The 144,179-nt window shown below is 37.8% G+C and overlaps 1 protein-coding gene across 1 annotated transcript; it reads right to left on the reverse strand.

The window, feature by feature from the left end:
- Positions 1–27,728: 27,728 nt before the first annotated feature.
- Itgb8 (integrin subunit beta 8) lies at positions 27,729–111,685 on the reverse strand. Its single transcript, XM_021179505.3, has 14 exons — positions 110,515–111,685; positions 80,636–80,721; positions 74,484–74,658; positions 63,942–64,188; positions 62,371–62,536; positions 61,694–61,852; positions 52,509–52,604; positions 46,795–46,884; positions 42,836–42,970; positions 40,262–40,664; positions 37,633–37,858; positions 36,377–36,483; positions 33,002–33,165; positions 27,729–32,913 (listed from the first exon to the last, which is right to left on the reverse strand). Exons 1-14 carry the CDS (start codon positions 110,639–110,641, stop codon positions 32,791–32,793), a joined length of 2,304 nt encoding a protein of 767 aa, XP_021035164.1. The 5' UTR covers positions 110,642–111,685; the 3' UTR covers positions 27,729–32,790.
- Positions 111,686–144,179: the final 32,494 nt, after the last annotated feature.

Below are 144,179 nucleotides of genomic sequence, written 5' to 3' on the forward strand. Positions count from 1 at the left end.
TCTGATTTTGTTAATTAGGATGTTGTCCCTGTGCCCTCTAGTGAGTCTAGATAAGAGTTTAATCTATCTTGTTGATTTTCTCAAAGAACCAACTGTGGGTTTGGTTAATTCTTTGAATAGTTCTTCTTGTTTCCACTTGGTTGATTTCACCCCTGAGTTTGATTATTTCCTGCCGTCTACTCTTGGGTGAATTTTCTTCCTTTTTTTCTACAGCTTTTAGATGTGTTGTCAAGCTGCTAGTGTGTGCTCTCTCCAGTTTCTTCTTGGAGGCACTCAGAGCTATGAGTTTCCCTCTTAGAAATGCTTTCATTGTGTCCCATAGGTTTGGGTATGTTGTGGCTTCATTTTCATTAAACTCTAAAAAGTCTTTAATTTCTTTCTTTATTCCTTCCTTGACCAAGGTATCATTGAGAAGAGTGTTGTTCAGTTTCCACGTGAATGTTGGCTTTCCATTATTTATGTTGTTATTGAAGATCAGCCTTAGGCCATGGTGGTCTGATAGGATGCATGGGACAATTTCAATATTTTTGTATCTGTTGAGGCCTGTTTTGTGACCAATTATATGGTCAATTTTGGAGAAGGTCCTGTGAGGTGCTGAGAAGAAGGTATATCCTTTTGTTTTAGGATAAAATGTTCTGTAGATATCTGTTAAGCCCATTTGTTTCATAACTTCTGTTAGTTTCACTGTGTCCCTGTTTAGTTTCTGTTTCCACGATCTGTCCATTGATGAAAGTGGTGTGTTGAAGTCTCCCACTATTATTGTGTGAGGTGCAATGTGTGCTTTAAGCTTTACTAAAGTGTCTTTAATGAATGTGGCTGCCCTTGAATTTGGAGCATAGATATTCAGAATTGAGAGTTCCTCTTGGACGATTTTACCTTTGATGAGTATGAAATGTCCCTCCTTGTCTTTTTTGATAACTTTGGGTTGGAAGTCAATTTTATTAGATATTAGAATGGCTACTCCAGCTTGTTTCTTCGTACCATTTGCTTGGAAAATTGTTTTCTAGCCTTTCATTCTGAGGTAGTGTCTGTCTTTTTCCCTGAGATGGGTTTCCTGTAAGCAGCAGAATGTTGGGTCCTGTTTGTGTAGCCAGTCTGTTAGTCTATGTCCTTTTATTGGTGAATTGAGTCCATTGATATTAAGAGATATTATGGAAAAGTAGTTGTTGCTTCCTTTTATTTTTCTTGTTAGAGTTGGCATTCTGTTCTTGTGGCTCTCTTCTTTTTGGTTTGTTGAGGGATTACTTTTTGCTTTTTCTAGGGCGTGATTTCTGTCCTTCTATTGGTTTTTTTCTGTTATTATCCTTTGAAGGGCTGGATGTGTGAATTTGTTTTTGTCGTGGAATACTTTGGTTTCTCCATCTATGGTAATTGAGAGTTTGGCCGGGTATAGTAGCCTGGGTTGGCATTTGTGTTTTCTTAGTTTCTGTATAACATCTGTCCAGGCTCTTTTTGCTTTCATAGTCTCTGGTGAAAAGTCTGGTGTAATTCTGATAGGCCTGCCTTCATGTTACTTTACCTTTCTCCCTTACTGCTTTTAATATTCTATCTTTATTTAGTGCATTTGTTGTTCTTATTATTATGTGTCGGGAGGAATTTCTTCTTTTCTGGTCCAGTCTATTTGGAGTTCTGTAGGCTTTTTGTATGATCATGGGCATGTCTTTCTTTAGGTTTGGGAAGTTTTCTTCTATAATTTTGTTGAAGATATTTGCTGGCCCTTTAAGTTGAAAATCTTCATAGTCATCTACTCCTATTATCCGTAGGTTTGGTCTTCTCATTGTGTCCTGGATTTCCTGGATATTTTGAGTTAGGATCCTTTTGCGTTTTGTATTTTCTTTGATTGTTGTGCCGATGTTCTCTATGGAATCTTCTGCACCTGAGATTCTCTCTTCCATCTCTTGTATTCTGTTGCTGAAGCTAGCATCTATGGTTCCAGATTTCTTTCCTAGGGTTTCTATCTCCAGCGTTGCCTCACTTTGGGTTTTCTTTACTGTGTCTACTTCCCTTTTTAGGTCTAGTTTGGTTTTGTTCATTTCCATCACCTGTTTGGATGTGTTTTCCTGTTTTTCTTTAAGGATATCTCCCTCTTTGGTTGTGTTTTCCTGTTTTTCTTTAAGGACTTGTAACTCTTTAGCAGTGTTCTCCTGTGTTTCTTTAAGTGAGTTATTAAAGTCCTTCTTGATGTCCTCTACCATCATCATGAGATATGCCCATGACTAGGTGGGGTGGGAGTGCTGCGTTCTGATGATGGTGAGTGGTCTTGATTTCTGTTAGTAGGATTTTTACATTTGCCTTTTGCCATCTGGTGTTCTCTGGAGCTAGTTGTTATAGTTGTATCTGTTTAGAGCTTGTTCCTCAAGTGATTATGTTAGCCTCTATCAGCAGACCTGGGAGACTAACTCTATCCTTAGTTTCAGTGATCATAGTACTCTCTGCAGGCAAGCTCTCCTCTTGCAGGGAAGGTGCCCAGATATCTGGTGTTCGAACCTGCCTCCTGGCAGAAGTTTTGTTCCACTCACCAGAGGTCTTAAGATCCCATGGAGGGTCCTGTGAGGACCCTGGGGGTGTCTAGAAGCTCCGCACACAAGGAACCCCACTGCTGGAGTGAACTGGAATGGACGTGCCCCTGATCAGGCCGGGTTAGCTGCTTCTTTAATTAATGCAGTCTTAGGTCCCCCGAGATTGGCCTGGAGCAGGTGCTGTGTTCCACTCACCAGAGGTCTTAGGATCCCATGGGGGATCCTGTGTGGGTCCTTGCAGGTGTCCGGAGACTCCCCGGGCCAGGAAACCAGGTGCTTCAGTGGATCGGAAGAGACTTGTGCCTTGATCAGGCCATGTTATCTGCTTCCTTCACCAGTACAGCTTATAAAAGGAAGAAATTATTTGGACTTATGATTCTATTGTGATAAAAGTTCATCATGGCAGTGGGATGCAGCCGCCTGCGTCCACATGAAACACATTCCTGAGTGATAGGCCGGAGCAGTAGGGAGGGAACAGCGAGAGAAGAAATGAGACCAAGACAGCTTTCTGATCAAGGCCCAATGTTTACTAAGAGTATGTGCTTATAAAGGGGGAAAGCTCATCTTCCAATCCACTCGATGCCTGTAAGCAATTTGTCTGACAGTAGTAAATTTGGCAGTAAGATGTCAGTAGCTGAGTTGCCTGGTGTCTCAGGAATTTCTCAGGAAGGCAGGTTCAGCCTATCATCAGGGTAGCAGTGATCTTGGAGAAGAACAGTGCTGGTGACAGAACAATAGAACCATCTAGGTGGGAAGGCTCCACCCCAGGTGGTCTCATTCACAGTGTCAGCAAGGTCTGAATCAGCCTGCTGGAGGCTGGGGGAGGCTACAGAAGGGCAAGTTGTATGCATAGCAGCAGGAACAAGAAAGCTGAGACCTTTATCCTCAACTGTAATCAAGAAGAGAGATCAACGTTGAAGTTGGATAAAGTTATAATCACTCAGAGCCTTATAAACTTCCTCAAATAGTGCTACTATAGGGGACCAATTATTCATATATCTGAACCTACGGGGGCATTCTCACTCAAAACTATAAGAAAATTTTGTTTTATCATTCAATAACTTACATGTCAAAAATAGAGTTAATCCAGTGTTAGTAAAGGGAGCTATGCTATGGTAATAATTGATTTTATACGTTTATTCCAGTAGTCACCTTGAGGAATGTGAATTCCCCCTAAACTCTATAGGATTTAGATAGTTGCTTAGTGAAGTAAACTAGTATTTAGACCATGGACAGCAGACATAAACTCTGATGCACAGTATCAGACAGCTTCCTGGAAACATGTTAGGAAAAATGATCATATAAAGCCCTGGCCTTTATTTATTTTTTAAGTACTTTTTTTTCTTAACATGACAGTAAAATCACTAGTAGTCTTAATAACAGAGGGTGAGAAAAAAAGCTTAGAAAAACTTAGAAGGATGTCAACTAGTGAACATCCTATTTTCAGTGATAGGAAGAAGCTGGAATGTTTCAAGACCATAGCCAAATTACCTTGGGTCATCTTTACTGCCATCTGAAGTCATTTACTACCTTTCTCTATATATGACCTAACATGTTTTGTGATCAGTTAGGTAAATCCTTTGCAATGTATGAACAGATCCCTAGTTTCTATCAACCAAGGGCCTTAGATGCTATTAGATGCATCTACTGCCTATAACTGTGCTTTTGCTGATTTTGTGATAACCTATCTGCCTGATTTAACCACTCATATGTTTGAAAGTATTTATGAACTTTTCTAATTGATCATTATAAAACACATAAAATTGCTACCTTACTGGAACGTGGTATCTGAGGAAACCTGAGTCTATGTTCCTAAGCCACAGCTCATATTTGGCTCTAGAATAATATATAATAATAATAATAATAATAATAATAATAATAGAATAATAATAGAATAATAATAATAGAATAATAATAATAATATTTGGCTCTCTTCTCTTTCATGCCTTTGAAAAGAAAGCTGTTTCTTTTGTCAACATTTCCATGAGTGAGGGTGGGGTGAGGGGAGCACAATAGATTTTGATATAATTAGGTTAAACTTCATCAACTAATGGTATAGCCTGCTCTATACACTGTTGGGCCCCATTTTGGCCCTGGTTTGGGCCTTAAGGATAAACTCGAGCCTGGCTCGAGTTTTGAGACTTGTCTCAGTCACTTCTTTATAGGAGTGACCCAGAAAAACGTGTTTGGCTCTGCCTCTGCCCCACCATTGCTGATGTAGAGCTTTGCCATTGGCCCTGTCAGTCACTCCATAGCCTCCGTCACCTTCCTTGCCCCCATGTCATCTTACCCCATCAAAAATCCCCCTCCCTATGTTCCGAACATATATAAGAGAGAGGTTGATGCCATAAAGTTGAGTTCCTGCTTCGACAAGACTCCTGGCTGTTTTTCTTTTGGGCCGTCTACACTTACCATGTCGCTCAGCCACTGAGAGACCCTGGTGGACCAGGACCTCTCTCCTCTTGCCTGGACCTGTCAGCAAGGAGCCGGCAATACACTATGAGATCCTAGGTACCCCAATTTCTGATCAGCTGCCTATAAACTCAGGGATGTTAATTACTTCTCAGGTATGTTAGAAGGACTCAGGAGAGCACTATATTTATGATTGCAGTTTTACTATAGTAATAGGGCATACAATAAAGTCAGCCAAAGGGAAGAGTGCATAGGGCAGGATGTTCTCACACTGCAGAAGAGCACAGCAGTGTGCAGCATTAGCTGTTGCTAACCATGTGTTGTGTAGTGTGACCTTATACCACATCAAATATTTATATGTACCATAATATAACAAGTAAATAAAAGAACACAGAAGTTTGATGTATTTTAAATTTAGGTTATTTTTATAATTATATGAATGGCATAATTTACATATATGTTACAATACACCATATAATTTATAGTTACATAAATTCTTCTGGAACACAGTGCTGCTTGAATATAATGAAACTTCAAGGCAAAGAACTGTTAAGTCTTTATTTCACTTGTAACAAAAGCGCATTTTGGAGAACTTTGTTTTTGAAAGTTTCAAGTATCCAATACCAACTTTTATTACAAAGCATTGCTTGAATTATCAGGTTATTTTTGAGATATGGGAGATCTTTGGATGACTTTATGTGATAGAGATAGGCTGTCTTTTAAAGACAGCTTCCATTTTTTTCTTTGTTTTTCTTTTTTAAAAATTTTACTTTTTATTAGATATTTTCTTTATTTACATTTCAAATGTTATCCCCTTTCCTAGTTTTCCCTCTGAAAATCTCCTCCCTCTTCCCCCTGCTCCCAAACCCACCCACTTCCATTCCTGGTCCTGGCATTCCTCTATATTGGGGCATAGAGCCTTCCCAGGAACAAAGTGCCTCTCTTCCCATTGATAACCGATTATGCCATCCTCTGCTACAAATATAGCTAGAGCCACAAGTTCCACCATGTGTTTTCTTTGATTGGTGGTATAGTTCCAAGGAGCTCTGAGGGTACTGGTTAGTTCATATTGATGTTCCTCCTATGGGGCTTTAGTCCCCTTCAGCTCCTTGGGTACTTTCTCTAGCTCCTTCATTGGGGACCTTGTACTCCATCCAATGGATGACTGTGAACATCTACTTCTGTATTTGCCAGGCACTGACAGAGCCTCGAAGGAGACAGCTATATCAGGCTCCTTTCAGCAGGCTCTTGTTGGCATCTGCTTAGTGCCTGGGTTTGGTAGTTGTTTATGGGGTGGATCCTGAAGTGGGGCAGTCTCTGGTTGGTCATTCCTTCAGGCTCTGAAAGCTTCCATTTAAATTCAGAATTTTCATAATTTGTATAAATCAATCCAAATTTTGATAGTTTATCAAGGTTCAAATTCTGACTTACTTTGCATTAATATCTTCCCTAAGTTCTATTGAAAAATTTAAAACTTAGTATTTGAAACCTATTATTAAGGCAGTGATATTTATTCTATTTTAGTCATAATTTTGAAAAAAGGAAACCAAAAGAAAAGACAATCCCAGACAGAACCTTAAAGTAAAAGGTATATAAGAGTCTCTTTCCCTTTCCTCTTTTCTGTTCTCCTTTTCTTTAGTTTATTTCAGTGCTATGTTTGGTGAGTAATAAAATTCTGTGTCTGCAGACTGGTTTCTCTCCTGATTGATATTTACACTTATTTTAAAAGCTATTGGTTTTTTACCCAGAGTCATCTTGTTCTAGTAAGTTCTAGCATATTCTGAAAAAAAATATTCGATACCTGATTCTATTAGGAAAGGCTACTAAAGGTCTTTGTACATGCTTGTGTGATGAATGCTATGCTCCAGAAGCTTAAAAATGTTTCATAATACATTTGTGCAATAATCAAGTCCAGAATCTTCTGTTATTTATATCCTATGTATGCAGCTCTGGGAAACTCAGGAAAAGTGAGTATTGGGCCAAGCTCCTGCTCAAAGAGTGTCTTATTTGATTCACGTCTTGTCATCAAGTACAGTGTGAGTAGTAGCCAGATCAAGACCTGGGAAAGAGCCAGATAGATAAATGGAAATGTCACTTGAGATCAGGGCCTTGACTAATCTTCACTACCCACAGAGGACACTATATTTTGGCAGTTCTCCAGCAAGCTTAGCAGTTTTGTTTTTGCCCTGACTTCAGAGCCCAGGGAGAAGACTGAAACATTTCTTTCTTATAGTCATGCTCTTTCTTTCTTGATGTATCATTATCTTAAGTGAATATCCTTCTAAGAAGATCTGATGAGTGAATTTTCATTGATAAGCTAAGAATGAAGCCAATAAAGCCAAGTGTGCACTTATCACCCCAACAAAGGATATTGAAGTGAGATTTTGGTTCAAAGAAATAAACAATTAATGATAGTATTTTATGAAGGCTTAAGGGATAACTATCACTTTTGAAGATGAGTCAAAATTATTACATAGTCATCACAAGAAAAGAGGAACATGGTTAGACCTCTAAAACTATGAATTGGCTATAATAAAAAATTTTTTAAATGTATGACAGAAGATAGGATAATCAGATTATTGGGCCAAGCTCCTGGGCAAAAAAAAAAAAAAAAAAAAAAAAAAAAAAAAAAAAAAAAAAAAAAAAAAAAAAACACCTTACTCAATTCTGTCTTGTCACCAAGTAGATATAGTTTTGGTTGACAAGCTAAAAGGGAAACTTATAGTATAGTCTGAACTATACAGTGAGACTTCTTCAAGACAGAGAGGAAAGGGAGAGGGAGACAAAGTAGAAAAGAGAGGGGGAGTGGGGGAGAGAGAAAGTGTTCATTTGTTTTCAGTTAAAGAGTATGTAGTTCAGCTTTATAACTTTATAGTTTTTTTCACTTTCTGACTAAAGAATAATCCATAGAACACCCTATGGATAAAGTTACAGCACTGTACTGAGAAGCACAAAGGAAGCATTGACTAGGTAAAGAAGATTAACTTATTCAAGAAACAGTTCTATCTTTTCATTGATCAGTTGTTGACAAATTATTTTTTTTAATCCTGATATATTGCCAGTTAGACTGTGTGTGTTGCACCTGTTATACATAAATGTCCATAATCCCAGATGAGCTCATCTGTTCATGAACATGTGGAGGGTGGGTGCTTTCCTCTAGATGTGCTCCGACTATTTTCTGTTTGTTTTTGTCTTGAGCTAGCATCTCTCACTAAACCCAGAGCACACAACTTCAAGGCAAGATGAGTTGCCTACTGAGACTCCAGGATATGCCTGTCTCTACCTTCCAAGCTCTGTGGTTACTGACACTCATTGTATAATAGGCTTTTGCCTGGATGTTTGGGATCTGAACTCAGGACCCTATATTTGCACAACAGCACTTTTTACCAGCTTCCCAGCCTTGCAATAAGTCTTTTGCACAGTACTCAATTTCTCCTTGATGAATGAGGGCTATTAAACACATTTTGAGGAAAATTAAAAAGAGATTTGTCTTTAAATGCTTAACTACCATGATTGAAATGCTGCAGTTGTGTGAAAGTAGGTAGGTCACTGACCTAAGGACAGATCAGAACAGTTTCCCGGGGGGACAACAGAACCAATTTGACTCATTCCAAAAACTCCACAACCTAGAAATTCATTTATGATTGTTCCCTAGAGCATTTCCTTTTACTAACTGCAGAAGAAACTTTTGATTTCCATACCACTCCAAGGCCCCACTGTTATAGTAGGCACCTCTTGTCTTGGTTCTTTCTGATGGGATTTTCTTCTTAAGGTTTCCATCTCCCTCTTCTTTGGTGAACAGCTGTGGAGAGTCAAGTCTACACTGATGGTAGAGTTCCTAGCATGCAAGCCCCAGTTATCCTTCTTTACTATAAAAACTTAGTGTTGTTAATATAAATAGAAATAAAAAGTTAACTATAGAAAGGAGAAATGTTTTTAGAAGTTTTGACAAAAGGGCACAAAACATAATATTAACATTGGGACTTCATAGACAAACTTGATGAACCCATTGAATTATGATCTGACTTTATTCTCTAGATTTTTCTCATGGAAAAGCAATTACTCATGTTAAGTCTTCATTACTATATGTTATATATTATAGGCTTGTTGGGTTGTTTGAAGTATTAAGAAGATCATATAGATAAAGTATATTGCAGAATGCCTGAGGTGCAAAAAGTTTTTGTAACATCTAATTTAAGGTATTTTTATTATTTTAAATAGTGACATAGTCTAGAGTTTTTATAAGTGGTGGGTGTGTGTTTTTTTAAACATTATTACTTATCTTTTTACACTTACTTATTGTATTTTATGTGTATGAGTGTTTTTGCCTGCATGTATATTCACCAAGTGCATGAAGTACCCAGGGAGTACAGCAGAGGGAACAGAATTCCCTGGAACTGGAGTTACAAATGGTTGTGAACCACTATGTGAGTGCTGGGAACAAACCCTGGATCCTCTATGAAGGTAACAAGTAATTATCTTTGTTCTATATTTCAATCAGTATCATTTGTTATATACAAGTAGTTTATCTGAAGGAAATGTATGACTAATTACAGAACCATCCCTTTAGTCCCAACGTCATTACTTTCTAAAGGTTGAACTGTCATAGAAAAAATATCAAAGAACTCTTGAATAAGGTCCAAATGAAGAAAGGCAAATGATTAATTGCCAGACTTTTAGGCTAGGCACCTCAGATACAACTGTAATGTTAAATATTTCAGTCACCATATAAAACATTTCTTATTTTAATTTTCATGTGATGAAGAAACCAATGTATAGATAGACTAAGGTGTTTTGTAATCATACAACTAGAAATATAATACTTATTTCTTAAGGAGTTCCAGTGAACATCAAAAATATATCTTAAGATTACTTTGAATAGTACTAAGAACCAACAGCATTTTAACTACTTTTATGGTCACTTTATATTTTATAAAAATTTAAGATAGTTTTGATATTAAGTGATGTCTCTTTTTTTAATGCTTACTAGACTTAGTGTACAAATTAACCTTGGTCACTGAATTGACTTATTCTGTTTCATCTAATTTTTCTGTTATCATGAAAATACAAACAAATGATATTTATGGAAAAGGGATTTGAGTGATGAATACATTGTCTAACAAAACAGAATTATTTATGATAGAAGTAGTAAACTGCCAGTAAAGAGGCAAGGGTTTGGGATCTAAGTTTATTTCATGTTAGAATCAACTTAATTTGTGTACGCAGGAAGTACCTTGTACAATTCCACTTATTGTTCAGATCAGGAGACTAGTTCTTTTTTTTTTTAATTTGAGTTTTAATTTTATAACTTAATTACTTACTTAATTAATTTACATCCCAAATGTTACCCCCCCCCATCCTCCCTTGCAGAGTTCTTCCCCCATTCCCACTTCCGTTTTCATCTGAGAAAGTGTCTCCCCATCCCCTTCTCTGAGGCTTCAAGTCTCTATAGAATTAGACACATCCTCTCCCTCTGAGGCCAGGCATGGCAGTCCTCTACTACATATGTGCCTGGGGACTTAACTAGTCTGTGTATGTTCTTTTGTTGGTGGCTTAGTCTCTGGGAGCCCCAGGGGTCCTGGTTAGTTGACATTGTTGGTCTTCCTATGGGGTTGCCCTCCTCTTCAGATCTTTCATTCCTTCCCCTAACTCTTCCATCGGAGTCCCTGACCTCAGTCCAATGCTTGACTATATCTGCATCTGTCTCAGAAAGCTGCTGGTAGAGTTCCTTGGAGGACAGCCATGTTAAGCTCCTGTCTACAAGCAAAACAGCATCAGTAATAGTGTCAGGGACTGATAACTATCCATGAGATGGATCCCAAGTTGGGCAGGTCACTGGTCATCCATTCCTCCAACCTCAGTTCCATTTTTCTTTTAGACAGAAAAAATTTTATATTGAGAATTTTGTAGGTGGGTTGATGCCCCCATTCCTCCACTGGGGTCCAGTCTGATTATTGGGAGTGGTCTATTCAGGTTCCATATCTCCACTGTTGGTCATTTTTGCTAAGGCCACCCACATTGAGTTCTGGGAGCCTCTTCCATCCCAGGTCTCTGGGACATTCTAGAGGTTCTCCCCACTGTCCACCTCTGGTAGCTGCATATTTCCATTCATTCTCCTGACCCTTTAGGCCTCTCTTCTGTCTCCCCCATGCCTGATTCTTTCCCCTCCCACTCTTCTTTCCCACCAAGATCCCCTTCTCCTTCTGTCTCCCATGATTATTTTGTTCCTCCATCTAAGTGAGATTTAAACATCCTCACTTGGCCCTTCCTTCTTGTTTAACTTCTTAGGGTTTGTGGGGTGTATCATAGGTATTCTGTACTTTTTGGCTAATAGCCACTTAGTGAGTACATGTCATGTATGTCTTTCTGGGTCTGAGTTACCTCACTCAGGGTATTTTCTAATTCCATCCATTTGCCTGTAAAATTCATCATATTGTTGTTTTTAATAGCTGAATAGTATTCCATTGTGTAAATGAACCACATTTTCTGTATCCATTCTTTGTTTGTGGGAAATATGGGTTACTTCCAGTTTCTGCATATTATGAATAAGGCTGCTATGAATATAATTGACAAGTGTCTTTGTAATATGGTGAAGCATCTTTTGGGTATATGCCCAGGACTGGTATAGCTGGGTTTTCAGGTAGAACTATTTCCAATTTTCTGAGAACTGTTAAATTGATTTCCAGAGTAGTTGTACAAGTTTGCAGTCCCACTGGTAATGGAGTAGTTTTTCCCTTTCTCTACATCCTTGCCAGCATGTGCTGTTGCTTGAGTTTTTGGTCTTAGCCATTCTGATTGGTATGAGGTGGAATCTCAAGGTCTTTTTGGTTTGCATTTCCCTGATGATTAAGGTTGGTAGAAAGTCTACTTTCTTGGATATTATAATGGCTACTCCAACTTGTTTCTTGGGACTGTTTGCTTGAAAAACTTTTTTACCTTTAGCCTGAGTTAGCATCTATCTTTGTTGCTGAGGTGTGTTTCTAGTGTGCAGCAGAATGATGGATCAGGTCTGTTAGCCTGTGTCTTTTTATTGGGGAACTGAACCCATTGATGTTGAGAGATATTAATGACCAATGATTTTTAGTTCCCATTATTTTGTAGTTAGAGTTTGTACTGTGTGTGCACACACACGTGTGTTTCTCTCCTTTTGGGTTTGTTGTGAGATGATTAATTTCTTGTGCTTTCTTGGGTATAGTTACCTTCCTTGTGTTGGAGTTTTAATTCTAGTATCCTCTGTAGGGCTGGATTAGTAGAAAAATATCATTTAAGTTTGGTTTTGTCATAGATTATCTTTGTTTTTCCACCTATGATTATTGAGAGATTTACTGGGTATAGTAGTCTGAGCTGACATCTCTGGTCTCTTAGGGTCCACAATTTTCTGGCTTTTAGCATTTCTGTTGGGAAGTCAGGTGTGTTTCTGATAGGTTTGCCTTTATATGTTACGTGGCATTTTTTTCCTTACAGCTTTTAAAATTCTTTCTTTGTTCTATACATTTAGTGTTTATTATATGGTGGGAGGATTTTTTTTTTTTGGACCAGTCTTTCTTTAGGTTAGAGAAGTTTTCTCCCATGATTTGTTGATGTTTTCTGGCTGTTTGAACTTGGAATCTTCACCTTTTTACCTTCCTGTTAGTCTTAGGTTTGGTCTTTTCATTGTGTCCCAAATTTCCTAGATGTTTTGGGTTATAAACTTTTTATACTTGGGATTTTCTTTAACCAATGTATCAATATCTTCTATGGTATTTTCCACACCTGAGATTCTCTCTTCCATCTATTGTATTGTGTTGGTGAAGCTTGCATCTGTAGTTCCTGTTCTCTTTCCTATGTTTTGCATCTCCTATATGTTGCCTCCATTTGTGATTCTTTATTGCTTCTATTTACCTTTTTAGGTCTTTTTGTTCATTTCCCTCATGTGCTTGATTATATTTTTCTGTATTTCCTTAAGGCATTCATTTTTTTCCTCTTTAAGAACTTCTTCCTCTTCCTGTTTTTTGTTTTGTTTTGCTTTATTTTGTTTTGTTTTGTGTGTGTGTGTTTCCTGTATATCTCTAAGGGTCCATGAAGGCTTCAATCATCTTTTTGAGATAGGATTTAAGGTCAGAATCTTGCTCTTCAGGTGTGTTAGTGTATCCAGGGCTCGATGTAGTAGATCTGGGTTCTGATGGTGCTAAATTGCATTGGCTTCTGTTGATTATGTTCTTATGCTTGCATTTACCATCTGGTTATCTCTGGTATTAACTGGTCCGGATGTCTTGGATTGGAACAGGCCTTCCCCAAGATACATGGAGCCATGTGTCCTGGATTAGAACAGGCTTATTGGGAATCAGTCAGTGCTGTGTCTTTGGTTGGAGCAGGCTTCCTGTAACTTTGTTTAGAGCAGGCCTCCTGCATCCTTAGTTAGAGTGGTCCTCCTGGGAGATAGGCAGAGCTGTGGGGTGGGAGAGTGTGTAAGCTGAGCTGCCATGGTACAGTTTGAGATGGGACCAGAAGGGTGCTGGGGATCTGACAGGGTGAGACAGATCCCACATCTCCTGGACACTTCAGGGTCCCAGATGGTTTGGGTACTGGGGCAAGGGATTCACCTGTGTCCTTAGTTAGAGCAGTCTTCCTGGGAGGCAGGTAAGTCTGTGATATGTGGGAGCATGCATGTCAATCAGTCAAGGAAGCAGTTGAAAATGTGGACCAGAAGGATGATCCAGCAGAGCATTTCTAAGCCAGTGGTTCTCAAGCTTCCCAATGCTGAGGCATTAGTACAGTTCCTCATTCCGTGATGATCCCCCAACCATAAAATTATTTTTGTTGCTACTTCTTAATTGTAATCTTGCTGTTGTTATGAATCATAATATATGTCTCTGATATACAAAATATCTGTTCTACCCACTAAAGGGCCATGACCCACTGGTTGGGAACTGCTGTTCTATGGCTAGTGTTCAGTAGTACATATCCACAACATTAAAAATAAATAAATAAATAAAACCAGTCAACATACTATTGTAATTTTCTTTTTCCAAACAGAGGAAAAATATTTTCTCAATTGAGGTTTATTTAGAAAGTTTTGTATTCCAGAATCACTTGCTTTCTGTGGCTTCCCTATTTTGAGTTCATGCATTTCCTTCAGATAAACTACTTATATATAATAAATGACATTGTTTGAAATATAGAACAAAGATAAATCTTCACTTTTTGTTGTGTTACTTCATTATAGAGCTAATAATGTAATTCTACTAATAGTTTTATAATTATAAAATAAGCTGAGAGAGAGAGAGAGAGAGAGAGAGAGAGAGAGAGAGAGAGAGAGAGAGCGCAAATAAATGGAAGCCTCACAACAAAAGCATCAAAACATGGGAGATAGAAAGGTAAGATAAGAAAAGTTGTGCTCCTCAAAAGAAAGTCTCCTATCTGGGGAGATACTCTGTGGCTTGGGTTTTGAGAGATTGAGAGGCCTCAAATGCATGGCATTTGGAAGGAGTATCTGGAGCTTGCAGGAATCACTAGACACCTACTGCCCCTACACAAGGGCAACAAGGTTGAGTTGATAGTTGGAAAGCATAGGTGTAGCACAGGGAAATGACCTCTATGGAAAGTTAGCCTCCAAGTGTATAATTATGTGAATTATTCCTGAAGCCACAGAGCAGAACAATGCACAGAGTAAACTAAAATTATTTAAGTGCATTGAGCCAGTATAAACCAGACTGATATCAAGATGAATGCAGAGGGTGGATTAAGACAGGATGGAAGGTTAGCAGGACCACACTGTGAGAGTTCACATAATGCTTCTATGACTTATTTTTTCTCTGTCTTTTATGATCACAAAGACAGAACTGAAGGTGACCAAGGGACTCAGAAATGTGAAAAGGGTCAGATCCAATAGATTGTGAGGTTTTTGAAGAAACACAGGAGCAAGCTGCAATATTTCTGTTTGCTTTCTGAGAAGCTGTGGATTCTATCTACAAATGTCACCCTTAGTGAGAGCAATCTGACATCTAGCAAAAACTCAGTTTCTCAGGAATATTTTCTTTGGTATCTCATGTCTCGTTAATATTTAGTAGGGCATTTATTTAAGTCTTTTGCACTGTCTATCCCCATCTTTGTTTAACACTTATGTCTGACATATCTCACAGGCCACTAACGTGTATCTATGCTTAACAATGTTGTCTTCTATGCCTCATGAGGCACTGTCATACTTACTATTTATACTTGATATTTCTAATGAATGTTTTCAAGTCTATTTATTCTTCCTGATTTTACAATCCCCTCAGATATTATAGCCAAGATACTTTAGAAAGATGAGGATATGAACAAATACTATTCAGATGCTAGCCTGCTGTGTGTAGTGGAGATCAGTTCTAGAGTGTGCTAAGCAAGGGGGCTTGGTAAGAGGGTTCTTCCCACATATCCTTTTGTCTCCAATGCTTGTGGATTGTCGTTTCTAGGGGTGATTTATATGTGGTCACTGAAAAAGCCCTACACACAGCTGTATGCTTTAAAAGCATCCCTACTATAAACTGTATTACGGTGTTTATTCTTCTACCATTACATCTTCCCCTGGACTGATAAATTATTTACTTAATGTTGACAAGGCTAAACTGGAAAAACATGCCAAAATTTAGATATTCAGAGGACCAAAGAAGGGTTTTCCAGACAGATGGTTCCAGAATCTTTCAAGGTAGAATTAAGACTCACAAAAATTTTGATTGTAAGTAATATAAAATTGAGTTTCATAATGCATTGTGTCCTATAATCCCTGTTGGAACCCACATACAGTTGATTCTTGATGTTCAGTGTTGCTAAATTCCAGCTGAACTTGACTTAGCTGAGTTCTGAAACAAGAGAAAAATCCCCACTCTTACTTACAGTATAAGACTTTATTCTTTGTTTTTCATCTTGGATCATGGAAAACACCAAAGTTTTACCACTGTGACTCGAGATGCTGATTGGGAGATTGAAATAGCTCTGATCCAACATTGGGTAAGTTCTGCTTTCCCAGGCGACCACTCTAGTATGTCCACATACTACAACAACTATTTTAAAAGGAGCTACTTAGAAATTTGAAGTTTTATATCCAGCCAATTTAATAATCATTTGGAGACTGTTACTAAGGCAAAAACTCCAAAGTATAGGTGACAGGATACTTCCTAAGCACTACCAGCTCCACAGCAGGAAAGCTCTACTGCCAAAGCTGTACTGTTTAGGTTTGCACATTGTTTTAATTCTCAGATCTTGCTTGACCAAGGTGCTTTTTATTTTTTAAGTTTTAATGAAAACCAGCTTGCCCTACTTTAAGAGGATCTTCTGGACAATCATAAGGAGAAAATTTACAAAATGACTTTTAGACAAATTTTGACTTATATTTTGCTATTAAAAAAGAAATTGGTTGTGTAAAACAATGCTAAATTACTGTATTTATGAGGCCAGTCATTTTAGTACTTGACTGAATGCCACTTTTGCAAGGACAGACATAATGAATATAGTTTTGGAGCAGAGGGCTCAACAAAACATACCATTATTTGGAACACTGAAATAACTGATATTCAGAGATAACAGATTTTATTTTACATCTTGCTTATGCTTCACAAAGAGTACCAAGCAAGATGCTGCAGAGTATTTTTAATAAACAAATGTAACATTTTTCTTTATTCTCAATTACATATTTTTATAAAGGATTTTTGAAGGAACAGGAGATTCTTTTTATATTCACAGTTCAACAGAAAGAAAAGAAATGATTACAGTGTCCTAGAAATGTCCCTAGAACAGGAAGGGTGGGAGGAGGATCATTCATGATAATAAAAATAACTGGAATCTCCTCACAGCTGCAGAAAGCTGTCCCTTATACTGTGCTAGGAGAAAATGCCATTGTGGCTCCAAATATTCTACCTGGCCTCCCTAGCTCTTCTCTTCTGCTCCTGGTTTGTTTGTTTTTTTAACTACTCTCTGGCAGTTTCTTCCTTCATGATATGACTTCTTGCAGTTTAAAAGTGGATTAGAAGATCATTTATGTCCAAAATTTTGGTTTATGGAGATGAGACAAGAGGAAATGGAAGTAAAACTGCTTCTGAAATGGAGAGAGATTCCCCAGGAAGTGAGTGGGAAAAAAACTTTGCAAGTCAGAGAAGCATCAGCCAAAAGAATAGGACAGAACGTGGTTTATGGTTTACTGTACTTCCTCCCAAATATGGCTAAAAATGGAAAGTAAAATTCTGCTATGGAGGAGTTTCAAACTAGGTGGGTGGGTACAGAATTTAAAACAAAACAACCACAAAAAAACCCCCAATGAAAGCAAGTTACCACATCAAAAGCCCCAAACACAATCAGAATAGTATCCAGTGAGTACGTTCAGTAATGGAATTTAATAAAATTATTTGTCCTGAAAGAGTTCTCAGTAAATTGGGAACAGAAGGGAATTTCCTCAGCTTGCCATAGGAAATTTGTGAAGAGCTTACAACTCATAACTTAATGGTCAAAGTCTGGTGCCTTCATCCTGGCAATAATGACAGTGAGATGTTTGTTTGTATTGCTTCTCTTCAGCACTGTCCTGGCTACCTTGACCACAGGTGATACTTCATTACATTCTCAAAGCAACTGCAGCGGCAGCAGCAGCAGCAACAGCACCAGCAGCAACAACAACAAAAATGAAAGCAGGAGATCAAGAGCTAGAGAAAGCAAAGGAAAGTTACACTTTGGAGTTGGTACTTAAGAGAAATGGTCACGCTTAGCAGTGAAGACTCACAAACTGTATCCCTCGGGAGGGACTCCTTGGAGGTATAAGTCTTATTAAGGAGATAATTATTATTCCTACATTCTTAGAGTATTTTAAGGTGAATCAGGGTTCCTATGGGATCGTCTCCTGGACAGGTGACTGATAGGCCATTTGCATTAACTGTTAAGGGAGGAGATAATAGTATTTAACATTCTAATTTTCAAGCGTGTGGAGAATGGCCTGCATAGGCTCAAAAGGGGTGGTGCTATCAGGAGAGGGGGTCTTGTTGGGTGAAGTGTGCCACTGGGGATGGGACCTGGGGTTTCAGAAGTTCAAGGCAGGTCCAGCGTCACTTTCTCTTCCTGCTGCCTGCATATCTAGATTTAGCTAACTCTCTAGCACAGTGTCTATGTGAATGTCACCATGCTTCCTGCCATGATGATAACAGACTAAACCTCTGAACTGTAAACCTGTCCCAATTAAATGGTTTTTTTTGTTTGTTTTTTGTTTTTTGTTTTTGTTTTTTTTTTTTAAATAGAGTTGCTCTGGTCATGGTGTCTCTTTAGAGAAATTGAAACCTTAATTAAGACAGAGCAAGTCAGAATGTTCTGTCTCCACCAGGGCTAGCGGTAAACCTCAGATTCTGGAGGGAAGGACCTTTCCCTAATGGTGTTCCAGTACCTTCACTTTTTTTTTATAAAGCATCTTAATCCTAAGGAGAGTGAACTATAAAGCTTCCCTTTCTAGGGGAAACAGAAAGTGGAATTTAAAGCCAAAGATGAGGCAAGGGTCCACACTCAGTGGCCTCTAAAGCTGGTATTAATAGTTCTTGACCTAACAAAAATAATTGACCGAACCAACTTAAGGGAGGAAGTTTATATTGGCTCATGATTCCAGGGTACAGTCTTTTGTGATGGGGACAGCATTGGTGGGAGGTGCATAGGCAGCTGGTCACATTATCCCTGGTCAGGAAACAAGCATGTGCTGGTATAGAGCTGCCCTCTCCTCTTTATTTAGTTTAGGGGTCCACCACATGGGATGATGCTATGCATACTCAAGGGAAGTCTTCCCTTCTCAGTTAAATCTCCCTGAAGATACCATCATAGACATACTCAGAAGATTGTTCCCGTAGTAATTGTAAATCCAGTCATATTGACAATGATTTATTTGTACAGTTTTCAGAAGAGAATATTTTAATTGTGTGTTGTCTATTGTTGTACAGTAAACTAGCCATAAAAGTGGCACAGAATAACTGTAACTGCAAGCATTTATTATCTAATAGTATTTATAGCTCAGGACTCAGAAGCAGCTAAGTTGAGTAGTCTGGGTTTCCGGTTGAAGACAGAGTCAAGATGCTGGCTAAGGCTAAAGACTCTGAACTGTAAGCTGGCATGGAGGATTTGTTTCATGTCCACTCACATGCCCAGACAAGCCAGTATTGGCTGATGTCAGGAGGCCTGCATTCTTCATCTTGTGGCTCTCCCTATGGGGTTTTGAGAATGTCTTCCTGACATAGCAGCTGGTTTTCATCAAAATGAGCAAGTCAAGAGACATTAAAGAGACAACAGTAATGGTTTTGACTTAATTTCAGAAATTTTCTATGTTGTCCTAATAGTTACAATTTAGGAGGGAAACACTTAGGAGTATGAACATGAATATCTTAGGATCATTTGGGATTTATTTTGGAGGCTAGCCACAGAGATAATGGAAAATACATAAAAAGGACCCCAATGTCTTAGCTGAATGTACCCTTTAGAATTTTTTTTTCTGTATACACAAAAGTCAGTGTTTTATGTCAGGTGTATTCCTCAGTTGTTATCCATCTTACTTTCTGAGTAGGGTCTTTCACAGCACCTGAAGCTTACTGATCTGGCTAGACTTTCTGTCCAGAAAGCCCCAGGAATCCTCCTGATTTTGCCTTCATATAACTGGAATCACAAATGCACTGTAACATGCCTGACTTTATACAAGGGTGCTAGAAACCCAAAGAACTCAGGTCCTTACTTGTGCATGGCAAGTGTTTTACTAACTGAGCCACCCCCACAGCTTTAGGATGGCTTTTAAAACCCTGACAGTACAAAGCCTTCTTAACGATGCCAAGCACCTGGAACACTCTTATTTTGTTGCTGAAAATAACAGCCATTTGCAATGATCTAGGTTATGTCTAACAATGAGGCTTATGCTTACTACTTGCCCTGTGATCCTATTCCTAGGCATTTAAATGAAACACATAGAAACACAGCTCTGTACAAAGAGCTGTATATGAATGTGGATGGCACGTTTACTCATACTCACACAGACAGAAATACATCAAAGGTATTAGGTACAGCCTGTGAGATAACTCAGCTAGTAAGCCTTATGACCTGAGTTTAATTCCCAGGATCCACATTGTGAAAGAGGAGAACCGGCCTTTCCAAGTTATTCTCTTTCCTTCATGCATGCCCCTGAAACCCCTCTCCCCGTCCCTCTAAATAAAACATTTTTTAAAAAAAAATGTAGCAAATCAAAACAAGATATTAACCAAAAGTGGAAAAATCAAACTATGATGGGATTTTGGCAAATGATAAATACAAAAGTGTACATATACGTGGTCACAGTTAAATTTCAAAACCATTATGCGAAGTGAAAAAAAGCCAGTGTAACAGGCTACACAGGGCACAGTTCTATACTTACAACATACAGCCTGCAAAAGAGGATATAGGAATCACTGTGGTTGTCCAAGATTGAGAACAAGTAGGAAGAGAGGATTGACTATAAAGGCCTTCAGAAACTCTTGGGGTTCTTGAAAATATATGCTGCTCATAGTAAGGGTTTTACCATATACATACTTTACCTAAGATCTGTCTAATTATACCCCTGAAGTTAGTGACTTTTTCCTGTAAACTACTCCCATGAACCTGAGTTTAAAGAAAGCAAATACAATTTAGATAACACAACAGACTTGGTATTTCAGGGTTTTTTGTGAGAAGCTTACAGTTTAATACTAGGTGAGATATTATTTTTAAGGGAAATTTTAATAAGAAAGTTATGGTCCTTCAGAGAAACAAAAACCTATGGCATTTGCTTTTTTAACTTAGTTGCTTAAAGTATAACTGACTTCACTAACATTGAGGCCTGGCAAGTCAAAACTCTGATGGGAACAAAGATATACCCAAGTCCAGCGGCAGTTGGTCAGGAACAGGATTAGCTGGCCTTGCAGAAGGTAGTATATTAAGAATATTTAATGTCTCTGTGAGGTCATACTTTTGATCTGGTCAGGCCTTCAACTCACTGGATTAGGCCAATTCACATTAAGGAGAACAAACTGCTTTACTGAAAGTCCACAAATTCAAACAAAAGCCTCATCTGAAAGCACTTTCTCTGAAATATCACAGTAATCTTTTGCCAGAGATAAGGATGCTGTGGCCCTTACAGGTCGCCATATGATTAACCATCACAGAGAGGATTATTTGACTGGGAAAGGGATTAAGGAACTTCTAAACTATCAGAAACTCTCAGAATCTGACTCAGGATGTCTTGGGTGCAAATGTTTCTCAAAACTCATGGAGTAGTAAACTTCACATTTGCCCATTGTGGTAAATTAATGATATATTCTTAATAAAATGCAGAAGAGACTCTGGAAAGCTGTGTTAAGACCGATGTTACAGTTTACCTAGCATAAGAATGTATTTGTGTGTATAGATATGAAAATGCCTTTGTGTGTATGTATGTGTACATGTGTTTGCATAAGTGTGAGTATGTGTGTAAGTGTATGCATATATGTATGTATATATGTGTCTGGTGGTGGTGATAAGTGATGATGACTTTGCTTGTAATATTTTCTCCACTTGTCTCTCCTCTGTTCTTGAGCCACCCACACCAATATTGAACACATGAGGCCATCATTAGTCACCACCACTTTTAAGAACCTATTTTATTTTCTGCAGTTTTTTGGAAGTATGTGGGTTACCTCTATTCTGCTCCCACTAATTAGATCATCATTACTCCTTTTGCCAAAATGCAGAATATATGTTCAGCCTTAAATGACTAAGGAGGTAGGAAGAAACTTAAATGGCATCTTTATCTTTTATTAATGGAGGAAATAGAAAAGGGAGGCATGTGCAGTTACTATTCTGGTAACTTTCTACATAACTTTCCAGATGGAACTCATGTCATTAGAGGACAAAGCAATAACAGCTTTAAGCTTGCTAACAGTCTTTTCCTAGCTACCCAAGGACAAATACTTAGCATTAGGGTTATTTAAAATACTAAAAGCATCAGATTTGTCTTAAAACATTAAAATGTGTAGTATAATAAAAAGAATATGGGAAATTGTCAAGAGAGAAGTAACCAATATTTGAAGAATCAATTTGTAAATCAAGGCAGAGATTTTTATATGCAAAGTAATCTTATTAAATTCAAATGTACAAAAACATAAATCCTAATGATATAGAAAAATTATTAAATTTTTGTCAATAATTTTTTTCAGATATTTTTGGTCAGGTAATAGAGGGTTGTGAGTTATGTCCAAACTATTCCTGAGAATATTCTGATTGTCGCTTCAAATTATATAGCAGGCTGTACAATGAGCATAGACATGTAATCAGACTTAGGAAGAACATGATCAATTTTGTCCCATTTTGTTTTCCTGTGAGGAAACAGGATGCAGGTATAATAGCCTTGTATGTTATTAGAAGTAATCTATGGCCAAGACTTCTGGCATGAATCAGGCATAAGACTCCTCTATATCTTAAATATCAGGAATCCGTTGATCCATTTTCATTGATCCAGAAATCCATTGATCCATTTCAAGTTTGTGGTTGGTGGGGATATTTCTTACTTCACCCACAGAGAGCACAGAAGTATATTTCTAAAAATAAATAATAAATCTGTTTCCTCTTTTGTTTATTGTTCTCTCCCCCCACCCCCGTCTCTCTCATCTCTGTGTTTCTGTTTCTGTTTCTCTCTCTCTTTCTCTCTCTGCCCTAAGGGAGGGAGCTAAAATATTAATGCCGATTGTTCTGACAATTTGCGTGTGACACAGGTGAAAATCTTCTGGTCCCTGCTAACTATGAGCAAAGCCCCAGGTCACGTTGACAGGTAGATGACAATGCCTACTCCTGATTCATTCAGAGACATAGAGTGAATTTTTATGACAACCTTCTGCTATTCCTAACCTTTCCCAAGGCATTAAATACTAATAATTATCAAGAATAATTAAGGGATATCTTTTTCTTAAAAGAGAAACTTAGAGCAATTCTTGTTCATTGGAAACTTATAGTGTAATCACAACAAACTAATGAATAATATGTTAATGAAATAGCATGAGAAAACTCTAGTTTACCACATGTGTTAATCCAATATACTGGTTGGTTGAACCATTAAAAAGGACAGAGAGTATTTATAATAGTTTGAATGGAAATAACCCTATAGACTCACAGAGAATAGCATTTTTTAAAGGATTAGAACCAATGTCCTTGGGATAATATCCACTTATCAGTGAGTAGCAAACACAGAAGTGGATGCTCACAGTCAGCTAGTGGATGGATCACAGGGCTCCCAATGGAGGAGCTGGAGAAAGTACCCAAGGAGCTAAAGGGACCTGCAACCCTATAGGTGGTACAACATTATGAACTAACCAGTACCCCGGAGCTCTTGACTCTAGCTGCATATGTGTCAAAAGATGGCCTAGTCGGCCATCACTGAAAAGAGAGGCCCATTGGATACACAAACTTTATATGCCCCAGTACAGGGGAACACCAGGGCCAAAAAAAAAAAAAAAAAAAAAAAAAAAAAAAATGGGAATGGGTGGGTAGGGAAATGGGGGAGAGGGGGGAGGGTATGGGGGACTTTTGGGATAGCATTGGAAATGTAATTGAGGAAAATATGTAATAAAGTATATTAAAAAAAAGAACCAATGTCCTTGTTGGAGTAGATATGGCCTTATTGGAGGAAGAATGTCACAGGATGGGATGTGCAGGGTTGAGGCTTCAAGGACTCATGCTTTATAAGTGCTGCCATGGTCGTGGTGTCTCTTCACAATAGAAGCCATAACTAAGACAATATCTAATGTACAGTAATCAGCAGCTTTTGATTTATAGTCTATAAAACAACACTCCCAGGCTGCTGTTCATTCCCCTGAAATATTCTCTGGGATCAAGCTATTTTGTAGCTCCTTTTCTAGTAGGTCCACCTAGATTCTTATCTTGACAGGAAGGTTCTCTCCACTCTAGCTAATTGGTAAACACTTGTAAGAGAAGGTAGTTTGTTGGTTTTTTTTCTAAAATCATGCATATTCTCAATTATGCTGGGACCTATTTTCATTTAATGATACTAGAGAAGTGGATACACAAATCACCTAGCAGAGAAAAACCTAGCAGGGTAGTTGCCTAGATTTTTATCCCAGAGCTGGAGTAACAAAGAAAATTAAGTTGGGCATATTTATTTTTTCCATTTATATTTCCAGTTAGAGCATTCCCTCATTCCTGTTCATCTAGTACACATGAGCAGATGTTTGTAACATAACTCTGTTCTCACTAAAATCAGGAAAAACCTGCCCAAACCTTAGGGTCTGCTGGTGCCTATTCCCAGCCATTTGAGGGTATTTCTCACATGTTGATGGTCACTGAAACTGTGTAGAGAGCTCTTGAATGCACATTGCTGGACCCCATTTCTAGATTTTCTAACTTAGAAAATGTGGGTTAGCGTGGTGGTCTAAGAAAAAATGGCCCCTATAGGCTCATATATTTGGTTGGACATTAGGTATTGGCTTTCCTTGACAGGAATTAAGAAGTCTGGCCTTGTTGGAGTAGGTATGACTTTGTTGGAGGAAATATGTTAATAGGTGTGGGCCAATATCTGTGTCTCTCTCTCCTCATCTCTCTCTCTCTTTCTCTCTCTCCTTTTCTTGCTGTCTGGCAATCCAGATATAGAACACTTAGACATCTCTCCAGCACCCTATCTGCCTGTTTGCCACTGTGCTTTCTGCCGTGAGGATAATGGACTAAACCTCTGAAGCTGTAATCTATCCCCAGTGTTTTCCTTTATAGGAGTTGCCATGGTTGCTAGGTGATGGTGGCATGTGCCTTTAATCCCAGTACAGGGAGACAGAGACAGGTGGATCTCTGAGTTTGAGGCCAGTCCAGTCTACAGAGTGAGTTCTAGGGCCGCCAGGGCTACACAAAGAAACCCTGTCTCATAACACAATGAAACAAAAACAAAAGATTACCATGGTCAGGGTGTCTCTTTACAGTAATAGAATACTAGCCAAGACAGATAGATACCAGAAGTTTCATTGTCAACAGGTGACTTTCCCTTGATGCTACTGTTGTCCCAGGGGTTCCTCTGTGAACATCAGGGGCTCACAGATTACAATGCATTTAGTATGGAAAAATTTTCTTATGTAGGTTATTATTATTTTAGTGGTGATTACAGTGATTTTAGGTCCATAACTATGTAGTACATAGTATGAATTGCCCAATAAAGGTTTTTCTCTTCCCAGTCTGGTTTGAGAGCTTGTCTGAATAAGACCAGAAGAGGTCTGAACAGGACTGGCCCTGGTGCAGTAACGTCAAGGTGCTGCAAGGGACACAGTTCAATACACAGGTAAATTTGTTTTTCTCATAAAGTGAATGATGGCTTGTAAATATGACCACAATATTTGAAACACATATTGCTGCTCTTTTAATTAGATTTATTTTTTATGAATTGTTGAAAGTGTGATCATTGACTTGGTTTAAAAATTTCCTGCTTTAGTTTGGTCTGGCCAAATATTTTGATAATGTGACAATTTAGTCTACAAGTCAAGGATTGGCAAGAATAATGTGGTTTGTGAGACCAGTCTGGGAGTTTGATCCAGTTTGGACAGATGCCAGGAGCGACTATTGGAGCTGACATTAGAGTTCTCTTGGAGAAACTCCTTTATCGCCTAAACCAACTCGGTTCCCAAGCTTTCTTGACATTCTCTTTAGTAACCAATAGTCCTCTTTGTACTTTTATTTGGATATTTTCTTTCTCTTGGAAAAAACGTGCTCTTTATATGGATCCAGTTTGTCACAGTTTTACATGACCACCCCCATATCATATTTTAATTCACCCAGACCTTCCCAACATAAATGTTTCTACTCTGGCTTCTTTTATTTTTGTTAAAAATGGACAAGTCTTTCCCACTAAAAGACAACTGATTTTCTTTTGCTGAATACTGAGGCTTGATATTTGATATCGTACCTTGTTTATTCTTTTCTCCATGAACATGATCAGAGCACAGTTTACCTATTAAGCAGAGTTTTAATCTGGGAGTGACCAGCTCAGTCAGCAAGGTACTTGTCCTACGAACAAGAGGATCCGAGTTCAACTCCCAGAGACCACCTTAAGAAAAAGCTGGTGTGGTTGCATGCACTTATCACAGTGCCAGGAAAGGGAGACAGGCAGATCCTTGAGGCCTGAGGGCTTGCCTATTCAGTGAGCTCCAGGCTAGTGGAAAACCCTTTCTCAAAAGAAAGATTGATGGCACCAGAGGAATGATACCTGAGATATCTGATGTTGCCCCCTGGTCTTCATGAATATGTGTACATGTGCTTTTTGGTATAAGATCTTCAGCATGACTACTTAACTAGCCAGCATTATTTGGCCAATCCTTCACACCAAGTTCTTCATAACCTGGGAATGGTAGGTCACTGATTTTCATTATCCTAGTGTCACTCTCTCTGCCTGATGGTCATGCTTTACCACTTTCTAGGTCTCCCTTGATTCTCCCCTTCTCTATGTCCACTCACTTTTTCTGTGAGGCCAGATGATTCTATGTGGGTCTTCTGTTCTCTCTTACTTCTGGCATCTTAGTATACGTAGCATTTCAGTTGCCCTTTATTTCTATGTAACATTTGTTCATACACATCAGCTCTTCTGCTTTATTTACTGCATGTCTTGTACAGGAGTACAGGGACAAAGGAGCCTCTGATAGCTAAACTTGTTTATTACCCTCAAAATACATGGGGACAGTACCTTGTGGAATGAAACGTTGACCTGAGTATGGTAAACTTTTCTGGCTTGAACATTTATTAGCTTGATACATTTTTATAAATTCCTGAATCTTCTTGGAAGATCCATTTTTCTTCTTTGAACAATTAGAGAAAATAATATTTATGTCAGTGAAGGTTCTCAGGGAGACAATTATATATATGAATCAATTAGTAGAATACACGTTATCTGCTGTTATGCCAAATGGTATAACTGCACAGTTGACCTGCCAGGGATCAGAGAGGTGAGCACCGTTAGGTAAAGAGGAAGCTATTTACCAGTCTCAGGACATGGTTTCTATGCCAACGCGGTTTTCTCTAGTTTTCCTTGACAATGAAAAGAGGAAAGAGAAAGTGAAACTATATTTGCACACATCATTTCCTCTTTCATTTCTGCTGTATCTAGTTTTGGCTGTAAAGGAAATTTCAGTGTACCCTATATTGAACTTTAATATATTGAAGATTATATGACTAAAACAGGGTGGGAAGAACTCCGACTCTCAAAGATTCTCAAAAATGAAGGCTTGTGAGACAGGCTTCTACTTAGTTTCTTCCTGAACTTTACACACTCTTTCCAAATTGTTAGGAGCTTCTTAAGAATAAAGTCTCTGTTTTATTTAGTATTTAATACATGCTTCATTGTTCTGTTTTATTCTTTCCCTTGTGTTAAAAGGAAAGAAAGCTAGAACACTTTTTAACAAATTTCAGTTGCTTAATAATGCCATTCTAAAATCAGTAATTGGGTATTAGTAGTGTGGTATTTGTGTCAAATGTGTTCTGTATCTGATAGTAGAAATGTCTTAAAGGTAGAGGATGCTAGGTTTAAAACTGACTAATTTTTTAATATTTTGTAATTAGAGTATTCTTTCCATTTCCATTATTAGGTACCCCCTAAAGAGGCAAGGGCAGTTTAGGATGTCACAACTCTTCCTAGGTTATCCTCATAACCTAAAAACAGTGGCTTTTAAAATTATTCAGTGTTCTCTTTTAGTGACAGCTTGTGATTATTGCCACATTCTCTCCCTTGTCAGTACTGTTTCCCAAGGCTTGGAGGATCATGAAGCACATGGAAAATAAAGAACAATTATATATATTCTTTATGTTTTTATTAGATCTTTAAAGTTTTATTTTAAAACATAGACTTTTATATAGATTAACACCTACATTTAAACAGACTGGTATATCAATTAAATGCTGTGTCACAACTGTTATAAGCTCTGTTAGAAAAATAAACATCTCACAACAATCTACAGTGTCAGCTTTTAATAAATACATAAAAGAGAAGTTAGTAGTCAACCAGTTATGCAAGGAGATTCATAGTATAGTACGTGAAATTGTCATATTTACCAAGCTTCTGTCTTTAAGTCAATTTCACCTTTTATATAATCAAAGCCAGAAACAACATAAAATGTGTTCATGAAGAATTTGTTTTTCTTTGAGCTATTTTATATTCAAATATCTTGATTTAAAAATACATTCTATATTAAATGTTTCTTACAAAGGCATTATTTGTTAAGTCAAACAAAGACTGTTATTGATTTTAAAACATGTCTAATTGCTTTTGCAAAGATTTACAAACCTTCATAAAGAAGGTAGTAGATGTAAAATAGCATTAAACATATGTTAAATATATACAAAATGAATTTCAATATTATATTGTGCAAATTGGTACTTATAATTTAGAATGAAAATAGTTTTGCTCAACATTTCAATAAAAATCTGTGTACCATACTTGTCATTGTGCAGACAGGTTTTCAGACTCACATTTATATGTATAAAGTCAGTAAAATTCTCTACAGGAATCACATTTCTATCCTTGATAATTGCAGTGTTTTTTTTTTCTTTCTCTTATACTGATGAGTTACACAGCTGTACTGACATTGGTTGTGAAGAATAGACACCTGGTTGAAAGAGTTAGCTTACAAAGATACATTTTATACAGGAAGGTATTCAGGTAGACAGAGTAGTGTTATTACTCTCACATATTCGACCAAAAGCTGCCTAAAGAGTTGAACAATTGTTTCACAGAAAGTACTATATTTTAACTGCAGTTTTTTTTTTATAACAGTCATCACATGGGCTGTAGAGGAAAAGTTACTTGAGCCAACGAAAACATCAGAAGAAAGTAAAGGATAAGGAGAAATGAGAAAGTTGCGAGATCTCAGAGGAAATCTTTTCAAGACCAGCTGGTTGCATCATTTCCATCTCTGGTAACTGGTATCAATCTTACAAAGTGCTGTGAAATCTAACTATGATGTTTTCATGTAATCTTTTTTCCAGTTAACTTATTTAAAAGTGAGATGATCATTTCAAACAATCCCTTCAATAGGAATGGGAATGCTAAAAATCCCTAAATGAAAGCTCAAGAAACTCCACACTTTTATTAGCTTCAGTTTGCCTAAATCACTGTTGTTAGTAGACAGTATAAATGGGAGCCTGAAAGAGCTTTTGTAACTCAGATTCAAAGGATCTGAGCTAATAGCCAGTTAGGTTTGCATCCAGTAGTATGCGGTTCAGCTGTATTAAAAACTGGCTTCACATGTCATCAAAAACGAATTCATTAACATTTATATGGAAAGAACTGTATCCATGAATATTTAATTGCTGTAGTGTTTATCTCAACACAATTTTAAACACTACACTGCAGATGACAATTTCAAGAGATGTCCCAATTTGGGGGATGCTAAATTGAAACAAAATGTCTTTTAGAATCAGCAAGACACATAGTAGGTATGTCTAATCAATTATCCACAACTAATTTGCCAGGCAGGGATTATGGAAGATGAAAAGGAAAGGATTTGAAGGAATATTAGTGCTATCCCTTTGAAAACGTTTGCATTACATAAAATGAAATTTTTACAGTCCTAAGGACATAAGGATAGCTGTAAGCTAAGTATCAAGAGTAAACAAGGAGAATACAGAATGTTACCATTGAACTTCCTAGTGAGCTGCTACCTTTACAAACAAAAATCACAATGTTGTGAACATTTAAAATTCCTTGTTTTCAGAGGAGCTGTATTTGTCCAAATGAATGTCAACATTAATAAGAGATTTTTTTGGAAATGAAGAACTTAGTTAGATTGTTAAGCTGTTATTTTTCAAAATTAGACTTATTGGCTTGAAGCTTATGGGCAATTTCTAGAGAAATGTGAATGGGACAAACAGGAGACAGGAAGGAAGGAAGAGTCATTGAGTATAAGCTTGTCTACCAAGTGCCAGAAGAAATATAATTCTACTGAGAAAAACAATCATAATCTAGCAAGAATAAATGATTTCAGTGTATCACAGATGTCTGTTGATATATAAAAGAATATCCTTAATGGAGGTTTAGTAAATATTAAAAGATATTTGAATTTTATTCTTTGGTGGTTTTGCATTTGATATATACACAATTTTAATTTGTCAATTTTGAAAACTTTGCCCCCAGAGATACCTAATTTGTTTTTGTTATTTTTAAAAACTAAGTTAAATTGAACATGTCTCTTTATGAATGGATATGGCTTAATAAATAGTAGAAAATACCTAAAAATAATTGTATCAAATGTTTATAAATACATGTTTACTGCAGTGTAAAAAATGTCTCAGAAGAAATAACTTGTATATAGTTGCTTATGTAGTGGAAATATGGGACATTTTTGAATAATTACACACCAGGGAACAAAATGCTGACAGGCCAAAAAAATATCACTCGTTATTCATTTTGCTAACAATTTAAAATTCAATTAATTGCATTTACTATCAACAACTCAAACGACTCATGTGGTCATAGCATTTGAAAATAGTCTAAAAATACATAAATTATTTAATCTAAGAATACCCTGTTTCCCCTTACTGTTAATTAATTCTACCTAGTAAATATTAATTCTTTTCTCACAAACTATTAAACAGAACAATTATTCAAGTAAAATATAAGCCCTACAATCTTTTAAAAATTAGCTTTTTAAGTTAACAAAAAGAAGAGAAAGAAAGGCTACAAGACATTCCACATGTAAGTACATATTATCATCCAGCACTGAATTCTTGGCAAGGAAATTCATCTTTCCCATGGCAACAGCCTTGGTCAGTCTTAAAATTAGTGCAAACTAGTGAGGGCCTAAAAATGTACAAATCATTTTTTTTCAAGGCTTCTCTTTGATTATGCTCTTTTGCTCATTTCATGTGGAAATCATTGTTCATAAACACTGCTCACTTTTGAGTTGTTAGCATTTAATTAATGGATATCTTCCTTTGGGAGGAGGGACTGCCAAACATTCATTAATATGTATATTTATAAAGGATCCTATTCTGAGCAGCAAAGTAGGATTTTAACATCAGCTTTAGTGAGCACAGTTTCTTTAGGTGCAGTCACAGTATTTTGACAATGCCCATCTCAACTTGAGTAAACACTTAAGTCAAGAGCATTGCCATAGCTCTGCTAAGGGACACATCATGATTGCTGACTAGAGAATAATTTACAGGCGTTCCAGCCCCCAGAGTATAATACCTAATGGAGGCTAGTGTTCATCAACATGCTAATATCTAATAACTTTCAAGTGCTGGAGAGCAGCAAACTGAGGAGAGACACTCTTTAGATTCCTCTGTTTTCACAGGTGAGACACTTGCTACACAAAGGACAGTTAGAATTTAGAATTCAAGTCATGAGCCTCTGGATCAAAGCATGACCAGCTCCAAGAGGCTTGTTCTTGTAGCCACTGTAGAGGGAAGGGCTGCACCAAAGCCCTATTAGAAGGTGGCTAATGGGAAAAACTAGAAGCTGCTTATGCACAGTATCTTTTTCTACTTTGCTTTGAAATATTCTCAAGAAAAATATTCAAGACTTGAATAAATCGTATTTTAAATTTTGCCATGGATATTTTACAGATTCAAGAGGTAGAGTATTATTGTCCAATGCTGTCCTGTAATTGGAAGGCAGCTCTTCTCTGATACTGTCATTTTCTCCATGTCTGTGTTTTTGTAAAATAGTTTTAATTTTCTGAGCCTCCATTTCCTGGCTAACAAAAAGGGGGATTAGCTTGTTTCCAAGATATTGCTCTCTCTTGTCCAATTTTATACCTTTGTGAATTCTCATGAGTAGGGTTGGGATTCAAGGAATGCCCTTACGGGACACAGGAGGGCAAGAATAATATAACTTTCCATTTGAAAAACTGTTGACATCATCTTGGAGTAAAAATCAAGAGAACATACTCAGAAAAGAGGGTACTCTGCTTGAAGCAGTTTTGTAGACACCTTGTGGATTTCAGGCTATAGGTCAGATCAATGACAGAGTGAAACAATCCATCCAGTTTGACAGGTAAGAAAATATAAACTATCTTCAGACAAAGAAGCTATGGACTTAGATGACACCTTACAGTGACCCTTATTAACATTCAGCGTTAAAACCAGTATTCTAGTAAAGTGACATTGTCATATAGGTTTTTATGGCAGTAGTAACTTAGCACTTATTTAATCCAGTCATTTGTGACATTATAAACTTATTCCAAAGGAAGAAAAACAGAATTTAAATGCAAAAAGGAGAAGATGGAGTCAAAATCCATTTTGGAAAAGAGAAGAAAGCAGACTTGTACATGCACAAAGCCACGCAGCTTCAAAGAAGAAAACAGACCCGTGCATGCACAAAACCGCACAGCTTCAAAAGCAATACCGCTTAGATTAAAGTTCATCTGTCCACCCCAACTGAAATGAAAGCCTAACCCTTACTCAGCTGGTTGTACACAGCTCGACAATGCCAATTGTTGGGTGTGGTTGACTGCTTTCAACTACTCCTGGATGCTTTTCATCAGCAGGGTGTACACAAGGATCACCACTCTGTGGTGGTGACACCCTGCAACCTGCTCCATAGCCTTGTGTTTGTCTGCGAAGCTCAGGGCTGACAGGTACCTGTAAAGTGTAATCAGTGCTTTCCAGATGATCTACATTCTACGCTGATCTAAATAAGTTATATATTACAATAAAGTGCTACAACACTAGTCTCCAACAGTAGTAAGACACATAGTTCACTGAAAACTTCAGCAGCTGAGTGAGTCATATGGTTGTGAAGACACTTGCCAGTCTTCATGGCACACTCTTCAATATAATTTGTCTTCTCCTGTGACTTTATATTATACTTGCTAGAATAAATTGTGTAAAAGCATCCAGCTTCCAACAGTTTTTGTTTGTTTGTTAATCTTATTTAGAAGTTGCACCTGAAGGCCTCCTGAGCATTTAGTTTGCTGATATCCATTTTTATTTCCTCAGGCTTTTCTCGTCGGTAGGTTACAGCTCTCGTGCAAACACTTTGCAGAATCAGTTTATCCTTGATGGAGAAGAAATATTAGGATTAGTAACAGAGCTGAGTGTTAGAAGTGGACAGTCACATATAACTGTCCTCCGAGTTCACCAACCTTTTTGGAAGCAGACATTCTGTAATCTGATGAGGACTTTATTTTATTACTATTCCATTGTAGTATCGCCTGTCTAATGATAAGAACTTTAAGCAACCCGATCAAGAATGTGACTATGAATATGATGAAAAATATTCGCAGATAGCTTGGGCCAGATAAACATTCTGCAAGAAAGGAAACAAGTTAATGGGTTAAAAAAATTTTAAAGTAAATCAAAGTTTTCTGTCAAATAAATATAGTTTACATTCTTATAATAAAAACAGGTTTATTTACAACTCTCTATTTTCACAAAGGAGGTTGATATTACTGATTACTCAAAACAGTGAACCCTTCTTTGGAGAATATACACAATTAAAATATTTCATTTGTTTGTAGCTTGCTATGTCAAAATCTCTTACCCATATGTAATTTTTTTTTAAAACAGTGACTGAGAGAGCTATAGTGGTGTGTACAATTCAGCACTATATGGAAAACATGATTTAAAAAGGATATTGAGCAGCCCCAAGCATTTAGCATGTGTTTTTCCTTTTATGCTTTCTCCTCCTTTATTGCTCAGCAGTAATGGAAAATAGAGTAAACATCTGCAGAAGCAAACTCAGTACTACTCTAATAGGGAAATAAATATTTTCTCTAAACCCTGGTGTAAGATTTCATTATTATTAGACACCATGACTCTGAGAAGTAGGAGTGTTGCATCTTGGACAATACCCAAATCTCTCGTCTCACTTTTTACTAATTAACTTCACTAATCTAGTCTGTTTGCCTCCACAAATTCATTATGTGTTCTTCCTCGAACAATAATCACTTGCTGAAGAAAGAAAAGCTGTGTTAGGAGAGGGAACATGCTAGGCCTTTGTATAAGCTCTGTGCTTGCCTGAGGTCTATGCTAGTCTCTGAGGAATATGGTTGCACAATAGTGGGTATTCCACAGAGCTCACAAGCTGCCCCAGATTCATAAAACACTTCCTGGACTGAAGCATGTGTTTCTCCACCCATTTTGCACGCTTCAGGGACCTGGTCTGAATGCTGCAGTTGCCTAGGAAAGAGCATCTAGAGAGAGGATGTGCCAAGGTCATGAGCATAGTAGCATCCAGGCATAGCTGATTCTGGCTCCAAAGCTCAATGCTAAACCAGCATGCCTCTTAAATGAGGCAAGGGATCTTCTACAATTAGGTGGACTTAATAGAGACCATTGTTTGTGATTGGTGACAAAAGACTTTGTGGAGATCAAAACCACACCCATTCCTATTCATTGAAATGGGAACAACAGATGCCAGTGTGGTACAATGCTTCCTTGTTAAAGATATCATGAGCACAGAATACGAAGTGTGTGTCCAAAGGTGGTGCTATTTGATCTTTTGCAGCTGCTTGCCTTCAGGTTAGTGACCCTCATAGCTTATGTTCTGACAGATTGTGATATCCCTTGGCTGACTTAGTCTACTCCATCAGCTAAGCCAATCCTTAGAGGGGCATGTGGCTTGATCCCTATCCTGGCTTTTTGCCTGATGGGAGCTTAGCCAGAGAGACCGAAAGAAGACCCTCTAAGAGTAGTTGAGTGGACAAATAATTAAGGTGCCTAACAAATGCTCTTTTCCTTTCCTTGCATAATAGTTGTCAAGGGGAGGGAAGTCTTGTAGTTTCTGATACATTTCAGAAATATAATGAATGTGTTAGCCAGAGGACCCGTTGAAGGTTCAAGTCTGTATTCATTTTTCCCCAATGTTGTTATGATGATCCAACATTTGCCTCTGGTCCTGCTTTTCTTAGCTGAGGTCAGGCTAGGTCTTTTTCTAAGGAGTTTTAAGGGAACACTGTTTGCAACAACACTTAAGTCAGAGTAGTGTTTACTTAACTTAATTAATGGTATGTTGGGGCCCTCTTTATTAGAAAGGCACTTGGCTTTCTGGAGAGATTGCTGCAGCCTGAGCTGGCAGCACATGGGACTCTTTTCTGAGCCAAATTCACTGTGGGCTAAGGGAATGAAATATGGGAAACTAAGATGTGCAGGACATTTCTATTCTGCTATTTCTCCGGGGCTGGGTTTTCTATTTGTTGAAATAGTAGAATCAAAAGGAACGTTTCCAAAGATCTGACTGCAAGTATAGCTTTATTTCACAGGTGGTTTTACAGCTTAGACCTGTGCAAAGTTGTTTTGAGTTCTTTTGGGAGTGCTCCAGTAAATTTTTGTTTAAAAGTAGTTTTTGAGTATAGCTCTCACATCTTTCCCATTATACATCCTCTTTGACTTGAGGTACTAAACACACCTATTATTCAATACACTTTTTATCCTCTATTTTGTACCTGAGGTATGGGCTCACAGAAATTTTGCAGAAGAGCTTACATTTCTTAATTTACTATATTTTAGACCAAGGTTTTTAGCTTAAAAGTAACACATTCTTTCCACTGTGTCAAATTCAGAATTATTCACCTTAAAGTTGTTGTTGTTTTTTTTTCACTTTTCGGTTTTTCTTTTTCTTTTCTTTCCCTTTTAATAGGCAGGATTTTACATAGCTCAGGATGGCCTTGAACTCCCCATGTATCTGAGGTTGACCTTGAACTTCTGATCTCTGGGTACCAATTCCCAAGTTCTCATATGTCACCTGATGCCTAGTTTCATGTGGTGCTGGGAATTGCACACAGGTTTTACCTATGCCAGGCAAGTGCTCTACCAACAGAGCTACACCCCAGACTCATAAGATGTGTAGGACATTTCTACTCTGCTATTTCTCCGGGGCTGGATTTTCTATTTGTTGAAATTGTAGAATCAAAAGGAATGTTTCCAAAGATCTGACTGCAAGTATAGCTTGTATTTCACAGGTGGTTTTACAGCTTAGACCTTAGGTATACTACAACAGCAGATGATCACTTAAAATTTTAGTGTTTTACCTGAAACAGGAGAATAAAGTTTTTGTAGATATGTGAAGGATGAGGAGAAGAGGCAAATTTAGGTTATATAGGGAAAACATAGCTCCTGAGCTCTTAGTGAAATTCTACACAGGGAACTTATATTTTTGGCTCATGTAAGTCCTTCTAGATAATTCATTTCCTTGGTGGAGGCAGGCAGCACATAGAGCCTGTGTGAATGAGCAGGGAGGTATGGCCACTTAAGTATTTCATCTTTGGGAGATTAAAAAATGGATTACTGATTCAGTTTAATACTGTATATACATATTAGAACAGGGCGTGTTTTTGTTTCTGTTTCTTTGTTTATATCTGTTTGTTTCTGTTTCTTTGTTTATATCTGTGACACAGTGATAGAGTTGTTTTAAAAAGGAATCCTATAATTTACAATGGAATCAATATGAAGCCACTGTTCCTTCTTTCAGGAATAAGGTACATGGTAGATCCTTGCCCCAGGAGTCTCCTCAGACTTACCTGATGTTTGGTCCATGCGATGCTGTTCCATGACAGCACAGGAGGCTTTACACTGATCAAGGACAGCCTGAGACAGATTGTGAGGGTGAAGGCACTGCAGACAATTCCTGTTCAAGGAACATGAAAGGATTACTACTTTAAAAGGGCAATAGACTGAATATTCCTAACCCTAACCCTGTGAAAAATAAACAACCAATGGACAAATTTTGAACCCATCAGCAAAGCCTGGTGGCCAAAGCCAATAATCCCAGATACATGAAGTCTGAGGCAGGAGGATGATATGGCCTAGGAATGCCTGGGTTACAGAGTAAATTCAAGGTCAGCATGAGTAAAACAATGCCTGTAAAGTAAAATAAAATTATAGTAAATAATGATAATAATAATAATAATAATATAATAAGTAGGATATGTTACTTTGTAGAGTACTTGCGCAGTTCAACTCAATTGAATCCACAAGCCTGGATTCAATCCCCACTAGCAAATAAATAACTAAACCCCACCATTATATTAAAATGCTATATTTCTAAATGATGTAAATAACTATGTATATTTCTAAAATTCTTACTTGCATTAGTGATCTGAGAAAGTATGTTTTAAAAATTTAAGCAAGCAAGCTGGAGGCACACTGACATTTATACAAGTGCTCTATGAGCAAGTCTCAGATTGTTAGTGAAAAATATTTTTACACAAAACAATATTTTTTGTTATGCAACACATGATTTTCCATTTATGCATCCCCTAAGTGCTTCATAGCACTATAATTCTTTATGTTAAATATTAAGATATTTAATCTAGTTATAATGAGTCACATTTATTCACTGACTGCCATGTACTAAGTACAAAAATTTTATTTTAGTTAACTTTACAAATATCACTTGATTCTTTCACAATTAACTAGAGGCACAGAGAATTTTAACAAATTATTTTATAGTAATAAGTAGGTTAGCTGGCAACATCTGTTTTCTGGAAATCATTTTCTTAAAAAGTCAACCAAACATGGTAGTGACTTTATATAGATTTGTTCTGATTATTCCAATGCAACTTACTAGCCAAAATTAGGAATTCCAGTATCCAATTCTTAAAGTTTCCTACTCAGGATTTTTTTTTAAACTTTTTTTATCATCATAATCATCATCATCATCATTTTTGTATGCTAGTAACTAAGAATTCAGCAACTAAGATTAAAGAAGGCAGAATGAAGAGCAAAACCAGCTGTCAGCCAGTATTGCTTTGTTCATTTGGAGACAGAATCATACCAGTTTTCACTGCAGGAGAGATGGCAGGTTGGGCAGTGCTCACAGAGACGGCCAATGCTTCTGGGATCAGTACACTCACACCTGCCACACACGCAGGTGCCTCTCCCGCTGCAAACTTGGCCCTTGGAGTTGACACAGTGCTGTGCTGAGGCTGACGGACACTGACACCAATCCCCTTCCCAGCCATTAAAGCAATGGCATCTGCCACCTTCACACTCCCCATGCCCTGCAACAGAGACACACTGGGATCAAGGTCACCAGGCCTACAGAGTTGGTAAGGTCTCCCCCATTTTCATGAAACATGCAACAGTCTGGTGAGTGGAAACAGCATCAGTTTCTACTAGTTTTGACAAAGCAGTGCCAGAATTAAGAAGTGTTTTAAATTCTGTTCTATTGGAAGTAGATTTCTCCTACTAATATGTAATGCTAACATGTACAAAGAAAGCCCCTACTTTGGTGGCTGCCCAACTGCTTAAATGCCAATTTGCTTTCAAGTTTTAAATTAGAAACAGATAAATATAGTGAAGCCATAAGGGCTGACTTCAAATCAGCAAAGTAAGAACATTTGGTCAATGCCTGCCACAGTTTTCCCTCTTCACTGTTGCTCAGTGAAAAGTTTGCAGGGTGATGGGGCAAACATTCTAACACTTCTCTGTGTTCAGGCATGGTTAAAGATAGGTCTTGTGAGAAGCAGAAACAATTCCCCTTATTCTCAGAACACTATGCAAGAGGTTAGCATCCTTAGAACACTATCCAGAACACTATATTAGCAGGGCAGGCTTAATCTGTTCTATTGTAGGCCAAACAGTGGAAAAGACAAATACATGTGTGCATGCGTGAGGGGCATTTATGCAGACAATTAACTTCAGAAAATCTTGGTTACACACTAATAAATGGATTTTAGACTATAAGAAGTGCCCAAAATTTAATATGGTAATGTGAAGTAGAAGTCTTCAAGAGGAGGTACACTGTATGTTTTATACATTTTCAAGCTTATCAGACTATAGACCAAACACCCTTCCTTTTCTTTCCTCTTTTTCACTTTATCTCCTAGTATTCCTCTCTTCCTCCTCCCTTCCCTCTATTCCCCCCTCTTGTCTCTTGTCTCTTCTCTCTCCCTCTCTCCCTCTTCCTTCTCTTATTGCTGAATACCTAACAGGTTAATTGTCCCATAGAGCCTACTGCTGGCTCAGCTCAGTTTGCTAAGTGTAAAACTAATGAGGTCCAGGCAAACAAATGTCGAACACATCCCATTTCCTGATGTAGCTAGCATGCTGAATCCCAGCCAGCTGACCTGTGAACATGAGTTTTCATTCCCAAGGGAAAGTGGTAGGGAAAAATGCATGTCAGCTTGCACTCACACAAGCAATTCAAAGCACGTTCTCAGTTGCTTCTGTGTGCATGGGGTGTGTGGTCAAAATCATGTAGACAGGGTCAATACATTGAGATTATGCAGCAGAACCTCAGATTCTCAATGTATATGATAGGCAGTTCTATTGACTAATGCCAGAAATGTCATTCTCTTCTTCCCTGTAAAATATTTATTTCCCCTATAAAATATATTAGACAACGTGGGTTTATTCTGAAGTAATCTTCCTTCCTAACCATAATTCTACTTACAACTGAATAAATGTCTAGAACACAGAGCATTTTACATGTGTAAGAGAATAAAAAGACAACTTGTAATAATGTTTTCCTGTAACTTAAAACAAGCTTTCTACTTATCCATGAATAGTTACCTTTTATGGGCTTTGGTTTCCATACAATTATAACAATGAAATATTTCCATTTCCCAATAATTTAACACATATTTTGTTACTAACATGCACATACAAAAAAAGAGATCTTTATACCCTTTCATGGAGAAACAATCAAGGAATTCAAATGACAGGTAGTTTAATTTATTTTAAAGTTACATTTTTGTTTTAATTTTCAAAGGCTGCATAGGTTTTTCTGGACTGTAACCAGTAGATGGCAGTGAACTAAATTAGCCAAAAGTAATCTTGATATTTTTATCTTATCCTATTTCATTGCAAAATCTGGTCTGTGTGTGGCCAGAAGGACAAAACTTCTGAATTACTTAACAATCCACTTCTCTCTGAAGAATGTATTCCTTTGTCCAGTCTGTGACTGGTGGCTTTCCAAAAATAAATTGGTGAGGTTTGAATGACTTTGAACATACAATTCTATCTACAATAGTTCTTTAAATTTTTCCAGTGAGTGGAATTATATTTTTATAGCTCACTTCCCCTCATCCTGACAGAAATAAAATCCTCCGCTGGACCCTGTGCTGGAATGAATCAGACCCTTATAGAATACCCGCCATTCTTCTAAAGAACCACGTCGGCAATCACCAGTAACTTCCTTTTCTTGTGTAAATTTTTCCAAGATCAAGGGATGCATGTGATCCATATTTCATTTTAGGTTTTGAATTTTTTAAAATAGCAGCCACAGTACTCAAGCTAAAAATATAAACATGATCTTGCCATGACCTAATTTCACAGACTATGAGGCTTTGAACTTTGATTTTGGGTTAAGTGGCAGTACCTCATCACATCAGATTTAAAGATACATTAATATATATGCCAATATCATTATGAATTCTAACTGCCTGTTTATATCAACTCACCAGCACATACATCCCCATGGAGATAGGGACAGGAGAAGTCATCCTTCTCACAGTACTGGCCATACACTCTTCCCAGCTTGGTTTTGTGACATAAACATTTCCCACAGATGCAAACACCTCGGCCACTGCAGACAGGTTGATCCTCCTGTGGCTTGCAAGTTTCAGAAGGAAACTGGTCTTCATCAAAATGACATTTGCTGTCTTCACATTGTGGACACTTGGGGTCTGGGGCAGCTTCCGCACACTGTCCTTTGAGTCCTCTGTGGTCCTCACACTGGCAACTGCAGCTTCTGTGTATGTGGACTTTAGTGGTTTCATTGAAACCAATAGGTTTGATTATTGCATAGTTTTTTCCTCCCATGATATCACATGTTTTCATCACAACAGTTACATTGAAAAGAACCTAAATTTCAAAGGAAAATGGAAATATATTTATATCCTTGGATACTGCAAACAATATATCAAGTAATCATATTTAAATCAACAGTGAACATCTTAGAGATACTAACAATATTTATAAATCACATGTGCATGCAATCTAATATGTAAGTACATAATTCCCACTTAATTCCATTTTTGCCTAACTGATTAATTAGAATTAAAGGAAGTAACAATTGCTAATGGCCTGTAAATCACCATGTGTCTATTCGTCCTCAGATGTCTGTCACCTTAGGTAACTGATTTCATGGACAACTGCTGAATCAGTGTTCTATTTTCTGAACTGGACATAAGAGGTTAGTGAACAATTGGCAGTAGGAACCAATAAACCTAAGTAAACGGCTTCTTATCTTTTAGGTCAGAACCCTGATTTAGTCATATGGGCAATTTTATTTATTTGTATTTTTTAGAGGCTCACAGTAAAGACCCAGTGGAGGAAAACACAACTCCATCTCTGATGTTACTTGAGAAAGAGGTTCAGGACTTATTCTCCAGCTTCAAGACCTCACACCAAAGTCACTTGTTACTGTGGGGTCATCCCAGTACTAAAGAATGGACTAGCAAGGAATGGTATTTTTTTTCCCCTCTAGAACAACAGTTTATTTGCCTGACAATTTTTCCTTGTTCTTTAATTCCTTGTTATCTATTATATGGTTGATTTAATATCTATATTTTCTGACTTCAGCTTCAGGTGCTTGGAAAATCAGGAAGCTTATATACATATACAGTTATATATGAGTTCACTACAATAATTAAATTCAAACATTAGAATAATGGATGCTGGGCTTCTGAATTGGAAATTATGTAGCATGAAATAAAAGAGCTATATTTAGGCATCCATGTACAAGACATTTTATTTAAATGTGTCACATTAAAATCAGTGTGGTTGGAGTCAGTTTGTGCTCAAATTGTTTTTGCCCCTAAGAATTTTAAGGATCCACAGATGTGTAGGATGAGTGGCCACTGCTATTAAGACTAGTATAATAAAACTTAGGCCTTCTATAGTTGAAGGCTGGTTGACTCCTCGTGGGAGATAAGCTGTTTATAGTTGAAAGGAGCATAGTCAAAGAAAGAAAAAAATTAAGGAAGGTAAATCATTGTTATATATTTGAGTCTTTGAAGACTCACCTTGTTTTTCAGAATTTAGCCTTTTTTTTTTTTACAAAAATTTACAAAAACTTTTCTGTAGCAGAAATTAAATGTGTCTTATATAAACTAGTATATTATCATTTTTGAACAATATCCAAGGAAAAATTATAGAGTAAACTACCGAATTAGAAGCTTAGGATAATGAAAGATACACAGCTTGTGGGCACAATCACACTACCCACAGCTTCTAATGTTCCTATGAGGAAAAAAAATATTTTAAGTGTTTTCTTTGAATTAATCTTAGAACTTTAGGACTTTGCATTTGAAAAATCCTTCCCAATACAGGATAGAGTAATAAAACTTCAGAACCTTAGAATGAGAAGGAGGAAAGAATCAAAAATTTCTCTGTACCAGTTCATTCAGGTACAGCTGAAGTAAGAGATACTGAAGAAGTGACACCCTACCCGGCCCCTGCTGAGGACATGATGTAGTCTATTGTGGCAGTTCTTGGAGAATAACCATTTCATCTGGTCCTGGAGTTCTCTTGGTTTCTCAACTCTTTCTAGTTATTATATAAATGCTATCATCCCTCTGATTTGACTGTTTTTTAACAAATTTCTTTATCTCCTTTTCCTGGGCATCACAAAATGAAAGATTTTGGAATTCTTAGCTTTTATATACTATACCATCCTTTCATACTCTGAGAATGAACAGATTTGAAACTATAAAGGCTTTGTCACTATTACATCTACAGATACTACTTGCTTGGAAGGATGTTATTTCTTTATTAGGCAAAACCTCTCAGAAAATATATTACTACTAAGTATTTAATAAGTATTTAACACAATACATATTTATTTTAACTTGAAAATTTGAGAGAAGTCAATTATGTATAGATATAGATGTAACTTTAAGAAGAAACAGGAAGGCTCATTTAAAGTTGAAACAAAATTCTAATAGTTAGTAGCAAAGTTTTTAAAGTAGTTTTTTTTAAGAAAGCACACCAAAAAAATTGTCTTAAACAAGAAAAAACATACTGCCACATACTTCGTCATTGCTTGTCACGTTTCCACACCCACTTATGCCTGGCTTTCTGGCCCCATCTGGACAAATGGCAGTGATGTTAAAATGGACACCGTGTACCTGGTTTTCCAGCTGTACTTTTACTTCTGAGATGAGCTTCTGCAGAGACATCAACTTTTAATTACACTGAAGTAGTTTCTAGTATAAGCGACAAAGCAGACTCATAATCATTATGCCATCCTGGATTTAATATTTAACTTTAATCAAAGTCTATATCTGGGAAATGAATAAAATGGTAGCTTCTCACAACAGCTCAATTGTATTTAAATCATATGAAATACGAAATGATCAGCTGGTTTAAATAGTTTGATTTTTCCACATATCTATGATCACAAATTTCAAACCCTATAGAAATACCTCTCTTATCCAGTGTGGCAATGACAATTTTTCAAATTCTTATTGATGATATTTAATGATGAAGTTTAAAGAAACATTCTCATAGCACATGAGTTCTGACAATTTACAGCAGGAAACATGGTTTTGGCAAAAATGAAACTTGAATTTCAAATGATTTTGACTATCATGAAACATTAAGTGTTTTATAAATACATAGTTGAAACAGTTTTGTGGGGGTGGCATTTATAAACTGTGATTGTGCATAGGAATCACTGGTGAAACACTGTTGTACAAGGTTCTCTGAGATGGGCTTAGGGCTTTTATCATCTCTATGCTTGCTTGCATCCATAATGTTTGCCTTAATTCTAAAGCAGGGCTTCATATAGGGTACAGAACCATGAATTAATTTACACAGTCATTCATAGGCTCACTCATTAAACATCTACTGCTTGATATCAAGTATTGGGCACACACTAAGGCCTTCCATCACAATCTTACAGTTCCAAAGGATCCAACTACTTTAAATATATCTTTTAGATATGTGTGCATTTGGTCATATACATCTGAGCCTGGCACATGCAAAAACCCTCATTTTAAACTTGTAAAGAAAAATAACAGAGGTGTGAAATATGTGGCTATGAAAGGAGAATGGGTTGTACCCTGTAGAGGAAAAGACTTAGAGAGGCTTCCAATGTTTTAGTTAAAGTAACTTTACTCCTTCAACAATAACTTTGATAACGAGATGAGTTTTTACTGATGAATAATTGATCATGAAATTCTGATAGCATGTCCTCAAAAGAAGATGCTTTCCTCAAGTTCATGAATATTATTCAAGTAGGTGAAACTACACACACACACACACACACACACACACACACACTTACTTTTCTCTCCCCCAAGAGTTCATATACTGCAATAACAAGTAATTCTAACAAGCTAGAAGAACCTTACAAAGGTGTAATCTATCTAATTTGGATATGCATTGGTTTCTTTGGTCAGTACATGTCTCCCATAGTAGCACATTAGCCACGCTTGCAGTTCCTCTAGGTTCTCAAACCACTTGGGCCAATGTCTTTGAAGTATTGTATGAAGAAAAATTTATACAATATTTTCTGTCCTTTGCTTTGCAAGTCAAGTTTCTGGTGAACTATTAAACTTCTTTACTCTCTGAGAGGGGCTAGGACAGATGCTATTCATGTCTAAGAGTTGTTGGGAAAGACCCCATTTTTTTTCTGGATGCATAATACTTCAATGAATTATGAATTGTCTCTGTTGGGATTTTAATAATACAATTTTAAAATTGTATTATTCTATAAAAAGAATTTTGAAGACATAGACACATAAAAATAATAGTAATCGAGTCTCAAGGAGATTAGCTTAGCCAAAATAAGTTTTTGTTGTGTTAACTATTATTCTTTCACTGCAAGGCTGCATGGAACCACAGTAGGCTAACAGGTATGTGACTACATACCTGCACAAGGCAAAGAACATAAGGCCAAATAGTGCTGTCTGCTTTTGCTGTTTGAGACAAAGTCTCACTCATAGCTTACTGTCTCACTTTTTAAAAAGCTAGATGTGTTTATATGCTCCAGTACAGGGGAACGCCAGGGCCAAAAAGTGGGAATGGGTGGGTAGGGAAGTGGGGGGGAGGGTATGGGGGACTTTTGGGATAGCATTGGAAATGTAATTGAGGAAAATATGTAATAAAAAAATTAAAAATATAAATAAATTAGAATGCTACCCACCCTGATCTCAAAAAAAAAAAAATAGCTAGATGTGGTGGTACATGCTTATCATTCTAGGACCCAGGAGGTGGCTGAGGTAGCAGAATCAAGATTCTAAGGGTAAACTGGGCTTATCAAACAAACAAACAAACACGAGAAGAGAAGAGAAGAGAAGAGAAGAGAAGAGAAGAGAAGAGAAGAGAAGAGAAGAGAAGAGAAGCCAATTTATATACTTCAGGTTAATAAAACAGATACCCTGTAGTAATTAAAAGGACTAATTGCATAAACTCCCTTTTCATTTGGATGACTCTTAAGAACAAACTATGGATAGAAGTGAAGTATGGGTATGTTTTGCTTTGCTTGATATAAAATTCCATGAATCTAACATTTGAAAAAACACACATAAATGTTTTGCCTGTATGTATGTAAGCAAGTGCAGTGCTGATATAGGCTAGAAAGGGATGATGACAGATCTCTTGAAACTATAGTTCATAGACATCGTTCTGATCTACCATGTGGGTGCTGGGAACTGATCCTCCATTCTCTCGAAGAACAGCAAGTACTCTTAGCTACTGAGCGGTCTCTCCAGTCCTAGGATTTAACATTATTTGTATGGTAGTAAAAGATTTAATTTAAGATATTTGTGTTCATTTAATTCTCTGTAGTTTTCAGACAGTAAAAAGTTTTCTGCAGAAGCAAATCTATCAAGATTTAGTTTCTTTAAAGAATACATTTAAACAATTTCTTCATTTTCTGCCCTATGTCTGCTTCCCACCTTCCTCTTTGAACCCAAGTTTCAAGCAGGTGTGGTCTGAAGACAATTAACAAAGCTGCCTAAGGGGTTCACAGCTCTGTGGCTCAGGCAACACTAATACTAAATGTCAGGCAACCAGGCAGGCAGAAAATCTGGAGAAGCCAGGCCTTATAACTGGCCAATAAGTCCATTGAAGAATAAAGCATAAATTTTAACACCTATTTAAAAAAAATCAAAGGACAAAAGATAAACAGGCCGTACAGCTGGAAGCAGATGAGGCATAGAATAGCACCTGGAATTTCATCCTGCTGCCTCTGTTTATTAGCTGTGTGGACTGTGGTCAATTCACTTACTTTTCTGTTCCTAAATATACAATGGGGCTACTAATTGCTGCCTAATAGAGCAAGTGTGTGGATTGAGTGAAGTCATGTATGGAAAATGACTGGCATAAAAAGAAAAGTCAGTATTAGCAAATTTTACTAAAGCCTTTTAATGCAGACATGATCCAGTTTGAGAGACCAGATGTTCCCTTAAAACTCCTTGCATCTATTCTCTACAGGACTGGTGACAACGTATAACCAATGGCCCAAGAAAACATCTGGGAAAGTGAAACTTTGGCCTGTTTTGCCAAAAATTGATAATTGACTGGAACACTGCAATGACTGATCGTGGGTACTCTTACAAAGCCCCCTTAGTAATCTCTAGATTCTGAGCAATCCACTTACCCCTATAGATTGTTCTTTAAATAACAGCACAATATTTTTGTCTTGTTTTTGTTAAATTTATGATGTAGGAAACTATACAAAGTTTTGCAACAAGATGGTAACTCACTGAACTCTCAATCTGAAAGGAAGCTTAGATGGCTGGATCAATCTTAGTTCACCTGTCTGTGGGACAAATGAGGTACAGAGACAGACCTGACTCTTTCAAGCATTTGACATCATTGCTAGTCTGTGGTCCATCCAATGGTAACCCCAGCTCTAAATTCCTAGTCTTTCATTCTTTCTGTCACTCCTTGCAAGATGCAGCAGTGCTGCTTTGTACCTTGTCTAAAAAAAAATGGTAGTAAAAGCTGACTTGTAGAAAATTTTATAGACTGTACAACATACCTTGTAGGCTTCTACTACTAAATTGTTGAGATTTGCAGCTTTGGATTCTATTTCACCAGCAATGGCACCAGGCAAAAGGGGCAGAAGATCCTGTAAAACATGTGAGTCGGGTGCATAATATGACAGTAGCATGCAAACAGTGAACAATCAAGACAGTAAACATTTTATAGTCACCAGGAAGACATGCCATTATATTAATGGAAAAAAAGGACAAAAACCACAAGCAAGCTAAGAGGAGAAGTATCAGTGTTTGTAGTCCGTGTGTAAATGGGTATGTATGTCCTGAATTTCATGATCAAATCTAATTAAAGTTAGCTCAGCATTTCCTAAACTATTTTTAACATGAAAAGCATTCTGAGGGCAAGTACATTAATGAAGTTCTATGGATTTTTTCTCCTCCATTTAGAGATCCAAAATCAACACTTGCAAATTTTCAGAATGGGCCTACAATGTACAAATACTTTAATATTATTTAAGCAGAATTCCCAATATTTTAAGTTTCTAAACTCTGTTCCCATGTGACATAGGTAAATGCTTAATATAAATACTGTTCTGTAGAATGACATCTTGGGACATGCTGGACCAGATGGAAAGTCATATTTAAGGTGTAAGTTTCACAGAGCTGATAAAGAAGATTCAAGGTATGGCTTGAGAGAACGAGACTGAACAATGGCTTCAAGGTCTACCTGAGAGGTAAACCTTTAATGAGAGGTCTGTCTCATTAGAATGAGGAATGATGGACACAGGATTATGATGAGAAAGCCCAGTATGAATGCATGAAGTTCATGCTTTAATTAATTTTTCTACTCATGGAGCATCACCAAGTTCTTCTGTGTGCCAGCCAGACTTAGATTTAGTGATTTTAAAATCCATGTGTCAAACTCTGACTGAATTTATCTTGAGATGTTAAATTTCTAGACCATGTCATTTCAATCCTTAAGGAGTAATTTTACAAAGCACAATACACATGACACAATGAAAATATGCCCAGCTACTATGAGGAGAGACACCAGCAAGCATTCAGTCTGGGGAACATTGTCATGGACTGTTCCCCCCAAGAAAGTGACTTAAATGCTTTGTCTAAATGATGAGCAAGTGCTAAGGTGATAATGAGGGAGAATGACTTTTAGGATTGGGGTGGGGGCAGACCAAGAACCAGGGCACCCAGAATAGGTATAGCCTGATAAATGTGTGTGTGCACCGAACAATCAGACACACATCTGAAAGAAAAAGTCCAAGGCAGGAAACAGTCGAGGATGAGGTCAGAGAGATGGACAGAGGCCTATGGTCTCCTATGCCATATAAGAGACTTAGATGTTGAGCAACATAACATTTTGCTTTAGGGAGTGTTGTGGATATCTTTGTGATTTAAGTAGATTTTTTAGGTATCCATATAGAGGATGAACCTCAGATATAGTATGGAATGCTGGTTTATAAACCAGATAAACATGGTTTATAAAAAATGATCCCTCTAAGAGTAGGTGACAGCAAGGGCAACAGGAACTCTGAGCAGAATCCAGGCTTGGAGAGCCCAGTGATTCTTACTTTGCACACAAGTCAGTTAATAATAAACACGATTCTGTATTTTATCAGTCAATGGCAGATTTACAAAAGGAGGGAGAAACCCTGGTGCCAATAGCACATGAAGAAACAATAAGCAGTGGAGAAACAGGAGGCAAAAGACACAAAACGTTGCATAGAATTTGAAGGTCAGCTCTTAATCTAGACATTAAGAGCCCAGAATTTGAGTTATTAGAAGACCAATGGAATAGAATTGAAGACCCAGAAATGAACCCACACACCTATGGTCATTTGATCTTCGACAAGGGAGCTAAAACCATCCAGTGAAAGAAAGACAGCATTTTCAACAAATGGTGCTGGCACAACTGGTTGTTATCATGTAGAAGAATGCGAATTGATCCATTCCTATCTCCTTGTACTAAGGTCAAATCTAAGTGGATCAAGGAACTTCACATAAAACCAGAGATACTGAAACTTATAGAGGAGAAAGTGGGGAGAAGCCTCGAAGATATGGGCACAGGGGAAAAATTCCTGAATAGAACAGCAATGGCTTGTGCTGTAAGATCGAGGATTGACAAATGGGACCTCATGAAACTGCAAAGCTTCTGCAAGGCAAAAGGCACCATCAATAAGACAAAAAGGCCACCAACAGATTGGGAAAGGATCTTTACCTATCTTAAATCAGATAGGGGACTAATATCCAATATATATAAAGAACTCAAGAGGGTGGACTCCAGAAAATCAAATAACCCCATTAAAAAATGGGGCTCAGAACTAAACAAAGAATTCTCACCTGAGGAATACCGAATGGCTGAGAAACACCTGAAAAAAATGTTCAACATTCTTAATCATCAGAGAAATGCAAATCAAAACAACCCTGATATTCTACTTCACACCAGTTAGAATGGCTAAGATCAAAAATTCAGGTGACAGCAGATGCTGGCGAGGATGTGGAGAAAGAGGAACACTCCTCCATTGTACAACCACTCTGGAAATCAGTCTGGCGGCTCCTCAGAAAATTGGACATAGTACTACTGGAGGATCTCACAACTCCTCTCCTGGGCATATATCCAGAAGATGTCCCAACAGGTAAGAAGGACACATGCTCCACTATGTTCACAGCAGCCTTATTTATAATAGCCAGAAGCTGGAAAGAACCCAGATGCCCCTCAACAGAGGAATGGATACAAAAAATGTGGTACATTTACACAATGGAGTACTACTCAGCTATTAAAAAGAATGAATTTATGAAATTCCTAGGCAAATGGTTGGAGGAGGAGGGCATCATCCTGAATGAGGTAACACAATTACAAAAGAACTCAAATGATATGTACTCACTAATAAGTGAATATTAGCCGAGAAACTTAGTATACCTGAGATATAAGAGACAATTTGTAAAACACATGAAACTGAAGAAGAACGAAGACCAAAGTGGACACTTTGCCCCTTCTTAGAATTGGAAACAATCACACATGGAAAGAGTTACAGAGACAAAGTTTGGAGCTGAGACAAAAGGATGGACCATCTAGAGACTGCTGTATCCAGGGATCCATCCCATAATTAGCCTCCAAACGATGACACCATTGCATACACTAGCAAGTGTTTGCTGAAAGAACCCCGATATAGCTGTCTCTTGTGAGACTAGGCCGGGGCCTAGCAAACACATAAGTGGATGCTCACAGTCAGCTATTGGATGGATCACAGGGCCCCCAATGGAGGAGCTAGAGAAAGTATCCAAGGAGCTAAAGAGATCTGCAACCCTGTAGGTGCAACAACATTATGAACTAACCAGTACCCCGGAGCTCTTGACTCTAGCTGCATAGGTATCAAAAGATGGCCTAGTCGGCCATCACTAGAAAGAGAGGTCCATTGGACATGCAAACTTTATATGCCCCAGTATAGGGCAACGCCAGGGCCAAAAAATTGGAATGGGTGGGTAGGGAAGTAGGGGGGAGGGTATGGGGGACTTTTGGTATAGCATTGGAAATGTAATTGAGGAATATACGTGATAAAAAAAAAAAGTAAACCAGGCAAGCTCTTAACTTCTCTAAATGTTTGCTCATCTTAAAAGAAGCATGTTCACAATACTTCCCTTGTTATATGTAGCTAAAAGTACTAGAAGAATGGATGTTTTCAGTATCTGAAAATAGGTACTCACCAAACAGCAGCTGTTTGTGACATTTTTCTAGTGGCTTCTACCATTTAGTTTGGGCCAGAACTAACTCATGTGAATGTTAATCTTATAAGATGATTGATTCCATTGTGTTTACATAATTTGTGGAATCTGGGAATTTAATTTTTCATCATAGATTTCAAATGGAAGAATTGATACACTTAAAGTGGCATTTAAACTGATAGCAATGTCATTAGGTATAAACTAGTGAAGGAAACATCAGCTTTGTAAATGGTGGAAATGAGTTTCAGCACTTGTTGAAATCAAAAGGAAATGTGGCTGCCCAAAGGACTGAATGAATGAGTGTAAAGTAGACAGGCCACTGTGAGAGGTTCAGAGTAGAGAATAGAAGGAAGAAGCAAAATTGTAAGGAGACAAAGGCCGAGTGAAGAGAGGACAACTAAAGTATCATGGTCTCATGGAAAGAAGAAAGGAAGAGACACTCAAAGACTGTGAAGAAGCAATGCCACAGGCACAACACATTTCTCTGTTGGGAGTACATGGCATTTCCAGATTGCTACTGCTGCGCAATGTCTGCTCTTCTTGTGAGCCTCACGTACGCCAAAGACTCCTGGGAGCCTCAGAAACTATTTTCATGTTTAAGCCATTGATTGGCTCAGTTACTTCCATGGCTTCTGTTGGTCTTTTACTTCATAATCTGGTCCAAAGCTATGTGTGTTAGTGCTGTTGAAAAATCAATGTATCTACAAATTCTAAACCCAAGGCTCATGGAAAAATCATGGAAGAAGGGACAGAATGATGTAGAGAGAATCTCTTGTGTGCCATGTAGTTGTATTACTTGTCAATACAAAAGCAAAACAAAAAAATCTATGGCCTACAGGAAAGGGTAGAATAGAAGGTGGGACATCTGGCAGGTGGATTCTGGAATAGAGACAGGCAGGGATTGGTCTGGGAACATGGAGGAGAACAGAAGTATGGGAGCTGAGCAGCTACAGAGCAGCCACATGGCAGTACTTAGATTAAAATAAATGGGATATTTAGTTATGAGCTAATTGAGGAACAAGCAAAGCTTATGATGTAGGTATTTGTAAAAATATTTGAGTCCTCAGAGTCACTATTCTGGGAGTCTGGGGTCAGGAGGAAACACTGGGTTTTCACGGAAATATTGTAAGAAAGAAAAACCAGATAAGTGTGCTGCAGATAGTATCTTCTAGACATGAAATTGAAGTTGCATCCATGAAATCTCAACAATATGGCTGACTAAACAAGATCTGTGTAATGATGATACCAACTGACATACCAACATGGATAGAAGCATTTTTATGGAACCACACAGTTAGAGAAAAGGCTATACAGCCAATCAAAGGCTACAAATAGGGAGAATAACTTTTTTCCAGGGATGAGTCTCTGACAGGTCTTAGTAAATTATCCAATCCCAAGTCAGCCCTGAACAAATGTACATAAAAGCAACACTAAAACAGTAGACCATACAATATGTATAGATGCATATATGTGCATGTATTAAACAATAAGGAAGAGGTTATGGATTTAAGAGGGAGTTGGGGGCATAGGGGAGCTGAAGAGAGGAAGGGAGTAGGAATGATGTAAATATAGTGTTTATGTTTGAAATTCTGCAAAAAATTAAATAAATTAAAACAAAAGACAGCTGCTGTTCTCCAGTCTTAGGCTATATTCTAAGGATATGACCATGGACCTTGGCACTAGCTTGAAAGGGACAGAGTTAGGGTATGAAATACTTCCATCTGATGGCAGTTTCCCATTGCTGTTGCATTCAGTGTCAGCTTAGGTGTCAAGCTGTGCCCATGCATCTCAAGTATAGTTCTCATAGTTTTCAATGCCCACATGTCACAGTTCTAGGTGTCCTGGATAGAATATGCACCTAAATGCTGACATAAGATACTATAAAGATCACTTTAACTGAGACATCATTGAATTCACTTGTATCACAATTCCAGAATCTATATCTCCACTTCTGAAAACTGCCCTCACTTAAGCCAATCCAAGAATTTTAACTTTGATATTGCAAATGTGAACATACCTTGTACCAATGAAACTGCTTTCCTTGAACTGCAAAAATGACATTTATGTTGTTGTCTATTAACTTTTCAGAAAGTTGGCCTAATGACGGATGTTCCTGTAATGGACAGTGAAGAAAAATAAGGAGTGAAGTTCAGCATCTCAGTCTCATCAATCTCCAGACTTTTAGTATGGAAAAAAAAATCCATGTGATTTAGAATAACAATGCATTTACTTGTTTGTGACAGTCAAGGAACATTTAAACTCTCTTCAAGTGCAACACCAATATTAATGAAGTCAGGATGTCTTGCAAGCAGAACTCCATAAAAGTCTACAACTTAGAATAGTAAGGAGGGTCAAATTCACACTGTAAAGGAAGGATCAGAGCCCTGTTAACATTGGATTGAAACTGACATAACTGAAAGATAGTGTAACACTCAACAGTAGAGATAGGCCGATGACATGTATTCTAAGATAAAACTCAGCAAGCTCTGAGGTGTAATTATACACACACAAATATGTATTATATGTATATATGTATGTATGTGTATAATTATGTGTATATATACACACACACACATTGAGTAACCACACATATGTCTATAAACACATTTGTGTGTGTGTGTGTGTGTGTGTGTATATTTGTATGCACGTGCATTTGATTTGACTCCTGACATAGCATATATAAACTCTCTTTACAAGTAGAAAACCCTGTGGTTTTTATTTGGATAGCAAAAACTTTCTGTTCTGTTCTCCTGCAACATGTACAGAGATCCACTTTCTACAATTACTGGTTAATTAGAAAGATGGCAATACTACATTAAATTAGAAAGATGTATTCAGTAGATACTCTAACAGCACTCAGGATTTCTATTTTAACTTCTATAGAGTGCATATTAGTGACATTTATTATTATACTTGGTTTTGGGTGTATGATATACTATGAGCTCACTTTACCTTGATAAATAAAGCATGAAAAAACTAAATGTTGCTTTTCTCGTTTGCTGGTTTTGTGTGTGTGTGTGTGAGTGTGTGTGTGTGTGTGTGTGTGTGTGTGTGTGTGTGTGTGTGTGTGTGTGTGAGTTTGTGCTGGTGGTGATGGTTATTAGAAAGCTAAGGATGAGTTAGTTAGAAAAGGAAATGCACTCTAGTTTAGGGAGGAGAATGCAGCTCATGGTAGAGTTCTTGCTTAGCATGCAAAAGATCTTGGCTTCAATTCTCAGCAATGCCCTCCCATTTCATCCTCCCGATTGGATTGACAACTTCAGAAGTAGCTATTTACCATTAGTTACATAGTTAGGCACAGCATTGGTATTGTTTCTTTTCAAATCCTCTTCTAAGAATTAAATTTTCTCACACAATAGGTTCATAATTAGATATTCCTCAGAGAAATGCCAGACTCCACTTTCTGTGACCTCTAGATATCCATTGGTACTTAGGTGTAGGAGTCAAGGGTTGTGTAACTGAGCCTACCTAGCTTCAAGCAGGTCAAGGTCAAGTTTTCTGTAGTTTCTACACCAGGTTATATGTGCCAATGCTAATCTCTGTAATCTAGAAACAATGAACACTTAGTAATAAAAGTAAATTAATTAGTCTTATGGATAGCCAATGTTCTGTGGCCCACATTTTAAATATATACATATGGGCAAAGATACAGCCTTGCTTTAAAAAATACTACTAGGGCAGCAAGTGTGTTTGGTGTTAGAACATTTGCTTAGCATACATGAGACCCTCGGCCCAACCTGAAGGAGACATCAGAGCCAATGGTCTGTATTTGTTTTCGTTAGTTACACTTAGATGTGATATGAAAGTAATTCATGAACAGGCTCAGAAAGTGTTAGCACATGGGCTTGCATAAGAAAAATTCTGCCTAGAGCAATTCTTAGAAAAGTAACTTTAAAGTAATAGAAAAATACCCCCTAAATATAAGTTCTCCCAGCCAAATTCCTATTCCTGTTCCTAATAAAGTACAAGACCTTAAAATAGATTTGTGACAGTTTGCGTAATACCAGTTAAGCTACAGGGCATAAGTATAAAGCAAGACAAATCTAGATACATTGGAAATATTATTTTAATAGTATTAGTTACTTTTAAAATATTTTTGCTTTGACAAAAAATAATGACAGCTTGCCAAGCACCTATTCTTCTTACTTATAAAAACATTTCATTTAAAGTAAGAAAAAACTCATATGTTTTAAAGTAGCTTATACTTAATTCACACAAAGTCATTATTTAAAGAAAAGTTGAAGATGTGAGCAGCTTTTGGAGCCTTTTAAGTTTTTTTCCTTTTCCACAAACAGGAAGTCATGTTAACCAAAATTACACAAAATTCGAGTCTAGAATATTCATTCTAATTGGTTAGAAGCTCATTGAAAGGGTTCATCAGACTTTCAAGCTTAAAAAAACTTTTTTTTTTTTTGCTTCTAAAGAGAAATCTATTTTAAAAGAAAAATCCCAAGTACCTCGAGGCAGATATTTTAGATTATAAATGTCTAACACATGTTTAAATAAACCACTGTTGACAAGTGGCTATGGATTAATGGCCATTTCTCAAGCCTCCTCACCTCTCCTCCATGAAGCACATTATTTTTTAAGCATTTTATCTTTTATTCTGCTAGTAGGAGAACACATTCTCTCTCAACTGTCCTGTCCTGGTAAAGTCATGACTCCTCAAATCTAGCACATAACCCTACCTCCCCCTTCCACTTAACCCATTACATATTGCTTATCTAAACACTGAAAATAATTAATGACGATAAGGTGCATTTCGGAGGCAAAGGGAGAAAGGATGGAACATGCCAGGGGTGTTGCTAAGTTATTAAGCTTGTGGGAAGGGACTTATAAATGTCAGAAGGGAAAAGAGGTTGATGGGGAACACTTTCAGTCAAATAGATTACTGTGCTAGAAGTCTGGGTGAATTATAAGTGTCTATAGCCAAGAGGACAAAGAAAGTGCTAAAGGCTTTCTTCATTTTAAGTAAAATTAATGTAAGAAGCAAGGTGAGATAAGAGCTTTGTAGTACTGAAAACTATAATAAGATATTGAAAACTTCACTTTTTAGTGAGTTTGTGTTTTAGAGCAAGGCAGGTACACTGGAAACAGTGTGATAGTGAAGACATCTGGAGATGAAAACTTGGAACATATGTTGTTCATTTACCTCTGTCTCAACAGTCTGGGTCTTCAGCACATGGCAGATCCTGATAACAGCTAAGGGCAGGCTGGGCAAGAATGGGGTTACCAACATTTGGGGATGAATATTCTCTTTGTTTGAAAGTGTGTCTGAAGATGCTGTCCTATGCAATACAGTCTGTACAGAATAGATACCCAATAGAAAATATGGAACATAATGTCTGACTATCCATTAAAGGGCAATACCCCTTTCTCTGTGCTATGATAGCTAAAATGTATTTGGCATGAAAATGTCCTCTTAAAAATTAAATCTCCCAAAGAAAATCAGAACAGGTATCCTGAACAGAGCAATGATGCTGGGGCTACATTACCCAGCTCTGCAACTGCCAGTTCTGCCCTTAATTTGGATCTTAAATGTCCCTCGAAAACCCACATGGTTCAAGAGTAGTCTGCACACTGTGAAGCTAGAATACTGGAACCTTTGACTGGTGGAATTTATTAGAATTATTGAGGCCACTGGGGCATATACTGGGACAAGACTGCAGGGTCTCTTTCCATCTATTGTTCCCTGGCTGCAAGGTAAGCAGTTTTGCCACCATAGTCCCAATATGATGGGGACAAACTTTATGGACCACAACTTCGCAAAAACTGAGGTTAAAAATAAACCCTGTCTCTTTACAAACCAATCATCTCAGGTAAGTATTACAGGGAAGAGATGGTGACTGGCAAACTATGTGACTAGGACACAGGGTTAAGCGATCTGAGGTCCTGTCTCCATGTGAGTAAGACATATAGAAATACTAGTTTACACACCTCAGAATTATGGTAGTGCCCTATTACATAACTGGGCTGTTGAATAAAAAGAATTTACTCTAGAATTCTGCAATTACTAAACCCATACCAACAGTGAGAAGTGGTCCAGGTCTTGATGTTTCACTGGCTGACATTTACTGCAGGCCCTTCCATGGGGTGGGGTGGGATTGTTTTCAGGACTGACCTTTACATTAATTACCCATGAGAAGTTAAAACAGCATCTCTACCTGGCCTGTGAGTTTGTGCTTTTGAAAAGTAAAAGGGCTGAGGAACAACAATATAAACTAACCAGTATCCCCCAGAGCACCCAGGGACTAAACCACCAACCAAAGAGTACACATGGTGGGACTCATGGCTCCAGCTGCATGTGTAGCAGAGGATGGCCTAGGGAGGAGAGGCCCTTGGTCCTGTGAAGGTTATATGCCCCAGTGAAGGGGAATGCTAGGGCCAGGAAGTGGAAGTGGGTGGATTGTTGAGCAGGGGGAGGGGGAGGGGACAGAGGGTTTTTAGAGGGGAAACCAGGAAAGGGAATAACATTTGAAATGTAAATAAAGAAAATATCTAATTAAAAAAAAAAGAAAAGTAAAAGGACATGCACAAAATAATTACTTACTAAAAACGTTTAGATAAAAGACTACTACCAGTAAACTCTCTAGGCACGCTCTTCCATGTGCTTTGGCAGATCTGCCTCACTCACTAACCTTATGCCCCTGGCTTCTGGGGTGTTTGAATATGTCTTCTAGGCTTCATGAAATTCCACTTAGTAAAGGAGGGCAAGGGCTATCAACTTTTGTAAGCTTTTTAAAAAGAATGGATGTTTTCTGCTTAAACATTTTAACCCAAACATTTAATTTAAGCAAGGTAGTTTATCCCATAACTTGTAAATGAAATTTAAGCATTCTTGAGCTAAGTTTTTAGGCATTAGTTGAATCCCTTTCTGAAGGTTCTACAGAAGCAGAGCCAGGTTCCTGTGGTCCTGGGTAGGTAATTTTTGCATGTAACATTTGCTTTCGATTAAGAGTAAGTTCAGTTAGGTATTGTTTGCAGAGACCATTTCCTGCCTACTTTTCTGAGAACATATAAAGCATTCAAATTGGGTTTCATAAAATAACTGCAAAAATGTTCTCAGCATGTTTTCAGTTTTAAAGCACATAGTACAGTCATCTGCTAATAAGTGTTTTGTTGTTTTTAAAGTCCACAAGATAAAAACAATATTTGTTAAAAACTGCATATAGACTTCAAGCTTTCTAGAAATATTTTAATGTTACAGAATGTATTTTTACTAATGTATCCAAAACACATGCTGAGAAGTGAAAGTATACTTAACACTTTTTGATGTTGAAGAGCCCATTTCTTAATCAACAGCAGCAAAAATAATTAACTAAATTAATTTACTAAACAAATTTCCTTATTAAAAGATTGCAAGTTGGAGCTGGAGAGATGACTCAGCAGTTAAGAGAACTGTTTACTCTTCCACAGGTCCTGAGTTCAATTCCAAGCAACCACATGGTGACTCACCACTATCTATAAGGGATCCAATGCCTTCTTCTGGTGTGTCTGAAGACAGCTATACTGTATTCATATTCATAAAATAAATAAAGAAATCTTTTAAAAAAAGATTGCAAGTCTTTGCGTAAGTGGAATTGTCTGATGTCAATATTAGTTATAAATGCCTTTGTGATCTTGAATGTTAAGGAAAATCCATTTTTTAGTAAAAAAAAGAGCACTGAGATGAATATAACTTCATAAAACTTTGTTAACTCATTTAGCTAAGCTATGAATTAAAATAATCAAGTATGTTCTTAACTTTGCTTTCTTCATTGGCAGTTTGGAAAAAAAAATCCTTACATGTACTTCATGGTCAATAGAAAACTTCTATAAATAGCATGCTGAAAGTGAAGTCCATGTAATAAAGAACTGTGTGAGAGCAAGAACAAGAGTGTTGAATATATTTCTATGCAAGGAAGCATAAGTATGCAGTAATAGCGAATTACTTTCAGTGGTTCTCCAGCCATCTAAGATGCTGACCAAGTCAGCTACTCTATTGCACTGGGGATTCAGGGAGAGGAATGACAGATGGAGCAGGCGGTAAGGAGTTCTGAGGAAACATATGGAAGATTGAAGAATCACTGACTAATGACTGGGGCACGTGAGAAGCTGTGAGCAGAAGGGAACATCAAGTCTGAACAGGAGGCACTAGTGAGTACATCATACATACTAGTGCACTGGTCTTACATATTTGAATTTGTGTGTTCAGGACTAAGTCATACTGGCATCTGAATGCCCATTGACCATGTTCACTAAATGCCTTCCACAATGTGCTTCTTGGTCTCCTTCTTTGTGTTGGAAGATCTTTATACAATTATTGGCCTTTGCCAAGGGTTGGGTGAATGGAAGGGCTCTAACTTAGGTTGAGAGTAAGTTTGGGGAAGATGGGTAGGGAAACAAAATGGACTTCTAGGCTCTAAGTATTAACATATGTTTTCCATCATCTACAATTTTGTATGAACCACTGTCCTTTGGGAAAGAATGTCATATTCTAAGTTGACATTATTGTTGGGCAGACTGAAACACTAGGTTAACACAAGTTTTTATTATGACACAGTGTAAGGGAAACACTAGTAAATAGATTTATTTAATTGTATACCATCAATGCCAACAGCTAGGCAGTCATAGAAAAATCTGTACAAAGAAACTTTCTTAAGTTAAATTATCTTTTATAATTCAGATAAAACCAAGGCATATGTGTTTATTCTTCTGTGAGTAAAGGTTACAGTGTAAAACTTAGAACTGAAAATGTACCAGGAAAATCATTTTGTTGTTTCTTTACTTTTTGATTGAGACACTTTGACAAGGTAGTTAAAAATACAGATTGAAATGCATTAGGTCCTAGATCCACAAGCTCATTACTTTTGTAGTTTCCATCTTCACACAGGTTTAACTTAGCTTTTCTAACCTTGAATGTTTTTGTAAGTAAAAGGATGATAATGATAACTACTGTTTAGAGTTGTTGTAATGATAAATTCTATGCTGTATGCAAAATGTTTGCAAAGGTGCTTTCAGCCAATGGATAGCTATTGTGATTAGCATGAGCTACATTGGTCTTCCTGAAATGATTATAACTCATTTCCTGAAATGAGTATAACGTAGATCCCTGTGATTCAGACACACAAGAGGCATTTAACCTGCTATTTCCCTTAATAAAAAGAAGTACAAAGTCTTTGGGCCAAGAAGTCGAGTATCACTACTGGCATTGGTTTTTAGAGATAAGACTAGGAAGCAGTGTTTGACCTTTTCCTTAACTGATACAGAATTTAGAATTCCTTCATAGCACCTGATAGGAAGAACAGGTAGACCTATGCCTAGAGATGGGATCAAGGTAGCCTGAGACACACAAGGATTCAGAGTCATTCATTGTACATTTTACACATGGTGATACAACCAAGGAGTCACTCCAATGCACCAGTTCCTTTTGTTCTTGTTTTTTGTTTTGTTTGATTTGGTTTGGTTTGGTTTATCAGTTTGGCTAGCAATGAGAATTCTCAACAGGAAGAATCTTTAAAATATTGATCTGGGGTAATTGAAATAAAGGTGTCCTTTGAATTATTATCAAGTACACTTCTGTTGGCTTCACCCAATAAACCACAGAAGCAACAAGTGTTAGTTAGGGTCATTCCTCTAAATAAATGGAATAGTTACCAAGAACACAACAAAGGGCATGATGCATTGCCTGTCTCCCCCATATTACAATAACTCAAATGGTGTCTAAAAATCCTGGAAAAATTGTGACTTATCTCCACAAGGTTATATAATATAACCTAGGTCTAATTTAATGACAGCATCTTATTTTTGCCCAAAGTTCCTTCCTGAATGAGCCACAACATCCATTTAAGTATATGGATGAAGAGATGATGTCAGTCACTTGGCAAGACTTCAGTAGAATGACAGGAATTGGGTAACATGCCATTGTCATGTCTCCTTTCAAAAGCTTTCCTCTGTCTCAGAACAGAGTAGCTCTTCCTCTTTCCTCTTCCATTGCTAAGGAACACATTGGATCTCTAAGATAGATTAAATGAAACCAACTAGAAAGAAAGCTAGATAAGAAATGAATAACAGATGAGAAATATAGCTGCATAGGAGAGGATTGGCAAATTCAAAGATTCCCTCAAAGCCTGGATTTTAAATATGCTAAAGATTGAATTAAATATATTTTTTATTTTATTTTATTGTTTGAAACAGAATCCACTGTGTCCAGGTTGATTTTGAACTTGCTATATATCTAAAGATGATATTTATTTCTGATCTTCTTCTCTCTACCTCCTGAACGCTGGAATTAGAAGCATGAACCACCATACCTAGTTTATGTGGTACTAGGCAATGGAGCTTGTGAATTGAGAAACTTGTCATCTTTCTTCAAACATTTTCAAGTAAATAGCTGTCAACATCATACACAACATCACACACCCTGTTGCCCTTTTTTTTTTTCATGTCTGCAATTAGCTAATGCTAGGGGAAATATGGTGATGAAAGGCTGCATTTAAATACATGATTCAAATCTTATGCAAACCTTTGGAAAGTAATTCAGAGAAGTTGCATCCCTGAAGCAGCCCTAACAGCCCTAACAACCCTAGCAGCCCTAGCAGCCCTAGCAGCCCTAGCAGCCCTAGCAGCCCTAGCAGCCCTAGCAGCCCTAGCAGCCCTAGCAGCCCTAGCAGCCCTCTGTGTTGCAGAAAGAGGATGATCCGTGTGGGCGCACAGAGCCTGCCTTGTTTTATGCTTCTTCTCATGATCTTTATTTAGCTTCTTTGGTATTATATTCTGAAGATTCCTCAGACCATTTCCATTTCTTTTGTCACTTCTTATTCTATTTATAGATACCAAACTCATAGAAGTAACTTATTTCCACAAAGCAAAGCCACGTTTTTCTTTCTTTTAAAGACCTTCGAATCACATGAAAATAAGCCCTTGTATCACGTTGTTTAGAACAACAACAACAAAAAAAAAAAAACAAAATAAAAAACCTCTACAGTTCTTAGTAGCTTTTCAGAGTCAGATACTAGACAGTATCAGTGACTTTTAGACATCAACTTATTCGACAAGTAATTGTAGAGTATTCTTCTCCATAGGTGTTGGTTCCTGGCCCATTTTGGTTCTGTATATTGCTTTTAGGTAATTTCCTGGGATAAGGGTGGCTGAATTGACCATTTTAACTTTCATCTTAGCCTAAGGAGTCATCATAGTTAGGAAAGGCTGTTGCTACATTACCATGGTTGTCGATTTGACGTAGACATTGTTTTTGAGATGGCAGTTTCCATCATTCGGCACCACTATGCCTGCCAATTTGCTGTCAAGAGCAAGATGTGATGTCTGGTCTGTCATCACCAGCAGCAATCTTTTAGCTTCTTTTCGCCATCCAATATGACTCTTAAAATAAACACGTAATTAGACCCTGTACAATGACATGGATCTCACTGTGGTCTTTGCCTCAAGTAAACGATATGTTTGAGTTGACAAATATTGTCAGGCTTGAATGATGTACAGTCTCTAAAATAGCATGCTTAAGTATTTGTTTACCCTTCACTCCCTCACTATCATCTGGCCACTCTAGTTCCTGACTATAGGGGCATATGGTCCACCGGAGGAAGAATAAGCCAAATGACATGACAGGAGTGGAACACAAGACTCTTTCTGGCTGTCTTGAGGTGTGTACAAGCAAAACACATTCTTTTTGTTAGATTTTATCTTCTCTCTATAGCCGTTTCCCAACCTGGCCCTGCTATCCTGGCATACAGCAAAATGAATTTAAAGAGTGATGAGAAATGAGATTTTTAAAAATGTATTTCTCCATGTTGTTTCCACTGCACAAATCAACTAGAACATAAGACTCTTGCACCCTCAGCTACATCTGAGCACTCAGGCATCCAGCATGAAAAACTACTTACCTCACAGACGGCAGCCTGAAGCATGGCATCAAAACCTCCTTCAGGGGTGTCTATGTTTCCAGAGATCTTTTGTCTGTGGACTGCTTTTTCAAATTCAGTGATGTTTTCTGTCAGAGACAGCACATGAATGTATCCATGGGGAGGCATACAGTCTAAATTGTAGTCACTGTGTAAGAAAAGGAAGTTCAAAATCTAGTTTTCTATGCTTCCTTAAAGTTTTCAAAGTACTATTAACAGTCAAATTATGTAGTTTCTGTAAGAAAGAAGTGGGTTTTTGGAGGGGTGGGGAGATTTTTGTATCAAAATATCTGTAAGGTTGGAGAATTTAATGTTGATGAACACTTTTTTGTGAGCAGAATATATAACTGTAAGGTTTGATGTTCAAAAATGAAGATTCTATGTGTTTCACGAATACAGGATAATGAAGCACTTTAGTATGCTAATAATGGCTGAATTTTTAAGAGGAACATAAAAATTTGTACTAATTTCCTATTACAGTTTTGTTTTGGAGCTGATGAGAAACACATCCAGGGAGATAATTTGGGAATTCAGCGTAAGTAGCACTTTTATTTCTAAAAAGATATCACACTAATTTCACAAATGAAGCTTGCTGTGGAACTATTAGTGAGCATTAAATCTTATGAGAAAGACTTTGATAAACACTCTTGCATCTCAGAAAGAGACTCATTCCTTGGGTAGGCTCTCCTTCAAGGAGATTGTTCAAGCTTGGCATAATGTTACCCAAGTCCAAGGGAGACAGAGGCATCAGGATTGTGAGTTCTAGGTCAGTCTGTAACACCTCATCACAGAAAACTTTAATGAATGAATGGATAAAGAAATAAACAAATAGGAGAAGACTTCTCAAAGTCCCTTAAAAGATAAGTTAATACCATTCCATACAATTGATAACTATTTCTTCAAATTTGAATGTGTAGAGTGGAATGATTTGAGCAGTTTATAGAGATAGAAAATACCTTTAAGGAAAATGATCTATGGGACGAGAGGTTTGCAGAGTCATTTCTCTGAAAATTTATACTATGAAAATTTATACTATGTAGAAACTTGCTTGCTCAAAGATAGTTTTCTTTGCTTGGGGAGGCAGATACTATTTAGAATCAAATTTGTAATTTTTGATCTATGTCTTTGAGACAGTTGGCTACATCATTAACAATGTAAATATACAATATTACAATATAGTAAGATGTTAGTGTAGCATTGAGATGATAAATATTCTAAAACGTGTCAAAGCTAAAATCAACAAATTTGGAGCATGCACAAAGGAGAAATATAGTATTCCCAGAGGTATTTATATGCACGTCAGCCTCATTGGTATAAATTCATACAAAATTACTAATAAAAGGTAAGGTTTTCTTGTATGAAAAAAGCAAATAAACAATATTTGAGGAAATATCACTTAAATGTCTTCAGAGAGGAACAAAGATCCTTCCCAAATGTAAATAAAATAACTTTTATTTAATAAGGCAATATTTTGAAACATGGCAAGTCTTCATATAAGAACAAACAACATAAGAAAGATTCTTTTACTATTATCCACATGAAACATTAGCTACCTGCACTGATTGTGAATCCTTTCCGGGTGGATACTAATGTATGGCGAGACAGTTTTATCCACATATGAGCCAAAACCAAGACGGAAGTCACGGGAAAAAAGGGCCATTTTTTTAGATAAATCGTTTCCAACAGAATTCAATTTTTCTATATTATTGTGCATTGATGCTGACACATCAACCAGATAATAAAGATCCACGGGGTATTTCTTCAGAGGACGGACTTTTAACATAAAATTAGCTTCAGCTCCTAATTCAAAGAAAGAAAAACATCATGTAGTCTTTATTTACACATCTTAGATGTCAGTAAGTCAGTGACATTTTCATTTGTATTTGGAATGTGTGTGTGTGCGCCACCTGCATGTGTGTAAGCACACTTGTCACAACTTAATGTTGAGGCCAGACAACAACTTGCAGGAGTCAGAATCAGTTCTGTGCTTCTGTCTGGTGGATCCCAGAGATTGAACTGGATTCATCAGGCTACAGGTGGATTCTACAGGCAAGTGCCTGTAGCCACTGAGCCATCTTGGTGGCTTTCAGTGATACTTTATCTTTATTTTTTTTTAAATTTATTTATTTACTTTATGTATATGAGTACACCGTTTCATTTCTTCAGACACACCAGAAGAAGGCATCCGATCCCATGGTGCTGGGAATTGAACTCAGGACCTTTGGAAGAACAATCGGTGCTCTTAACCACTGAGCCATCTCTTCAGCCCTCAGTGATACTTTATTATGCAGCACAACTATAGTAAGTTTACACACTAGCAAGTTACTTTTCTTATTGTGTGACTGCCACTGTGTATCATTATGCACATGACTCAACACTGGATAGAGGTAACATAAGTGAAAACAACAGATTATTTGCGTTCACAGATTAGAGGATAAGGCCAGTTATCTTAGTGGGGATGGCATGGCAGTTGGGGCAGCAGGAGCTTGATGATCCACTTTTTCTTATCTTTGTTGATCAGGAATCAGAGTGTTACAGAAGATAGCAGAGTCAGGTTTGTCTCCTGAAAGCATCTCACAGTGACCCACTATACCAGCCATATCCTTTCAGAACAGGGACAGAAGCTGGGGACATAGTGTTCAAACAAATAGCCATGAGGGATGCCTCAGATCTAAGCTACAACAATGAATTTCTGACAGCTCTATAGACAACATACAATCAAAAATTTGACCAGCTCAGTACAAATGTAGGAGGAATCATTTACATAAACACAAATTGTCCATTGCCATGAGAGCTGGGAAACCACAATGCAAAGTAATAAGCAGCATTCTGTCTGGAAAAGGTTTAAGGTGGCTGTGCTCAGGGAATGATCTGAGGCAAATCAGAAAGACTCCTTACGGAAAATGACTTTTTATTCTATGTAGGTGTTAATTCATCCTTCTGAAATGAGGCCTTTGTCAATGAGATGTGAACCCCTTGGCACTTGACAGTACATGAAACTCTTTGAGATAATGAGTGATACATTATGGATCAGTTGATGAGCTTCCTCCTATAGATTACTGGGTAAGTCAGTGGGTTAGAGCAGAAAATAAGGCATACCATGTTGAAGGTGTAGAAATTATTAGTTCAACACATAGAGGGGCTTGTATGTTGAAGAAAGATCACAGAGGCCTTGAGAAAAATGACTGGCCTGGAAGACACAGTTACTCCCAAGACAGGTAGAGTTGCCCAAGGGTAGCTGTCTGCAGTGCAGGTTATTTAGTTCTTGGCCACTTTATGATTTGACATAGGACATGGGTTATTCATCTTGACCCTTCAGAGATTCTGGGTCTGCATTTAAGATATGCTAGGAATAGTCACCTACTTAAAATTTGTGAATTTCTCCTTTCAAAACAATAAGTTAAATGATTTCAAATCATTAACTGCTCATATACAGAGAACATTTCAACTGGGAAATATTTATAAAAATTAATTACAATCTGTATAGCCACATAGTGAGTGAGATGATATACTTAAAAGATTTCACTAATCAATTAATTATTCCTGTATTTTCCTTTAATTTTTTTTTTTTTACAATTCCAATGTTTTTCAGTCTGAACTATTTAACCTATCAAAATAATAAGGTTTTACTGGCAGATAAGAACAAATATAGAAAAAGAGGGGTATTCATTCGTTTCTAATTTGCTGCCTGAGTAGGAAACCCCATGAATGTAGTGCTCTGAGTTCTGCTTCCCCTAAGTTTGGAAGGAAAAGTGAGGTAAGCATAACCTAGCTTTGTACATTCTCTCAGTCCACTTTAGGAGCTGGGCTGCTTTCAGAGAGCATTTGCTCTATTCACCCTTTGGGTCCATGATGACAAGTACCAGTAGAAACATTCTGTAATTAAAGTGGGAATTTAAATGTAGGCGAGCATCAGAAATTAGTATACGGGGCCAGATTAAAAAAAGAAAAACACAGAACACAATTGGAGAGCATAGTTCATGCAGAAGGGCTTGACACATAGGTCAACACTTAAGCAATATATAAATTGTGTAATTGTTTTTTTGGAATGTTGCTTGGGAAGATTGATAAAGGGCTTAGCCTTTAGCCATAAGGTGTTTTTATCTTGGTGGATCATTGTAGTTTATGGTGGTTCTGTCTGACAATGAATGGCTCTCTGTTTTTAGAGATGATGCTAGATGTGTCAGTTTTCAGCAGACTGTGCAGAGAACTCAGCAAATGTGTGGGCTGGTGACCTCAGTGAAAGACAGTTTGTGCAGCAGCTGTAAAGGTTTACTTGGGGGCCTAAGCTACTGAAGACACTTCAGGCAAATGCCAGCCACACAGGGGTTTTATGCTGACAAGATTTGTTCACAGCCTAGCCAGCAAAATCTCCTTTCACTGGCTCAGCAAAGAAGAGGTGATGAGAAAGCCTTGGAGACCATTGTGACAGGATCCTGGATTATCTAGATGCTGGCCTCAGCATAGATACCTAGATCAGTCCCCAACGTGGGCTAAGACCTCAATAAGATAAGTTGCCAATAACCTCAATGAGAAAGTTTTAAAGAAAAACTTTCTATACTTTGATCTTGTAGTCATTGCCCAGGAAAACAATATTTATTATATTTACATTTCCAGACCCCTGAACTGCCAGTGAGTTTTTGCTAGTTCAGGGTAGATAGCCCTATACAGGTTGACTCCAAATCTCACTCTGCTTGTTAATATGGGATCAAATTTGCATTACCATGCCTTCCTTGCCTGTGAACTTCACTCATTACCCATAATGTGCTCTCATGTTGCCTTTGGATTATGCAATTATGTATATGGAAAAAATTAGCTGTGGGTTTTGTAATATAGAGAAATATGTATAGATATATTACTTAAGATCTGTGGCTGTCACCATTGCAGGGCTGTTAATGCAAGTAGCAATATTTTAATGTCAGAGGAACTGTGGGAGATGAGCTATGCAGAGATAGATGCACTACATTCATATATTCTACAAACTGGTATATATTAGCTGATCAAACCATTCTTTAATTGAATGTTGCCCAAGTTACTCTTAAGTCTATTATTTATATTCAACCCAAACTATGCCCTTTGTCCTATTATAAGTGATTTTATAATGAGATTACATGGAAACTTTAGGATATCTAAATTATAAAATTTTAAAATGTCCTATTTAATTAAAAATTGGCCACCACCTAGCTTGGTGTGCCAGGGCTTGTCTTGTTTCCCAGGAGTGCTACCAAAGGAACTATGAAAGTAACAGCAAAACCGTGCTGGTGGACCATGGAACTCTGGACTGAAGTGGCAATGCCTCATGCTCATCAAACACTGTGTTTTAAAACAAAGAGACTAACAACAGTGAGGAAGGAAGAGAAATGAGAGCTAATCACCCTTGATATTTCTTCCTACAAGAATAGCTTCATGAGCTAGACACATGGCTCAGTGGTTAAGAGCATGAGCTGTTCTTCCATAGGACTCAGATTTGATTTCCAGAACCCACATGGTGCTCACATCCATATGTAACTCCAATCCCAAGGCATCCAAAACCCTCATCTGATCCCTGAGGGCATTGTGTACAAGTGGTGCACAAACATATATGCAGGCAAAACACACATAAATATATAAATAACTAAATTAAAGAATAGCTTCTTACTCATTCCTCATTAGTGGTAATATTTGAATTTTAAGGCAATTTTATGTAAAGAATTACATTATTTTTTCATGACTATGGTAGTTAGAGTGAAAATGGGTCCCAGTGGGCTTAAATCTTTGAGTACTTCATGCCTAGTGCCTAGTGGAACTGTTTGGAACTGATTAAAAGATGTGGTCTTGTTAGAGTAGCTATGTCACTAGGGGTGAGCTTTGAGGTTTCAAATGACTCTTTCCATTTCCAGTATGTTTTTCACTACTTTCTACATGTGGATCAAGATGGGAGTTCTAGGCTGTTCTTGTTACCATGTCTCTGCTGTGCCATCATAGAATCTAGCCTTCAGGAACCATAATTCCAATGAACATTTTCTTATAAGTTGCTTTGGTCATGATGTCTTATCACATCAACAGAAAAGTAACTAAGACAAAGACCCATGTTCAATCATTCCTATTATTACTTTAAAACAAACTGGATTCTTTCAATTATTAGACATTATCAAACCGTTATATTCAATCATATTTGATTTCTAAGTAAGGAGAAACGGACCTGAAGTTTACTTTCCAAATACTTAGAGAGGTAAGACATGATGGACAACTATTTAGATTGAAGTTTACTAGAGAGGTTTAGTCAGTGTATCTTCAGCTCATGTATAGTTGTTTGTAGTCACTCATGTCATTTTGCTCTGAGTATGGAGGATAAAGGGTGATGTTATGTTGCTGGTATCTTTTTCTTACCAGACTCATGAGGAGGAAATTTTGGACAACGAGAAATGAGTTTCTGACAATGTTTTAGTTTTTGTTCAAATCCTTTGCTGCCATGGAACCCATGCTTCCTTTTCTTCATCAGCTTCTCTTCATGGAGTACAAGTGAATGTGAAGACTATACTCTCTCTCTCTCTCTCTCTCTCTCTCTCTCTCTCTCTCTCTCTCTCTCTCTCTCTCTCTCTCTCTGTGTGTGTGTGTGTGTGTGTGTGTGTGTGTGTGTGTGTTGTGAATTAAACCACATTTTCTAACTAATTTTAGATCCTGTCGCCCACATTAAACCATCAAACCACTAAACATAGTTGATAGTCAATGCCAACTATGTGGAAAATGGTTATAATTGACTATAATCTGGGGCTGACCATAACATTTCCTCCTTGGTATTTTCTTGTCTTTATGAATTTCTCCCCTCCCATCTTGTGTCCTCTTCTTACCATCTTTTCATTTTATTGTTGTTTCACACAGGACCTCACTATGTAGTTCAGATTGGCCTAAAACTCAACTCCCTCTGACTCTCTTCTTCCTGTCTTAGCTTTTGCCTACATTTCTCCTTCTTACTTCACCTTCCTCCTTGGCCTTGAACTTTTCCAGACACTACAGCATGGATTCTGTTTTTTTGTTTGTTTGTTGGTTGGTTGGTTGGTTGGTTTTTTGTTTTTGTTTTTTTTTTTTGTTGTTGTTGTTGTTTTTTTGTTGTTGTTGTTGTTTTTTTTTTTTTTTGGTTAAAGCTCAAAGTTTTATATGTACCTGCCTGCCTCAGGAGCTCAAGTAACTAATTATGGCAGATTGAAGCACCTCTACCTTCATCTTAAGTCTAACAAAATAAAACTGCTTGTAAGTTCCCAGAAATACTCTGCAAACACATGCTTCCATGTCTGCTTTATGTTCATTTTGGCTGTGGTAAGCTAACCTCCCTTTCCTTCATGTAATTACGGCTTTAAGACACTGTTCAGTAAGCTACTTCTCCTTGGATCAGGCTGAGCTTCCTTCTCTTGTTTCCCTGGCAACTGGATCATACTCTCATTTTAATGTTTTCTATATAATTATGAGGTTCCAGACATACCATCTTTATTGTCTTTCAATTTTTAAAAGCTACTATAAGATAGTTTTACACTATAAGATTAGCTCTGTATTTGGCACACAGTAAAAACACATATATTATTGATTATTGCCATTATTTCTATTGGATTCTAAGTAAACTTAAGAATAGGGCTTGCTTTTCATCTCTGAAGCCTTTTTATCTTCCTATAATCTGAGAATACCTAAAACAATATAGATCCAAAAGGGGAAAAGTTATAATTATTGATGTATATAAATTACATGAACCCATAAGCAGAAACATGCAAATTATACATACTACATTGCAAATATTTTCTGAAGAACAGGACATATGAAGGATATAGTCACATTTCTTAGAGATAAATAATATATAAACCAGGATAACCTGCTGGAAATTAGTGTTTAATTATAAAATAGGGTGATTGGCATATTAGTATGGACAAGAAAATCACACCAAAAACTTAAAGAAAAGATGGTTAGAAATGTCAGCTTATCAAAGATGTTCAAGCATCCTAGTACTGGCATGGGGAGGCTGAGAGCAGATAGCTCACGGACTATTACACTGAGAACATTGAAGACTGGGCCTGCAAAATGGCTTAATCTGTAAAGGTGCCTACTGCTGATGACCCAAGTTTTATCCCTGGGACTCATATTATGGAAAGGACTGACTCCCACAAATTGTCCCTTGACCTCCCCTTATGAGCTATAGCATTTTTGCCTACACACAGACACACAGACACACACACTAAATAAATGTAATACAATTTTTGATTAAAAATTGAAGACATTAAATAAGAAAGAAAGCTTGGCTCACATAAATCTAAGTGAATCTCATTTTTTTCTTATGAATTTTATGGGAATAAATGTACATTACAAATCTAAACAAATTTTCTCCCCTTAACACAATGTTACAATTTGAAACTTGAATGTTTGCAAGGGCCCAATATGTTAAATGTCTGATTCATTCTCCAGTGCTGTTGGAGGTGAAGCCTAGCTGAATAAAGTTAGTCACTGGAGACATGCCTTTGGAAGTATATTTGGACCCCTGTCTCTTTCTCTTTGCCCTTAACCAACATGAAATGGTGCATGTTTATGTCTCATCTGCATGCCATAATAAACAGTCTCATAGGCCCCAAAACAGTGAAGCCGAATGATCATGGATGGAAATGCTGATATCATAAGACAAAACAAATCTGTAAGTTATTTCTCTGAAGTATTTTGTCACAGTGACAAAGCTAACTCACCTAGCAAATCCACTTTTAGCAACATATTCTAAGGAAATAAGCTGGTCTGTTAGAGAAACTGCATTTGAACTTGATTGGAATAATCTCACCCTCATTACTAAATATAATGTAACAGTGTTTTTGGAGACTTATAATTGCCACAATAACATCTTCTTGTTCAAATATGTATATTCTTTTGTTTGTCAGGACACAGTAGCTCTTAGTCTCAAATGCAGTCTTCTCTGATTTGCTACAGTGAAGGTAGACTCACAACAACTAAGTATCTTGTAGGCCTACTGCAAATCTGTATAGGAGTTTGCATGACACGGGTATAATTGTTCCTTGAAAGTCTGAATGAACACAAAGCACTTCTTACCATGTAACTGTTTATACCAAAAATACTTGTATACTATTTCTCATTTAATAAAAAATTTAATTTACTTTTATCTTTATTTGTTAATTAGATTTACTAACAATATATTATTCTTACTGGGCTTATATATCTACTTACATTTTATTTTAATGCTATATTTAACTTATTATTTTAAATTTAAATTATTTAATTTTATTTTATGATTGCTTGTTTTGGTGTCATTTGTTTGGATGCTTAGTTCGCTTGTATTCATTTCTTTTGCAAAATAAAAGCAAACATTTCCATTTTTTAGAACAATTCAAGTTATATCTTTTCTATTTGAATGTATTTTGTCACTGTTACTCTTAGTTTATGATTAGAACTTTGATTTTATCTTTTGAGTCAATTTTAATTCACTGTGCTCAAAGATATGGATTATGAAATAATTCTTAGTTTCTGTAATGGGGTTCTCATGATTAATTTCTTAATATATTTTATGAACTTTAATAGCTTATATATCAGTGTTATAAGCTGAATAGTATTTGGAGATGTGCCTTGGGAAGTGATTAGGTTTAGATGAGATCATGAGGGTTGTACTGTAATTAATAATGGGATTAATAATCCTCTGAGATACTGGAGAACTTAATTCTACATTGTCCCCCTTTCTATGACTTTCCCAGTCAATTCTGCCATGTGAGGAGTTATTAGGAAAATCTGTTAGCCTGGTGAAGAACCATCACTGGGCACTAAATATGCCTACATCTTGTTCTTGAACTTCCCTGGCTTTAGACATTGTAGCTTTTCTGGAACTGTGAGAAAAGATAATTCTATCATTTGTGTCACCAAATATAAGACATTGTGCGGTGGCAGCTAAACATACTAAAGTGTCAAATTTTTAAGCTCAGTTGTTCTGATATATAATTTCCCCCTATTTCCTCTGAAGATATTGAAGGAAATGGTTTTCAGCTCTCATCCTCTAATGAACAACTTGTTAAGTCAAGTGAAGAGAGATGACACAGTGATCTGAGGGATTTGAAGAAAGACTCGGGGTAAAGACCATGGTAACATCATTCCTTCAAATGTAGGTGTGCTTGGGGAGTAACGCTGGACACACCAGAACTAGAAAGCCAAATTATAATGGAGAGCCATATATGTTACCATTCAGGGTTAACACAGAAAGAACAAACAAGCAAACAAACAAAAAAAAAACCCCACCCCATGAAGACTTTACAGATAAAGGTGGAAAATGCTGTCAAGATATGGAGACTATTGCATATGCCAGCAAGATTTTGCTGAAAGGACCCTGATATAGCCTCCTGTGAGGCTTTGCCAGTGCCTGGAAAATACAGAAGTGGATGCTCACAGTCATCTATAGGATGGAACACAGGGTCCCCAATGGAGGAGCTAGAGAAAGTACCCAAGAGCTAAAGGGGTCTGCAGCCCTATAGGAGGAACAACAATATGAATTAATCAGTACCCCCAGAGCTCATGTCTCTAGCTGCATATGTAGCAGAAGATGGCCTAGTCAGCCATTGTTGGGAAGAGAGACCCCTTGGTCTAGCAAACTTTATATGCCCCAGTACAGGGGTATGCCAGGGCCAAGAAGTGGGAGTGAGTGGTTAGGGGAACAGGGTGGGGGAGGGTATAGGGGACTTTTGGGATAGCATTTGAAATGTAAATGAAGAAAATATCTAATAAAAAAAGATATAAAGATATGGAGACTGGTAAGAAACTGGGACTTTTAGAAGTAATCTAGGAGAGATTAGAAAAACCTGAGATCATGGCCCTGTTGTAAAACCAAGTAGAGAAAAAAAGTCATTAGAAGTGGATGGACAATTATAATTGCAGAAGATTGTGTGTGCAGGCAAAACCTATGCATGATTACTGGAATGCTAAGGGCAGATTGGTCTGGGTATGATTGCTTGTTTTACTGTCCTTTTGTTTGTATGCTCAGTTCATTTTTATTCATTTCTTTTTCAAAATAACAATTCAAGTTATACCTTATTTATTTGAATATATTGTGTCATTGTTACTCTTAGTTTATGATTAGAACTTTGATTACATTTTGTGAGCCAATTTTATTGAGCTATGAATAAAGATATGGATTGTGAAATAATTTTTAGTTTAATTAAATTTATTAAAAACAAAAATGAGAACAGACCACCCACACTGAACTAATGAAGCATTAAAAACAACTTAATATTACTTTAAACCAGTCTTCTAGCTCTGTGGTTTATGCCTGTGTTCTTTAACATCTTGTATACAATTCATGTATTGGAATTCATGTACCTGGGGCAATGGTTGTTTTCTAGATCTACAAACATATGTCAGACTGAGGGACCTACTGTGACAGAAGGAGAGATATCAGAGAAATGCATGAGGAAAAGTATATACTAATCTCAAATGCCATCACAGAGCTGTCTAAGGTAATTATGATAATAATAAATGATAGTTTTGTTTAAAAGTTCATAGCAAAGGCTCTCAGTACTTAATTTGTTTTTTCCAATAACTAATGAATCAGTGCATCATGTAAGTATTTATGGAGAATTTGCTCTATTCCTGCACTCTGAGAAATGGAGAAGGAGTATTAAAAAAGTGTGTTCTCTTTCTTGTCTTAGCAGCTATGACAGGCTTGGAGCTACCAGGCTTGACAATGGCCATGCATTTATCATACATACATGGCTAAAGGAGAGAACTCCTGCAACTTATTCTCTGACTTCTAGGTGCACTGTGGCATGTGTGTGCCTCTTTGCCCTCTACCAACTAAATAACTAAATGTAAGAAAAACTTCCCTTTCTCCAGAGCTTCATTGGATTCAGAGCATAATTACAGCACAGTGTGACTGGACCATAAGATCAGAACACAGAGTTACAATAGGTTGAGATAAGGTTTCTAATGTGTCCCAGATCATACAGTTTAGCTACAAACATGACAGGGACAAGATCTGAGCTCAGTAGACTTCAGCTACTCTGCTGTTGGTTGTATCATATTAACTGTGAGCAAGTTACTAGGAGCTGTCATTGCAAATTAAGGATCATCACAGATTTCTTTGAAAATTGCCAAACCTGGATGAAGTTGGATTGAGACTTCTCCTGGTGTCACCTGGGTATTGATTTCATTCTCACTTGATGTTACTACATGCACAGACAGGTATTCTATTGAATCAACTGGACAGCCTTTGCTTATCAAACTGGAAACAGTATCACAACGTTCACTTCCTGATCCACCTGAAACAAAATCCTGTTTAAAAAAAAAGAAAAAAAAAAGAAAATCACTGATGTTTTTTGGCAAATCACCTCTGTGACAACTTAAGAAACCTTACAATGTAAATCTTACAAAGGAGACATTTCCCATGTAGAACAAATTAAGTTATCACATAAATTAGCTGTATGCTTCTAATAAAACTATGACCTACGTTGTCGGGAATAAAAGTTTCACTTCTACAGTTCATTTAAAACTAGGAAAACAAGTTAATAAGGAGGTGAGTTTCATCAAGCACTTTAATTGATGTTGACTGAGCCCTGTAAAATTACACCAGCTTCATTCTTTTTAAACATCTGACTTTGGAAAGACAGACTTAAGAAAAGAATTAGTCAAAGTGGACAATTTATTGTTTCCACATGTGTGCCGTATGTTTCAAGGAACCCAGCTGGCATGTCTACTGTATACTGTTGTGCTTGGGAGATGAGAACAACTCCTTCAAAATCACATGAATAACTGTGCTGACAACTCATCTAAGAAGGAATTGGAATTCTAGCTTCTTAAACTATCAATTTCTGCAGTTTGTTATATACAAAGCAGCCCATAAATAACTAGACAAACCAAGAAAGATGCCTGTGATGACATAGCAATAGATGATTTCAATTCAGGCTTTCCTGATTTTTCATCTAAAGCTAAATTTGTCATGATCATTCAGCATAAAATGGTGGCTAGCTTAGGATTAATGAAATTTGATTAAAAGTTAATTTGTTCTGGCTGAGATTAAAAAAGTGATATTTCTATTATTTTCATGTGACCATTCAGGTTTTGTACTGAAAAGTATGGAACTATTTTACTATTGATAATATTGATCTAAATTATTTATTTGAGGCAGTTACATGTGATCTGAGTATTTGCCCAGTAATCTTCCTTGCAGAGCTATTTTGGCCCAGCATTTAATAATTTCACCTTTCAGTTATATGATTCAAGGAATTTGATCTCTAGTTAATTAATCATTCAGCAAGAGTTATTGAGCAGACACTACACGATAATGATTTTTCTAAGTGTTAAGGATACAAAGCAAGGCAGCTAGAGTCTTCACTACTGAAGTCAACAGATCATGGATGAATTCAGTCACTAAGCAGGAAAATATACGTATTATATTTTATATGGGAATAAAGCCTAGGGGCAAGAGAATATCATAGGGTTTATGGAGAAAGTGAAGTATGAACTTTAAATGACAAGCCAAAGGTGATGTCATTAATTATAAAGAGTGATATCCCCAGAACCAGGGCAATAGAAAACATTAAAATTTTTTTTTCTTTTCTCAATTTAGAGTATGGCTTAGTAAATTAAAGTAAGTGGGACAAATGCAACCATTTATCTGTTTTCATGGTTTGTGTGTCATAATGCCCCATTTTTAGAAGATGGTAGAAGAATGTGCTGCAGAGACTGTGTATGGCTCCAAGTGCTAACGGTTTACTGTTTGGCCTTCACATTATTGGCTGATAATTAGTGTATGTCTTTCACTGGTGATCCAAAAGCAGTAAAAATGGAAAGGGCAATCTGCCCTTCTTTCTAATTAAACTTTCCAAGTGTTTGGTAAGTGGTATTGCGGACACAGGCACATTTAAATGTGGCTTACAGTTAACCTTCACCTAGATTTTAAGCAGAAGCTTAAAACAGTTGTAACCTTTACTTATATCTAAATGCATCATATCAACTGGTAACACCCACAGCTATCAACCAGATACAGTTTTGTAAACTGCTTGGAGTTCCTCAGAGAAGTAGGCAGTAACTGGTACAGCATGTGTCACAGTTCCTCTAGTACACTTCAAGTTAAGTGGAGGACTCTGTTTCTCTCAGCATTTGGACACTGAGGGTACACAAGGTTTGGTACTTGTTGCAATTGCTTCTTGGCCTTTTAGCTAAGATCAAGTGTGGTACTTGTTGCATTTCCAACTTACATGTCATGTCACAAAAGGGCTACAATCATTTTCCTGATGTAAAGTCCCCATGATGTCATATCATGCAAAGGAAATAAAATATAAGCAGTTCTAATCTTCCTTTCCAGCCTGCTAGAGTGTCTGAACTCTGGTGTACAAAATACAGACGATGAAGAGGTGGCTAATTTCCTGTAACTATACATCAAGTTATATGCCATGTGACCTTTAAATGTCAAATAGTTTTGCTAAAATAGCAAAATCTTCTCAATTGTTTTGCAATGTCTGAATCAGAATGGTGGTTTTAACCCCCACTATAAGCACTAAATCAGAAAAGTATTTCCAACAGACCAATTACGTTTGAAAAGGAAAGAAAAGGCTCTTGCCATTGCGGCTTACTTTCCATTTGAAAGAAAAGCAATTTGAAACCACACCCTTTTAATTTCTTGGCAGTTTATGTCATTTTAATTTCTTCTAGCCCTTATGTTTTACTTTTTCTTTGAGAAAAATACTGGGGAACTCAGACTCCAAGTTTCTGTAGCTAGAATCTGATGAGAAGGAGAGGCCCAGGCTGAAGTTCCTACAGCTTTTTAGCCTTCACCAGTTGCCTCTTCTGTGAAATAGCATAACACTCTGTATATATAAACAAAATGTATTTCTCCCCTACTGAGTGTTTTGAGCTTCCAAAGCCAGCAATCTGCTTGGAAATGGAGGGTCTTATTCTGTGATGACTGTGGTTTCAAGTCAGGCGTGTTCTAACACTGGCTGTCTCAGCCAAGATGGAAAGAGAATAGCTCAAAACAGTGTCTCCTCTTATGGATGTTAGTTAACAAGAAATACAGATGTTAACTAGATTATATTAGCAAGGTACTTTCTATCTCAAATGTTTTCTAATGGTTTTCTGGAGCATGGAAAGAAGGGAAAATAGAGATTATGGATTAACAGATTAAAATGTCACATGAAAATGGAAGCAAATTGAGTGTATACTGTCTACATCCATAGTGACTTTTGAGACAGAATTTTTATTAATTTTTGACAATTTCATACATGTATATATTCCCCCTTTTATCTCCCTCCACCAGTAATGCCTTCTCCTCTCTACAAATATTTTCCCACATTCAAGTCTATCTGTTTTGTTTTATGACCCAGGGCTGTGTTTGTGTTTATGAGTTTGGAATTATCTACTTCAGCCTGGTGGGCTCACCATTCAGCACACAACTAAAGACAATGACTACACCTCTCCGGGATATTTCAGTTGCTAATTTTTTGGCAGGGAGAGGACAGCTCATCCATAACCCATTGTTCACAAGACCAGTCTTATTCAGGTCAGGTGCAGGTAGCTACAGCTGCTGTGAATTTCAAAGTGCAATGCTGAGTTGTTCTTAGTAGACAGAATTTCTCAGCCTTCCCCCCTTGCCTTCCAGCTCCTCCATCTTTTCCACCACCCCTTCTTGGTATTTCATGAAATGAGCCTTATAGGATGCGTTATTTTGATTAAGGCACTTTTCATCCATTATCAGCATGATCAGGAATAACCTCTTCTTTCTTTCCCTCCAACTTTTCTGGCTGAGAAATCATGGCCACCAGCCACATCTGTGTCTATATGATGGGTGATTTTACTTCTTGACAGTATCAGACTGCTTGTGCATGCAGGGGTGTGTGGAGGTTGGAGGTTGATGTTTACATGTCTTCTCCCATTACTTCTCCACCTTAGTTTTTTTTTTTTTTTTTGAAATACAGTTTTTTACTTAGTTATTTTTTTAATCTGGAGCTTGCCATTTCAACTAGATGGTCTTGCCAGCAAGACCCATATGTCTGTTTTGCACCTCCCAGTGCTGTGGTTACAGATGTGTGCCACTCCACCTGGATTTCATGTAGGTGATGGGGGTCCTAACTGAGATCCTCCTGTACAGCAAACACTTTCCCCCCACTGAGCCATCTCTCTCCAGCTCCTGGTGGAATTATTGGCACAGTCAGCTCAGTTTCCTAAATGTAAGTAATGTATATATAGTCACAAGTCCTATATCTCAAGCAATGTCCAATGTCCTATGTCATATATTACCTCATTAAATATTGGTTAAAGTGTGGAGTAGGCACAATCAGTATTTCCATTTTAGAGATAGGAAAAAAAGTGATTTAAAGGGGTAGTTGTTTACATAGTTTACAGTTAGAAACCATTGGAACTAGGGCTTAAATTAAACTTGGTGTCTCTTTAGAGTCTCATCTTTCTTCTTTTTTTTGGAGTCTGATCTTTCTAAATATGAATTACATTACACTATAGTGTATAGACAAGAATAACCTTGCAAATGTTCAATGTTTTCATCAAGGTCCCTGTTTGCAGGCCCAACAGTTGACACAGGTTCCCTCTGTTTCTCAGCACACCCTCTGCACTGGCCTTCTTCCTTCTGAATTACCATCCCTTGGCACACCCCCAAGTTTCTGCTTCTGTGGGCAGACAGATGGGTATTTTCAGAGCTGCCATTTTTCTCCCCCTTTGTACCAATCACAGCTGTGAGGAGGAGTGGTCTCTCTGGAACCCAATGTCACACTTGGCTGACAACTACGCTTTGAAACATATTTCTGAAAGCTCACCCCGACGACTCCCACTAAAGCACTCAGCAGCTGAAGTTGGCTTGGCACAAAAAGCAAGGCTCTCCTTAAAGTGATGAGTGGAGTATTGGCTTAGGGTCAGGAAAACCAGGTCACATCCCTGACCCAGAGAACCCTACAAGGCAACTCCATATTCAAGGCTGTAGAGATGAGTGAGGAAAGAAAGGGATGCTCAGAAAATAGCAAGAATGCTGTCTCGTCTTTAGATCACCGAACTGATGATCTTGGACTAAGAAACTCTGGAATCTTCCTCCTAATGACATTGTCTGACTTGATGGGTGGTGACAAAGTACTTCCCTGTTATTTAATGACGTCTGATTTTTCCTATGATAAAGCTCAGAGAACCCAGGAAACCATGAGACTGTCAGCAGAAAAGGTAGCTTTTAGGTATGGCTATTGTATGTGAATCCCTTACACTGTAGTCCCCGACTTGTTCACAGGTGAGAGTGATATTCATCATCCCTGCTACTTCTCAGTAGTCTTTGTCTTCCTGCTACATTCATGAGGAGGAAGAAAACGGAGGGTGACAAGATGATGGGAGTTTAGTTGTTGAGATAAATTAGAGGAAGTAAAACTAGAGATTCATATCCATGTCAGGCACAAGTCTCTGAAAGCCCATTGGTTGCAATGCCCAGAAGTTGCATAAGTAACTACAAACTACCCAAATAACCTTAAAAGAAACTCCAATGTAGCAGATGGCACCTTGGGGAAATATTATATAGAGAGAGATAGGTAACTCTGATTTAAAAGTTCAAAAACCTTATAAAACAATGTTAAAGCAAGACAAAAAGAAAACATTATAATTTTTACTAAGAATTTTGTTGCAATTTGTTTTTCTACACTGAATGCAAAACATTAACCTCTTAATAATAACAGTGGATTATTTAAATATACGCAATACTTTATGAACAGGTTTAAGTGTGAAAATAAAGGCATCACATTTTCTATAAGTACAAATTGCTATACAGTTTTATGAAATCACTGAACTATTGGTATTTCATGTAAAAAGAAGCAAAATGGACCAACAAATAATCCTGATTTTCTTTTATAAGCAAGTATTAAAAGAGCAATCAAACAGGCTATAATTTTATGCTGCAAATTGCAGCAAGAATCTTTTATCAAAGTCTACTGAGCTATCAACGTTATTATGTTTGCCAAGTTTTGCTATAGAACAGATGGAAAGCATAAACGGTGTACACTCCTGTCAAAATTACCACACTTTTTCTAACAAAAATATTACAATTTATTTCATATTCAGCCAGATAATCTGCTTTCCCACAGAAAAATCAAATAAACTTTTCCTGATGCTCAGCAATATCTTTCTTGTTCCTGATGCATCCTTAAAATACAGAATATTGGGGCAATGAAATCAGGCTAGAGAGGAAGTTGAGGATAGAAAAAACTAAAAAGTAGCAAGCAGCAAAAACAAGCAAGCAAGCAAACAAACAAACAAAAACAAGACACACCTCTTGAACACACCATCCGCATTCCGGACCCAGCTGGAGGCACCTGGCACAGGAGACCACATTTGCAGAGCCACATCTATTGTGTTCTGAAATTCAAGTTAAGATGAACCATTAGGCTTTTTTTTTTTCTTTTTAAATGTGGAAAGTGAACACAATTCAAATTGCAGTTATAAAAGTGAAATAGAGTCACCTTTTGTTAGAAATAGATAGTATCAAATAATGTCTAGTTTCTTTGGGAAGCATCAACCTGCTCATTGCATTGATAGGCATCTGGATAGCTAGCATTTAATTTTCTAAGACTGAGAGAAAGGAGGAGCATGGAAATGTGACCTTTGTTGTATCTGGGGATTAAGCTTCATTACAGGTTGTGCAGCTGCACTCCAAGGGGACTCTTTAAAGTTTCAGTTCATTGAAGTCATAGTTCATAATCTCTGAGCCACGCAGGTACTCTTCCTTCTGACAGTTTTCACGTAAGAATGAGCATGTTAGCAGGTAAAGTCACGCTGAGTCACAGTGAGGGAAATTTCTGAGAGGTAATCTTGATGGACATTTAAAGTAGTTCCACTAGGAGTGGATTGTGTCAATATTATTTTGTATAATACAGATCTAGACACTGTGACATAAATCAGTATTTTAGACACAGGATAGTTCAATTGAGTAAGCCCTTTTAGCTAATTCAATGTGGTGTTTTAGACTGGATCTCATTAAGAACATTGATTCCTATGCTGGACTGTATCTGAATAGATATTTGTATCTGGAAATTGCCTTTATTCCTCCATGTACTCCGTTCTTGATTATAACAAGGATCATTATGGTAAACATAGACACATAGACTCTAATACAGAATGAGCATGTATCAGTTTTTCTTCTGTTTAGTGGTCCTATAATTTATCTTTTAACCTGAGATGGCCTACAGGCACTGAAAATCATTTGCCTCCACTTTACTCATAGGCACACAGTGAATGAAGTGTAGACATCAAGACTACAAGTCACTTACAGTTTAGATGGAAGAGAATATGCAGGTTATGTAACAGGAGATTTCATCAAATTGCTATGGGAATGTGGTGAGGATGGTTCTCTCTACTTTAGAGCAATGGAAAGAGATGGGGGTGGGGCTCTTAAAGTATTGCTCTATATTGTGTTATCCAGTACCCTCTTTGCTATCTTGGTTCACATATTTTAATCTGTATTTCTCTCCTTAAAAGTGCATTCAGCATTGAAGTACGAATTCTTATGAACATGATGACTTGTGATTGTGAGAATTTACAGGGATAGAGTCCATCAAATTCACGTTGCAACTTTTCTTCTCTCTTTCAACTTTCCTAAACATTTGGAATTCAGGGTGAAACAGCTCTGACTTGCTTGTGTCATAGCACAGGTGCTGAAGTGGGCAGAGTGGAGGCGGCAACTACAGTAGAGAGGTACTAACTATAGCAGAGTGTCAGTTTATGTGCACCCTCCCCTGACTTCCCTAGGCAGGCTCTGCATTAAGCCTAGCATACTCTTCCCTAACACCCTCTCATGTGTGTGTGTGTGTGTGTGTGTGTGTGTGTGTGTGTATCCAAGAGTTCTTCACTGATCTTCCTAGATATAGTCTAGAATTCCAAGAACTAAAAATAGTTTCTGTTTTGGGCTCCCTTCACTACCAGCTTAGCCATCTAAATATGGAGACTCCCTGGTCCAAATCATCCATCTGGCTTAGTCTGAAAAAAAAAATCCTGCTTAAATAATTCTTAAAATATTCAGAAGACAGAGTGACCTTTCAGTTTTATTTCCAGAAAGAAAAATAAAATGGGTCTAGAAATCAGGCACATCGATTCCAAACTCTTGTGGAAGTGTTCTGCATCTCTAATCCAGTGGCTGAGGTGGGGGTCTTTAGAGTGTAACTGTGTCTGAGATTCCTCCACTCTGAATCTGTAGCCCTTTTAACAGAGGCTTCTCTGTGGCTACCCTCTTTTGCCTTCTTAGTCTCGGTCACGTGAAAGCAGAGGATCCTCACCAAGCATGGAATGTCTGCTCTTTTATGGTGGGTTTTCCAGTCTCTAGAGTTCTGAGAAACAAATTTCTTATAAATTACTTAATATCAGATATACTGTTACAGCAACAAGAAATAAGTAAGATTCAGAGGTGATTTGACCTTTACTGGTGCTGACTTTGACCTTACTGGAACACGGAGTGACATGTATTTCAGTCTATACTCAAATGGGTCTGACTCAATTTTATGTTGCCAGTTAAGATTGCAGAATCCTGGAAGAACAAGAAGAGCCTAGGGCTCTGGTAATTATTGCTAATGTTTGTCTAATTCTGACCTAAGTTCCTCCAGGTCTGAGCTTTGTTAGACTCCTACTTCCTTCCACAGTACACACGAAACACAGAAAATTTACAAGCAAAAATTCCTGTCCCTTTCTATCTTGCCTAGAACTCTATATAGCCCAAGCTGACTTTGAAGTAGCAGCCATCTTCTTGCCCCTATGCCAGACTACCCAACTGAGTGGTCATGAAGAGCTAAAGAAATTTTCTCTGTATTCTCTTATTTTAAAAGTTTCCAGGACCAACCTCTGTTCTCCAACTCATATACCTGAAAGATGATAGTCAAGATGGATAGGGAACTTGGTCCTGTAGATGCATCACAGATCTCAGGGCTGACATTGCTTAGAGTCTACATAACTACAGACAAAGATTGAGCCCAGACATGGATCTAGAAATGGTTTTGCAGACCTAGGGAAAGCAGGGAACTGAACTCCATAGGAACAGTGTCAAACATTATTTCTGTACAATGCTATGGTTATACTTGCCAGATATGCTTTGACAGAATTTTATGAGATTGCTCTTTAATTAAAAAATATGCAAGTTAGGAATATGTCTAAAATTTAAATAACATACTAATTATGGCATTTCTTGTCACTGAGCGGACTGTTAGTAATTCTCTCTGTCTCTCTGTGTCTCTTTCTCTCTCTCTCTCTCTCTTTGTCTCTCTCTCTGTCTCTCTGTCCTCTCTCTCTCACACACACACAGAGAGAAAGAAAGAGAGAGAGAGAGAGAGAGAGAGAGACAGAGAGAGAGGAGAGAGAGAGTGCAAGCAAGAGCGAGAGCTCAATGCACAAGTGTTGTTTAGGACTCTGGCATTTGTCATCAGCCTCTGGATATGTTTGGCTCTTTGGCTTTTTCATTCCTAATACAAGAACGAAGTAGTTTCCTAGCAGCCCAGGGTCCTGCCCTGACACCTCATTAGAGTGTGGGCTTGAGGAGTTCTTCCCTCATCTATGATTACAGTGTCTGCTTTTTCAGCCTTTTGTCCAGTGCTATTGCTTTATACACACTATTCTTTATAATCTAGTCTTAACTTTCTTAGGAAAGATAGTTTTGTATTGATCATAACAAGTACTCTTATGTGCATGGTGACAAGATTTAAAGCCATACAACCCCAAATACGTCTGTTGGGCCATTTTAGTCTCCTGAAATCTGTGTTATTTCTCTGTGACACAAACCAGTAAAGAATTTAATGACTTATTATCTTTCTAAATAATGTTATACCTTGATCTGTGAGCAAATTTTCACATTAGGAGACTAGAAGGAGGAGGTATATTGGGGCAGCATTTCTAAATGGTTACTGGGGAAAACACCAGATTTTCACAGAGCTGCCACTTACTGACATGTGCCTTAAAACCCCTACAACTTCATTTTCTCCCTCTAGTGGGTATCTAACCCATAGCCACCTATTTCTGCAATGATGCTCTAAAATAAAGTAGGCAAGCATAGTAAGCACTCAGTAGAGGATTTGTAATAATGTTATAATTGACATCACTAATTATATGTGCTCCTGTACATATCGTTTTTTTAATTTTTTTATTAGGTATTTATTTCATTTACATTTCCAATGCTATCCCAAAAGTCCCCCACCCATTCCCCCACCCACTCCCACTTCTTGGCCCTGGTGTTCCCCTGTACTGAGGTATATAAAGTTTGCACGACCAATGGGCCTCTCTTTCCACTGATGGCTGACTAGGCCATCTTCTGCTACATATGCTGCTAGAGACACGAGCTCTGGGGGGCGGGAGGGGGTACTGGTTAATTCATATTGTTGTTCCACCTATAGCGTTGCAGATTCCCCCAACTCCTCGGGTACTTTCTCTAGCTTCTCCATTGGGGGCCCTGTGATCCATCCAATAGCTGACTGTGAGCATCCACTTCAGTGTTTGCTAGGCCTGGGCATAGTCTCACAAGAGACAGCTATGTCAGTGTCCTAAGTTTTTATATGTAGGTGTGTTTTTGTGTTTAGTTCTAGGTTCCCATATAGGATAATGGTATGTGTTTATATCTGTAGTAAATATACTTTGCTGTCTGCACTTAATATGTAAGTGTCTTGAGTCATAAGACAAAAATGTAAACTGTAGCTAATATAGATATATAGGTGAACAAAAAGATAATGCACTCATCTTAGTTGTTTAAAATGATTATTAAAAACAAGGGAATTAAAGAAAAATATGCCAATCTACTCCTGTGAGTAAAAGCTGGGCCCAACAGAGGTCCAAATTACAGAAGCTCTCTGAGAACACATTCATTTTATTCATGTTTTCACTGTGATACATATGAAATGATGTCTATGAATGTCCATATATGGAATAATAAGGACCCATCACCTGCAGAGGGCAGACAGATCAGGTACTACATGTCCATAATGCTCAGCTCAGTCTTCTTTGTTTAGTAGCCATCACTTAATCAAATATTTTGAGACTATCTAGTCAATAGAAGTGAAGAAACTTAAACAGATGATGGCAAGTACCCCAAACAAAATCAAACAAGCATATCCCAACACACTTCCCAAACAAACAGCATAATAGATATTTTGGTGTTTAGACTGAGAGCTTTCTGCAAATCAAATGATCAGGCCAAATGAAGGCTAGAAACAAGATTTCCAGTGTTATTTTCTTGCTGTAAAGGCTGTACATTGAAATTTTTATGTAATTTAAATGATATCTGGTGTTTTTTGTTTTTTTTGGTTTTTTTGGCTCACAGAACAAATAGGATTAACAGGCATTGTAGACTTTGATATTTAGAAGCACTTGTTCCAGATTCTTCTATTATTGTTAGACAGCATGATTTGTAAGAAAGTACATTTTCCAGGCACTGCTCCTTCCCTTTTTCAATTATCATACAAGTCAAATTGGATAATTATATATAGCTACTTCCTTAATTGGAAGTAAAGTCAACACTATATTTTGATAACAGTCAAATCAGACACACAGTCTGTGTAATTTTGAAGGGTAACTCCAGGGCCTTCTCTATACTCATATATCCTATTATCTGCTAGCTAACACTACTTACTATACTATGTAAAAAAAATAACACCAGATATTTAAATTACATAAAAATTTCAATGTACAGTCTTTACAGCAAGAAAATAACACTGGAAATCTAGTAGCGTCATGGTTTTGTTACAGTTACTCTCAAGATTCTGAACCTAATTACTGAAGCTTTTTTAATACAAAGATTCAATGTATGCTGCTATTTGATGCATAGACAGGAGCAAAGAAAAACATTGATACCTTAATCATGAGAATCATCTAGTTACTCCAAGGTTTGAGCTACTGTTTCCTAAATGTCCCTATAAAACTGAAGACTAGGAAGGGAGAAACTTCTTTGAAAACTGGACATGAGAAGTGAAAGTCAAAGAGTAGTAGGGATCAGAAAGCAACAGGACAGGGAAGACAGGAGGAGGCAAAACATCTCTTGAAAGAGTATCTGAGAAGGGAAACTATGAAGGCTAAGATGAGCAAGTTAGTTCCTGAAACCACACCTCAAAACAAAGGCCATGAGAAAATGGCACAGGTCTACTTTTTTCTCTTCCAATGGGTCCATGCTTGGACTTCATAGGTATAATGTTCAAACAGTGCAAGCTACAATTTTTCATTTACTGTTTTATTTAGTGCATAGACTATAGGAAACAATTCTACCCTTGGAACCAATGAAGAAGCAAATAAAAGAATTACAATATATCTATATCAAAGCTTTAACTATTAAATTAATATTTATGGACAAAATATATCTTTGTTATATCTATTTACACATAGTTAAAAATTTACTTGTATATGTGTAGTTTACTCCTAAGTTATAGAGTCAGAAGCTACTACTCTCTAACATAATATAGTAAGTAGTGTTAGCTAGCAGACTCCTTTATTTAGTATATTGTTTAATCTGTTTCAAACTTGTAAATAAGCATTCAATTCAAAGCAACGAAGATCAGTATGTCTATCGGGAAAGCAATTTTGTAGGCTCGGCTCCTTCTTCTGCTGGTGTGTGCATATGTAGATGTTTATGTATGTGTGTGCACACATGTATGTGTACATGTAGAAAATCTCACATCATTGTGAATTCAGTGAGAGTGAAAGTCACATTCTTCTCATGTTTGGCCTCTTGGTTAGTATTTTCAGATTGGGAATTCTGAAGCAGTTTTAGAAGAAGAGAAGATGATATGGTAATGCTATATGAAGAGAGACTGAAGTAACGAGGTCACTATGAGAAGAGATACAGAGATTCTTAGTATTGGTTTATTGAGAAATATGGTTGGGGAGGGCACAGTAATAGATCCCAGAGCACAAATGGCATCACAATTTTGTCCCACCTTGAGGCAAGGCCTAACTTCAAGCTCAAAAGTTGTAGGCCAGTGTAGGGTAGAGTTGGGGTATAATGATCTTTAACATTGAAATGTAGCTCCTTGGAATAAGAGCAAATCTGGGAAAGGGAACAAATTCAAACAACAGAGTTCAAAAGCAGAACGCAAGGCAACTGACCATCTGATGAAAGAAGTTTAGGTGGACTGCCACCAACATCTGCAATGGACTACCCCAAATAGCGATAAACTATTGGCCTGCCGATTCCATTTAAATTACTATACCCAAGATTTTTAAACCAGCACTGACAGGAACTGGAATGTCACAATTCCCAGCTTCTCTTGCGGTGATGATGGTTGTATGAATCACTCTAATGACAGAGAGTTATCACAAAGTTGCTTAATGCATCTTCTGTGAAAGGTTCTCAAAAAGGCGTTTTCTTTACTTTGCCTCTCCTGCTTATTTCCTAGCATGCGTAAAAATCTCCATCATCATCTTCAGACCAGAGAGAACTTGTCTCAGAAAAGTCAATGCTAGAGATTCAAAGATCCACTCCTTTCTGAGTCTGTCTGTATGTAACACTCAAGAACTGCATCTGAGGCTAGAATACACATATCCTGATCTTAATTAACCCACTGCTTTTAGAAACTCACACACTAAAATATTGACACAGATATTAACTAACAAATTTTTATCTGAGAGTTTAAAAAAATTAGTGAGAGAGACAAAATATTCAAGTACATCGTTTTAGAAGAATTGTGACACTTTCTCTCAATTGCATGAAGTAAACCTACCACACTAAAAAGACTTCCCCACCCCACTCACACACACATTTTGTTTGCTTTCCCTTAGAGAAAATGACTAGCCTCTTTAAACTTATTTTATTTTTGATTAAAAGGTTAATTTAATTAATGTATTGTTATTTATCATTATTTTATGTGTATGTGATATGTATATATGCCTGTACCTTGATGATGAGCATAATTTTGTACATGTCACAAGCCTACTTTGCAGAGCTGACTCTCTCCTTCTACCTTTACATAGGTTCCAGAGATCCAACTCAGGTTGTAGTAATTGTACTAACTCTTTGAGCTCTCTTGTGTGCCTATAATGTATTTTCTTTATATCCCTGGTACCCAGGTCATTCATAATAAATGCATTTATTCAGTGTGTAATGAATAAACAGAATTCTATGTGAAGCTTAATTTGGAAATTTAATTCCTGGGGTTTATAACAGCTCTTGAATACTTACATTTTAAAATGGTCTTCATTTACCAAACATTTATTTTAAAAGGCAACATGTTTGCTTCTCAATCCACATCTGCATGAAGCACATGACTCTCCAAATTCATGAAAACAAATATACCCTAGTGACATTATTTATTTTGAAAATACAACTTTTATTTTGAAAGTCTTTTGAAAATACAATTTATTTTGAAAATTAAATTTGTTTCAAAAGAATTCTCACAATTTGATGAGATAATACAGAACTAAATAGCGCTTTTTACTCATTCTCATCAGATGCAAAACCACTACTTCTATTTTTATTCTTTGATTGCCCAGATCAAAGCCAAAATTCCATTCAGAAAGTGTTCCTTTTTTACGTTGGAATAAGCCCAGTGTGGAACTTCCTTATGAATGTCGGGAAAACTTGCTCCTTTAAGCCAGATGAGAGGCCCTTTAGTATATGTTATCTTGTGTTTCAAGGACAAGACTCAACCTTCTCATTATCTAGCCAGCAAATAGTTCTTGCAGTTATATTAAGAAAGCAAAATGGGAAAAGGCCATTTTAACTTTGGGCAAGTTCTGGAATGTTTTAATAACACTGCACATTCTAGTCATTGGTCCTAGTTATTGGTCTGGCCATTTGGTTGGATTGGGACAATCCAAAATGAGTCTGTTACACTGGGCTAGGACGGCATAAATTTGAATACCAGTTTTCAAGAAGAACAAGTATATAACTACAAGTAACCTTCATGGTCCCTAGAGGCCTCATCAGAGAGGATCATAGCAGAAGTCTTCATTATAATGCATTTTTATACATAATAACTAGTTTGAAAGGCTATGACTAGTGGGCCCATTGGGTGCTTTATTTATTTATGCTTTATCGTCAGGCACTCTTTACATTTAACAGGGCACTAGTATAATTAATTACAATTACAGTTATATCATTGGTATAAACTGGAACTCCCCATGGAGACCAAAGGACAAGACCAGCCTAAATCCTCTGAAGGTTCTCAACCTATAAGTCACAACCATTGAAAAACACAGATTTCTGATAGTCTTAGGACCTGAGACACCATTCAACAACAGTTAGAGCTATGAAGTAACAATGAAAATAATTTTATGCTTGGGGGTCACCACAACATGAGGAACTGTATTAAAGGGTTACAGCGTTAGAAAGGTTGAGAACCACCAGCCCTGAATGTTTCAGGAGTGAGCAATGAGAAGAACAAAGCGATTAGTGGTTTAAAGATATGGGAGCCTCTCTCCCCCAGCTGTCAGTGATGAAGGACTCTTTCCTCACAGGCTGACTTGGGGCACGGATTGAAGCCTAGGTAAGTGCTGAGATTGAATTGATAGACAATTATGTTTAGATCACATTCCACATACACCCTGATATATATCATTTGATGTATAAAACAGATGAACACACAACATGAGTATTTGCTTGCCTGATGATTGCTGTTTCTATTTATCCCTAGGTCATGATATTCTTGGGTGGGCCAAGTTGTCATAAGGATCCAATTTGGTTTTGCAGTAGCTTGTTCATTTGACATGTCAGTTTGCCTTCAGACACTCACCTGCTAGGAAAGTGAGACAAACTTAAGAAGAAAGGTGGGGTCAAGACCACTTATCTCCCAGCACAGCTTTCTACTGAAGCCTTAGACTTTAAAAACCATCAACAGCTCAGAACTCAAAGAAGGTTCCAGAGGCCACTCTGAGGTAAATTCTGGTTAAGGCTGCATTTGTCTAACTTGGAAAGGCAATGTTAGTCATGTGCTTTGTGTCTTGTTTTAACTGGAACTTTTCCATACATTCCAACTATCCTGTTTATGAGGCACACTCCCTTTCTATAAAAGCCAAATATTCACCAGCTTTCCACCCTACATGTTTTGAACTTAACATACTAGATCAAGTGGGTTCCAGGGGTTTCTTCCTATTTTCCTTTTCAATTCCTGGCAGGTAGGAATTTCCTGTTCTCCCACTTTAAAAACAAACAGCAACAACAGTAAACCTAAAACACAGTGTTTCTCATGCCAGAAAAATGCCTTGGTTAAAAAGGCAAAAAGAAAAATGTCCTCTGGTAAGAGAAATGCTTTGTCTGCATCAAACCTTCCAAACCAAGAGTCATATTGCAGGTGTGCACTTGACTAAAACCACAAGGCAACACCTGCAGTGTAAGGAATTCAGCTTGCTTTTAATTCTGTAAACCTGTGTGTCTGTTTCTGTGTGTGACTTCTACACTCATCATTTGTAAAAGGTTTCTTGTTCACCACACCAAACGCCTCACTCAAGTCAGATGGACAGTGAACTTCTTTGTATTCTCCTATCTCTGACTCCCATCTTGTCACTGATATAATGAGACTACAGACATACATTATTAGCCTGGCTTTATGTGGATTAATGGGATCTGAACTCAGGTCCTCATGCCTGAGCCCAACAAGCCATGTCCCACTTCTTAGTCGAGGAATTTGGTTTTAAATAAAATAAACAAGAAAATGAATAAAAACCTATGGTGATGAAGTCCAGTTAGAAATGATTCTCTTCATACTACATTTCAAAAGTCTGGATCCTGTCACTTGAAAAGTCAAATCTATATTCACCTTCAAGTACAATTAAGGAAAACTAAAACAATAAAAATTCATCCTGCAATTACCCCATGTTGGGCTCTATATTGAGCCTCAATGATGGTATAAAAATCCTTTGAGGGTGGCACTGCTGTCCTGTTTTTTTGGATGGTGAGAGAAAGTCTAGAGAAGCTAATTCTCAACCCAAAGTCATCCAGCTAGTGTGCCCGGGAACAGGCATGGTAGGCCCTTGTGACTACTGAGCATTTTCCCGAGAAGACTGCCCCCTGCCCCATACAATTGAGAACAACAGAAAGACAATTCCCTCAAAGCTACTGGATTTTATTTACTGGATTTTACTGGAGTTATTAATGTTAGTCCTTAAGTGAAAACTCAGTAACCCCAGGCACCCTAAGGCATAGCTTAAGTACAAGCACCCGGTCAGCAGTTTTCCTATCATCCACCTTAAAGTCAGCTCATTCTCCGACTCTAAAAGTGTGGATGCTACATTCCCCAGAAGGTGTTTAGAATTTTCAATGCCAAAGAACCCCCTACATGCTTCAGCCCTTTGCAAGAATCATTTTTTCTATGCTCAGGATAACTATGAGTTTTAGCTGCCTGAGCCTCTTGCTGAGACATGAATCAGGTCTGCTGGCTAGTGCTTAGTGGAGGGGAGGCAGGATCCTCTTTTCAACTGTTTCCCTGACCTCTTGCCAGGAGATGCTCTGAGTTGCTTACTAATTAGGCAAAAGCATAAAGTGCTGCTCACAGTGGCCTTTCACTTGCTAACTCCCAGTTCTGCCCTGGTAGCCAAATCTGGACTAGGGAAGAGGGCAGGTTGGTCCTTGGTCACCACTACTCCCCTGACCTTGGCTCTGTTAATGAACTCAGCTGAGGTTCTGCTTGCTGGTGGATTAGGGGTACTGCTCCCCAAATCACAGGCATCGCTTGTTCTCTGAGTTGTAAAGATCAGCAACATCAACCAAAGAACTTTTTAAAAGCAGAATTTGAATTAGTGGGAGTGGTGGAGATCATACATCTAGCCTGTACCATGCTCTTAGCATATGGGGCTGTTTTAAGATACAGTTTATAACAGGCAAGATTTATTTTAATGATCAACAAAATCCCCATGCTTTAGCTATAACACATGTGCATAATGTTGAATGAACATTCATTGTTTCCTGTTTTAACATTACTGAATGGCATCACCAGCCTATACAGAAAATGGGAGGGGTCCACATGTAGACACAGCACTGCCTCCATGGGTCTTTCAGAATCTTGCTCAAAATGTTGTATCAATAAAATGTACAGTTAATTTGAGAATTAGAATATTATTTGTTAAAAGAACAACCAGTGCAGTAGTGGGTGGGTGGGGAAGTGAGTTGGGGAGGGGGGGTCTTTTGGGATAGCATTGGAAATGTAAATGAAATAAATACCTAATAATAATAATAATAAAATATTTTTTTCCAGACAATACACAGAAAACATTAAATCGCAAGATATGGCTTTTAAAAAGTGAATTAATGACACTCTATATATGTTTCTGGATTTAGCTACTTAGTGGCTAACTTAGGGTGTTTAAGCCTACAAAGTATTTGGTTAATTTGTATAGCTTCTTCAATTTAGATGAAAAGGTATGTAATTATAATGTCTTTCTTATCGATTGAGCTCAATTGGTGAATATATATATTCTAGTTTATAGTTCTATAAATTAGAAGAGACACCATGATCAAGCAAATTTTTATAGCATTTAATTGGGAGCTTCCTTACAGTTTTAGAGAGTTAGTCTGTGGTCAGCCTGGCATAAGCTTTTGAAACCTCAAAGCCTACCCCTAGTGATATACCTCCTTCGAGAATGCCACACCAACTCCAACAAGGTCGTACCTCCTAATGCTTCTCAAATAGTGCCACTAACAGGGAACTACCCATTCAAACATATGAGACTTTAGAACCATTTTCATTCAAATTCAATCTGTAAAGGAGAATAGACAAGGTAGTGATATCAGTCTAGGGCTTTCTTAATAATTAATACTATTCCCAATATACTAGTGCAGTTAGAACTCCGTGTTAATAATGTATCTTATATCTCATTCTATATATTAAATTATTTCCTACCCTCAACCCCAAGGCTAGTTCTAGATTTATGTATGTCTCATCTAAAGTTTATTTTATAAATATAAAATGTCATATAAAAGGAAATCCTGAGTTACAGTCAGATGAATGTAACTAAAGTATATCTTACACAAAGAACATGTAGATAAATGTTCTTCTGTAATATCTCAGTTGCCTTAAACTTTTAAAAATCAGTTTTTGCCTAATTTCAATGGACATAATATGAAATATATATGCCCTTCACAAAAGAGTGGGTATAATGCTAAATCATGAGCTGTTGTCCTTTGAAATCCTTCCTCTGTATTCCTCAGATGTCTCCAAATAGTTAAGCTACTTTCTCTTCATTATAATTCAGCTTTACCCAGAGTTCATTATTTCCTGGGAATGTTTCCCAAAAGGTTTTGATATTCTTCTTGCTCTTCTTGGATTCTCACAAGATTCTGTCCTAACTCAACCTCTCAGCACTCCTCATCAATCCTTCCTAATGGACAGTTCTGACATCCTAGACTATGCCAGGCCCCACTGACATATTATAGAAATATTTTCTAAATTTGATAATATATTCATCTTCTTACTGGAGTACCCCCACACCTCACTCTGCCACCATGGGCAGAACCATTAGGACTCCCTGAAAATGCTGACTGTGATAGAGTGAGAACCCTCTTAGGTTATAATGTCATTGCCCTGTGAACATGCAATGGTTCTTAGGAGGGAGAAAGAGAGAGAGAGAGAGAGAGAGAGAGAGAGAGAGAGAGAGAGAGAGAGAGAGAGAGAGAGAGAGAGAGAGAAATGAGGTAAGGGGGAAATTTGAGACAAGCCAGAAGATGGGACAGTTAGTTTCCTCCGACTTCCACAAACATACACATATATAAACATGTACATACATATGTAAAGTCATCAGATACATTTTTCCAGGTTCACTTCCTGATACAGCATGATCATATTACTTCTCCCATGAACAGAAACTTTCAAAAGTCAAAATAAACAACCCATATCCTGTATAATTTCTCCTCTCCTGAGAAGTAGTAACATGTCATTACAGGTATTTAATTGAGTGACTTGCTGGTAGCAAAATGTATTGCATACTGTTTTGAAGAAGTCTGGCACATCCAAGTGCTAACAGGGTTAGTAGCTACCTCACAGGCTCCTTTGTTGAAAACATAATCCCCTTATGACCTAGTCATCTTCCTGAGTCCCCACCTTTTAATACTGTCACACCCAGTATTAAACTTTCATATTTACATTTTGGAAGCACCCACATATTGAGACTATTAAACAACATTAAAAAAAATCAAACAAACAAACTATTGCTAACTCTATAGCATCTTCTCTCACTTCTCCCCTGATACCCAAAGTCAGCTCAGCATTCCTTCTGCTATATTGCCTCAGGAAGTCCTTCGACTTCCAGTTTAGACACACTTATTTCATGTCTTACCAAAAGACCTTTCCTCTTCACTGCAGGCATAATTAATCTCTTTACAACTGACTCCTTCTATAATTTGTATTCTAATTCTTTCACTCTGCAGAGCTATTTGTCTGCCCTGTTATTTGCTACTTGTATTTTCTATTCAAATATTTGCATATTATGTCTGGGTCTATAGCTTAGATATTACACAAGCAAATACATCTATCAGGAAGCAAAATCCTCCAGGAAGGAGACACTAATAGTCCAATTGGGAAAATGTTCTTTGGTACCTTCACTGGCCAAGAATTCTTGGTTTGTACCTTAGACAATCAGTTTTGTCACTAGGAGTCAAGAGTAGTCCAGGCACACAAGAAAATCCCATCTACCACCTGGGAAGAGATAAGCTAGAGTAAGCCTCTAATACCTGAGCAAGAACAGGCTTCCTTGGGCCTCTTTGCTCCCTTCTGCAGACTTCAACAGCAATCTCTGAACACCTGCTCCCTTCCCCTGAAGCACCCACAAAATTAAGTACAGAACAATTTCCATTGAGCTCCTCAGGACTAATACTTTTCCTTGATCATACCAATCACTATAAGATGCTCTCCCGCACTGTAATCTCCATAAGACTCTGTGGAACCTCTGTCTACCTTTTATCTTCTTTACACCATTGGTAAATCCCACTCAATTCTTGGTGTACTACAGAGGAATTGCCTGTATCTCAGTCTCTTCCCAAAGCACCCTTTATCTTCCAGTCCCTGCAGAGCAGTAGCTTTCATGAGGACTGTGCTTCCACTGTTGACTTATGAGCAATGATGAGTGTTCTTCCCCTAGCCCTCATTGCTAGACCTAAAAGATGGACAGGTGCCTTCCTCATTGCCATTTGCAGAGTTCTCCCCAAGTGCATTGACCCTTCCTAACCAAAGGTCCTTCAGTAGTGAGTTGTCAGGCATGTAGTGCTATTTACTGACCCCACTTCCCAGGTAAATTCTCATCTCATCTCCAGAAAATTGTAACTGCTTGATTATGAGCAGAGGACCAGGCTCTCCAACATTCCTTCCATCTAATATACACAGGCTATCTCTGCAAAGCCTGCATATTCAGGCTCCTTGTTCTTTTCTCCAATTATTTCTGCCACTGCCCTAATTTTGTCACTCATGGTAGGTCACGGCTTCAGAGCTCATCATTAGTAGACAGTGCAACCTCACTGGGATCTTGATGCACACATCTTCTCTGAGCACAGTCTCCTTCCTTTTAGCCCTGAGTGTAAGTTTTTGATAGTGACAGTAAGCCACCACCTGTTCTTGAGCCCTCTTACTTAGAGTCTCTCACATTGCTTGCTAGGCCCTCTGTCCCTTGTCCTTCAGCAAATCTTCTACAAAGCTGACTTTCTCACTGCCTCCAAGTCTTGTTCAAATGTCGCCTTTCTTAACAACCACGGGCCCTGACAGTGCTTTCAAAGTTGTAATTTCCAACTGCCTCCTCTCTCTGTTTTCACATTGCACATATCTTTTATACAAGATAATTACTTAAAATTATTTACATGTTTATTACAAGGAGTGTAGTCCCTAGTGAATGTGTGCTGTTGATATGGCTACAGTCATGCCAAAGACCAATGCCTCAGTCCTATGATGGTGGCAAAGCTTTTCCTGGCTGATACTCAGATGGTGTGAATGTTGACAGGATGTGCAGAAAACCACCATAGCTTATTCCCCTTGAATGTTTATGGCCTGAAGTCTGTTTTCCTACAGAGACGTCACCTACCAAGATTAGCTAAGCCTGGCTCCTTGTTCAGCTCTATGTAATAATCCCACCACCCTTTAAACAGTATATAAATAACACCGTGGAGCTTCCACTGTCATGGTTTTTCCACTAGATAGACCAGCTCACTCGATCACAAATATTTTGTGTCTGTGTGTCTGTCTTTTCTTCCTTCGTTTCTTCACCATCCCAGGTAGGTGAATCCTTGCAGAGCACAGCAGTTTATTGTTTATTCTTTTCTCTCCTACCAAGATAATAACTCACAAGCAAAAGGATAGTGTGTGTGTGTGTGTGTGTGTGTGTGTGTGTCAGAGAGAGAGACAGACAGACAGACAGACAGACAGACAGAGAGACACAGAGAGAGAGCACAGAACATTGTGTGTTTTGTGTACATGTGGGTACATGTGTGCAGGCAAGAGATTGATGCTAAGTGTCTTCTTCTGTAACTGTCCACCTTGATTTTGAGATAGTCTTTCAAAGCTTAGACCTTACCATTTCAGCAACTGGTTAACAAAACTTTCTCCAGGTTGTGCCTATTTTTGTTCCCCCACCACTGAGGCTACAAATTCGTGCCACCGCGTGTGGCTTTTATACTGGGGAATGGAAATCAGGTTCTGGTGCTTGCACTCTACTCACTGAACCATCTTTCCAGACCTCTTTTCATGTAACACACACACACACACACACACACACACACATTCTGTTTTCTTGTCATATGAATGTAATCTCCAATGGGACAAATATTTTAGTTCATTCTGTTCTCTTCTATCTCCTCAGCATTTAGAGAAAGACCGGGCATGCTCTAAACAGTACATATTTGTGGAGTGAGAGAATGAATGGGCATCTCTTTCATTGATCAAAATGCCCTGTGTGTATTCTTTCTCACCCTCCCCCACATCTGACTTGTGTTTATTTCTGTGTCATTCGTGTTGCTTTCCCCCATCTGTGTCCCCTTTTCTCAATCCACTCAGGAACTCAGCAGGCCCATCTTGGAGGAGCTTAGCTTGGATACATCTCATCTGTTATGTCTCTTCTCTACTACTTCCCAGCCTACATATGTGAATATTTTCCTCTATGAGACATCCTGAATTTGGGCTCTTTGATATCCTAAGTCTACTCATTAGTTAATACTTGTGTTTCTCATTTTACACACATATTTCACAATTTAAACATAGTGCAAGCAGACTGTGCTCTTGGGGTACAGTATGCACAGTCTAGATGGGTGGATGGCACTTTCTGGTGATTCACTTCATGACAGTGAGGACATACTGTGTCCATGTGTACAGAGGAATAGACATCCTTAAAAATCTTCTCTTAGCCAGGGATCTACACTTTAACACTCTACTGAGGAGAAAACAAAGCTAAAAGCAAACCTTAATATATATAAAGATATAGAGGTTCTGTCTTCTATTACAACACATTTGCCCTATACCCCGCCTGAGAGGGACTGAGAACCAAAGGTTTCTTCTACAGCTCCATACCACTGCAGTGTGTACTTCCTGAAATCCTCAAGAACAGTTACTCTGTCTACAGGCAATTTCTATGGTATCCAGACCTATGTCCCATGGACCTCCTAGTTAAATGATGCTTTTCTGATCAGCTCTGAGTTTTGTGAATCTGATCAAATAACTGTAAGGCTTTCGTCTATTAACAAATATCATTTAAATAAGGTCACTGCCAACAGAGGAAAGCATATACATGCATCTAAATAGTTTGAAAAGCAGTCAGGATATGAATGATCATGGAACTTCATTAAAACAACTTTTACATGTAGCCCAGGGAATCCAAGTTTAACTACTTTTCACCTCACAAGAACTTTTGTAGTATTAGTAAAAACTGGTTGCTTAGGATGAAGAAATGGGCAAGGATTTTGTCCAAAGAATATCCTGTCATTTGGGGAGTAGAAGTATCAGATTCCATTTCTTCAGGATTTTGGAGTAGTAATGATTTTGATGGCATTTCTTTGCCTATGGATATTCTAGTATTACCTGGTACTATACAGAGATTTTAAGGCTACAGTACTTGCTGTGTGATGTTTATGACATCAGAGCCAAACCTGACATAAAACAGAACCTTTACAACTATGTCACAAAAAGGACCAGGCAGGGTGCAGTGGCATCTGATAACAGGGACTTGTAACCTCAAATGGAGACAACAAGGAACAAAGCAAACTTCCTTGAGGAAGTTCTGGGGCCTTTTTATTACATGATTGCACCTCTATTTTGTCTGGTTCCCTGCCTGTTAAATATCACACCCTATTTCCAGGACTGGACTAGGATTGGTGACAACCACCAAACAGCAGCAGCCTGTTCAAAGACATGAGATGATTCCCATTATCCAGAATCCCTATTCAATCTGATTGCTGAGTCTCCTAGAATTTACCCAGCTTCCTCTTAAACTTAGATCTCTTTTGTTTTAAAACACCTACTGGCCTCTTTGAGGGTTCAACTTACTGCTTCTTCTAAAGACTTTAAGCTTTGTATAGTACTACAACAAAATCATATTTGAGTGGACAGTAAAAGAGCTACTTGTTCACTATGAAAGAAGCTATAGACTGTTTCCTTACCTACTTAAACTCATATATGTTCACATAGCCATAGCTGTTTTAATTTACCTTTTGAGTCTGAAACATGGCTATATTCCAAAGTAAATGTCAAACAAACTCAGAGATTATAGGATTCTGTATTCCCATAATCAGAGTGAGAATGCTTGCAGACATTTAGTCCTTGCCTTGTAGACAATCAGAAGTACCCTGACTTTGGTATGAAAGCAATTCAGAGAAGAAATAGATAAAGGCCTCTTATGACATGGGTTTGCATATGATTTGTAAACTCCCTTAGTTTCTAGTATTTCTTGCCTGTATCCCAGTATTTCTTGATGCCTTGATGCTACATCATCTGTGAAAGTCGCTGGATCACAAGGGCAGTATCTGGGAACCTAGATTTCTATGAACAACTCATTTGCACCATTTTGGATCACTTACTGAACAGTATTGTCTAAGCTTCTCTCTATAAAGGTGAATATGCACTATTGAGGGTAAAGTTATTCTGACCCAGACTCTTTCTAGAACAGCCATGCTTAAGAGTGATAGTTGGCTAAAGAAAGGCCTCTAAAAATTGAAATACTTCTGTATTTCTTGTGATTTTTTTTCAGGGAATTTAGATCCCTGCTTACGAATAAACATCTTTAATAAAGATTCTCACACAGGTTGATGATTTAGTAAGCGCTCTGAGACTATGGCAGCTTTATACAATCTGGTGTAATTTATTGCTAAATGTTCTTTAACATATCAGAAATACCTAGTAACCACAAAGGATCAAGAATACTTGTGTTCCACACATAGGAACTGTGTTGAAAAAAGGTTAAGCCCCAAGAATCATAATTTGTAGTGTAGAAGGAAAACAGTTTGTGATCTTTAGACAATAGTTAAGATGTTTATCTGTGAGGAAAAGTATAATGTCCAGTGACAGTTCTGACCAGACATATCCACCCTGCTCAGAAATTCATTAAGAAGTTGCACTTCTTCAAGGCCAAACTCATCTCTGGGAGGCAGAATTTTTCTCCAAAACTTTGATGTCTGCTTCCCCCATAGTATTCAGATATCACCCACTGTCCCATCAAGTCTGTCACAGATAATTCAGGCTCAAAGCAGTGAGCTCTGGTATTAGTGTTGTGCTGACTTCCTGGCAGACCAAGACTATCTTGGACTTGTTTGTTTCCATGAGGGGAACATAGCTAGGAAATGCTGGTACTTATCCTCCAAATGCTCTCTACTCTGCCTTCAGCAAAATATGTGCCACCCTCAAGAACCCCTTCCTCTTCTCTTTTCAGTCCCATCAGATGGCACTGAACCCTATGTGGTCTTAATTCTTCACAAAACATCATCTATACAGCATCTCATGAACTAATGGTGGTAAAGGCATTTAACCCTTATATTTTTATCACCAACTTAGAGAGTTCTGGTATTGTGACTATATATAACAGACCTTTCCTCTGGACTGTCACTTGAGCTGGCTGGAACTGAACTGCTTATTGAAAGGGACCTTTTTGTTATTTGGTTGGTTAGTTTGGTTTTTGTTTTGTTTTGTTTTGTTGTTGTTTGGGAGTTTTTTGTTTGTTTGTTTGTTTGTTTTTGAGGCTGGTTTTCACTGTGTAGCTTTAGTTGGCCTGGAGCTTGCTATGTAGATCTAGCTGGCCTTGAACTCCCTAATTATACACTTGCCAATGGTTCCTATGTGCTGGTATTAAAGATCAGCACCAACATACCTGTTAGTGACCTTTTAAAACTAAACTCAGGATTCCTGGAACTGACTTCTATCATGAGTTGAGCTGCTTTGTTGTTTTCAGGGTTAACCATCCAGATGAAGTTTTCTCCCAGAGTATGTCATGTGTAGAGGGTTATCTTTTGCAAATTATAATCTACACGTTTTAAATTCATTACACAAATTCAAACCAAATGTACAAAAAGACAATAAAGGAATACCTTTTAAGGAGGTATGCCTTGTATTAAGAGATTGTCTCCATCTTTTCTCTGCAAACAATGACGTTTGCTACAATGACTTCTTTGTTTGCAACTAGAACAGCCAGTTCTACAGCAATCCCTGCCCTTCCTACTACTTTCTTGTATTCTTTGTTCTCCAGAAGTCAATGAATACCTTACATGACTAGGCAAAGCCAGCCTGGCTTCTTAGCTTCTCTCCATTAGTCACTTAGGAAAGGCACCCCCAGTTTGGCACTTCACAAGGTACATTCTGTCAACTTTCTTCTTTTAAAGAAACTAGAGTTTTTGTTTTAATGACTTTCCTTTTAAGATCTCTTAAATATTCAGAAGTCCCTTTGTAGGATAGAGATAATGGCTCATTCTATGAGAAGCCTCCCTCCCCTACTCAATACCTGCTTGAGTTACTAAAGAGTACTACTGAGTATATAGACCTTGCTTAGATCAGGCAAAATGCTTCTACCTAGAAAGGTACTTGTCATTCAATTCCAAGCCAAGGGCTTTGATCCTATGTATACAAACATAGATCAGGAGGCTTCATTTTGTATCAGTATATCTTGAACTATTATTAGTGTAAATCCAAAGTATCTAAAGCTATTCAAAACATGAAATAACCCTGTGTCCATCTTCTGTGCCTAGCAGGACACATGTGGAACTGTGTCTAATGTCCCATCTTTCTCTTCTGTCTTTATTACTATCCTTTCTCCCCACACTCCCAGGCTTATGGCCATCCAGAATGTTTGGCTAAACCCAGCCCTTCCCAGCTATTTCTGTTTCATGAGATGTATTTGGTAACATTCTAGGCTAATCACACTCATAGATAGTTACAACAGACTCTTTCTTTGTCAAATTTATTCATATTTTTTCAGGCAAAACAAAATAATGAAATACCTTGTAGAAAGAGGTAACACATTTCTAAACCACTTACCATAATGATAGGTGGCTCATTAGGAAGGTCAGAATGAAAGGTTACTTCTTCAAAGCTTATATCCTGCTTTAACATGTGATATGGTAAAAAAAAAATGCCATTCAAAATGAAACATCTTTTAAAGTTACCTTGAGAACATATGTGCAGTAAGCAGTCTGACAATCTGAGTTTAATACTTAAGACCCACATAATGGAACAGGTGAATGGGCTTACTCATGTTTTCCTCTTACTCATGAATGGGTGCTCACGTTCACACACATACATACCCAGGATAAATAATAAGTAAAATAACTTTTTTCAATTTAATAAAAATTTAAAAAGAATATACATGATAAGACCATTGTAATTTACTTTGTAATTTTCTGTCAATGATTTGGATTTTAATTAAGTTAATTAAGGGCCTTTAAAAATAACTGGAATCATTTGAATGTATTTGTTTGGTATCATTGTTTCCTAGCAAGAACTGACCTCTGCTCTTCTGTTGAAAGGTGGTATTACTTTAACTAATGTATAAAATCCCACTAGATGCCATTTTTACTCTCACTACAGTTTTCTTTAGCTGGAAATTATGCTGATTTACTGACTGTGAAAGTCAAAATAAGGTGACATCAACTCTGATTAGTGAAGTGAAAAGTAGTTCCTTTACTCCTTGAAAACAGAGTGGTGCTATCTACTACACATTCATTCTCTTATTAGGAAATAAAAGGTAAAACTAATTTAAAAATATTTGTACACCGGCTCTCACAGGCATGCTATTTGCAAGAGGGAAGATCCCAGTTCACGTCTTTGATTTTACTGGAAGTAGATAAATATAAAAGACTTCTGTACTTTACTCTGGTACTATCCTTGTCTGCCCCACTCTCCAATAATATTTAAACTATTAGGCAAGGCTGCTGTAACTTTTCAAGGCCAAGGCCAGAATACAAACAACACCAGGCATAACAAAGCCAAGTATTTAATACTTGCAAACTAGAATAAGAAATCATTAAATCAAAGGAGTTCACTGTGGTTTAGATATAAAACATTCCTTTAAGACTCACATGCTACCGGCTTGGTACTTAACGCAACAGTCCAGAGGTAAGAGTCTGAGTAGTGATCAGATCATGAGCATGCTAATCTTATCAATGGATTAACCATTGAAGAATTCCTATCTGAACAGACCATTTGGACACAGAGCCTATTTAAGGAGGAAGTAGGTCACTTGTCCTTAAAGAAAGGCAGATCTTGTTTTTGTCTATGTTCAAGAGCATGCTCCTTCACCCCAGTCTCGTCTTTCTCTCCCATCTCACTCTTCGTTCTGGTTACTATGAAGTGAGCATTCTCTGCCAAAGATTCCCATTGCCCTAGTAGCCTGCCCAGGGTGTCTAAAGAGATAAAGGTGGGAACATCTGAAGCCTGAAGGCAAATCACACTTCCCTCCTTACAGTTTATTTCTCAGGTATTTTGTTAATTAAATTCTAACAAATGAATTTCGACTTCTGGTTGGGAATTTGGCAGTGTATGAAGCTCTCAAACCTCTAGCCCAGAGTCAGTCTTTTCCCTCCCAGCTCTAGAATCATTCTGCAATGCAAAGAGGCAGTCATTTACCTGCACAAAAACTGCAGCTTGTGTCTCTAAGCTCTGTCTTGTTCCTCTGGCATCCAGCCATATTTGGCTGTTTGTCTTGGATTTGACACAGTAAGAAGGCCCAGAAAGCAGCTAGGTCAAGAATTTTAGAAACAATCTATAAGTGACTGACAGACAAGGGCACCCTCCATGGGTCCATTCATGACAGATTGGGGAATAACCAGAAGAGGATACAAGGAGGTCTCACAAGGTCAGGGAGGAACTCCACTCCCCTGTAGATGGCAGTCTATGATGATGATTCAGAGTGCTGAGTCAAACTCAGCTCTAAATTCTGTTTCCATCACTTATTAGCTAAGTAGGAGAACTTTCAGAAGTTATTTGGTAACTTCCCCTAGCACAGAGAACTGGAACAATAAGGAAATAGTAGATTTTCACATCACATGCTTAGGAGGCCTCCTGGCCTGTAGAAATACTTCACAAAGCTTAACCATTCTTACTCTTTTAACTCTAAAGCTCAGTGTAGTACCTTAGAGGCTTAAGAAAAGCCATACAGTGGTAATGTAGATGAGAATAATTTGTCTATTTATTGCTTTTTTGTGTGTGCTGTAAATGAAGTAGTTTTTAAAGCCAGCACCAAGGGGGGATGGGTAGACTTACTTTTCATACTTATCTTACCAACCATGCTAAGAAGTGTGTGAGAACTAATTAAGGAAGAACAAACTTATGGAGTTAAGATTCAATAATTCAGAGTCTTAGCTTTTGATGTTGGTAAAGATCTGCTGCAAAGGTCCAGAGACTGCTTGCTCGGGTAGACTTGGAAAGTCAAAACAAGCAACTCCACTTTTAGAAAAAACTCTTATTCTGTAGGCTCACATAAGGGTCAGGGTTGAGTGGAGATCAGGCACTAATGTGTAAGGAACTAACTTACTTTACAACTGTTCACTGTTCTTACATTATTCAAGGTGATTTATTCCAAATGATTGATTGGACCTATTGTGCCAGGCTCTGAAGACAGAATCAGCAGTCATAGTGTATCCTGTCAAAAGGATGAGTGAGGGTGGAGGCAGAGGCCATTCTGGAAGGGATCTGTATGCCACCCAACTTAGGAGCCTCAAGGCAATGAGGATCCAAGGCAGGAGCCCTTTTCGTGACAGCCCATTCAGGCTTTCTCTACCTACTGAGCTTACTAGATTCATATAGACAAAAATCTCCATTTTGAGAAACATCTTAAGAATCCCCATTGTCATTTAATTATTTTATTAAGTATAAATCTCCATTTTACTTTTATCTTACCTGGTATCAACCTCTTATCTATTGCCTTGTTACCGGCTCATTCAAAACATTTTTTTTTCCCCACCTAGAACTATGTGAGCATTTTACTATCTTTAATAGCAAAACAAAATTTTATTATAGTTATCAATTTAAAAATCCTAACATCTATCTCCTGTCACATTTTCCCTGAGAAACTAAACTGAAGAATGTCTTAAGCTAAGAAGAAAATAAGAAAGAAAAAAGAAAGAAAACACCAAAGAAAAGGTGATACATGCATGTGACCCTGGACTGTGAGTTTGAGAGCTTCATACTCTGCCAAGTTCCCAACCAGAATATCATTAACAGCCAATGGAACACCCTGGTTAGTAACTAAGCATTGATGAGCCAAAAATGATATAAACATATGAAATGATGTAGAACTTCAGCCGCTGTAGCAGTTAGAAGCATAACTAGGCCGAAGTTGGTTAATAATCTGACCACATCATAGATCTGTTCCTATAAGTACTTCCTGTGCTTTGTTTGTTTGTTTTATGCTTTTTCTCAGTGTAACAGCCCTGGCTGTCCTGGACTCAATTTGTAGACAAGGCTGGCCTCGAACTCACAAAGATCTGCCTGTCTCTTCTTCCCCAATGCTAGTATTAAGGGCGTGTACTACAACACCTAGCCTTTCTATATGTACTTTTGATTGACCTTAGAGGCTCATTCTTTTTCTTCTTGCTGACACATTGGAAAGCCAAGGGACCATAGGGAAGCAGATTTTACCACAGGGTGTTCCCCACTAAGCCACCTGTTTTTTTCCCCCTACATGAGAAACCTTTTCACAGTGAGGTATACATGAGACAAGCTGGGAATAACTGGGAGCTTCCCCAGGAGGCATGTTTTGAAGCCACCCATGATTCTAAAATCCAAATCCTATCTTTGTGATTGCTTTGCACAGTCAACAGGGTCCTATATTACTCATGCTATGGTGGTGCCCCAAACTCCCAGTATGACAGAGACATGGTTATATAATACCCAGAAAGTTCTTTAAGGAATTGTTAAGCCATATAAAGGAATTCAAATCTGGCTCTCCCTTATACTGACTATGTGTTGTACACACTGTTCATCTCTTGTGCATCAATTCCCTCTTTTCAAAAGCAGAGGTATAAATCCACTTTTCTCACAGTGTTGTTCTGAAGATTTAATGAATATATTGAATCATTTATAAAAAGGAATGGCAGAGAAATAAGCTCAAATGACAAACATATCTTTAAGGATACAATTTTTAAAGATTTTAATTGAGTAACTTAATATTCAGCTTCATATAGTCAAATAAATTATAAAATGCAAGGGATTTTTCCTATGGTTTATTTTATGATACAGCTAGTATGTAATTCAGAGAATGTATTTCTTATAAAATTGGAGAGCTTTCACAAGACCTCATAGTCTTCTGCTGACCAAACTTGTCAACCATCAACTTGCACTGCAACAGAAGCTAGAGTTTTGAGAACAAGGAAGACTGAACAAATATAGGAACATTAGGGGAAAGTTGTTTGGTTATTCAATGGATGAACAAAAGATGATATCCTCATTCCAGTCTAGAAAGGTAAAACTCAAGTAAATAATAAGAGTTTTATACCAGTTGTTATAGAGTTATCATAACAGGAACAAGCTAAATTCTGCAATGACTGGAGATGCCTGACAACAGGTTCCATCAGGGAAGATGGGTGGGCATCTCTTCTTGACAAATCCAAACAAAGGCTCACCAAAGGCAAATAGTTTGCTGATTGCAAAAAAACTACAGAGGGACAGAGCTTATTTGTTGAAGTTTGAAAATCTTAGATTAAAATAGAACCTTACACTTCTGTGGTCCACAAAAGGACCCAAGGGAGCCTGTCTGTGAACAAGGTGAGAAATTTAAAAACAGGTTATTTATCCCTGTCTATACCAGATTCAGTCATTAAAAGTTCAAAAGTCTGTGAATGTAAAGAACAAAGACAAGATTATCTCACATGTTTTCTGCAAGAAACTTTTATTTAAAATAGTAGTATGTAAAAATTGGAAAGATAATTTAGTGTTTATATAATGATATTTCTAAATTCCCATAAATATCCAAGTGGAGTAGAAACTATCATACTTATCTTGATTGCCTATCCTAATCTTATTTGAAACTTTCCCTTTCTTTTATGAACTGTATCTGTTGCCCCTTCTTGGCTTATTCTGATGCCAACTAATTTGTAGTTCTGTATAATAAAGACATAATTATCTTGGCAGGCATGTATATTCACAAGTAAATAATATATCTTTCAAACTTAAGCATACATTGAAAAGTGATCAGCTGGCAAATGTATTCTAAGAAATTCTGCTCTCTGGTCAGTTGTCCTCACTTTTAAGTCTGATCTACCAGGAATCTGACTCACCACTGACTGAACTAACAGAATGTGAAAGGGGCAAATTTGAGAGAGAAAATTAGGCATTTGGTTTTGAATATATAGGGATCAATTTTGTCTTTAGACACATAATAGGGAATAGACAATTTGCATTCTCCTCTGGAGATCCAATAAGAGGTCAAGATTGGAGATAGACATCTGCATGGTGTCATCATAAAAACACAACTTAAAACACCAAGGCTAGATCAATTCACTTCGGTCTCTGTATTGATAAGGAAGAGAAATGAGGACAGAACTCCAGAGCCACTGCTGTTATTGGAGTTCATTGAACAAACAAGAATCAAAACCAGTGATGGAGAAAGCAGTAAATCCAGAAAATCATAGATCTTAAAAGCTAACTGTTGGGCGACCAGTACCAACTTCCTAATTGATGAAAGGTCTAGTAGATGGTAACTAAGGATTAGATAACAGATTTGACAGTCACCAAATCTGAGTTGAGCAGAACCTCCACATGGTTAATAAAGCTTTCCACAAGCTCTCAGTATGGTGAGATGAAATAAGCTTGAAACTCTTTCAAAGCACTTACAGTAGAAGGGCATTTTTGAAATCATATCAGCTACTTGTTTTCACATGTAAGGCAAGCCTGGATGACTTTTAAACAGACCCCAAAGTGTCTTTGTCGCCTAAAGACAGAATTACTACATACACATTGTATGAAAGTGGCATAGAAGACTAGCTAAAGAATTTTGGAGGCTAGTAAGATGGCTCAGTGGTTAACATGCTTGCATGGCTAGATCTCCAGAAGCCCACATACAAATGTCCAGTTGGCATGTTAATTGCTTATAATTCTAGACTTGGGAGATGGGAACAGAATCCTCAGAAACAATCTGGCTAACAAGACTAGCCACATCAGTGAATTCTGGTTTTGACTGAGAGACTCTGCTTCAATGAATAAGGTAAAAGAGCAATGTAGGATGGTTTTGACATCAACCTCAGGCCTCCAGATGCATATTCATCCACATGCACTCATACCCACATATATATGCAACCCCCATGCATGCAAAGTCATTTCTGTGCATTCATGCATACATGAGTGCACACACACACACTAAAACTGAGGATATTCAGAGAATAATTGATATGATGAAATCTATTTCAGGGAAAGTCATACTGTTGTCACAAAGCGAAGCTCATTCTGTAGATTGATTGTAATGGAAAAAGTACGATAGCTAAATAAAAAGAAAATGAAATCTCATTGCAATAATAGCTACCATTTGTTAAAGAAATTGTGAGTTTTGAGATGTATCATTTTTCTATTGCTATGTTATTGGATGGACAAATTAGTTTTAATCTTTTAAAATTAGCAAGTGTAGAAATAAAATGTTGCTACAACAACTCTTCAATATTAACTATTTTTTATTTAATGGAAAAACATTAGTCTCCAGCTTTTTAATGTTGGCATTGATGATTTCAATTGTCTTCAGTCTCCATTAGTTTTTGCAAAGGAAAATTAAAAGAAACTAGAGTAATGTCTACATCAGAAATCTTTGCATCTCATCCATAATATACTCTACAAACAGTATTCAGCCACCTTCAACTCCCTCTGCTCACACTACTATAAGTCTAATGTATATTTGTATAAATTGTTCTTTGAAAATAAAACCGAAGTAATGTATAGCTATAGTCTTTTTACTATGGCTTTATTGCCCTCAGCATCTTCTTGGTGTAAACTACTGGGCATGGGAACAAGATTTCCTTTGTAACCGATACCTAAATTTCTATTCTGCTTTAAGCATTTAATTTGCACAGTAAGACCTGTAATTTAAGACTTGTAGCTGTATCACAAAGTACAGCTGTTTATAGTGATCTCTAATTTGCTGAGTAGTACTGGCTATAATTTAATTTTTTTTCATGTTTTAAACTACCATGCAAGTCATTATACATCAGAAGCCTTTGTATATTGACAGAGACTGGGAAAAGGATGCCTTGTTTTGATTTCAGATAAGCATTCACTTTTCAGGTCAGCAGGTGCAAGGCAGCCCATTCATAATACTTGCTTCAAATCAATAATAGTCACTGGATGGAAATATCTTGCTGGTACACAGGAACTCGACTTATCTCTACAAGCGCAATGAACTTTTAAAAACCTTTGTTATTAGCAAAGATTAAAGGTGAGTGAGACTTTCTTTGGAACAAAATATATTCTGTTGACATAAGTTTTGGTCAGTTTACTGGTGTGAATGTTTACTAAATCTAGGAGAACACTTTACTTACTGACATAGGATGGAATTAAGCTCAGTGGAAAATCTGCTGTGGCAAACACATGTTCCATTCAAAAGATACTTGATAATGAGTGTGACTCTTTCCTTTGTATTAAGTTTCATTTATTTTGAAATCTCAAAGTCTCAAAATAACTACAAAATGAAAGTTGACTCTAGTTTGTCCTGTTTGATATAACTAGGAAAATCTCACCTAAAACTAATGCTAGACAACTATATATGCAATAATTAGAAGAAGTTGCCTGGACTTCTCTATTATAAACTTTTACATATAAGCATTTACTTTAGTTAACTTCAGGAAGAAAGCCAGCACACCAATTTAAAGTAAAGGACTAAATTTCAGTTTTACAACAGAAGTGAGGCTATTAATTAAAACTCCTTTAAGGTTGAGAGATTACAGTAAGTCTCTAATAAAATTTAAGGGATTAGTAACCCGAAGAGAAAAGTAAATAAGTAAATAAATAAATAAATAAATAAACAAGGCAATGGTAACTCCATCTGCAAAAATAAACATTTGGCCTCTATGGTAAATTTAATCCTTAGATTGTTATTTTTCCTTATTCTGTTTCATGAGTCACCAAGAATACAATGCTAACATGTTAAAGTGCCAAGCCCCCTCTCATGCACTGTCTGACTAGAAATGACTTGGGAAAGGTAGACATCTGTATCTGTTTTACAGATGAAGACATTAAAAGTTTATAGAGAGGTGACCTCTTGGTAACAGAGACCAAACTTAGGGGACAGATCATTTAGCCACAATAATTTAACAACCCCACCCCTCCGCAGGCTAGTGGCTTAAACCATGAATGGATATTCCTCAAGGGCATTAATTCATTCAAGCTGAATGTTATGGCAGAAGAAACTTGTTCTTTCTTAGACCAATAAATGGAAGACTCTTTCCTATTATAAACCATCTTAGCCACAGGCTCTTAGTGGATGATGCTCCACCCCCAAGGTGAAAAGTTGGGGAATATAGACTATATAGTGATATCCTCAGGAAATACTGGAACCCCCCAAACTGCATTCTGTAAGTACAACAGACTCTTTCCCAAACTTCAACTCAAATAAACTTTTCCCAGCACTGTGGACTATTGCTGTCACTTAGGGGTGAAAATGCCTGATACCTGGCTTCTTTATGGAGAACTTTGTTACACACCTGCCCTCCTGAAGTCTCAGGACTGACCAGGACTGACATCTTTCATTTACCTGTCAGGGATGCCCAGGCCATAAGCTCTCAATACCAGCCCAAGACTTTGGGAGAAGGGAAGAAAACAAAGTAAAATAACTTACCACTTTGGCCCAGGCCTATAACAAGTGAAAATACCCAGGCTGCCCCAAGAACCAAGGCTGGACCTCGCTGGCAGTTGTGCAGAGAGAGCAGTGCAGCAGTCAGAAAAGCCAGGGCCGAGCCGCACATAATGCAAAGCAGCCCGCCCGGTGCCTACTGTCTAGTTGCTTTACTGATGCGCTCTCCCGACTTGAGAGCGCACCTTGAGGCCCGTGGGCTGCGAGTCCCTAGGACCTTTTCGACAGGCCGGGTTGACCGACCCAGTTGCTCTCAGTAGGCGATACAGGTATTCGGGCCAGGGCAGCTCTCTGCATCTCAGGGCCCTTGAGGCCCTCCCTGCTCCGCACGGCGGGGCTTGCAGTCTCAACAAAAAGCACCTCCTTGGACAGCCGATGGCCCGCGGGGGCGAAGCAAGTACGGGCTCCACAGTCCGCTCCCAGACAAAGAAAAGAGCTTTTGTTTCTCCCCAGCCGATGGGGCTCTGCTGCATAAATCAGCTTAGCGAAGAGCCAAACACAATCAAACCCAAACAAAGCCTGAGGCTGGGGGGAAAACCACCCTAATGTAATTCACAGGGTGGTGCTGCTTTAGTGGGAGGGGACGGCTAGAAGGCCAAGGGGGTGGGGGAGTTGCTGGCGCATCAGTCGGTGCTAGCTTCTTCCACAGGTGGGCAGGGAGGCCAACTCCACTTAGTCGCAGCTAGCCGAGGTTCAGGCGGCAGCGTTCCGATTGGCGGGAGAGGAGACACGGGTGCCAGCAGCTTGGGGAAGCAGCTTCGCGAGCTCCCTAGAAGCTCCTGTCTGCATTCGCGGACAACCAACAAGGCATCCCAATTGCTTACTGGGCTAGAAGGGGATGTTCCATGCACCTCTCTGGGAGGGAGCTGCGTACCCTTGTCCTTTCTCGGACTCAGTCGACTCAGGCGTCTGGCCACCCAGAACCCTGGCAGCTGATGCGTTCTGGGCTGTACCCGGAGAGGATGAGAGGGAAGAGAGGCAAGCGATGGGCAGGGATGGGGTGATCTAGTTCTGTGGTCCCCCCGTGGGGGCTCCCAGCTTTCGGGTGGCTGGGCGTGCTCCGAGCTGAGAGTTGCTAGGAAACCTCCCCACGCTACAGTGCTCCTTGCTTGGGTCGCCAGCAAGCGCAGTGGCGGCCCAGGACAGCAGCAGCAGCGGCAGCAGCAGAAGCAGCAAACAGCTCTAGCTCGGAGTAGCGTGGGCGGGACATTGGTGAGGCATGAAGTCACCGCGGCCCACACTCGCTCTTTGTTTTGCTCACTCCAGCTCTTTCTTCTCCCCCCTCGAATCTGATAGTTGCCATTCCCATCGTTCTCAAGAATTCCTGGTGCGTAGTGGCGCAACAGGAATCGCATGCTGAGTTCTCTTTTCTCTCACCCCCTCGCCCCTCCAATTCTGAGTTCCAACGCTCCCATAACGGTATAGGTGGAAAACTCGCAGCTCGAGTGGCAGCATGAACCCCAACATTTCATCCTCATGCTGCGTGCTCCTTTGTTCAGGAATCCTTACTGGCCCGCAGCTGCTGAATACAAAGTAGATTTCGGGGGCCTCTCCCCTCCCCCAACACTGCTCTCAGAGTATTCACTGCCCACTTTCCTTGCAGTCTTAAGACCTTGCCCTGTGTCTGATCCCAAATCTGTCTGAGGTCTTCCCAGACCTTGGAGATTTAGACAAGATGTTTTCTACTGTCAGATATATTTCGTTGTTCCTTTTGTAGACCCTCAGCCCTGAAAGGGACAGCCTAGCTTTTTCCCAGGGTCTGTTTGTGGTTCTTTGGCCTTTTGTTGGTTACAATGGATCTTTTGACCTTAAACACCACCTTCTCAGTAAAAGAAAACAAGAAGTTGCAGATGGCAGCAGAAGAGTGAATGAATACAAGCTTGCAATTCAGTTTTGCAGTTTTGGGTGAGGCTGAAGCGTTGCTAAACTGGACAGCCAAGAAAGTAGTAGCACTGCCTCTCCAGGTCTTGTCAGCGCCCTCGACACCTTAAGGAGAAGGAAGAAACACAGTTCTCTAGGTTTGGGAAAGAGCTCCTTTTTCTAATTTGATACTGGAGACCTTGGCTCCTAGTTTCCCCTGGAGCCCAAATAATTTTCATGTATTGAAGTTCAGTTCGACTTTATTTACTAGTGGCTTACACAGCACCACTTTTTTCAGGCATCAGACCAGTCCAGCCAGGTCAAGGTGAACTATAGGGGATTTTTTCCTCCTTAATTGTTTCCGGCTTCTTATTTGGAGTAAAGAAAACAAGTAGGAGGTCCCACCAGTCCTCCTCTTTAAAAAAAATTCTTTCTGTTTTCTAATTGTTGACAGTGAATGGAAAGTACCTGGTTAATAAACCACAACATCGAAAACTCCCCTTTCTTCAGGTGTGGACTGTACATTGGACTAACAGTAAAGCCAGGAACCTAGTTAGAAAAATCTGTTAAGGAGGATCATTTGTGAAGCTAAGGGGGCAATCCATACTTCAACGACTGATGTCAGTCAGCACAACTCTAAGCCACTGTACTTCATTTTCAATTTTTCATTCTTTGGTTTTTCAAATTTCTTCCTGGATATCTTCATTGAAATGTCTATGAAGGGCCTGTAAAGTAGCTGAGATTGGGTAGAACAAAAACATAGCATAGTGCAGATATGGTTAGAGCCAGTTCAGCTGGGAAGTATGTTTATTTTCTTGAAATTATGTGACAAACCTAGGCAATGCAGCAACCCTTGAGACATTGCAAAGCTCCAACCAAGATAACAAGTTAATCTCAATAGTATCCAGTCTGTCTTGTGAAATTACTGATACATTAACATTTCAGTCAACGTGCTTTTACATCTGGATCAGAAATGACAGTTACAATACTAAATGAGACAGAAGCTTATACAATAAGAATGGATGAAATTTTGTGAAACTGCTGAAGTATATAATTTTATATCGTTAGGTGTTCATATATATATACTTTACATCTGAACTCAAACCTACTGTGTGAAAAGATAAAACAATGAAATAAATTTGTTTGGGAAAGGCTGAAAGTCATTCAAAAGACAGCCATTTCTGGCCACGAAATACATTAAAATAAATGCCAGAGTTTGGGGTAGACTGCAGTTGGTAAATGTCACACAAGCGTGAGGTCTTGAATTTGGATCCCCACAACCTACATAAAAAGCTTGGCATGGGAGGCCCTTCGCCTAGCTCCAGAGGACCAGACAGATTTCCAAAACTCATTGACCAGACAGTTTAGCTGAATCCATTAGTTCCAGGTTGAATGAAAGAGCTTGTCTTAAAAAACAAAACAAAACAAAACAAAACAAAACAAAACAAAAGATGGAGAGAAATTGAGAAAAGCATCCAATAAGAGAAATCGAGAAAAGTGTTCAGAGTCAACCTCTACCCACTTTCCACAGGCATGCACTCACATATGCATATATATGCCATGATACATGTTTATTGGCACACTGACAAGTTGCCTCAGTTTTGTTTCCTGTTGCTGTCATATAAATACTTTCATGAGATCAACCTAAGAAAAGGTTTGCTAGTCTCTCAATTGAAGGTGACAGTCCACTATTTCAAGGTAAAATCAAATTGACAGAAACTTCAAAGAGGAAATCACTCAGGGCAAGCAATACCCAGGGTCCCCTCTCCTTTCATTCACTCCAGGCCAGAACATGAAAAGGTGCTGCCTACATCCAGGGGGAGCCTTTCCACATCAATGAACCCAATTAAGAAAACCCCTCTCAGACAAAGCCAATGAAGATAATTCCTCATTCTGACTCCTTTCTCAAGTGAATATAGATAGTGTCAAGCTGACAAAATGAACAACCACCACACAAGTACATACACAACACAGGTACCACTATGCATCCATCCAAAACTCCCCAATGCCAATTTTTAAAGGTTATTGAACAACCACAACATTATTTGCCACTAACTTTCTGTTGGAAAGAGAGTATAACTCTGGTTATCAAAATAAAAATAAAATAATGTGCTAGACAATAGACTGTGAGCCTACAGATATGAGGAAGACATCTGAACATTTTTGGTTATGAAAATATAATTACTCCTGAAATTCTGCAGTTCATCCTTGAGTTTTCTTATAATAAATGTAACAAATAACTTAGGGACAAAAGGTGTACTTGTATTGAATAAATGTCACTGGCTACACAACTTATAATTTCTCTTGTAAAAACAAAGGGAGCATGATACTATAAAGAAATATACTATTATCTCCACTGTTACCTGAAGCTTAACAAAGAAAAATGTTCAAGATGATGACTAATTCCTGTTTTCTATCATGTTTCTTGCTTTGAAATTTCTGATAGCTAATTTTTCATCATTTTTGGTAATGAGAAATACAGTATTATCTCCACTGTTACCTGAAGTTTAACAAAGAAAAATTTTCAAGATGATGACTAAATCCTGTTTTCTGTCATGTTTCTTGCTTTGAAATTTCTGATAGCTAATTTTTCATCATTTTCAGTAATGAGAGCAAATTAAATTCATAGTCTAAAATAAGATTCTAGCTATTCATTCCAGCCTTTGAACCATTAGACTCTTTGAGTTGTTAATAAGTCATAAAATTAGATGACTTAAGCTTCTACCCTACTCCTTTAACCTTAATTTCTTGCCAATGCAGTTTATGGTGAGCATGAATAAGCTGTGTGGGTAGTAGGAATAACAGACACATCTGAAAGACTTTTATTGAGTATGTAAATGTGAAACTGATTTTTTTTTCCAAATGACTTATTTCATACTTGCATCCACAGCTATATTAACACTTCAATAATATGTCTTTTGATGTTGAGGCTAGAGCTACTGGGTAGATTTCTAGGGTATCATCACAAGTCTATAAACTTCTCTCAGCTACAGCTCATAAGAGATGAAAATGATCTAAAAATTGAACTATGTCATGAAATGATCATGTCTAGATGATTTTTCTGAGGAAGCACATGAAGCATTGAAAAATACTGCTCTTTAGACTATTTTGTTATTGAGTGAACTGAAGAGTATCTACCACATAATCATCATAAATTATTAACAAACTTTTATTCTTTCTCTGTTCCAGGAGATTTTGAATTAGTGGGTTTTGTATACAGCCCAGCAACCATCTCAGTAAGCTCTTAGAATGGTTTTTCTATTCTCATGACTATTGAATCCCATAGATAATGGCTAAATAAAGACTTCTCAAAATTGTCATCAATAGAAACAAAGTCTATTAGGTGCAGTTTTAAGACACACACAGAAAGAGAGAGAGAGAGAAGAATGGAACTAGTATCATATAAAGGTAGATGACAGATGATTAAGGTTATGAACTGCTATTAAGATTCCATGATTAAGCTTAGAAAACACTCATTTAAATGGTTAAGTGTGAGGAGCTGCCCTCACATTCGCCATTACAAGATGGTGCTGGCATCCTGTGTTCTAAGTAGTAAACAAATAATCTGCGCATGTGCTGGGGTAGCTTTTCACTCCATGTGCTCTGCCTTCCCGTGAAGACAACTCGGTCGATGGGCTACAGCCAATCAGGGAGCGACACGTCCGAGGGGGAGGACAATCCTCCATAAAAGGGACCGGGTTTTGCCATTCGCTCTCTCTTCTTCTCTGGCTCCTGAAGAAGTAAGCAATAAAGCTTTTGCCGCAGAAGATTCCGGTTGTCCTGAGCGTGTTCTTGCCGGTGGAGACAAAAGCTCGGAATAGTTAAGTTCTTCCCTAGAGAAATTTCCAGAAACGAGAGTAAGCCACCGTTTATTTGATTTTGAAAACTCTTTATTTTGGGACCATCATACATGTATACTGCTCAGTTGTTCTCCTTGTACAAATGTAGAAATTAAACCCAACCAGGCAAAGAGAATAGCTTCATTTCTTTAAGAATTCTTGGGCATGCAAGAATCAGAGCTCTGATTTTCTTGGACCACCACACATTAATGATGACTTTTGATTTCAAGTAATAAAATAGTATTGTAAATGTTATAAGCTTTTATTAATTTTTTTAATGGGAAGAATTTGAGAGCTCACAGAATTAGCATAAGGCTGGGAGAACAGGATTGAATAAGGCCACAGAACAGAGGAGACATTGGCCAATTGTCTTAATTAGGGTTTCTACTGCTGTGAAGAGATATCATGACCATGGTGACTCTAAAAATATTTAAGTGGGGTTGGCTTACAGTTCAGAGGTTTTGTCATAATGGCAAGAAACAAGATGGCATACAGGCAGACATGGTGCTGGAGAGGTAGCAGAGAGTTCTATATCTGGATCTGAAGGCAGTATGAAAAGAGAATGAGCCACTGGGCCTGGATTGAATATTTAAAAAGCCCACCTACCAGTGACATACTTCATTCAACAAAACCACATCTTATAATAGTGCCACTCCCTATAAGCCTGTGGGGGCCATTTTCATTCAAAGGACTACATCTAGAAGTGTCTAACTCACAAGAGTTTGAATCACCCCATCATTTGTAAATCAATTGCTGAAGATTTAGAATCAAATTTCTAACTTTCAGAATTTCTGTTATACATCATTGCACTGGAACACTGGGAGTGGAGAAGAAAAGGGGGAGCTATTGCTGTTGGATTCCTCTTTGGAAAATATGTTACTTTGGAATATTATATCTGTGCACAGTCTTATTCCAGCTTCCTCTTATCCTTTTATTTTTCTCTTTTTTTCAGCATGCAGCAAAGTGATGCTTACTTAGCTTTCAATTTATTTTTATGGGAATTCTAGAAATGCAAAGATTTTGAATCCATGTCTAAATTTTGAGAAATTCTATATTGGCTCAAGCCTATAGCAGGTGCTACCAGGGTTGCCTCTTGTCTCATCCAGCTAGCCATATGCTTGGAATGTTGGTGAATTCATACTGTCTTAACTGCAACTGACCGTATGGGAGCAAGGTGTAAATAATTCAGTTCCCTGTTCTGTGAATGGAATCATATGGGGCCTATGTTCTACAATATTTTTGGAGTAGTTTTCAAAAAATAATTTTCTATCTATCATAGGTTAATAAAAATAAAATAAATTATTAGAATAATAGATGTCACCAAAATTTCAAATTGCTATATGTGGGAACTAAAAAGGGAGCCTGGGGAAAGAGAGGGAAGGGAAAAGGCCCACACCCCACCAGAGTTTCCCTATTCTATGGTCAGTCAGGCATGGGAGGGCTGCTACTTACCCTTTCCACTCATCCCTGGGTGGACATTCCTCTATCCCAATCTTCAGGGGGTGGCCAAGGGGCAGCCCTACCCAGGGACCCCGGAACTACCTTGCTAAAGCCCCAGGGTTATAAGAGAGAGGGATGATGGAAGAGGTTCCCAACACTGACCAGAGTGTGCAGCAGATCTTGATGGAGCAGAGACTCTCTATGGTTTACGAGCTTTATTATAGAAATTCAGGGAGAAAGAGAGAAGGGAGAGAGAGAGAGAGAGAGAGAGAGAGAGAGAGAGAGAGAGAGAGAGAGAGAGAGAGAGAGAGAAGGCTAGAGAGAAAGAGAGTAAGAGAGAGGAGAGGAGAGGAGAGGAGAGGAGAGGAGAGGAGAGGAGAGGAGAGGAGAGGAGAGGAGAGGAGAGAAGACAAAGAGAGAGGAGAGAAGACAAAGAGAGAGGAGAGAGGGTGAGAGAGAGAAGGGTAAGAGGGAGACAAGAGAGTAAGCAGTAAGAGAGCAAGGTGGGACTGAACACCCCCTTTTATGGTCTTTACTGTTGCTAGGTAACTGGTGAGGAGTTTAGCCTGAAGGTCAGAAGCTTGGGCCATTGCCTACGTGACTACTGACAATGCTTCTCTTGTGGGGGTTGTGGGGGGCGGTAACTTAGGCAGGGGCCAGAGTTCTGGGAGCATAAGAGAATGCCTACTGTGTCATGAAGGTGAATTATAACCATTGGGGTTCAGACCTCAGCTCAACTGGAGACCAGCCTGCAATTCCCCACAGCTATATAAGTTTCTGAAGACTTTCAGTCTCTAAATGTTCTTCCCAAACAACAAAGAAAAGTCTTTCAGGCCATTCTGAAACAGGAGAAGGAATGTATATCATATCACAATTTGAACAATACTGAGTATGTTTTGCCTAAACTCCCCCAGGAAAATGAACTGTAGTAGTTCAGCACATTTCAGGAACTGTCTCCTCCCTCATTTCTCCACTGTTCCCTGGTGTTTCCTTGTCTCAAGGGACAACTAACATAACATCAGTGATGAACATAATTGAGACTCTGAACATGAAAATTTGCATTCTATTCTTTTCTATCTATTAAGTAGCCACAACAAAAATTACAAGAACTTTAGAATATAAAATGCACAACTGGAAGCTGCTGCTTAGTAGCTGATGAATAATGGGCAAATTATTTATTTTCCCCATGCCTCAATTTACCTATTTTTGCAAGGATGACATTAAGATAACTACCAGAATTGGAAAAATGAAAATGATACATCATGACATTTCTATGATGGCTTTTACATCATAGAAAATTCTGGTAAGGATGTAATGCAGCAGGAGCTACTACTATTCATTGCTCTCAAAACTCCAAAGTACCGTGATTACTCCTTATAGATAGCTTGGCATTTATATAAACCAAATGAACCAGTAATCATATTTGATGTTATTTTTTCAAAGGAGTTGAAAACTATGTCTACCCAGAACCAGTACACGGATTTTTACACCACCTTTAATCATAATTTCTCAAACTTGGAAGCAATCAAAATGTCTTTCAAAGGTTGTGAAAATGTTGTCTTCTAGACATAACACAACCTGTGTAGTAATGAGCTTATAGCACGTGTGACTGTTTTCAGTGAGCCTACACAAGGCTAGACTATCAGCAGTCAATCATACATTATGGAGGGCCTCATAGATACTACCTATCTCTGCTGAATGATTGCCTACAGCTGGTTACTTGGGGGACCATCATTGTTTTTAGTTGGGAACCTATTGAAGAAATCACAGGACTTCACTGAACAGTTCCAAACACGTAGTCACACAGATGATCCTAGTTAAATGTAAAGATCTCACAAAATGAAAGAAAAGAAAAAGAAATAGATGGAAACAAACAAAACATAACTTGTAGGGATGATGTTAAGACAGATGCAAGGGACAGAGGGTTATAGCAGTCAGCTCTTTATAATATATGAAATTGTCAAAGGATAAATTCATTAAATTTTTAAAATGATGTTTTCTAATCATTTGATAAATAAGTAAAACATAATATATCCTGACAGTGGAATATTTATCAACACTAAAATCAAGTATATTATTAAACTACAAAAGATATGGAGAAACCTAAGTTCATATTATTACATGAAAGAAGGTCCTGTAGGCTAAGAATTTTCAAAACCTACTTTAATAAGGGTTCTTAAATGCTTCAACCTCCTTTATAACCTGATGACCAAAGGAAGGGGAGGGAGACGGCTAATAGGAAAAGGGGAATGTGAACCTGTTTAGAAGTATTACAGGGGTAGTGGGGGAGAGGGTGATTCCAATCTCCGTTGCTAGACATCCATCTACTAGCAAAATACTGAACATGAGTCAGCAGCAGTGGCTTGATTCAGAAGAAACCATGAGGCTCCACCAGTCGGCACAAGTCCACAGAAGCAGCAAGAAGCAGCTGTGACACTACCAAAAGTTCTTTGGTGTGTTTCTCTCTACAAAGTCACAAGCAAAGATCAGCAAAGAAAGCCAGGTATATTAATAGCAGAGTGTGGTCAGTGAAGACCAGCATCAGTGAAGCCCAAGGAAGACAAGCAAGGTGAATCAAGGCCAGAGCATTGTTCACTGTCTGTTGGGATATACTTACATTCATCCAAATATCACCTGCCCTCTCAAGCATCTGCTCCAGCATTATATCACATGCTCTTTCACCAGATAGGTTAGAGTAAAACACCACATATCTGTTCTCAGCAAAACACATCCTCTCACGTGTCTGTCTTAGCAAAATATTCTTTTATAAGACAGCTTCAAGAAAAAAAAAGCACATGGCACAACTGAGTCTCCAGCAAAACCAGAAATTTCCACTACAAGCCAATTTGCAAAAGCTCTGTACTATTTGATTCTAACTACATAGCATTTTGAAAAGAGAGAATCTTTGGAGACAGTATAAAGAACAGTTGTTGGCAAAGGTTATTTGGGCTAGAAAGAAGAACAGCAAGAGCGGAGGTGTTTTACTGAAGTAGAAGTGTCCTGTACAATGGTGGACAAAATGCCATGCCCCATTAGTGCCAACCCACAAGATGTAGAACAGCAAGATTAAACCCCAATATAAACTGTGAACTGCAGGTAAAATAAGGTATTACTCTATCAAAAACATTACTGTGGTGAGGTTGGTCATAGGGGAAGCTGTATAAATGCAGAAGCACAGTTATATAGAAATTCTTTGTATGTACTTCTTAATTGTGGTGTGAACCTAAAGCTGTTATAAAAAATAGTTCATAAACTCACATCTACACACATATGTATTTATACACATACCACACATGAAACTACCAAGTAAGATAATTATTAAAATTAAAAGGAAGACCTTGAACAAAACACACTAGAATTCATAATGTACTAACCATTTAGTTTTTAAAAAATTGGTAGTTAGAATTATTTTAATTTTATAATGTGTAATGTGTAAAAATGATCAAGACTTGCATATTGTGAAGGAAAAAAGCAAAAGAAATACTGTTGTTTTGCTGGATGCTAAACTTTTCTCTTCTAGTATCCATTTTCTTATTTATGCACAGTAACAGATGCAGTGAGCTTGTCATTATAGAAATTTGTAACCCAAGCATCTTTGATGACAATCTAATTTTATGCCTTCTTTGTCAGACAAAGTTATTCTTAAATCTCCAGTCTGATATCACTATCTAGTTTGATATACAACTATAGGATGGACATATTGACTTATGTGTTTACAAAAAGACACGTGTTTATAATATTACCTTTTACTTAAAATTTAAGATGTTTAAGCTTTTAAGTATGTAGAAAACTAAATGGATGTTTAATAAGCATTATATGCTATTGTTTCAAAAGTGTAGTGATTTTTAAGGCCTAAAGCTGGGTCCATCCAACAGAGGTATCTGCAGATATTATAAAGACAACGTTTCACATTGACATAGTTTATCTGTTGAGCCACTGTGGTATTTGGAGGCAGTCATGCATCATTTCACAGCTACAGGCCCTTGTAAAGCTCAATAAGTCAATGAGCCTAGGGCCAAAAGTTTCTCTTTCAGCATTTTCTCATGATCACATGGCCTCTAGAGAGTGAAGTCATCACAAAATTTAAATTATTCTAATTGAATTCACATGGAATGTTTAGACTTGGCATTCAGCCAACATCAGCCCCTTCTCAAATTTCAAAATTACTTCATGTTTCACCTTGAAGAATGTGACCTTTTAACATACTAAGGAAATTCTTTGAGAATTAATCATTGAGTATTGAATTTAAGCATTCATTTAGTAAACATATAACTATTGAACATTTACTATGTGTAAAGTGATAGGCCCTAAGAAAAATACAAATATTAGTGAAAGTGAATCTTTCTTCTCAGATATATTTAAATCAGATTTTTGGAAAAAAAATGACTCAATTACTAAATTGGTAAACAGGGTAGCTGAGGAAACCATCCTAACATCAGTAATAAATTTAATATAACATAAAACATTATTCACAAACTAAGTGATTTAAATATATTATAGCTGTTTGGAAAAGATATTTAAAGTAGATACTTTTACCAGATGTTTGTGGTAGATTAAATGCTGTAGTGTAAAACCTTGAGACTATATATATATATATATATATATATATATATATATATACAATTTCTTTCTGACATTGGTAATAATTGAAAATTACCAATACTAAATAATTTAGTCAATATTATAAGGACAAGTAACAGATTTAATGAGTTTCTAAATTTTTATATGTTTAAAAATATTGCAGGAAAAAGGTAAACACTTAGTCTAGAGCAGATGATTTTGTAAAAATGAGGAAATATAAATGCTTATAGACACATGGGAATAGTTCAGTGTCACTGGTTATAAAAATGTAGTTTAAGATATAAGATGTTTCCATGTGGTGATGACTCATGTTTTTAGTCCCAGCATTCAGGAGTCAGAGGCAGATGTGTGAGTTTAAGGCTAGCTTGGTCTACAGAGTGAGTTCCAAGACAGCCAAAGCTACATAGAGAAACCCTCTCTCAACAAACAAGCAAACAAACAAACAAAGATGAGATTACATTTCTATGCAACAAATACCCACGATTTCAAAATATAGAGGATTGAAATCAATAAAAAATGCTCGCAGTAGAATTTTAAACTGTATATATTTTTTTTTTACAATTAGTGGCATCTAATAAAATCTCTAAAATATTTGAAACATTAACCTCCCCTTCTATGGAGTGAAACCTCTAAAGATTCAGAATATAGAACATTTACTTATAAATATGTGTGTCTCAGTATGACATTTAATTATAACACATGATGGAAACAATATTTTGGATTCTTAGAACCCTGTATAAGCTAAAGCAGTAGAAGAGATGAGTAGGTTTTTGAGTACATATGAAATTTATTTTTCCATTTTATAGGTGGATGTTGGGTAACTTTTGTCATTTGTCAGCTGTAGTCATGCACTGAAGATCTTTTTGCTGCCAACAACTGGTTTATTACGAAAAGACTTTTTTTTTTTTTTTTTTTTTGGTTTTTTGAGACAGGGTTTCTCTGTGTAGCTCTGGCTGTCCTGGAACTCACTGTGTAGACCAGGCTGGCCTCGAACTCAGGAATCCACCTGCCTCTGCCTCCCAAGTGCTGGGATTAAAGGTGTGCGCCACCACGCCTGGCAAGACATTTTTATTTATTTATTTATTTATTTATTTATTTATTTATTTAGATATTTTCTTTACATACATTTCAAATGCTATCCCGAAAGTTCCCTATCCTCCCCCCCCACCCGCCCTGCTCCCCTACCCACCCACTCCCACTTCTTGGCCCTGGCATTTCCCTGTACTGGGGCATATAAAGTTTGCAAGACCAAGGGGCCTCTCTTCCCAGTGGTGGCCGACTAGGCCATCTTCTGCTACATATGCAGCTAGAGATACGAGCTCTGGGGGTACTGGGTAGTTCATATTGTTGTTCCACCGATAGGGTTGCAGACCCCTTCAGCTCCTTGGGTGCTTTCTCTAGCTTCTCCATTGGGGGCCCTGTGTTCCATCTTATAGATGACTGTGAGCATCCACTTCTGTATTTGCCAGGCACTGGCATAGCCTCATACGAGACAGCTATAACAGGGTCCTATAAGCAAAATCTTTCTGGCATATGCAATAATGTCTGGGTTTGGTGGCTGATTATGTGATGGATCCCCGGGTGGGGTAGTCTCTGCATAGTCCATCCTTTTGTCTTAGCTCCAAACTTTGTCTCTGTAACTCCTTTCATGGGTATTTTGTTCCCTATTCTAAGGAGGAATGAAGTATCCACCTATTGGTCTTCCCTCTTCTTGATTTTATTGTGTTTTGCAAATTGTATCTTGGGTGTTCTATGTTTCTGGGCTAATATCCACTTATCAGTGAGTGCATATCTAATGACTTCTTTTGTGATTGGGTTGCCTCACTAAGGATGATATCCTCCAGATACATCCACTTGTCCAAGAATTTAATAAATTCATTGCTTTTAATAGCTGAGTAGTACTCCATTGTGTAAATGTACCACATTTTCTGTATCCATTCTTCTGTTGAGGGACATCTGGGTTCTTTCCAGCTTCTGGCTATTATAAATAAGGCTGCTATGAACATAGTGGAGCATGTGTTCTTATTACCAGTAGGAACTTCTTCTTGGTATATGCCCAGGAGAGACATTGCTGGATCTTCTGGTAGTATTATGTCCAATTTTCTGAGGAACCTCCAGACTGACTTCCAGAGTGGTTGTACAAGCTTGCAATCCCACCAGCAGTGGAGGAGTGTTCCTCTTTCGCCATCATCTGCTGTCACCTGAATTTTTGATCTTAGACATTCTGACTGGTGTTAGGTGGAATCTCAGGTTTGTTTTGATTTGCACTTCTCTGATGAGTAAGGATGTTGAACATTTTTTCAGGTGCTTCTCAGCCATTCGGTATTCCTCAGTTGAGAATTCTTTGTTTAGCTCTGAACCCCATTTTTAATGGGGTTATTTGAATTTCTGGAGTCCAGCTTCTTGAGCTCTTTGTATATATTGGATATTAGTCCCCTATCAGATTTAGGATTGGTAAAAATCCTTTCCCAATCTGTTGGTGGCCTTTTTGTCTTATTGTCAGTACCGGCAAGACATTTTTAAAATAATGTCTTCATAATCATCTTTTCTCTTTACTTAAATTAGTTAAGTCACAATCCAGTAATCACAACAAAAAATGATAGGGATTATATTGTCCAATCTACCAGCCCACTTCCTGGAATTTGGGTAAAAAGCCCTTCCAAACACCATTGGTTGCTTGCTTTGTACACCAAGCAGTCTGTCACTCCCTGAATTTATCACAAGCTTCTTGCTTCTCTACCTTCACTCATGGTTTTTTGGAAAGTGATTTTCTTTATAGCCTGTTCCCAACTTCCCACTTCCAGTGTGAGTACTCTTAAGTACCATGACTGCTGACTTCTGCTCCATGGTTAAGCTTGTGCATTTTCTGTTTTCCAAATGTCTCAGTGGTTAGAAGTGAGGAAGCTTATTTAACATAGTATTGAGTCCCTTAGACCTACTACAGCTATAACATGGCATAAAGTACTTCATGAATGGTGTGTATTATTCTTGATCAGTTGTGCATTAGAGAAAAATCTTAGATTGGTCTCCTTTTGGGGAAAAAAAAACCTTTGTGAATGTGGCATACATTGAATTGTGGATTTTTTGTTTGTTTGCTTGCTTGCTTTAATCCTTTTTATTATAATATAATGTGATATTGCACTTTGTGGAAAGCATAAGGATGTTCCATGGTCAAGGGGAATCATTAAAAACACATCCTTATACATAGACTTCCCTGCTTTGCAGTGACAAATAATTCACAGTGAATGGGGAATGTATTGTTTCAGAGACTGGGGCCAGTTGAAGAAATGGCCGCGGACTTCAGGAGAAAGAGCAATAGTACCTGAAGCCTGTCAGTCTACCTATAACTGTCAGCACCCACACTGGTACTTAGGTTTTCTCAGTGGATGATCACAGCTGGATCATCTAGGGCAAGCCTTGCTTAGATTTTTGTTCTCGTTCGTAAGGAGCATCAAGGGCTATGAAATGTAAACTGATATTGGCTTTTCTTTTTTTTTTTTTTTTTTTTTTTTGGTTTTTCGAGACAGGGTTTCTCTGTGTAGCCCTGGCTGTCCTGGCACTCACTTTGTAGACCAGGTGGCGCACGCCTTTAATCCCAGCACTCGGGAGGCAGAGGCAGGCGGATATTGGCTTTTCTTGATTGATCATTTCTCTGACTCCTTAGATGCCTTTGAATACTAATATTTCATCAATAATGTAATCACATAACAGTGACCTGATTAGATTTTTTTTTCCTATACAGTTTACTACTAACATATATATTTAAGAAGTCTCTTTAGCCAGACTTTGTCAGTCCTCTCTGGAGCTTTCAGCCATCTCTTCTCCACAGTGCTTTAGAGTCTTCCTTCTGAAACACTGAAATCTGAACCACTTACCTTCTCTAAAGTTCATTTTATGTCAGATTTCTGTCTATCTCCCAGGCCACGAAAGGGACATTTAGTATTAGCATTGAAACCTTGGACATTCTTAGCCCAAATCGTATTCCCAGTGCCCTTTTCTGTGAAATTCCCCTATTACTTTCCAACTTCATGCACCCAGCACTCTACAGATCAGGATCCTGGGTCTCTGCTACTTTCAGTTGCCTTTTTGTAAGCATCATGCTTAGCCAGACATTTTTCCCCCATTTCTTTTTGTCACACTTGATAGTCAAACTCCGCCCCCCGTGTGTGTGAGTGTGAGTGTGACAGAGAGAGATGATTTTTATAATTGTGCTACATCCTCAGCCATACCCACTATTATTTGTTATTTATTATTTCTATCAAGTCTGAACTCCCATTGGTATGACTGGTATATCTTTCACTTTTAAGTTATTAAGTTGTTTGGATTAAAAATAATATGTGGCTGGGCAGTGGTGGTGCACACTTGAGAAACAGAGGCAGGTGGATCTCTGAGTGTGAGGCCAGCCTGATTTACAAAGTAAGTTCCAGGATAGCCACACAGAGAAACCTTGACTTGGGGTCCCTTTCCCTCAAACAATGAATTGATACAAAAAACATAGGAGAATGGCTACATATTCATCACCTTTGCTCTACCTATGGTGTTGGATAATTTTATGGGGAGCCAGCCAGTAAGCAGCACCACTACATGGCCTCTGCATCAGCTCCTGTCTCCTGGTTCTTTCCCTGTTTGAGTTCCTATCTTGACTTCCTTCAGTGATGGATTATGGATATGGAAGTGTAACCTGAATAAACCCTTTCCTCCTCAAATTACTTTTGATCATGATGCTTAATCAGAGCAAAACTAGCCCAATTTAGGACAACTATGAAGTGGCTTTTAGACTGGATTCACCATTTTTGTTGTAATTATGAATATCTTTCTATGCTATATAAAAGTCTATATAAGCTGGGTGTGGTGGCTCACACCTTTAATTCCAACACTTGGGAGGCAGAAGCAGGCAGATTTCTGAGTTTGAGGCCAGCCTGGTTTACACAGTGAGTTCCAGGACAGCCAGGGCTACACAGAGAAACCCTGTCTCGAAAAACCAAAAAAAAAAAAAAAAAAAAAAAAACCCAAAAAAACCAAAAAGGTCTATATAAATAATATATTGCTACTCTGTATATTTAAATGGGTTCTTTAATTCCACCAGATTCACTAGCAAAATATCTATTAACTGGATAATTAGAGGGAAGTTTGCTAATAAAATGACAATTTACATGTATGGGATAAAGTGTCTATGAGCACACAGTATTTGGAATTAGAAGCAGTGTTGAGAGGAGGGTCACTGTTCTTAGGCTTTAAATGACAAAAGAAGGATGCCTTACTAAACAAACCTCAGGAAGATTGAGGGTGGAGAGACTCAGGACATGCTTTTCCCCATTGGTTCAAAAGTCAGCCAGTCCTTGGTCACCTGCATGGAAGAGACAGGAGAATAATTCATACTTTATTCTTTTTTACTTCTTTAATCTTCTATAAAGATATCTCAGTGTGATTCTCATCCCAAGTCCAGTGGTAGGAGAGCTATAGACAGAGAACGAAGAAGGCTGGCCTTGAGGGTTGGGGACAGTCAGGCAAACAGAAAACATCTGACATGCCCTATAATAAATTCTGATTCTTCAGAGCTTTTTGAGTATTGATAATATATTTGTATGGATCTTCACCAAACACCTTTTTACAAAAAGATTTATTTATTTTATTTATATAAGTACACTGTAGCTGTCTTCAGGCACACCAGAAGAGGGCACTGGATTCCATTACAGATGGTTGTGAGCCCCCATATGGTTGCTGGGAGTTGAACTCAGGACCTCTGGAAGAGCAGTCAGTGCTCTTAACCTAACCGCTGAGCAATCTCTCCAGCTCTTATCCAAACTCTTAAACATTTAAGGTTTGGGGTATTTTTTTGTTTGTTTTTGTTTTGTTTTTGTTTTCTTTTTTTAACTGCAAAGCTGATGTCATTAGATCAAAGATAAACGACTTTCTCAAGACTCTGAACAATTACTGTCAAATAGCTTTGCTTTCCTACCAGACTGTAGAAGCTTATTCTCCAATTAGAAGGGCATAAGTGAACTTCTTTTATGAAACCCTAAATGCAGAGGTTTAGGGAAAATTTTCTGACAATTGGCAAGAAGAGAAGCAAACCTGTGAGTGTTGGGAGAAGATTTGGTAGTCTAAAGACAAAAGAAAATAGGACAGACTAGATGATCCAGAGATGGGAGAAATAAAGGAATTGATGGGACACTGTGTAGCAAGGATCTCAATCTTGAATAATGATTATATCCTTTGAAATAGCATTTAAAGGCAAGTCTCAAGAAAGAGAAAGCAACTTGTATTTTTAGGACTGTAGGGAGTTTGTAAGGAAAAGCACAAGGAATGTGTTTCATAAAGATAATAGTAGGGAATATTTAGTACACATAGCCTGGAGAAATAGAAAAAAAGAAATATTACAAGAAATATATCCATACACATTGTGGGGTGTGTGTGTGCGTGTGTGTGTGTGTGTGTGTGTGTGTGTGTGTTTTTAGGATGAGGCCTTCCCAAGGGAAAAAAAAGCCATGGGACTAGCATTGAAAAACACGCTGACAAGTACGATGACCCCAATTTCTTTCCACCCTTCAAATGCCTCCAATGCCCTCAGCTGGGTCACATACAACAAAAGCCAGAACACATGAGCCCCTTTAATGTCATCTACACTGGCCACAGATAAAATAGAGAAGGGGACTAGAAAATGAAAAATATCATTTACTTTATAGGAGACCAAATGACCAGGAGATTGGCTTTATTATAGAACATTGCTTCCTGAGTCTTGATAGATTTCTTAATCTTCTTGAAAGATTGATAACTTATTGAGTTATCAATCTTTCTAAAAGAAAACTGGCATTTTTAGTTGTGAATAAATGTCACTCAGTACTGTTTTGATGGGGTCCTTTTCTGACAAAATATGCCTGGTATACATTATTGACTGTCAAACTAGGTCTGCAGTCATATTCCTTTGTCCCATTGACTTTATGTCCTGTAAGTAAATAATAATATGGTTTTCCATGGTGGCTATAAAGAGAGAGCTCAAGAAGTGATGTACACACAGGTAGACAGCCTTGGGTTTTAATATTTATGCAATGTTCAGTAACATATTATGGCAAGCCCCTTCAGAAAACCATTGAAAATATTCTTTAAAACATCAAAAGAGCTAAAAATTAGTAAGGATTTCAAGTCAATTGAAATACTTTACACATTCTGGTATCAAGCAATATGTTTGTTGAGAAGAGAGGGCAATGATGACTGAAATTATTATAATCAAAGCATGGTTCATGTTTAGAATGATGAAAGTTCAGCTTTCTCAGTCTCAGTAAAGTGATATAGGTGATTAGTTGTGGAGTACTCAAGAGATGGGAAGATCATTCAGAATAGAAATTTTCATGTGGTGTTCTCCGCAAGGCAGTTGGAAATGCATGTCTGAAGTTTTTTTAAAAAAAAGGAAGTAAAGTTTCATTATAGACTTTGAAGTGAAGATGCACTTACTTTTCAAGTACGTCTTCTGTGCTGGGAGTTACCCAGGTCTGTTCATTCTGTGGTTGTTCCATAGAGGCAACTGTGTACACATGACTGTTATTGTTGTCATCTCAGAAGAGGAAACTGAGTCACAAGAGATAACTGGCCCAAAACTACTACTGCAGATGGTGGAATTAAGTTCAATTTGGTTGATTAAACTTAATATCCCATGTCCTGAATCATGACTGACTTTTAGCAATTAGTACTAATTATAGCCACTCTAGACATGCAGTGAACATAAATGTGATATAAAAGATTCTTTCTGGGTTTAGCTTTAATGGGAGAAAAAAAGTAAAAATTACAACTTGATAATTACTGTGAAATTGGTTGAATTGGTGTTTTTCTTTGCTGAATAAACTTTGAAAAGGAAAACAGTTTGATTCTTCTTCTTACCAAAAGTATAATGTAATGACATGCTTAGAAAAGCCCATTGTGACGAAATCACACATTTTACTGAGGTAATTATGATAATCATAGGCTATTTTACATTTTCCTGTTGTTCTACCCATCAGTTTTTAGAGTTTCATCTGCTTAGCATGTGAGGCAAATAGTGACACATCTGCAATGGGAGAGTGCCAAGGTATGCCATGTCCACAAAAGAATGGACTAAATCCTAGAGTAACTTGCCATCAGCCACGTTTGTATAAATCCTGAAAGTGATTTGATTTAGCAAGACACTCTAGCAGTAGATTTTCCAGACAGTGGTGCTTTTATATATCTCATTGGCAACTAATGGGCACTGTAGTAAGAAAAGCTGGTTTTATTTATCGATGAGAGGTACACAGCATACTGAACATGTGCTGGAATCAGTTATTCAGCATCTGCTGGATGGTGCTGCCTCCTGGCTTAACAAGAATCAATTACCTTGAGTTTGCTTCCCTTCCAGATACATGCAGAGGAGTAAAGAATGAGCTTTGGCCTCCTGTCTTCTCCCTGCCAGTGCAGAACAGGCTAAGTACAGGTCATGAATGCCAAAGGCTCTCAGTGGGAGAATAGAAGAGTCCAGAATCACTCACTGGGTGACTCTTCTAGACTTTTCTGATGTTCTTCTCTAACTTGGGAGTCATTTTCCAAGCAAAAGGGCCAATACTTTCATGAATGCTTGGCTACCATTAAAACTTGAGTAAGAAGTGTTATTAACCAGTACTTTTGAAACAATATCTAGAATTAGGGACTGAGGGGTCAGAAAAAAGGCTTTCTAACCTGTGGTCATGTTTGAGCACATTTTCTCAGTCTATTCCTCTACTACAACAAAACAATAGACTGAGTAATTTAGAAACAAAAATAGAAATGAACTGTTTACAGTTCTGAAGTCTGAGAAGTGTTGGATTAAGATACCAGCAAATTCAGTATCTCTTGAGGAAGACTTTCTCAAAGATAGCTCCTTCTAGTGGAAATGACACAACATAGTGTGGTGCCTCTTTTAAAACAGTGAACCTCACTTATAAGAGTCATGGGAACTTATTACCTCCCAAATGCTGCATCTCTTGATAGTATCACATTGGAATTAAATGTCAATACATGCACTTTAGAGAATAATAAGCATTCACACTACCGTGTTAAATAGATTAAAAATGGATATATGGTATTCTAAACCTCTCTTTAATACTCAGTACAATTTCTTTATGTCTTAGCTGAAGAACACCAGACCTAGGTGATAGTGCAGAAAATCTTGGGCAAGAACTCAATAGCTTAGAGCCATGGACCAGATCCAGGTCAGAGTTCCTCCTTACCTATGCCACTCTTTCTGTCCTCTGAGGCTTTGTTGTTGGGTAGAGGCTGTTTATTATAGAGTGTTTAGTGCCATTCCTAGCTTCCACCTCTTTGGTGCCATGTATGCCCATCTTGAATGTCCCCAGATATTGGCAATGCTTTGTGTGGCAGGGTGGGCATCAGTCACTCCTGGTTGAAAATGGTAGACATAGATAATTACCTAGACCAGGATTTGGCAAGTTTGGTTTAGATTGGTAATGCAATGGAACAGACAGAATAAGAAATTCTTTTTTTTTTTTTTGAGGATGGAGGGTGACTTTATTTATTTATTTATTATTATTATTTTTTTACTTATGGATGTTTTATTAGAAGTCAGGGTTTTTTGTTCTCCATCTGCTAATGATTGCATTTTATTTTATTTTTATCTTTTTTTAATTTTTAATATTTTTATTACATATTTTCCTCAGTTACATTTCCAATGCTATCCCAAAAGTCCCCCATAGCGCCCCCCACTTCCCTACCCACCCATTCCCATTCTTTTGGCCCTGGCATTCCCCTATATTGGGGCATATAAAGTTTGCAAGTCCAATGGGCCTCTCTTTCCAACGATGGCCGACTAGGCCATCTTTCGATACATATGCAGCTAGAGACAAGAGCTCCGGGGTTCTGGTTAGTACATCATGTTGTTCCGACAATAGGGTTGCAGATCCCTTTAGCTCCTTGGGTACTTTCTCTAGCTTCTCCATTGGGAGCCCTGTGATACATCCAATAGCTGACTGTGAACATCCACTCCTGTGTTTGCTAGGCCCCGGCATCGTCTCACAAGAGACAGCTATATTTGGGTCCTTTCAGCAAAATCTTGCTAGTGTATGCGATGGTGTCAGCGTTTAGAAGCTGCTTATGGGAAGGATCCCGAATAAGAAATTCTTAATGCAAGCTGGAATACATGAAAGTTTACAATGGGCCACATATGTCCTCTGAAGAAGCTGTTTATGTATTTGGAGTGTGTGTGTGATTAAGTTACTTTGTTTACTTATTGATGTGTATTAAGGCACTATAAAACATTAGGAGAGTGGTAACATTTATTTTATTTACAAACCCAAATTTTGGTCTAGGATAGGTGAGATAATTTATCACAATCCTACTAGGGTGACCTAATGCTGAACTCATGAGTCATCTAAAGTCCCTCACACTCACATACCTGGTTGCTGAAGTGCTGGCTGTTGTTAGGGATTAAAATGGAGATCTTTTTTAAAAAAGCCCACATATGGCTTTTCTATGGGATTGCTTAGCTTTTTCACAATATGGTGACTACATTCCTAAGGCAGGGATTAAGAAAGAACCAGGTGAAAATAGAATTGAATAATTGGTCTTAGGAGTTACGTACTATTCATGTTTACTATAGTCTGAAGTCTGTCCAGATCCAGAAGTAACATAAATTCCACTATCCAATGGCATGAAGGCAATGCCACTTTTGAGAATACATAGGGCTGTAGATGTCATATTGATGTGGCCACTTTTAGACAATAAAACATACCACCAGTTGAGAAACCAAATCAGAGGATTCTTAATGCTGTGTCCACCTCAGTACTGCTAAGGGGTCTTCTGAGGGACATAGATGCCAATGAGCTGGGGAATACGCACATTGAATGCTCATTTCTGGATCTTTCTCTAAAAAAAATCTACTTGGCATGTCAGCCACGGGCGTCTGGGGTCTGATGTTTCAATAGAATCTCAAAAAGACTTTAATGCTGTCAAGAATGTTCTCTGTTTATACTGATGCTTTCATTGGTTATACAGTTCCATTACACATTTGCTCATTTTCTTTCATGAGACAAGGCACTGACACAGAGAGGGCTCTGAGGAATGTAGCTGTTTTGAAGAACCATTTAAAAAACCTGTCTTTGGGTTTCAAATCAGCACATGTTACTTGTCAAAAGACACTTTGAAGGTAGTGTTGCCGATTGGAGTTTGGTGGACATTTGATTTATTGAGTTTCCACACACTGTCAGAATAAAATAAAAAGGGGGAAAACATTATAAGCCCAGCCAAGCAAGACAGGATTATTTTTAGAGTCCAGTTTTATGGGTAAATTTTGCATGCTTTTATGTTACATTTGAAAAGTATACTTTTGGCATCAATTGAAAAATTAACACATATGATGATGTATTTCAAGTTGTCTCAGAAGGAAGGTGTATTTGTAGAAACTTAAAATGATAATGTGTGTTCTAATATGAATTCCATTCTAGGGAGCATTATGAATGTGGGAAGATAAATGCAAATACAGGGGCACTTTCCTGAGATGAATATTGCTTCATATAGAGTTTCACTGACTTGAAATATATTTGAGAAAATAGCATTTAAAAAGACATCAGAACTGCCCCATGGAGGGGGGATACCCAGGGTGGGACACCCTCTCAGAGGCGAAAGGGAAGGGAATGAGGGAAAGAACTCTGCAAGTGAGGCACCATTTGGTAAATAAATAAAATAATTAATTTTAAAAAAGGAAAAGAGAATAGGGTGGATGGGAAAACAGGAAGGATGTATAGATTCACTGGTTTAGAATTCTCCTATAGGATACTTTGGGCTCATTGTTTGTGCTATTGAGAACCATTGACATTTTTCTGCTCAAGTTTGAAAGTAACTTACTAATTTTTAAAACTCCCAGTAAAGCTTGTCTAGTCAACAGTGTTGCTGTTAGGCATATATCTACAAGGCTGAATGACAGTTTTATAGCCACAACGGTTTTAGGTAACAATCACTTGAATTTTTTCTTTTAAATATTTTTATTGGACAAGTTATTGTAAAGGCAACTTCTATTGACTGTGTTCAAAGCCACCAGAAAAGTGGTAAAGAGATCAGCTCAGGAACTTTGAAAAATTCCACCAGACCCCTCCCTTCTGGAAGAGAATGGTCATAAAGAACTTAGGCACCCTTCCCCTCTGGAAGGGAGGGGCTAATTACATTCCTCAGACAGCAGGGAGGAGGGACTGATCACTTGCCACCTGCGGGTAGGGGAGGTGCAGAGCTTATAGACACATTCCCCAACCTTTGGCCACCTACCCCATTCCCTAAAGACCAATCAGTTTAAAAGTCACACTCTTCTGCCAATTACATTGTGCCTAATGGCTGCTGCTTTGAAAATGTATAAAGGCTCCCTGGACAGACTCTGCAAGGTTGTTCTCTCTGTCCATGTGCAGGGCGACCCCAGCATGCTGGATCAATAAAATTCCTCTTGCTTTTGCATTGATTTCCATCTCTGCATTGTTCACTTGGGGGTCTCCAGTAAGTTAAGGCTAGCCAGAGTCTTACAGTGGAAGCTACTCAAAGCACACATGCATATGTACATACATTATTGAAAATAACTGAAAAGGGCACAAATGATAGCCAGATTTCTAAGTAGACTTTTCTGCCTTTTCAAAGTTTGTGTATGGAAATGAAATGGAATTTATGTTAAGGAAAAAAGGTCAGACTCTAAGTCTGATTAAATGTTACAGAACATAAAAAATAAAATAAAATAAAATAGAATAAAATAAAATAAAGCATCAGGACACTCAAACTAGAAAACAAAGCTCATACCCTTTACTCAGAACCTCTTACTATTGGCTTGAACAGAGAAACAGAGCATCAAACTCCCAGCTTACAGGGCAGGGAGCACAGAGTGTTCAGGCAGGAGCTGATGACTGCTGTCAAATACAATCAGGGATATGGAAAAAAATAATAACAATATGAGAATTTGATTATTTCAAAATAGAGTCATCTTCAGTTTCTCACAGTCACTGAAAGAAACCTGTTCTGTGTCTCATCAGATTATAGAAATACATTTGAGCTTTTAGAAAGTTTAACTTATTTTAAATATATTGTGTTTGATATAAAAGATTATTGAAATTTTTAGAAAGTATTTCTATATTATGATTAAAATAATCTTTGATGCCTTTAATAAACTTCTACTATTTATAAAATTGTCTTTGTAGACTGTCTCATTTGGAGAAGATACTAGATAATGTTTCTTGTACAAATTTTGTCATTCAATTAAGATGCTATCTCTGAGAGATTTAAGTTAAAACTTAGGTGTGACATAAATGTAATATGGAAATCTAAATCTGATGTAGGGAATGAGATCAGACTTTTAAAGTTACATCAGCAAAGTTGACAAACTGGGAATGAGCAAAAGGATCCTATGATCTATCACAAGTCTTAGTCTACCTGAAATGTGTTCACTTCTCATGGCTAAGACTACCTTTACCACAGTCAACAACACAGTCATCGTTTATCTCCCACCTGCTTCTTAAATGGTATTTGTGGTGGTTTGAATACAAATGGCCCCATAGACTCATATATTTGAATGCTTAGTCATCAGGGATTTGAAAGGATTACAAGGATTAGAAGATATATGCCTTGTTAGAGGAAGTGTGTCATGGGATGGTGAGCTTTGAGGTTTCAAAAGCCCATGCTAGGCCTAATAATCCATGCTCTCTGTCTCTGTCAGCGTGTTTGTCTTGTGTCTGTCTGTTTGTCTGTCTGTCCATCTGTCTCCTACCCTCCTTCCCCCATCCCCTCCCTCCCTCCCACTACAAGATGTAGAACCAAGTTTGTTTACCGTACTCCCCACTATGATGATACTGGACTAAACTGAAACTGTAAGTCCCCAGTTGAATAGTTTCTTTTATAAGAATTGCCATGGTGGCTCTTTACAGCAATAGAGCAGCAACTAACACAGTGTTCCATCCTCCTATTCTCATGCAGAAGAAGATGGCTTCTCTGCAAAGCCATCTTTCAAGTTACTTCTTCTTTAACTGCCCACTGTGGCTTTCCATTATCTTTCCAATAAAACCCCAAGTCCTTACTGTGGCTTTCAGAGCCCTGCCTGATTCAGTTCCTTATACTTCCCCAATTCTATCTCTCTACACCTCCTTTTTGCTTGCTCTGCCTTCTCTCTTAGAACTTTGGACTTTGTGTGCATGATCCCCTCTGCTTCTTTATACTCCATTTTCTCCTTCTTTTTAAGAGGTTTCCCTTAGTCTTCATGTCCCAGGCAGACGATTGCCTTCTTAGAAAGGTCTTTGTTGATTTTCCTAGATTATACATCTGTCTTTCCTCAGCATTATATTTCAGCATGGTACTTGTTAGTTCCTGTGAGCCACATGATTATCTGTTTTACTTATTTATTTACTTTTTATTACTTTCACAAGTCTTCTCTGAGTACAAAGGCTCATTTTCTTTTTTTAAATGATGACAGTGGTGGACAGTACATGGTAGGTTCCTATTTATGGTATTCTAGAGATAAAGCGTGAGCTAAATGAGTAGAATTATAATGGCAAGTTTACTTACCAACAGAACATGTCTACATGACATGTAATATCTAAGTGATTTATAGATGCTCTGTTCATGTGGATCTTGAAATTATAAGTTTCTCTATAATTTTCATCATATAGTTTCCCAGATGCCTCTAACTCTAGCCTCCAATTATGACTTTTTCAGAGTATTAGTAGGGAAGATATGCTTAACATGACCAAATATTTTTTTTAGGAGCTGAACAAAGGACATGAAAATAGAATATGTAACAAGAAATAATATTTTGAATCTCATTTACTCTCAAGCATAGTTAAAAGATGGTACCTGTTACTATCCCTCTGTATGAAATGGGTGGGGGGTTGTGTATGTTTCACCCAGTGATAATATAGTAAGAGCTTAAGTGACTTTGTTTTTGGAAGTTGGAAATGAAAAATATTTCTTTGTGTTCAGGTATCTTCTAGAGTTACTCAGTGCTATGCAATTAATGGTGATTTTAATATAAAAAATGTAAAGCTAGTTTTCATGTAGACGACTCATGCAGCCTTCTTGGATCTAGAGACCATGGATTTCTCTTTCCAAGATGGGTTTATGAGAGGGCATGCTATATGATGTAAACATACTAAATATTTCTCATATAAATGGAAAACTCTCAAACCACACTGAAAGCTAGTTTCAATAGACTTTGTAATAGTGAATTAACTGAAAAGTAGACACAATAACCTAAATTCTTCAACTCATAAAACCAAATAATTCACTAAAATACATCTCTTTAACCTGTGCTGTGTGGAGACCTGAGATAATACCCTCAACAATTTTATTTTAAAAGGAGTGCACAGTAGGTCTCATGTGAAAAAATAAAAAAGAAACCTTTAGATGGCGACCAAGAGCTATTATTATGAATCCCCTTGTTTGTTTTTATGGGAATTTATGGACTGTTTGAAAGTAGCCAATTTAAAAGGGCCCAGTGAAGCCTGATTCACTAAGTGCAAAGAACATGTACAGAAAGATGTTTTGGAGAAATAAAGGAAGTAGCAGGAATGGGTACATAGGAGCAAGAAAGGGAGAAAGGTGTGAATATGGTCAAATAAATGATATACATACATAAGATGTCTTTATGCATATAATGTCCTTATTAAGCATCATTAGGACTATACACTGGTGATTTTTTTTAATATGACAATAAACAAAACCCTTACATTCCTAGAGAAAAAGGAAAAGATAAAATACTAAAAAATAGGTATCCTAAGTTTGGGGTGGCCAAGTAATCTTTACCTCCCTGCTTGTTCTTTGCATCCTTGTATATTAGCCTGCTGAAAGAACCTATCTCAAGCATCACCATTAGGCTTTGCTCTATAGTAAATTTTTAAGTTTTCCAATCCGTAATCAGCTCTGCTAGCATTTAGACCAAGTCTCCACCTTCCCTTCTTCCTGAACCTTCATCTCCATGGCAAACTTCTAATTTTAACTTTTAGTATTTCCAACCCTATGGACTGAGTTTGCTGGAATTCTCTCTTACCTCTTTACCTCTTTTTCACTTACCTCTTTGGATGGGTGAGTCCTCTTTCTTAGCTATGGAATGAGGTAGTAGGTGATTAGCTGTCTCAGGTCTCTGGGTTTTTACAGGGTTTTCGTTTCTATGGTATCAATTTCGAGTGTTGTATTGAGTGTTCACTCCCCTGAATAGGAAGCTTTCTTGCACTGGGTCTGTGAAAGAGGAGCAGGTGAATCTTGAGAGTGTCTATGCAGACATCTTTCTGATCTGTATTTTCCTCCTTAACTTTGAAATAATTATATCTAATTTCAATTTAAGCTTCTACCTTCAGATTTCTACTTGCTATTAAAGCAATAATTGCCAATTTATTTTTGAGTATTTCATGAACATGGTCTGTTAGCATTTTGTCTAAGCTCTGTCCCACAGTTACCTGGCAACAGCCAGGTGTGCCTGACTCACTATAAAAGGGGCTACTCACCCTTCTCCCTCTCCTGCTTTTGCCTTCTTGTTCCTGCTCTGTCCCCTCGCTCCTTTCCCCCTCTCTCCCCATTCCCTTCTCCTCTCTCTCCACGTGCTCAAGGCTAGCTACTGCTTCTTCTCTTCTTCTCTTCTCTTCTTTCTCTTCTCTTCTCTTCTCTTCTCTTCTCTTCTCTTCTCTTCTCTTCTCTTCTCTTCTCTTCTCTTCTCTTCTCTTCTCTTCTCCTCTCCTCTCCCCTCCCCTCCCCTCCCCTCCCCTCCCCTTCTCCTCTCCTCTCCCCTCCCCTCCCCTCCTCTTCTCTTCTCCTCTCCTCTCCTCTTCTTTCTCTTCTCTCTCTGTCTCTGTTTCTCTGTCTCTGTCTCTCTGTCTCTGTTTCTCTGTCTCTGTCTCTCTGTCTCTCTCTCTTGCTCTCTCTCTCTCTCTCTCTCTCTCTCTCTCTGTCTTTCTCTGCTTCTACTACCCTGTCAACTCCCCTCCACATGCCCTGAATAAACTTTATTCTATACTCTACCTTCATGTGGCTGGTCTCTCAGGGGGAAGGAATGCCTCAGCTTGGGCCCACTGAGGCACCCTCTTCCCCCATACCTGACTACACCTCCACAATACACATTTCTCTCTCTCTCTCTTAATCTTTTTATATACACAGCATAGTCTGTTTTGATGTCTACCTTTATTCTGTCCCTCCAATTCCTCCCCATATTCCTGTTATTCTTTCCCAATTCCACATATTCTTTTTAAACCCACTGAGTCCATTTAGTATTGCTAGTATGTTTGTGGGTATAGAGCCATCTGCTGGAGTGGGTGCATAGGTGGCCTCTGGGGGCTGCATTCCTGAAGAAAACTGGCTCTTCCATCCCCAGGAGTCATCATTAGCCAAGCTCATCTGTTGGTGCTGGGGCTTCCTGACCAGCAGGAAGTAACTGTGTCCCTGTGCTTAGTACCCAGAGTTTCTGTAGAGTGTCTGGCAAGCTATAGTCTCTATTACTCCTAAAGGTGATTTGTTTAAAACTCATTTGAGTGCCCATTTTTGCAGACATCCTCTATTTTTGGTGTTACAACTAATGTCCTAGACTAAATATTCACTTCTTTAATAGGGAACTTGAATCTTGTCTAGTACTTGTATTTAAACTTGACATTCTGTTTCCAAGACATTGGTTGGAGTTCTGCTTCCAACCCAACAGGCCTACTCGTTCCTTTTTCGGGATCTCAAACTTAATAGTTCCAGGAATTTATACTGCCTTATCTTCTCTTCTGGATTACAAATTCAAAAATTATTCCTGGCTCAGAAACACAGTTTCTGCCTTGTCATACTGTGATCCGAAATGCTAATGATTCACCTCATTTTAGACCCTTGATCCTCACCCAACACCCACAGGACCACACATATCTCAAGGCACTCTCAGTGTTGTGAAAGACAAGCTCAGTATTGTAAGTAAAAGAAGTAAAAGTAAAAGAAGTCTTGAATATACCTCTTTACCCAATGCAAATGATTATGACAGCTAATTTTGTGGTTTGTCATTTTTTAATGATAGTCAAACCTTTATGTTTTCTCTGATGAGGACTCAGAATATCTTCCTTTAATTAATTCCTGCTGAGATGCCGTAATATGGTTAGCATTAGAACACTGTTAGGAGCCTGATTCTTTCTATAAGACTTTCTGTAACATCTGTAGTCTGTGTTGGCCTTGTTTCCATGGCAATATATTTGTTCCTATGGAGAAGCAGAAATGAGCATCTAACTGCAATTGAACTTGAAGACATAAACTTCAATTGGTGAGTAGTTTGCTCAGAGGGTATTTAAGGAGGAAAAGGCCAGAAAACAGTAAACAGAAAATATATCTAGGTTTCAAGTTTTAGCTATAAGCAGTGAAGCTGTGTCTGCTTTTCTTTGACTGGTTAAGCAACAAAGCACCTCCTGTCATTAGAAATACTTCTTCCCAGAAGCAATCTTTAAAGCTTACTATAATATTTAGATAAAATTCCTTTAAAGTGGTTTGTTTTGTTTGACCATTTGGTCTTTTTAGTAGTAATTTGTATTGCCATGCTTCAAGGATTGGGTATATTTCATGAGATTGCCTAAAGTTAAGTAAACTTAGTCTGAAAACATACAGACTAACAACAACAACAAAGCAAACACCAAAATTTATAAACTAAAGCAGCAAGACCATCACCAAATAGAAATGATTTTATTTATTTTCACAGCCCAGACAGGATCCTTTTCTTTTTATTTTGTCTTTGATGTCCTGGATTTTCCTAGCTTACCTATATGGTCAGTTTATGGGAATTCCAACAGCTTGCAAACTGCAGAAGGACATAAATACAGCAGCTATCCTTTACTGGAGAGGAAACAGGTAGTCTTAGCTGAGAATGACACCATTATGCCAGATCCCTAACAATACCACAGCAAGATTGTGGTCGCCAGTAAAGCATTTCCCATCCATCTGCTAACTCCACTCACACTGTCTAAACTTCACTCACAAAAGAAAACAAACAGCCCTAGGCTTTTGTGGCTCTGCTTTGCCCAGCCTCTTGTTTGCTTTTGCTCCTAACCTACCCCTTTACAATCTAGTCACTTTCTATCTTTGCTGATCTCTAGCCTTTTTGTGGCCCTTGGCTTTCTTTTCCTTAAATCCAGGCATCTTTTTGTCTATCCTGCCCTTCTGCTTTATATTTTTCAACCCTCCCCATGCTTTATTCCTGTGTCTTATTTTCTTCCCATCTCTTAACCTATTAGCTTTGCCTTAGGTTTCCTTCCCTGGTATTATCTGTCTTCATTCTTGTTCTCTTTATATATATTTTTAAAAGCAGTTTGTGCCTTTTGTGTTCTCTGTCTTTGTTTCTCTACTCATTGTTTCTGTCTCTGTCTCTCTTTTGTTGCCGTGCCCCTAGATGACTTCTTTCTCTCATGTTCATTGCTAATTTATCTTGATTCCTTTAATTCTAGTCCCACTGGTCTTGTGCAAAAGATTATAATTGGAACAATTTTAAGAATTTCTTAACTGAAAATATGAGAAAGATTTGCTTTGGAAAATAGGATCAGGCTGATGACATGGCTCAGCAGGTGAGACTCTAGCCACTAAACCAAATGACCTCAATTCAATTCTCAGAATTCACATGATGGTAGAAAGAAACTGATTCCTACAAACAAGCTGTCCTCTGACATCCACCTGTAAGCTGTGACAAGTATGCACTGGTGCACACCCCACATTTGTGAGTACCCATACAGAAACACACATATGCAAATGCTAAAAAAGAAAGAAAATGACAACTTAATCAGAAGTCTGCAGTCTCTCTTCTCTCTCTCTCTCTCTCTCTCTCTCTCTCTCTCTCTCTCTCTCTCTCTCTCTCTCTCTCTCTTCCTTCCCCACTTTCTCCCCCAGGCCTTTTAAGTCCTCTGTTGTTTCAAAAGGAGGGAAATCAATGAGACTTGCTATCTCCACTTTTTATCTAAGCCAGTCATTATTTATTCCAATTAAACAAAAAACCCACAACTGTCATAGAGTCTGTCCTGTTCTGCAAAGTAGTTGCTACCACTCTAGATAAAGTAACTTTTGTATAATATGTGGATGATTAGGAATTGGGTGAATAAAAGTTTGGCTCAAAATCAATTGTAGTTTTTTGAAGCAGAATTTACATGGATATATGACAAAAAACTCTTTTGTTTTCCCTCTCCTAAGTACTTGTATATGTTGTGTGGGCAGGAGGGCACTCTGTCCTTGTACACTGGTTGTTCCCTATGAGAACTCATTCCCACATAGCAGTGGAGCATCCACAACAGGCTTTCTCTGCCATCCTTCAGCAAATGGGTAACATGCTTTGGATTTTGCTATCTTGTTTTATTCCTTTTGAGTTTCAAGAGTTGAGTGATTTCTTCTGTAGATTTTTACCTAATTTCTGTAAGTGTGGAACAGTGATTGAATGAAAAGAGAGGAAGTCAATTCAGATTTAGATGCTTGGACCAAAGATACTTATAACCTATTACCTGATTTCTTTATGATTATATATTTATCTTCCTTTAGTTCAATGGTAGAATCATTATACTTTTTGCTATACTTGAAATTAAATTTCTTTCTAGATTATGTATACTATACACCTAAAAGTCACATTAGTCCGTTGTTTTAGGATTTCTGATTAGTAAGCTTTGAGTCTTCTCACCATGAATAAACAGGACTAAGAATAGTCCATAGTAATTCATGGCTTTATATTTCCCAAGCCTTTGGCAGTTCTCTAAACTATAGCTTGGATACATTCCCCTCTGTTTATCTTAGTCAGTTGCTTTTGCACTTAACTTTTAAAAATTATCTTATTTAAATACTGTAATTTTAAAAGAAATGAGTTGCAGGCAAAGTTACTATTGCATGAGTGTTTTAGGATACAAAAAGTCAAACATATTTTCTTTGTTTGTTGATATAACTGAATGACCAACACACACACACACACACACACACACACACACACACACAGGTTCCTTCGGTATGCTACAGTATTAGGAATCATGGTTCAATTGCTTGTGGAGACTAGTATACACTGGGGTTCACTTTGTAATTTCCATCAAGACTCTGCCATGAATTTACTCATCTGAAAGAAAAGAAATTCTATTAAGCCTAGTTTAGCTCTTAATCTTAAAGAACATCTGGCTTTCTCCTTTTATGCTACAGAGGAGAAAGCTGACAGAGAAATAGCACAATTCTAACATACTCTATCACCACATGGACTGTAAGAACTATTATTATCAATTATCAATAACCATCTTAATTCCTTTTGGGAGTATCATTTTGTGTGACTTCATGGCAACCAAAAAAATTATAGTTCTTTTATTAGAATCCCTTATAAACTTCAGTAGTTTTAGCCAAACCTTATTCCTAGATAATTCTGGACTGCAAGTGGTCAGAGGACTGGAATGAGTTCTGGCTAATTCTCTGTAGGCATCTTTCTGGGCCATTCAGTAGTCCACAGAATGTTTGGGAGGGGAGTTTACCAACTCTCTTGACAGACACAGTAGGAAACATTCTGAGGATGATTGACATTATGAAATGATGAGAGTTTCTTAGAAATTGAAATGTTTACTTTCTTCCCAAGCATGTATTAGGAAATAGTTTGTTCTTTTCCATAGAGCTTGTGTTTATCAATAGCTACCCACACTTTTCCTTCCCCACTGTTTCATTGCTCAACAGCCCTATGTGGTTTTCATTATCGTATTTTAATTGGTTTCTATTCCCTAGCTGCATGGGGAAAGCTTTTCATCTATGTATCAGATTCAAGTTTGTTTTTCATCTATTTTCTCTGGTCCATGGTGCATCTCCACGTGCTGATGTTAAGGTGCTATTTGAATATCTGGAAATCAAGCTAGAGGCAAATATCACAAAAGTCCCGACTCACCAGAAGAAAACACCCAATTGAGTGAATGTGTTTTAAAATGCTCACACAGAAATGTTGGGTCATGAATCTAAGGAAAGTGAGAAATTACAGAA

The sequence above is a fragment of the Mus caroli genome, unplaced genomic scaffold (assembly GCF_978045245.1).
Source record: "Mus caroli unplaced genomic scaffold, Mus_caroli_1 scaffold_14, whole genome shotgun sequence".
NCBI classification, from domain to species: domain Eukaryota; kingdom Metazoa; phylum Chordata; class Mammalia; order Rodentia; family Muridae; genus Mus; species Mus caroli.

What these genes read in the sequence shown, in the direction of transcription:
- Itgb8 (XM_021179505.3), bottom strand. Translation starts at nt 110,641, where the DNA reads ATGTGCGGCTCGGCCCTGGCTTTTCTGACTGCTGCACTGCTCTCTCTG. An exon ending in CTCAATCCAACTTCATCCAG is followed by an intron (nt 64,189 to 74,483) that starts GTTTGGCAATTT and finishes TCTTTGAATTAG; the next exon opens with GAGCTGAAGCTAATTTTATG. An exon ending in AGGATTCACAATCAGTGCAG is followed by an intron (nt 62,537 to 63,941) that starts GTAGCTAATGTT and finishes TTTCTTACACAG; the next exon opens with TGACTACAATTTAGACTGTA.